Here is a 144,179-nt window from a genome sequence, read left to right as displayed (position 1 = left end):
CAACAGGAAGATGTAACTATTATAAATGTATATGCACCTAATTACAGGGCACCGGTCTATTTAAAAGATATGTTAAGGGACTTAAAGGGAGATTTAGATTCCAATACAATAGTACTGGGGGACTTCAATACTCCACTCTCAGAAATAGACAGATCATCCGGACAGAAGATCAACAAGGAAACAGCAGATTTAATTGACACTATTGCCCAAATGGATCTAACAGATATCTACAGAACTTTCAACCCTACATCTACAGACTTCACATTCTTCTCAGCAGCGCATGGAACCTTCTCTAGGATTGATCACATACTAGGCCATAAAGCAAGTCTCAGCAAATTTAAAAGAATTAGAATCATACCATGCAGCTTCTCAGACCACAGCGGGATGAAGCTGGAAATTAGCAACTCAGGAAACCCCAGAAAGTATGCAAACACATGGAGACTGAACAACATGCTCCTGAATGAACACTGGGTCATTCAAGAAATCAAAAGAGAAATCAAAAACTTTCTGGAAGTAAATGAAGACAACAACACAACATATCAAAACTTATGGGATACAGCAAAAGCAGTATTGAGAGGCAAATTTATAGCAATAGGTGCCTATATCAAGAAATTGGAAAGGTACCAAATAAATGAGCTTTCAGCGCACCTCAAGGACCTAGAAAAACTGCAGCAAACCAAACCCAAATCTAGTAGGAGAAGAGAAATAATTAAAACCAGAGAAGAAATTAACAGGATTGAATCCAAAAAAAACATTACAAAAAATCAGCCAAGCGAGGAGCTGGTTTTTTGAAAAAATAAACAAAATTGACACCCCATTGGCCCAACTAACTAAAAAAAGAAGAGAAAAGACCCAAATCAATAAAATCAGAGATGAAAAAGGAAACGTAACAACAGACACCACAGAAATAAAAAGAATCATCAGAAATTACTACAAGGACCTGTATGCCAGCAAACAGGAAAACCTATCAGAAATGGATAGATTCCTGGACACATGCAACCTACCTAAATTGAACCAGGAAGACATCGAAAACCTAAATAGACCCATAACTGAAACAGAAATTGAAACAGTAATAAAGGCCCTCCCAACAAAGAAAAGCCCAGGACCAGATGGATTCACTGCTGAATTCTACCAGACATTTAAAGAAGAACTAATCCCATTTCTTCTCAAACTATTCAGAACAATCGAAGAAGAGGGAATCCTCCCAAATTCTTTCTATGAAGCCAGCATCACCTTAATCCCTAAGCCAGAGAAAGATGCAGCACTGAAAGAAAATTACAGACCAATATCCCTGATGAACATAGATGCAAAAATCCTCAATAAAATTCTGGCCAATAGAATACAACAACACATCAGGAAAATCATCCACCCAGACCAAGTGGGATTCATCCCTGGTATGCAGGGATGGTTCAACATTCGCAAATCAATCAATGTGATTCACCACATTAACAGACTGCAGAAGAAAAACCATATGGTTATCTCAATTGATGCAGAGAAAGCATTTGATAAAATTCAACACCCTTTCATGATGAAAACTCTAAGCAAATTGGGTATAGAAGGAACATTCCTCAATATAATCAAAGCAATTTATAAAAAACCCACAGCCAGCATCCTATTGAATGGGGAAAAGTTGGAATCATTTCCACTGAAATCTGGCACCAGACAGGGATGCCCACTCTCACCACTGCTATTTAACCTAGTTCTGGAAGTTTTAGCCAGAGCCATCAGACAAGAAAAAGAAATCAAAGGAATACAAATCAAGAAGGAAGAAGTCAAACTATCCCTCTTTGCAGACGATATGATTCTGTACTTAGAGGATCCAAAGAACTCTACTAAGAGACTATTGGAACTCATAGAAGAGTTTGGCAAAGTGGCAGGATATAAAATCAATGCACAAAAATCAACAGCCTTTGTATACACAGACAATGCCATGGCTGAGAAAGAACTGCTAAGATCAATCCCATTCACAATAGCTACAAAAACAATCAAATACCTTGGAATAAACTTAACCAAGGACGTTAAAGATCTCTACGATGAAAATTACAAAACCTTAAAGAAAGAAATAGAAGAGGATACCAAGAAATGGAAAAATCTTCCATGCTCATGGATTGGAAGAATCAATATCATCAAAATGTCCATTCTCCCAAAAGCAATTTATAGATTCAATGCAATCCCAATCAAGATACCAAAGACATTCTTCGCAGATCTAGAAAAAATGATGCTGAAATTCATATGGAGGCACAAGAGACCTTGAATAGCTAAAGCAATCTTGTACAACAAAAACAAAGCCGGAGGCATCACAATACCAGACTTCAGGACATACTACAGGGCAGTTGTAATCAAAACTGCATGGTACTGGTACAGAAACAGATGGATAGACCAATGGAACAGAATTGAAACACCAGAAATCAATCCAAACATCTACAGCCAACTTATATTTGATCAAGGATCTAAAACTAATTCCTGGAGCAAGGACAGTCTATTCAATAAATGGTGCTGGGAAAACTGGATTTCCACGTGCAGAAGCATGAAGCAAGACCCCTACCTTACACCTTACACAAAAATCCACTCAACGTGGATTAAAGACCTAAATCTACGTCCTGACACCTTCAAGTTACTAGAGAACATTGGAGAAACCCTTCAAGATATTGGCACAGGCAAAGAATTTCTGGAAAAGACCCGGGAGGCACAGACAGTCAAAGCCAAAATCAACTATTGGGATTGCATCAAATTGAGAAGTTTCTGTACTGCAAAAGAAACAGTCAGGAGAGTGAAGAGACAACCAACAGAATGGGAAAAAATATTTGCAAACTATGCAACAGATAAAGGGTTAATAACCAGAATCTACAAAGAGATCAAGAAACTCCACAAAAACAAAACCAACAACCCACTTAAGAGATGGGCCAAGGACTTCAATAGACATTTTTCAAAAGAGGAAATCCAAATGGCCAACAGGCACATGAAAAAATGTTGAAGGTCACTAACAATCAGGGAAATGCAAATCAAAACCACAATGAGGTTTCACCTCACCCCGGTTAGAATGGCTCACATACAGAAATCTACCAACAACAGATGCTGGCGAGGATGTGGGGAAAAAGGGACACTAACCCACTGTTGGTGGGAATGCAAACTGGTCAAGCCACTATGGAAGTCAGTCTGGAGATTCCTCAGAAACCTGAAGATAACCCTACCGTTCGACCCAGCCATCCCACTCCTTGGAATTTACCCAAAGGAGTTTAAATTGATAAAGAAAAAAGCGGTCTGCAGTCTAATGTTTATTGCAGCACAATTCACAATAGCCAAGACCTGGAACCAACCTAAATGCCCATCAATGGTAGACTGGATAAAGAAATTATGGGATATGTATTCTTTAGAATACTATACCGCAGTAAGAAACAACGAAATCCAGTCATTTGCAACAAAATGGAGGAATCTGGAACACATCATGCTGAGTGAAGTAAGCCAGTCCCAAAGGGACAAATACCATATGTTCTCCCTGATCGGTGACAACTGACTGAACACCAAAAAGGAAACCTGTTGAAGTGAAATGGACACTATGGGAAATGGTGACTTGATCAGCATAGCCCTGACTGCTAATGGACAACTTAATATATTATCCCTCATAGTATTTTTTTTTTGTCTGTTCTACTTAATATGACTGGTTTAATTCTGTAATTATCACACAGTTATTCTTAAGTGTTGAAAATTAACTGAAATGTGATCCCTGTTAAACATAAAAGTGGGAATAAGAGAGGGAAGAGATGTATAATTTGGGGCATGCTCGGGCTGACTTGCCCCAATTGGTAGAGTTGGAAACATACCAGGGGATTCCAATTCAATCCCATCAAGGTGGCATGTGCCAATGCCATCTCACTATTCCAAGTGATCAATTTCAGTTCACAACTGATCATAATGAAAGGACTAAGAGTCAAAGGGAGCACATAAACAAGTCTAGTATCTGCTAACACTAACCAATAGAATAAATAAAGGGGAGAGTGATCCAACATGGGAAGTGAGATACTCAGCAGACTCATAGAATGGCGGATGTCCTAAATAGCACTCTGGCCTCAGAGTCAGCCCTAAAGGCACTCGGATCTGGCTGAAAAGCCCATGAGAGTATTTCAGGCATGGAAAGCCAAGGCACTCTGGCAAAAAGATCTCTGTGAGTGAGATCCCAGTGGAAAGAACAGGTGTTCAAAGAGGGAGGTGCCTTTCTCTGAAGGGAGGAGAGAACCTCCACTTTGACTATGACCTTGTCTAAACAAGATAAGAGTCGGAGAACTCAAGGGGCTTCCATAGCCTTGGAAACTCATGACTGGTGCATAGGGAGATTATTGATGCCATAAACAGGAGTGTCAATTTGTAAAGTCAACAACAGGAGTCACTGTGCACTTGCTCCTCATGTAGGATCTCTGTCCTTAATGTGCTGTACACTGAGGCTTAATGCTATAATGAGTACTCAAACAGTATATTTCACTTTGTATTTCTATGGGGGTGCAAACGATTGAAATCTTTACTTAATGTACACTAAACTGATCTTCTGTAAAAAAAAAAAAAAGAAATTATCAATTCCCAACTTGACTCTCACTGGGATTAAACATGACAATAGGTCTGATCTGATTTCATCATGATTTAAAAAAAAATCATCTATTATTTTTCACTTTATGTTTCTGTGTGGGAGCAAACTGTTGAAATCCTTACTTAAGGTATACTAAGCTGATCTTCTGTATATTAAGATAATCGAAAATGAATCTTGATGTGAATGGAAGGGGAGAGGGAGTGGGAAAGGGGAGGGTTGTGGGTGGGAGGGACGGTATGGGGGGGAAAGCCATTGTAACCCATGAGTCGTACTTTGGAAATTTATATTCATTAAATAAAAGATAAAAAAAAAGAAAGAAAATAGATCTTAGTAAAATATAATAGTGGGAATAATAAAGGGTAGAGAAGGAGGGGTGGGACTGTTGGTGGGAGGGTAGGCACAGTGGAAATAATTACTGTATTCCTAAAGCTATATTTATGAAAAGCATGAAGTTTTTTAACAACTACAAATGAAAGGTTTCTAAAGAAGAAATAACAAGAGTAAAAGAAAAATATTAAATAGCATTTATTATCTGTTCTTCCCAATGCTGACCCCTAGTCCCAAGCCCAGCTTCCACTTGGGAAGTGAAAGGTTCCTTTGCAACTTTTGTAACTACTCACTTTGCTCTTTGCAAAGGAGGTTACTGGCAAGATAACAGAAAGAAAAAATGAGAAAGTAGAAAATCTGCAGGTGTTGATTACAAGTAGAATAGAAATAAGTGGGTTACTTCTGATAGGAAAACAATTACCATTATACAACTAAACACCCTTGGGCCGGCGCAGTGGCTCACTAGGTTAATCCTCCACCTGCAGCGTCCGCATCCCATATGGGCGCTGGGTTCTAGTCCCGGTTGCTCCTCTTCCAGTCCAGCTCTCTGCTGTGGCCCGGGAGGGCAGTGGAGAATGGCCCAAGTGCTTACATCTGCATGGGAGACCAGGAAGAAGCACCTGGCTCCTGGCTTCAGATCAGCGTAGTTCCAGCCACAGCGGCCATTTGGGGGTGAACCAACAGAAGGCAGACCTTTCTCTCTGTCTCTCTCTCTCACTGTCTAACTCTATCTGTCAAAATAAATAAATAAATGAAAAAACTAAACACCCTTAAGTAGAAGATGTTTTGGCCACTCTCGCTGGCCATGATGGAAAAACCAGAACTAGATTTATCTCATTATAAACAACCAGAAAAGTTTACAAAATATATGAATTTTTTTATTTTCTCAAGAGGATGAAGGAAAATTTTTATTTCTTCATAGAATGTCAAATATCTTTAAATGTAAGCCTTAGGGCTTGTGTTATAGTTGGGCAGCCACCATTGGATATTCGGGTCCTAAAGTACAGTATATACCTGGTATCTTACAAAATGAATGCTTCATAGATATGCAAAGAGAGCATCTTTCCTCTGACAGAAGGAATATTGCAGAGCAAAGTACAAAGCATCCATTTTTAAGATAGTAACACAGAGTCAGAGGGATGTGATAAACACCACCCCAAGAATACTTGATGCATTGGCCAAACTAAGCATGCTAAAGAATGTTATAATCTACTAATAACCAGCTTCTATGAATATCCTAGTTCTTAAGATATTAAGATTCCAGAATGAAGAAGGAGATGAATAGTAAAAAAGTTGGGACTAGCTCAAGACCTTTGCCATATTCAACACATATCAGATCTACTGAAGGTCCTACTGCCACCATGGGCCAGATGACTAAGCATAAATAGGAAAAAGAGTGGCACTTGAAATTTGGAAAAGGTAACCATATTTCCTGGCAAGTACTGGAACTGGGAGGAAAAGGTTGAGTTCTTTTGAGAGGATGCCACAGAAGTAGTACTGAGATAAATGACTGTCAGAAGGAGAAATGCCATTGTAAGCAGGAGGGCTGGGCTGCACTAGGTATTGTATATGTAGTCAAAATACCAGAATCAGAGGTTGTGGAAGACAAGACTTGCAAAGAGTATTAATGTAGCAGAGAAGATTCACAGTGTAAAATTCATGAACCTGAGCCTTAGTGGCCTAATTCAAAGGTCACAACTTGAGAATATTTTATTTGGTCTGAACAATGTCTTATAGATCATGAAATTTTTCATAAAAATCTAGATTTCTTGCTTCTCAGAAAGGATCACAAAATCTTGTATCACAGAACAAAGGCACTTTTTTATATGCTAATGCACCCATGTAGCAGACATTCCTTTCCCTGCTTTTTCCTTGCAAGCAAACTCCATCTTTCCTTAAGGAAAGGAAGAATTCAGCTTCCAGCAAAATATCCACTTTTGAAAGCATCCTTTTGTCACCAAAAGGTGACAATAAGGTCAATGAAATATAAGGGGAAGACTGGAGATTATAGGAAGGCTTTATTTCTTTCTTTATAAAAGAGAGTGCATAGCCCCTTCTTCTGTATTAGAATAGAATGTGACAAATGGAGTTGAAGCATTCATCTTGTAAAATGAGTAAAAACAACTTATAGAATTTAGCCTGAGGCCCTGGAATTAGATTCAGAGAGATCAAAGTGAAGCAATTATGCCTTAGCTCTTTTTTTTAACTTTTATTTAGTAGATATAAATTTCCAAAGTACAACTTTTGAATTACAATGGATTTTCCCCCCCATAACTTCCCTACCACCCGCAACCCTCCCAACTCCTGCTCCCTCTCCCATTCCATTCACATCAAGATTCATTTTCAATTATCTTTATATACAGAAGATCAACAGATTTCAACAAACTGCACCCACACAGACACACAAAGTATAGAGTACTGTTTGAGTACTAGTTATGTCATTAATTCACATAGTAAAACACATTAAGGACAGAGATCCTACATGGGGAGTAGGTGCACAGTGACTCCCGGTGTTGATTTAACAATTAATACTCTTGTTTATGACGTCAGTAATCACCTGAGGCTCTTGTCATGAGCTGCCAAGGCTATGGAAGCCTCTTGAGTTCGCCAACTCTGATCTTATTTAGACAAAGCCATAGTCAAAGTGGAAGTTCTCTTCTCCCTTCAGAGAAAGGTACCTCCTTCTTTGTTGACCCATTCTTTCTACTGGGATCTCACTCGCAGAGATCTTTCATCTAGGTTTTTTTTTCTTTTTTTTTTTTTTTTTTTTTTGCCAGAGTGTCTTGACTTTCCATGCATAAAATACTCTCATGATACACAGCAGACTCATAGAATGACATATGCCTTAGCTCTTAAACCAAACCCTAATAAACAAGGACCCAGGACAGAGACAGACTAGGGGTGAGCTAGCAAATGTACCCTCTGCTAGCCTCAGTGCTATACTGTCACCACATGGAGATTATTCTTTTGATGTATTAAACATCCTGCCTTCTTTCTTGTATAGAATAGCAAAGTCGCTGGAGTAAAAAAGAGATTAACTCCTTCCTCACAGCTACCCTTAAGGAGTTCCAAATTCCTTTTCATCTGACATAGCTAAGTACTCAGATTTTTATTCAGACTCTATTCATTCTAATATGTTCACATGCTCATTATCCTATTGTTAGATAAAATTATATAAATATTGTGTTCAGTCCATCAGTAGAAACTGGATTCATCCACAAATTATTGAAATGTAAAATATTGGCATAAATAGAAATATCCTACTATCCCATGTAAAAGTGTGGAGTTAGGGTGGGTGATTGGTGCAACATTTAAGACATTGTTTGGGATGCCTGCAAACCATATCAAAAATCTTGGGTTTGAATCTTAGCTCCAATGACAATTCCAGCTTTTGGCTAATGCACACCATAGGAGGGAGCAAGTGACGGCTCAAGTAGCAGGGTCCCAGCCACCCACTTGGGAGACCAGAAATAAGTTCTAGACTCGGCCAGCACCGCGGCTCACTTGGCTAATCCTCCACCTAGTGGCGCCAGCACCCCGGGTTCTAGTCCCGGTTGGGGCGCCGGATTCTGTCCCGGTTGCTCCTCTTCCAGTCCAGCTCTCTGCTGTGGTCCAGGAAGGCAGTGGAGGATGGCACAGGTCCTTGGGCCCTGCACCCACATGGGAGACCAGGAGGAAGCACCTGGCTCCTGGCTTTGCATCACCACAGAGTGCCAGCCGTGGCGGCCATTTGAGGGGTGAACCAACGGAAAAGGAAGACCTCTCTCTCTCTCTCTCTCTCTCTCTCACTGTCTAACTCTGCCTGTCCAAAAAAAAAAAAAAAAAAAAAGAAGGTACCTCAAAGCTACCACAAGATACTTCCATTTATATTTCATTGTGAGGACTTGGTCTATGGCCACTGTGCTAGTTGGGTGTTGCTATAACAGAAAGTTTGAGGCTGGGTAATTATTTTTAAAAAACTGACACTTTATTTCTTAAAGTTCAAGATGACTCATGCTTTTATCAGGAACCCACTCTCACAACTAACACACTCCCCACAACATCTAACACATTCCCAAAATAATGGCATTAATCCATTCACAAGGCAGAGCCCTCATGACCAAATCATTTCTCAAAGGTCCTATTTGAGAGGGGCTTTTGACCTAGTACTTATGACATTGGTTAGGTTACAGACATCCCGCGTTAAACAGCCTAGTTTCCATATCCAACTCCAGCTTCTGATTCCAGCTTCCTACTAATGCAGAATTTTGGAGGCAGCAGTGATGTTTCAAGTAAATGACTTCTAGCCTACCACGTGGGAGACATGGATTTGCGTTTCTGGCTCCCAGCTTCAGACTCCTGGATTTTGGGGGCATTTGAAATGTGAACCACTGAATGGGAGATATCTTTCCCTCTGTCTAACTGTCTCTCTGTGTGTGTCTCTCAGATGAATGCAAAAAAAAAAAAAAAAAAAAAAAAAGAATGGTCCTACTTCTCAATACTGTTACATTGGAACTGCAAAATAATTTTCCAACATATGAATTTACAGGGACATATTCAAACCTAGTAGCCAAACCTGTTACATGGAGAGCTGATAAATAGTCATTAATTTATAGTCATGGAGACCAACTAAGTCAAAAACAAAGGAAGAGGGAAAACTGCTTGCTACAGAAATTTATAAAAAATGTTCTATTTAAATATTGTGTATCTACAAATACACAAACATACAAGGAACATTATCCTTTCCTTATCAAACTATTGGATCCTCAGAGGAAGACACATTTTATATAGGATTGTCTTTGAAGTTGTTAAGCTTAGTAAACGGGAGATCTTTCACTGGATATTTGTTTGGACTTCACAATATTGTATCATGCAGAATAATGTCTTCACCATAAACAAATATTAAATATTTGAGGACATAGATATATTTACCATGATGTATCAAAATATTATAATATTTACTAGAACTACACAAAAAATTTTAAATGCCTTTAAAGAAATTTTAGGGGACTGGCTGTGTGGCGTAGTAGGCTAGACCTCTGCCTGTGGTGCCAGTATCCCATATAGGTGCTGGTTTGTGTACCGGCTCGTCTTCTAATCAAGCTCTCTGCTATGGCTTGGGAGGGCAGTGGAAGATGGTCCAGGTGCTTGGGTCCCTGTGCCCACTTAGGGTTCCTGAGGAAGCTCCTCATTCATGGCTTCAGATCGGTCCAGCTCCAGCCATTGCAGCTATCTGAGGAGTGAATCAGCAGTTGAAATACTATCCTCTGTTTCTCTCTCTCTCTCTCTCTCTCTCTCTGTCTATAACTCTACCTCTCAAAAATAAATCAAATCTTAAAAAATTTAGATAAAAATTTTTAACCCAACTGATGTTCCCCTGAAAAATAATGAGTTAACCATCAACTTTTTTTTTTTTTGACAGGCAGAGTGGACAGTGAGAGAGAGAGACAGAGAGAAAGGTCTTCCTTTTGCCATTGGTTCACCCTCCAATGGCTGCCGCGGCCAGCACGCTGCGACCGGCGCACCACGCTGATCCGATGGTAGGAGCCAGGTACTTATCCTGGTCTCCCATGGGGTGCAGGGCCCAAGCACTTGGGCCATCCTCCACTGCTCTCCCTGGCCACAGCAGAGAGCTGGCCTGGAAGAGGGGCAACCAGGACAGAATCCAGCGCCCCGACTGGGACTAGAACCCGGTGTGCCGGCACCGCAAGCCGGAGGATTAGCCTAATGAGCCGCGGCGCCTGCTAATCATCAACTTTAACTTATCAAACTTATAGGAGAAAAGTATCTTGGTTGTCTTTAATCTGTTAATTTGTGTTTTTAAATTAGCCTACTACAAAAAAAAAAAAAGACCTAAATGAAAGATCTCTGCGAGTGAGATCCCAGTGGAGTGAATGGACGATCAAAGAAGGAGGTACCTTTCTCTGAAGGGAGGAGACAACTTCCACTTTGACCATGGCCTTGTCTAAATAAGATCGGAGGCGGCAAACTCAAAAGGCTTCCATAGTCTTGGCAACTCATGACAAGAGCCTAGGGTGATTACTGATACCATAAACAAGAGTGTCAATTTGTTAAGTCAACAACATGAGTCACTGTGCACTTACTCCTCATGTGGGATCTCTGTCCTTAATGTGTTGTTCAATGTGAATTAATGCTATAACTAGTACTCAAACAGTATTTTACACTTTATGTTCTGTGTGGGTGCAAACTGATGAAATCTTTACTAATATACACTAAATTGATCTTCTGTATATAAAGAGAATTGAAAATGAATCTTGATGTGAATGGAATGGGAGAGGGAGCTGGAGATGGGAGTGTTGCGAGTGGTAGGGAAGTTATGGGAGGGGGGAAAGCATTGTAATCCATAAACTGTACTTTAAAAATTTATATTTATTTAATAAAAGTTAAAAAAAGAAATTAGCCTACTAAATGTCACTTATAACTTGCATTATCCATCTTCTTTTCTAAGATTTTAAAAGATAAGATAAAACCATAGATTGATTTCTTACTTTTTTACTAACAATAATTATACATATTTTGGTTACAGTGTAACATTTGTATATATATATATATATATATATATTTACACGCACACAATGTGTACTATTCTATTAGGATAATAAACATTTCCTCTTCCTGACATTACATTTTGTTTGGAGGCTTGGAGCTCCTTTCTTCTATTTACTCATAAAATATATACTAGGTTGTTGTGAACTACAGCCACCCAGCTATGCTGTGTAACAAAGGGAATTTATTCCTTTGATCTAATTCTGATTTGGTACAAGTTGTCCAAACTCCCTGTATCCCCCTTTCTCTGCATCCTCACCAACATTTATTATGTTCTGGTTTTTTTTTTTTTTTTTTGCTAACAGCCATTCTGATGGGGGTAAAGTAATATATCCTTATGCTTTGATTTGCATTTCCCTGATGCCTAAGTGATGTTAAGCATTTTTTGACATATTTGTTGGCCATTTGTATTTCTTGAGAACTGTCTATTCAGGCCCTTTAAGCATTTCATAACTAGACTGGTTGTTTTACCATTCTTAGGTTTGAGTGCTTATATATTCGCACTATTAATCTTTGATCAGGTAGATAGTCAAATATGTTTTTTCTCATTCTGTCAGATATCTTCACTCTGTTGATTGTTCCTTTGCTGTGCAGAATCCTCCCACTTCACAAATTGATTTTGTTTTTACTAAAGATTATATGGGTGACTCTGTTAAAATTAGATATTACTCTCTTCATCAGACTAGGGTAGTCATGCCAGACAAAGAAATTATCTTCTCAAGAAATACAAGCACATATTAGATTAAGTTCATTTGGAAATACACAATAAACTTGTGAGGTATCTAAGAAGAGTTAATGAGCTGCTGTCCAACTAAACTCACAAGTTCAAGTATAGCCTCTAACGAGGCTGCCATACACTCAACTAAGACTCACAAGTTCCATTATTAAAAGTAATCAAGAAAGACCAGAAACAAGGGACCTTTAGTCTCTGTCTTACCTAGTCAATATGATGGACCAATGTCAAATGAATAAAGCAAGTGAAATTCATTGTGTAAAATCAGATATGGATAGATCTGGCATTTCTCATATGAATTAGTAAAATGATTATTAATTAATACTTTTTTGTCTTTAATTTACTGTCATTTCAAGAAAGTTGTTCAGGCCTATAACACTGTTATCTACATCTGTAAAACATTTTAATTTGGTTGTTAAGTTATTGTTTGACTTAAACTTGGTTAAAATATAATTGAACTAGTAATATTTTATAATGGAAGAGGAACTGTATAAGTAAATTTAACATATTGTACCCTAAAATAACTCCAAATAATAATTGCGATTATATGAAAACCAATTGACTAAAAAATAAGATAGTAGTTGAAAATTAGTGAAAGAATCAATATGTATTAGAATTTTACTTGAATAATTTTTTCTATTTTTATTCATTATCAGGAGCAAGTAATCTTTTCTGACAAGTCTCACAAGAAGTTATACACATAAGAAGTATGGAATCATTGGCACTCTGAGAAAAATGTGGAAAACATCATATAATTAGATCAGATATCTAGCTATAAATGTATATAGGATATAGTAGAGAAAAGTGTATAAGAACACACTTGTGGCCTGGGGTTGCCCATTTCCTCTTCCTCTAAAACCTGCATGACTGACTCCGATTCAAAGGATTTGTGTGTGTGTGTGTGTGTGTGCATTGCTTACCATGTCTTCTTCAAGGCGGGAGGAGAAATCCTCTCCAGATCTCCATTTGTGGTGAAAATATAAACTAGTACAACCATTATGAATAGCAGTATGAAGGTTCCACTAATGTTTACTAATGGAATTCTAGCATTTTATCTTGAAAACAAACCTCATTTGAATTTCAAAAATAATTAAATAATAATAAAAATATTTTCCTCTCCCCTCTATAGTTTCAGAAAACAAAATTTAGCTTTAGGAGGTAATATTGAACTTTAAATACTAACAAATTAATCTTATAAACCTGGACTTCAGAGATAATTGTCATGTCCGATGAAAGTAAACTCTGACATCACATAACATCTATAACTGGGATTTGTTGTCTTAAGAATTTGTTTTCTTGGCCAGTGCAGCGGCTCAATAGGCTAATCCTCCACCTAGCGGCGCCGGCACACCAGGTTCTAGTCCCAGTCGGGGAGCCAGATTCTGTCCCGGTTGCCCCTCTTCCAGGCCAGCTCTCTGCTGTGGCCAGGGAAGTGCAGTGGAGGATGGCTCAAGTCCTTGGGCCCTGCACCCCATGGGAGACCAGGATAAGTACCTGGCTCCTGCCATCGGATCAGCACGGTGCGCCGGCCGTGGCGGCCATTGGAGGGTGAACCAACGGCAAAAGGAAGACCTTTCTCTCTGTCTCTCTCTTTCTCACTATCCACTCTGCCTGTCAAAAAAAAAAAAAAGAGAGAGAGAGAGAATTTGTTTTCTTAGTTAATATTTACAGGAACTCTTTCCTGTTTGCTCAGGACCTTTGCAATTTTAGCACAGGAAGTGCCACATCTCAAGAAAATCCTCTGTCCTGTGTAAGCCCAGAGGGTTAGTCCACCTAACTGATGCATTGGTGTTCTGGATGATATCAGGCAATGTTGATTTCTTTGTCAAAAGAGGATGACTACCCCAGCTCTTCTCCTCCAAACAGGAGAATATTAAAACCCAAGACTGCACTATTCCTTTCTTTAACAAAAAGTTAAGGATCTGTGCCTCAATTAAATTAACAACACAACCATAAAAGGTAAAATTCCATGATAATTTTAATAAACCAACATAATCTGTGTCCAACAAAATAGGCATACATGTTTGTGTTTGTTAAGCACTCAGAACAAAAGCATTAAACAATCTCATCATATAATAAAATAGATTTGATTAATTTTAAAGTGTTAATTAGCATAATATTAGTATTCTATCGGAATTTAGAGGGATTTTTGGTAGAATGGGCCAATGAACTCAGCCCTATTTTAAAACTGCCCTGAATAAAATGAACTGGGCTGGGATTAGAGTCAATTATTTCACTACAAAATCATGTTTAGCTTAATATAAAAAGAGTTGAATAGATAAAACAAATATAGATATGTGTACACACATTCATAATTAAATGTGGGTCAGTAACTTCTGAAAGAGCTTCAAAAAGTTTGTTGAAAATGTGACTAAAAGATAGTGCAAATGAGGCCAGCGCCACGGCTCTCTTGGCTGATCCTCTGCCTGCGGCACAGCACCCCGGGTTCTAGTCCCCGTTGGGGCACCGGATTCTGTCCAAGTTGCTCCTCTTCCAGTCCAGCTCTCTGCTGTGACCTGAGAAGGCAGTGGAGGATGGCCCAAGTGCTTGGGCCCTGTACCCGCATGGGAGACCAGGAGAAGCACCTGGCTCCTGCCTTCAGATCAGCACGGTGCACCTGCTGTAGCGGCCATTGGGGGGTGAACCAACGGAAAAAGGAAGACCTTTCTCTCTGTCTCTCTCTTACTGTCAAACTCTGCCTGTCCAAAAAAAAAAGAAAAGAAAAGAAAAGAAAGAAAAGAAAGATAGTGCAAATGTCCAACGAACCTTTTCAAGCCCCTTCATTTAACCTAGCCTTGTCCCAAGAGGGGACCTAGAAAAAAAAGCACCTCAATAGTATTTACCACAACCAGTGTCTGATCTTGGTCACAGGAGCCAACAAGAAAGAGCATAAACTGGCCAGAGTTGAAACAATTTAATTTAAGCAAAAAAATAAATAAATAAATAACATACTATGGAATTATTACTCAAAATATAAAATATGTATAGATTCTACTAAAATATTAGTAATGGAATAAAATAAAGAGCTAGACAAAAAAAATGGGCATCAAGAAAAAAAATGCATCTTTGTGTGGTTTCTTGGAAATAAATTTATTTTAAAACTACATTTTAAACTAAAAGTTTTAAAACAATAACAATTAGAAAGTTCCAGAAATTTATTCATTAAGATGGAAAAAAGCACAGATGAAATTTTCCACAGAAGGGATAAAGACTAAAGGGGGAAAAATTCCTCAGCAAATCCTGAAGTTGCTTAGTACTTGGAGATGCCAGACTAATAACACTGAGCTCAGGGACAGGGCTTAAACAAGTACTTTGATTAAAAGTTAGTGTGTGAAACATTCATTTCCCCCATTGCATTCTTCACCTTGAATATAAAATCCTGGGAACCAAACTCCCATTCTTCAGAGGGAATCTTCTCAAGGGAAACTGAAATGTCCAAGGGCAAAGGTGATCTCTAAGACCATAGATTAACTCCTCAGAGATAGTCAAAAAATATTGCATCTATGAAACAAGAATTGGATGATACATCTCCCAGCTAAACAGAATTTCAGAAATGAAAAAGAAGAATTGAAAGATGCAGTTTATTAGGAAAATACTACTAGAGAAATCCCCAGAAATAGAAGACACTAATTATGAGATTGAGAAAGCCCAGTGAGTGTTCAATATATTGAATTAGATATTTGTAAGACCTAGAACATATTACTAGACATTCTGTAACATCAAAGAAGATAAAGATTATTGACTAAAGAATAAGAATGTCATGGGAGCTTTTATCAGTAGCCCTGGATCTTGCTAGGGAACAATAGATCATCACCTTCAAAAAGATACAGGAAAATGATTTTAAGAAATTAATTTTGTACTATGAAAAATCATGATGCAAATATTTATGGCATACAAATCATTTTTCCATGAGTAGTTTTGTGCATTTTTATCTTACACTCATAAGTTGTACCTTCAGTGGTTTACTAATTTTTTATTTTTTAAAAAAAGATTTATTTATTTATTTATTTATTTGATAGGCAGAATTACAGACAGAGAGAGAGAGACAGTGAGAATAACGTCTTCTATTTGCTGGTTCACTTCCCAAATGGCAGCAATAGCCAGAGTTGGGCCAATCCAAAGCCAGAATCCAGGAGCTTCTTCTGGGTCTCTCCCCCACAGATGCAGGAGCTCAACCACTTGGGCCACCTTTCCCAGGTCATAGCAGAGAGCTGTATTAGAAGAGGAGCAGTGGGGACAGAAATAGGAGCCTATATGGGATGCTGGTGCTGCAGGCAGAGGCTTAGCCTACTATGCCACATTTCCATCCCTGGCTTATTAATGTTTTTAATGATTGACATAAGAGATGTTTAACTGCTAGAGGAATAATTATGAGAGTGTAATAGTTATGTAACATCCAATTTCTTCTATCTACTAACAGAATCTTAGTTTGGCCTCAGTATACCAGCTAGAAGACCATAACCCCTGCCCACCCTTAAGAAGGGAGACTCAGTTGGGTGCAAGATAATTGAACAGTGAGAAGACATGCTGATTTTGAATGCAGGAAGACACCAGAATAACAGGGGAGGAACTACGTTTTCATGGGACAGTTGGAAAGAAGCTCTTAATGGACAGTCTAGAGAAAGATCAGAGACTACGTGGAGAAGCAAGAACTATTCAACCATACAGCAGCTAGCAGGAAACTTCCAGTGACTCCTGCAGCTGAGGGCTGGCGGTGATGCCATCTTCTTGGAGAGAGGTAAGAGGAAATTTCAGAAGTCTATTTCCACTGGTGATAGTGTCTACAGAAGAACCTCATGGTCCCCACTGAAGTTGAATCTGGCCTGAAATGTTGGATGGGGCCAGGTGCCACCTAGCCCTGTGAAGGGAGAGCACATTGCCTTCCTCTCCATGTCCAACCAAGGCTTCCAGCAAACAGCAGAGAGAAAGTACTATCTTAATAAGGCAAGGAGACTCTATTGTGACCCATGAAATACTGGTGGATTTTGATGGAAGGATAAATTCACAGTCCCCACTGACTTTGAGTCTGGCCTAGGGACTTGTCAGAAGGCAAGGTGTCCACTTAGGTCTGTGAAGCAAGGGCATTTGCTCTCCTCTCCTTACCTCACCAAAATGCCCAACTCACTTGCCAAGGCAGAGCACTTACCAATGTCTGTCAGGAAGGAATCTGGCTGCATAAACAGGGTGGTCCACTCCACAGAGAGATTCATATGGCATATTCCATACTATGACTGTGGAAGCTCTGCACCCTGCAGCTATGGAAATCCTGTGACTGTGTGATAGAGTGTATGGTTTGGCTGGGCCTTTGTGCAATTACTGGATCTGAGTACAGAGGCTCAGAGTTCCCTGAGTGCTAGCGAGGGTCATTGTGGTGGGCCCTGCCCTCATATGGAGGAGCACATAGATCCTTGGTGCTGTTAGTGCACCTGGGTGGGTGGGGAGAACAAGCACTGTGGGCTCACCCTGAGCAGTTTGTTCACCTTGGCAGAGAGGGATGGGGTCTGTGAACACACCAGCCAGGAAGATCACACCCTCCTCCTGCTGACAATACAGATCTGCCATTCCCAACCTTCGTGTCCCTCTGGACCCTTTCCTCACCCATAAGCACTGGTCTGAGCTCTCTGGTCCCACACAGCACAAAGCTTTGGATACCTGTTTAAGGAGAATGCATTCCACTAACCCATGGAGGCACATTTCAAAGAACAAAGTCCTCAGAGGAGAAAAACAACAAGTGTTTCCACAGATGCATAAAAAGAAATGCAGAAATACAGAAACATGAACAAGGAAGACAATATGACTTAGAAAAGGACCACAACACTTCAATATTAAAATGTGAAGATGAAGCAATTGATGAAATGCATGACAAAGAACTGAAAAGACTAATCATAAGATTACTCAAAAACTCAGAGAAGCAAATACATGAGTAGAGAAATCCATACATGACATAAATGAGAAATTATGCCAGGAGTTACAGATATTAAAAATTAAACTGAAATGTTAGAAAAGAAGAATTCCATGTACAAGAACTGCACATAGAAATCCTAAAATACATGATCAGAAAAGAGCTTCACCATGACCCATTGTAGTCAAACTTTCAAAAGTAAAGCATGAGGGAAAGATCATAAAATGTGCAAAATAGAAACACCAGATTATTTTAAAGGATTTCTGATTAGATTGACAGTTGATTTCTCATCAGAAACCCTACAGGCTAGCAGAGAATGAAGCTACATAGTCCAGATCCTAAAAGAAAAAACTAAATACCTTGAAATAAATTTAACCAAGAATATGAAAGACCTCTACAATGAAAATTGAAAAATATTAAGGAAAGAAATACAAGAAGATACAAAAAAATGGAAAAATTTTATATCCTATGGTCAAGGATATAAATAAGCATCTTTTGAAGGATAAAATACAATGGCCAACAAACACATGAAAAGATTATCAGGATCACTAGGCACCAGGAAAATGCAGTCAAAACCACAGTGAGCCAGCCCAAAGAGACAAATATCATAGGTAACAACTAACTGAGCACCTCAAAGGAAACCTGTTGAAGTGAAATGGACACTATGAGAAACAATGACTTGAGCAGCCCTTGTCCTGACTGTCAAAGAACAACTTATTACTTTTTTCCTTTTAGTATTTTTTTTGCTCTACTTAATGCCATTGGTTGAACTCTTTAATTAACACACAATTATTCTTAGGTGTTCAAATTTAACTTAAAAGTGATCCCTGTTAAATATGAGTGGGAATAAGAGAGGGAGGAGATGTACAGTTTGGAACATGCTCAATCGGACTTGCCCCAAATTATAGAGTTAGAAACGCGCCAGGGGATTTCAATTCAATCCCATCAAGGTGGCATGTACCTGCCAGGCTGCGGCTCAATAGGCTAATCCACCACCTGCAGCACCAGCACCCTGGGTTCTAGTCCCGGTCGGGGCGCTGGATTCTGTCCCGGTTGCTCCTCTTCCAGCCCCGCTCTCTGCTGTGGCCCAGGAAGGCAGTAGAGGATGGTCCAAGTGCTTGGGCCCTGCACCCACATGGGAGACCAAGAGAAACACATGGCTCATGACTATGGATCAGTGCAGTGCCCCGGCCACAGCAGCCATTGGGGGGTGAACCAATAGAAAAAGGAAGACCTTTATCTCTGTCTCTCTCTCTCTCTCTCCCTCTCTCTCTCACTGTCCACTCTGCTTGTCAAAATAAATAAATAAAGAGTGCTCGAAGGGGAGTGTGTGCCACACAGACAACAGCGAGGAGACTTGGGACGTCCAGGGCTCCGAGTCCACACATCGGCACTGGAAGGGGAGCGGACCTGCGTGGAGAGCATGGGAGCCCACAGTTCCGGACACCAGCGGCAGACTCAACACACCAGCGCTGGAACGCGAGGTGAGCCGAACCTCAATAGCCCGAGACACCGGCAGGCAAGCGGAGAGAGGAGACTAGAGGGAACGACCCCCGGGGGGCGGGGGGGACTTCACCAGGCTAACTGGAAGAGAGAGAGAGGAAAAAAAAAAAAGGTGACTGGTACGGACACGGGTTTCTCTCTCTCCGCTCACCTCTCAAGGGCGAGCAAGACAAAGAGCAGGCGCCATCTTGGACATACGTTATAAGCAGAGCGACCTCAGGTCTGCACCGGCCCTGAGCCTAGCAGAAAAACCTGACTCTGGGCGGGGCGAATTAACAGGAGATTAGGATCTAGTAAATTTGTGGTGCTACTGAACTGAGACTGTGAAAAAAGAGACGGTAGGGGAGAGAACTCACGGAATTCACGTGAGCACTCTCCAGAGACGCTACAATTCCGGAACTTTGCCAACCCAGTGGGAGACTGAAGGAGAATTTGAGCCCACTCTGAGGGCCAAACAGATTCCCTGTGTGGTCCTTGGGAAAGAGCTTCTGATCTCTGGCTCCTGTGGGTATATCATTTGCCTGCTAACTACCTCCAACTTCGTTCAGCTGTGCAGAATAACTTCCCTTTTGAATCAAAAAAAAAAAAAAAAAAGAAAGAGAGAGAGAGAGAGAGAGAGGTTTACCACGCCTAACCTGGGAGTGTCACCTTTGGCACACCAAACAGAGCTCTCAGGCCACACCCATCTCAAGCCCTAAGGCTCCATCAAAAACAGATAGTCCACTTAATCTAGAGTCATAGTATAACAAGAAAAAGCACCACAGTGAAGAAACCAAATATCTCCAATATGCCAAATAACAAACGCAAAAACCAAGGTAATAAAAACAAGGAAGTCACCATGAAGCCCTCAAATGAAAAAGAAACCCCAATTCAAGATTATGAGGATGATGACATAGAAGAAATGCAAGAAGCAGATCTCAAAAAATTGATAAGAACATTAAGAAGTTCTCAAAAACAAATTCTTGAACTACAGAAATCCTTAATGGACAAGATAGAAAATCTCTCTCGTGAAAATGAAATATTAAGGAGGAATCAAAATGAAACGAAACAACTAGTACAACAGGAAACTGGGATAGTGACTGAAGTGAAGAATTCAATAGATCAAATGAAAAACACAATAGAGAGCCTAACAAACAGAATGGGTGAAGCAGAAGAGAGAATATCGGACTTAGAAGACAGAGAACAGGAAAGGATACAGTCAGACCAAAGAAAAGAAGAGGAAATTAGGAATCTAAAACATATTGTCGGGAATCTACAGGATACTATTAAAAAACCCAACATTCGGGTTCTAGGAGTTCCTGAAGGCATGGAGAGGGAGAAAGGATTAGAAGGCCTTTTTAGTGAGATATTAGCAGAAAATTTCCCAGGTTTGGAGAAGGACAGAGAAATCCTAGTACAGGAAGCCCACAGAACCCCTAATAAACACGACCAAAAGAGATCCTCACCACGACACGTTGTAATTAAACTCTCCACAGTGAAACATAAAGAAAAGATCCTAAAATGTGCAAGAGAGAAACGTCAGATTACTCTCAGAGGATCTCCAATCAGACTCACAGCTGACTTCTCATCAGAAACTCTACAAGCTAGGAGGGAATGGCGAGATATAGCCCAGGTACTAAGAGAGAAAAACTGCCAGCCCAGAATATTATATCCTGCAAAGCTATCATTTGTGAATGAAGGTGAAATAAAGACTTTTCATAGCAAACAGAAATTGAAAGAATTTGTTGCCACTCGTCCAGCCCTGCAAAAGATGCTTAAAGATGTGTTACACACAGAAACACAGAAACACGGTCATCAATATGAAAGAAGGTAAAGGAAGGAAAGCTCACAGCAAAAGATCACAGGGAATTCAAAGCATATATTAGAACTTATCTTTGGCAAATGGCAGGGCAAAGTTACCACTTATCATTAGTCACATTGAACGTGAATGGCCTGAACTGTCCAGTTAAAAGACACCGATTGGCTGATTGGGTTAAGGAACAAAACCCATCTATTTGCTGCTTACAAGAAACACATCTTTCCAACAAAGATCCATACAGACTGAAAGTGAAAGGCTGGAAAAAGATATACCATGACAACAGAAATGAAAAAAGAGCGGGCGTAGCCATCTTAATTTCAGACAACATAAACTTTACCACAAAAACCGTTAAGAGAGACAAAGAGGGACACTACATAATGATTAAGGGATCAATTCAACAGGAAGATATAACAATTATCAATGTATATGCACCTAACTACAGGGCACCGGTTTATCTAAAAGATTTGTTAACGGACTTAAAGAGAGACTTAGACCCCAATACAATAGTACTGGGGGACTTCAATACTCCACTCTCAGAAATAGACAGATGAATAGGACAGAAGATCAACAAGGATACAGTAGATTTAAATGACACTATAGCCCAAATGGATCTAACAGATATATACAGAACTTTCAATCCTACAGCTAAAGATTTTACATTCTTCTCAGCAGTACATGGAGCCTTCTCTAGGATTGACCACATACTAGGCCATAAAGCAAGTCTCAGCAAATTCAAAAGAATTAGAATCATACCATGCAGCTTCTCAGACCATACAGGAATGAAGTTGGAAATTAGCAACTCAGGAATCCCTAGAGCATACGCAAACACATGGAGATTGAACAACATGCTCCTGAATGAACAATGGGTCATAGAAGAAATCAAAAGAGAAATCAAAAACTTTCTGGAAGTAAATGAGGATAACAGCACAACATACCAAAACTTATGGGACACAGCAAAAGCAGTGTTAAGAGGAAAGTTTATATCAATAGGTGCCTACATCAAGAAATTGGAAAGGCACCAAATAGATGAGCTTTCAATTCACCTCAAGGATCTAGAAAACCTACAGCAAACCAGACCCAAATCTAGTAGGAGAAGAGAAATAATTAAAATCAGAGAAGAAATTGACAGGATTGAATCAAGAAAAACATTACAAAAAATCAGCCAAGCGAGAAGCTGGTTTTTTGAAAAAATAAACAAAATTGACACCCCATTGGCCCAACTAACTAAAAAAAGAAGAGAAAAGACCCAAATCAATAAAATCAGAGATGAAAAAGGAAACGTAACAACAGACACCACAGAAATAAAAAGAATCATCAGAAATTACTACAAGGACTTGTATGCCAGCAAACAGGGAAACCTAACAGAAATGGATAGATTCCTGGACACATGCAACCTACCTAAATTGAACCAGGAAGACATCGAAAACCTAAACAGACCCATAACTGAGACAGAAATTGAAACAGTAATAAAGGCCCTCCCAACAAAGAAAAGCCCAGGACCAGATGGATTCACTGCTGAATTCTACCAGACGTTTAAAGAAGAACTAACTCCAATTCTTCTCAAACTCTTCAGAACAATCGAAGAAGAGGGAATCCTCCCAAATTCTTTCTATGAAGCCAGCATCACCTTAATTCCTAAGCCGGAAAAAGATGCAGCACTGAAAGAGAATTACAGACCAATATCCCTGATGAACATAGATGCAAAAATCCTCAATAAAATTCTCGCCAATAGAATGCAACAACACATCAGAAAGATCATCCACCCTGACCAAGTGGGATTTATCCCTGGTATGCAGGGATGGTTTAATGTGTGCAAGACAATCAATGTGATACACCACATTAACAGACTGCAGAAGAAAAACCATATGATTATCTCAATAGATGCCGAGAAAGCATTTGATAAAATACAACACCCGTTCATGATGAAAACTCTAAGCAAACTGGGTTTGGAAGGAACATTCCTCAATACAATCAAAGCAATCTATGAAAAACCCACAGCCAACATCCTCTTGAATGGGGAAAAGTTGGAAGCATTTCCACTGAGATCTGGGACCAGACAGGGATGTCCACTCTCACCACTGCTATTCAATATAGTTCTGGAGGTTCTAGCCAGAGATATTAGGCAAGAAAAAGAAATTAAAGGGATACAAATTGGGAAGGAAGAACTCAAACTATCCCTCTTTGCAGATGATATGATTCTTTATTTAGGGGACCCAAAGAACTCTACTAAGAGACTATTGGAACTCATAGAAGAGTTTGGCAAAGTAGCAGGGTATAAAATCAATGCACAAAAATCAACAGCCTTGTATACACAGACAATGCCATGGCTGAGGAAGAACTTCTAAGATCAATCCCATTCACAATAGCTACAAAAACAATCAAATACCTTGGAATAAACTTAACCAAGGACGTTAAAGATCTCTAGGATGAAAATTACAAAACCTTAAAGAAAGAAATAGAAGAGGATACCAAGAAATGGAAAAATCTTCCATGCTCATGGATTGGAAGAATCAATATCATCAAAATGTCCATTCTCCCAAAAGCAATTTATAAATTCAATGCAATACCAATCAAGATACCAAAGACATTCTTCTCAGATCTGGAAAAATTGGTGCTGAAATTTATATGGAGGCACAAGAGACCTCGAATAGCTAAAGCAATCTTGTACAACAAAAACAAAGCCGGAGGCATCACAATACCAGACTTCAGGACATACTACAGGGCAGTTGGAATCAAAACAGCATGGTACTGGTACAGAAACAGATGGATAGACCAATGGAACAGAATTGAAACACCAGAAATCAACCCAAACATCTACAGCCAACTTATATTTGATCAAGGATCTAAAACTAATTCCTGGAGCAAGGACAGTCTATTCAATAAATGGTGCTGGGAAAACTGGATTTCCACGTGCAGAAGCATGAAGCAAGACCCCTACCTTACACCTTACACAAAAATCCGCTCAAATGGATTAAAGACTTAAATCTACGACCTCACACCATCAAGTTACTAGAGAACATTGGAGAAACCCTTCAAGATATTGGCACAGGCAAAGAGTTTCTGGAAAAGACCCGCGAGGCACAGGCAGTCAAAGCCAAAATTAACATTTGGGATTGCATCAAATTGAGAAGTTTCTGTACTGCAAAAGAAACAGTCAGGAGAGTGAAGAGACAACCGACAGAATGGGAAAAAATATTTGCAAACTATGCAACAGATAAAGGGTTAATAACCAGAATCTACAAAGAGATCAAGAAACTCCACAAAAACAAAACCAACAACCCACTTAAGAGATGGGCCAAGGACCTCAATAGACATTTTTCAAAAGAGGAAATCCAAATGGCCAACAGGCACATGAAAAAATGTTCAAGGTCATTAGCAATCAGGGAAATGCAAATCAAAACCACAGTGAGGTTTCACCTCACCCCGGTTAGAATGGCTCACATTCAGAAATCTAGCAACAACAGATGCTGGCGAGGATGTGGGGAAAAAGGGACACTAACCCACTGTTGGTGGGAATGCAAACTGGTCAAGCCACTATGGAAGTCAGTCTGGAGATTCCTCAGAAACCTGAAGATAACCCTACCGTTCGACCCAGCCATCCCACTGCTTGGAATTTACCCAAAGGAATTTAAATTGGCAAACAAAAAAGCGGTCTGCAGTCTAATGTTTATTGCAGCTCAATTCACAATAGCTAAGACCTGGAACCGACCTAAATGCCCATCAACGGTAGACTGGATAAAGAAATTATGGGATATGTATTCTTTAGAATACTATACCGCAGTAAGAAACAACGAAATCCAGTCATTTGCAACAAAATGGAGGAATCTGGAACACATCATGCTGAGTGAAATAAGCCAGTCCCAAAGGGACAAATACCATATGTTCTCCCTGATCGGTGACAACTGACTGAACACCAAAAAGGAAACCTGTTGAAGTGAAATGGACACTATGGGAAATGGTGACTTGATCAGCATAGCCCTGACTGTTAATGAACAACTTAAAACATTATCCCTCTTAGTAGTTTTTTTGTCTGTTCTACTTAATATGACTGGTTTAATTCTGTAATTAATACACAGTTATTCTTAAGTGTTAAAAATTAACTGAAATGTGATCCCTGTTAAACATAAGAGTGGGAATAAGAGAGGGAAGAGATGTATAATTTGGGACATGCTCAAGCTGACTTGCCCCAAATGGTAGAGTTAAAAACATACCAGGGGATTCCAATTCAATCCCTTCAAGGTGGCATGTACCAATGCCATCTCACTATTCCAAGTGATCAATTTCAGTTCACAATTGATCATAATGAAAGGACTAAGAGTCAAAGGGAGCACATAAACAAGTCTAGTACCTGCTAACACTAACCAATAGAATAAATAAAGGGGAGAGTGATCCAACATGGGAAGTGAGATACTCAGCAGACTCATAGAATGGCGGATGTCCTAAATAGCACTCTGGCCTCAGAGTCAGCCCTAAAGGCACTCGGATCTGGCTGAAAAGCCCATGAGAGTATTTCAGGCATGGAAAGCCAAGACACTCTGGCAAAAAGATCTCTGTGAGCGAGATCCCAGTGGAAAGAACAGGTCTTCAAAGAGGGAGGTGCCTTTCTCTGAAGGGAGGAGAGAACCTCCACTTTGACTATGACCGTGTCTAAACAAGATAAGAGTCGGAGAACTCAAGGGGCTTCCATAGCCTTGGAAACTCATGACTGGTGCATAGGGAGATTACTGATGCCATAAACATGAGTGTCAATTGGTAAAGTCAACAACAGGAGTCACTGTGCGCTTACTCCTCATGTAGGATATCTGTCCTTAATGTGCTGTACACTGAGGCTTAATGCTATAGCGAGTACTCAAACAGTATATTTCACTTTGTGTTTCTATGGGGGTGCAAACGATTGAAATCTTTACTTAATGTACACTAAACTGATCTTCTGTAAAAAAAAAAAAAAAGAAATTATCAATTCCCAACTTGACTCTCACTGGGATTAAACATGACAATAGGTCTGATCTGATTTCATCATCATTTAAAAAAAAATCATCTATTATTTTTCACTTTATGTTTCTGTGTGGGAACAAACTGTTGAATCCTTACTTAAGGTATACTAAGCTGATCTTCTGTATATTAAGATAATCGAAGATGAATCTTGATGTGAATGGAAGGGGAGAGGGAGTGGGAAGGGGGAGGGTTGTGGGTGGGAGGGACGGTATTGGGGGGGAGCCATTGTAACCCATGAGTCATACTTTGGAAATTTATATTCATTAAATAAAAGATAAAAAAGAAAAGAAAAGAAAAAAAAAAGAACAGGTGTTCAAAGAAGGAGGTACCTTTCTCTGAAGGGAGGAGAGAACCTCCACTTTGACTATGACCTTGTCTAAACAAGATAAGAATCGGAGAACTCAGAGGGCTTCCATAGCCTTGGAAACTCATGACTGGAGCATAGGGAGACTACTGATGCCATAGACAGGAGTGTCAATTGTAAAGTCAACAACAGGAGTCACTGTGCACTTACTCCTCATGTAGGATCTCTGTCCTTAATGTGCTGTGCATTGAGATTTAATGCTATAACGAGTACTCAAACAATATATTTCACTTTGTGTTTCTACGGGGGTGCAAACTGTTGAAATCTTTACTTAATGTATACTAAACTGATCCTCTGTAAAAAAAAAAAAAAAAAAAAAAAGAAAGAAATTATCAACTCCCAACTTGACTCTCACTGGGATTAAACATGACAATAGGTCTGATCTGATTTCATCATCATTTAAAAAAAATCATCTATTATTTTTCACTTTATGTTTCTGTGTGAGAGCAAACTGTTGAAATCCTTACTTAATGTATACTAAGCTGATCTTCTGTATATTAAGATAATCGAAAATGAATCTTGATGTGAATGGAAGGGGAGAGGGAGTGGGAAAGGGGAGGATAGTGGGTGGGAGGGACGGTATGTGGGGGAAGCCATTGTAATCCATAAATCGTACTTTGGAAATTTATATTCATTAAATAAAAGTTAAAAAAATAAATAAATAAATAAATAAAAATATAAAGGTGGCATGTACCAATGCCATCTTACTAATCAAAGTGATCAGTTTCAGTTCATAATTGTTAAGTCAACAACAGGAGTCGCTGTGCACTTACTCCCCATGTAGGATCTCTGTCCTTAATGTGTTATACAATGTGAATTAATGCTATAACTAGTACTCAAACAGTATTTTACACTTTATGTTCTGTGTGGTACAAATTGTTGAAATCTTTACTTAATATATACTAAATTGATCTGCTGTATATAAATAGAATTGAAAATGAATCTTGATGTGAATGGAATGGGAAAGGGAGCGAGAGAGGGGAGGGTTGTAGGTGGGAGGGAAGTTATGGAAGGGAAAAAGCCATTGTAATCCAAAAGCTGTACTTTGGAAATTTATATTTATTAAACAAAAGTTAAAAAAAAAAGAGTCAATGAAAGAGCAGACTCTCCACTAAGCCACAGAAGTGCCCCACAAATGCCTAAAAAATAAACACAGAAACTCGAGTAACAACATTAAGGAAGATAAAACAACCCCCACAAAGGAACACAACAACATATCTATATTAGAATGTGAGGATAAATACAGATTTGTCTAGAAGACAAATCTTTGGAAATTTACAGTCAGACAAAAAAAAAAAAGAACAAGAAATTTGGAAAACTAAAAATAGTATTGGAGATTTATGGGATACTATCAAACAACCCAAAAACAGGTCATAGGAGTTTCTGAAAGCATGGAAACAGACAATGGACCAGAAGGCCTATTTAGTGAAATAATTACATAAAACTTCCCTAATTTGGAGAAAGGGACTTCTAAGTACAGGAAGAACAAACTACTAATAGACATGACCAAAAAAGATCTTCACCACAACACATTGTAGTCAAAATTCCTCAAAAAAACATAACAAAAAGGTTTTAAAAAGTCAATGAGATAAAAGCCAGATTACTTTCAGAGGATATATAATTAGACAACTCACAGCTGACTTTTCATCAAAAACTCTATAGGTTAGAAGAGAATGGAGAGATATAGTCCAAGTTTTAAGAGAAAAAAAGTGTCGACCCAGAATACTGTATCCTTCAGAGCTCTCATTTATGAGTGAATGTGAAATAAAGACCTTCCATAACAAACAGAAATGAAAGAATTTGTTATCACTCATCCGGCCTTACAAAAGATTCTTAATGATGTACTACCTACAGAAAAAAGAAACATAGTCATTACTATGAATGGATGTGAAGGCAGAAACTCTCCCAGTAAAAGTACAAAAGAAATCCAAAATAAACAATAAGAATATTTATGGGGAAATGTCAGGGCCACATAATTACTTGTCAATAGTCACCTTGAATGTACACGGCCTCAACTCTCCAGTTAAAAGACACAGACTGGCTGAATGGATTAAGAAAATAAGACCCATTTATTTTCTGCCTAAAAGAAACAAATCCCACCAACAAAAGTACCCAAAGACTGAAAGTGAAAGGATGGGAGGATACCTCATGCCAATGGAAACCAAAAAGAGAGCCAGTGTAGCTATCCTAGTATCAGACAAAACAGACTTTAACACAAAAACTGTTAAAAGAGATAAAGAAGAGCACTATGTGATGATAAGGGATCAATTCAACAGGAAGATGTGACTATAATAAACATATATGCACCCAATTACACTGTGCCTGGCTATTTAAAAGAAATATTAATGGATCTAAAGGGAGACATAAAGTAGTAATGAAGGAGCTCAACACTACACTTTCAGCAATGGACTGATCAAGCAGACAGAAAATCAACAAATACAGAGTTAATCAACACTACAGACCAAATGGACCTAATGGATATTTACTGAACTTTTCATACCACAGTTAGAGAATGCACATTCTTATCACGAGTGCATGGAACTTTCTCTAGGATAGACCACATGCTGGGCTATACAGAAAGTCTAAGCAAATTCAAAAAAATCAAAATCATGCCATGCATCTTCTTTAATCACAATGGAATGAAGCTGGAAATCAACAATGCAGGAATCTATATAATGTATGCAAACACGTGAAGAATGAACAACATGCTCGTGAATGAACAATGGGTCATAGAAGAAAACCAAAGAGAAGTTAAAAAAAAATTCTGAATGATGTGGTATTTTGAGATGTGATGATTTCGAACAGCCCTTGTCGTGACTGTTGAGGATCAGACTTTTTTTATTTTTCCATATTATATGCTCAAGTTTTTACTTAGTGTGGGGTTAATCTTACGAAGATAAAGTTAATTGAAAATAGATCTTTGTATAGGGAATAGGAGAGGGAAGAGGAAGAAGGGTGGGAGTGGGGGTGAAAGGAAGGGTAGGTGGAATAATTACTGTTTTAAAATTTGTATATATGAAATACATGAAGTTTAAATACCCTAAGAGGTTTTTAGGTAAAAAAAAAATAATTAATTAAATTTGAACAAAGTGTCTGGAACTTTACTGCTTTGGCTAGTCTGGCTCCTTATACTTTTATAGAAAGCCAAAAAAATGTATCTGGTATAAACATAGATACTTGAAAGTGGAGTACTTCCAGGAACTTATGCCAAAACATGTCACGGCTTAATGGAGGCAAACAAACTGAAAATCTGATGACCCTTAAAATAAGACTGGAAAGATGTCAACGTGCCATTGGAGATTCCAGTAGTCAGGAAATTGGTTGGAATCATGATGATCCATGTGTTGGCTTTGTGACTTTCAACAAAACTTAGGAGGAAGAAATAAACTCAGATCAGAACTTTAAAGTCCACAAACTATGACAAGCTTTTAAAAGGAATCTGTGCATGGGGTCTGCAATTGAAGTTGAGTGAATGACCCATTTTAAGTTTCCAAACTATAAGAGCAACCACTGTTTCCATACTTTCAGTCAAATTAGCAGTAAGAGATAACTGTGCAACTTCAGATTTAACAGTATTGAAGAGGGAAGGTGACTTGCTGGAAATGACACATTTGATGTGTGGCATCTCACTGGAGCCACTATTTCACATAAACAAGACTAGTGTCTGCTAATACTAACTGATACAATCAAAAAGGGAGAGAACGATCCAACATGGGAAGCGGGATACACAGCAGACTCACAGAATGGCAGATGTCCTAAATAGCACTCTGGCCTCAGAATCAGCCCTTAAGGCATTCAGATATGGCTAAAGAGCCTATGAGAGTATTTTAGGCATGGAAAGCCAAGACACTCTGGGGAAAAAAAAAAGAACACCTAAATTAAAGATCTCTGCAAGTGAGAGCCCAGTGGAAAGAATGGGGCCATCAAAGAAGGAGGTACCTTTCTCTGAAGGGAGGAGAGAACTTCTACTTTAACTATGACCCTGTCGGAATAAGATTTAAATTGGCGAATTCAAAAGGCTTCCATAGCCTTGGCAACTCATGACAAGAGCTTAGGGAGATTACTGACGCCATAAACAAGAGTGTCAATTTGTTAAGTCAACAACAGGAGTCACTGTGTACTTACTCCTCATGTGGGATCTGTCCTTAATGTGTTGTCCAATGTGAAGTAATGCTATAACTAGTACTGAAACAGTATTTTTACACTTTGTGTTTCTGTGTGGGTGCAAACTGATGAAATCTTTACTTAATATATACTAAATAGATCTTCTGCATACAAAGATAATTGAAAATGAATCTTGATGTGAGTGGAATGGGAGAGGGAGTGGGAGATGGGAGGGGTGTGAGTGGGAGGGAAGTTATGGGGGGAAACCATTATAATCCATAAACTGTACTTTGTAAATTTATATTTACTAAATAAAAGTTTAAAAAAAGAATTATGTATCTATAGGAAAGCCAGAGTAGTATCATCCTTTTTTCAATGTGTATATTGCCACTATAGCAGCTCAGAACCATGAGCTTGAAAAATGTCCCACCTCCTTGGCTTCTTTGTAACAGAGGGAAAACAAGCTATCACTAATGTTCAAGTTATGTCAAAGCGCTGTGAGGGAGGACTTCTGTTACTGGCTTTCTTCCTTCCATGATCTCCAGATCCTATTAACTCCTAATGACAAAGTCACTCAATTACAACATTCCTTCAGCTGGGCCCCACTGACCAATAGGATGTTACCTCCTAATTCTTGAAATATTTTGAGACAAAAAAAGTGAATGTTGCTCTTTGATTATTTTCAAGGGAAGAAAAACATCTACAAAAGAAGATACCTGTGTCAAGATTAAAGTTTGATTTTCCTTTTTTTCAAATAAATTCTGTAGGTAAGTCACAAAGTGAAATTTATGAGAATTCCTTACATACTTTATGAAGAATGTGAAACTTGAAGTGGGGGGTAGAATTTACATTAACTGTAAATGATATGAAGCAGAATAAACACCATGCACATGCACCAAGGGTGAGAAGAGAAAAGTGTCAGGGCTGCCATATAATGATGAACTGCTTGGCCTGAAGTTTCAGATGAAGGTAAAGAAATATATTTGGACAGAGCCTTCTGTGCAAAGCTGGGACATTTGGGCTCTGTACTGTAAGTAACAGAGGTTATTAGGAGACAATGGGTGAACACTCTTTCAGTAAAAGCCATATAGCACTGAACAAAATGAAATCATGGAGTCAGCTAGAGCTCAATGTAAATAGCAAAAGTTCGTCTAAGGAGAATGGAGTGAATAAGCAAAATGAAGTAAATAGGTGACTATCCTAATAAGCCCTTTTAGCACTGAGCAGCAGTCAGTGCTGACAGGAATAAAACAGGGTCAACTCTATTTGTTTGGAAAAACTCTTTCATCTGTTTTTCTACAAAATTAAGCCAACACCCATTTAGAAACTCAGTAGCATATGATGGATTATCCTCACCACTTAAAAACCTCTTAAATCTTGCCTTTTGCCCTTTTTATTACATGATAGTAAGCATTGTAATGCATCGGGGGCACCAAGAGTCACATTTATGACTCATCCACCTGGATTAAAATCTGTTCAAATGCATGGCTAAATATTTATGACTGTGTTGGATATGTCCAAAAAAACAAATACAGAGGCTCTCCTAGACTGAATAAGTAACTTTGAGTGTTTTGCATCAAGTTGTATGGCATGCTTTCTGTAAGCCTTAACAGAAATAGGACACAAATGGTTGTCTTTATTCAGTCTCATTTATGCCCATCAAATTCTGTTACCTTACTGTAACAATGTACTGGGATTTATCTGAATTTTAGACATGGGATCCTAAACTATAGTGTAATCTCAGATGACTTAGAGAACAACCATTGTATATACAACATTGTGGTCATTTCAGCCTTTAAATCATCAACTCTGGATTATAAATTTGATCTATCAATTCATGAAGCTTGGTCAATGAAATAGAACATCAGGCTTTGCTTTGAAAGGGGATTAGAGCAAAAATGGATGAAAATTAGAAGAACATTAAAAATACTGAAACAGAAAATATTACCAGTGCTCCTCTAAACAATAAGACTATACTAACATGAAGACAACAATAATGTAATTACCTTTTATCTCTCTTTCTTTTACCTCTCTCTTCCTTTGAACAGTACATCCCCTAAAATTTTGTTTTTCTAAAGGCAAAGATGATTTTTGGTAATACTTTTCAACCTCTGGGGAAAAACAAGAGTAAGTATCATTGAAAGATGGAAAATATCTTAGTTGTTCTGTTGGAACCCTATTTTTAGAAATATCATCAAGATCAATGTCCAAGGTTATACCCAAGAACAAAAATTTTAACTCTAACTCTAGCAGCTATGTTCCCATGGATATAGAAAAATCTTTCTGAAACCTAGGCACTTGAACATCCTGGTGTACGTTTGTTAAAAAAAAAAAAAAAAATGGAGGTGGGGGCAATGCTTCGGCTTTGACAGTAAAGCCATAGCTTAAGATTCCCAAATATTCCACTTCAGATCCAGCTCCCTACTAATGTGCCTGGGAAAGCAGCAGAGGATATCCAAAGTGTTTGGGCCTTTGAACCAACGCGGGAGATCTGGAAGAAGGTCATGGATTCTGGCTTCAAATAAACCCAGCTCTGGCTGACCAACCCACTCTGGCCGTTGCAGTCATTTGGGGAGTAGACCAGCAGGTGGAAGATTTCTCTCTTTCAGTCTCTCCCACTTTCTCTCTGTAACTCTGCCTTTCAAAAAATAAATCTTAAGAAAAAAAAGGTGAAAATTCTGAATCTCTTTTCCCTTCCTCAAAATACTAGAGTTCACATTTATTCACAGAAGATGCCTGAAACCACAGATAGAGCCAAACCCTATATGCAAGTCCTGTAATGCCAAGATAGTCAATGAAAACCAAGATGGCTACTGAGTGACCAATTGGTGGGTAGCATACATAGTGTGGAAATTCTGAACACAGAGATGATTGACATCCTAGGCAAGACACAACAGGACAGCAGATTTTTATTATGCTGTTAAGAATGCTGCACAATGTAAAACTTATGAACTGGCCGGCTCTGTGGCTCAATAGGCTAATCCTCCACCTGCAGCGCCGGCACACTGGGTTCTAGTCCCGGCCGGGGTGCTGGATTCTGTCCCGGTTGCCCCTCTTCTAGTCCAGCTCTCTGCTGTGGCCCAGGAAGGCAGTAGAGGATGGCCCAAGTGCAGTGGAGGATGGCCCATGTCCTTGGGCCCTGCACCCACATGGGAGACCAGGAGAGGCATCTGGCTCCTGGCTTCAGATCAGCGCGGTGTGCCGGCCGCAGCACGCTGGCCGTAGCGACCACTGGAGGGTGAACCAACGGTAAAGGAAGCCCTTTCTCCCTGTCTCTCTCTCTCATTGTCTACTCTGCCTGTCCAAAAAAAAAAAGTTATGAACTGTTTATTCTTGGGATTTTCCATTTAGTATTTATGGACCACAATTGATCATAGGTAACTAAAACTGAAACACAAAACTACAAATAATAACTGCAATACCTTCTTCTCTTCTTAGGAATGTTTAGGCATGAAGCAGAAAATGAACAGATATTTTCCTCTTAGTTTAAAGCTTTTTAAACTAACAATATTATCTCAATTATTGAACATTTTTTCATAGTGGGCTAGCATTTTGTACTAGGGTGGAAACAAAGATGATTGTCTGGTGAAAAACCCTAGGAGCTCTTGCCAGTTTGCTTGATATTATAGGTTGAATTATGCCCCCCAAACAGATGTATTGAAGTCTTAGTCACTAGAACCTGTGAATGTGATCACATTCAGAAATAGGATATTTGTATATGTAGTCAAGGTAAGGCAAGGTCATTGGAGTAGTTCCTAATATCTGGTACCCTTGATAAGAGAAAAATTCCAAGAAAGGAAGGAAGGAAGGAAGAGGCAGGAGAGAGAAGGAGAGTGAGAGAAATACCACATGAAGACAGACACACAAAAAGAGTATCATCCTACAACAGAGGCAGAAATTGAGTGATGCAGCTGTAAGCCAAAGAGTATCAAGGATGGCTGGTCACCACCAGAAGCTAGGAAGAAGCAAGTAAGTTTTCCACACAGAGTCTCACCTGGTGCATCAGCCCATGAACACCTTAATTTTGGACTTCTTACTACAAGAACTGTGAGAGAATAAAGCTTTAATGTTTTTAAACTTAGTTTGTGGTGCTTTGCTATAGAACCCTAGAAAACCAATCCAATAGGCAATGAGGTAATTGAGGTCAATGATTTCCCCTTTTCCAAGTTGAAAAGATTACACATGAATTTCATGGCATGAACACCCCATTTAAGTAGGTATACCACACTTGACATTTTTCCAACATGCCTTAAACAACCATTTGTCTCCTGCCTTACCAAGCTTCTCTTACTTTGCGTCTATTAAGAGTTAGAGCAATGGGAGGTGGTATTCCTCCACAATGACTAAGTTACATGAGACTAGTTGTGCCCTGGCCAAGCACAGAATGCTGAAGAAACTGGAAAAGTGTACAGATTCACAACCATCTCTCCATGAGTGCCAGCTTGTACCAAATGATAAAACTGGAACTTTTTTCAAGCCCTTTGCAGAAAATATGACATTAAATAAAATCAGATATTCTACTTCTATTTGCTATTCCACTTCCATATGCTATTACATAGTATATGGAAAATGTAGGCATACAGAATGAATATATTCTCTAGTAACAGTCCTTTGGCTTGAAATCTGTCTGCTCCAACTGCTAGCAATATGACCCTGGGCAATGTATAAGTGTGCAGTTTTTTGCCCTCAGTTCTCCTCATCTATAAAATGAAGATAATAAAAGGTAATAATTTCCCTCAGATATCCTTGGGAAGATTAAATTTTAAAAATCCATGTAAAATGGTGTACATACATAGAAAACAAGCATTAATTGCTCTGGTGGATATTTCTTTTACATATCCTAAGTATGATAATTTCATTTTCATACCTGATAATTCATTACCACCCTCCAAGAGTGCCAAGTTCCAGTATTCTTATGAGTATTATGCTGACAAATTTCAATGACTCATCATTTTCCCTTTCACAAAGTTGTGCTGCAGCTTCCCACTATTAGAGATAGCAAAAGTGTCTGTCTCAATTACTATTTTTTGCAAAATAATTACTTAAATTTTTATATTTAAAAATACAGCTGTTGGAAGGTCTCTGAGAGCTATCAAATGCATTTGAGTGAAGATCTCTGTGAGTGAGATCCCAGTGGAAAGAACAGGTCTTCAAAGAAGGAGGTGCCTTTCTCTGAAGGGAGGAGAGAACCTCCACTTTGACTATGACCTTGTCTAAACAAGATAAGAGTCGGAGAACTCAAGGGGCTTCCATAGCCTTGGAAACTCATGACTGGTGCATAGGGAGATTATTGATGCCATAAACAGGAGTGTCAATTTGTAAAGTCAACAACAGGAGTCACTGTGCACTTACTCCTCATGTAGGATCTCTGTCCTTAATGTGCTGTACACTGAGGCTTAATGCTATAACGAGTACTCAAACAGTATATTTCACTTTGTGTTTCTATGGGGGTGCAAACGATTGAAATCTTTACTTAATGTACACTAAACTGATCTTCTATAAAAAAAAAAAAAGGAAGAAATTATCAATTCCCAACTTGACTCTCACTGGGATTAAACATGACAATAGGTCTGATCTGATTTCATCATCATTTAAAAAAAAATCATCTATTATTTTTCACTTTATGTTTCTGTGTGGGAGCAAACTGTTGAAATCCTTACTTAAGGTATACTAAGCTGATCTTCTGTATATTAAGATAATCGAAAATGAATCTTGATGTGAATGGAAGGGGAGAGGGAGTGGGAAAGGGGAGGGTTGTGGGTGGGAGGGACGGTATTGGGGGGAAAGCCATTGTAACCCATGAGTCGTACTTTGGAAATTTATATTCATTAAATAAAAGATTTAAAAAATGCATTTGAGTGATTCCTGGGGCTTATCAGGTAAGTATGACTCCACCGGTCATTCATATGCTTTCTCACTCAACTGAAAACACTGAGCCATAACATCCCACGACAGTTTTAAATTCTATTTAGTTTTAGCCAGATGCATAATTTTCATTAACCAAAATTCTCATAAAAATGCCTATAAAGCAGCAAAAACTTATGTTTAAAAAGAAAATATTGTCACTTTTTCATAAATGTATCACCAACATTGAGTTATTTTCAGTGAAAAGGCCTGCACTTAAAAGTCTAAAATCTGGGGTCAGCATTGTGTAACTGGTTAAGTCGCCGCCTGCAATGCCAGCATCCCAAATTGGCACCTGTTCAAGTCCTGGCTGTTCCACTTCTGATTTAGCTTCCTACTAATGCATCTGGGAAAGCAGTGGAGAACGGCCCAAGTGCTCAGGACTCCTGGTTGAAGCTTGTGGTTCTTTGCTTCAATCTGGCTCAGCCCTGGCCATTACAACCTCCTGGGGAGTGAACCAGTGGATGGAAGATTTCTCTGTCACTCTTCCTCTCTCCTTCTCTCTCCTTCTCTTTCTGTAACTCTGACTTTCAAACAAATAAATACATCTTTTAAAAAATAATAATCTAAAATCTTTCTTCCTATCTCATTAATATATTCAATACAGGCACATGTACACATATGCACACACAAATATACACACTGTATAAAGGAGCTGAGATTTTTAAATACAAATGCAAGAATTCCAACATCATATTATGAAATAATTTAGGATATGCTTTTTAAAAAATCACAACATATAATTAAATTTCAGTTAAAATTTTAAACTAAGCATGACATAATATGATGCTATAAAATCCATTTCAACAAATATCTTTTTGCTATGTAATTTAAGAATTCAGCGGTGATCATTAGCAGAAAAATGTCAAAACTTATTCTTTTTTTTTTTTTTTTACAGGCAAAGTGGACAGTGAGAGAGAGAGACAGAGAGAAAGGTCTTCCTTTTGCCGTTGGTTCACCCTCCAATGGCCACCGCGGCCGGCACACTACGGCAGGTGTACTGCGCTGATCCAATGGCAGGAGCCAGGTACTTATCCTGGTCTCCCATGTGGGTGCAGGGCCCAAGGACTTGGGCCATCCTCCACTGCACTCCTGGGCCACAGCAGAGAGCTGGCCTGCAAGAGGGGCAACCGGGACAGAATCCGGAGCCTCGACTGGGACTAGAACCCGGTGTGCCGGCGCCGCAAGGCGGAGGATTAGCCTCGTGAGCTGCAGCACCGGCCCAAAACTTATTCTTTAATTTGTAAACTTGCATCACTCATTTAATAGTGAAAGAGAGTGTATGTTCCACCCAGTAACCCAAATTAACATACACAAGGTGGTGTTTCAAGAACTTCATGGAAAATGTGTCATGAAACACTACACATGGATTTCTACACTTGATCTTAGCCAAAAGGCCAAGAAGTGATATGAATTTCAAAATAGTTTGTACTAAAATAAACATCTTTTAATTCCATTTTTTTACAATTTTTGAAATATGTTCACACATAATTAATAGTAAATAACAGAAAGAGTCCAGAAGAACAGTACTTTACTTTCTTCAGGTGAAAAGATTTTCTTTTTTATTAACAATAATTCAACATGTTTATGAGCTACAATGTGATATTTCTATGAAAGTATGCAAGTACTGATGAAAAAAAGGTTGTTCAATATTTCCCCTTCACTGACATTACTTAATGGTTAAAGGCTTAGAGTTTTTTGCTGCTATTTGTTCACAAAATATATACTAAATTATTGTGAGCTATAATCTACCCATCCTGTGTAGCATTAGGAACTATTCCATCAATCTAACTCTGAGTTGGTACCCATTATCCAAACTCCCTCTATCATTGCATCCCTCCTCAACCTATGGTAATCACCATTATGAATTCATATTGAGTTTGAGGGTTATGCTTTTCTTTCATTTTGCTTTTATTTTGGCTCTCATATATGAGTGAAAAAATGCAGTAATTGTCTTTCCATGTCTGGCTTATTTCACTTAACATGATGTCCTCCAGTTTTATCCATTTTGTTGCAAATGACAGTATTTCATTTTTTTCATAGCTGAATATTTTTCTATGATATATATTTATAACACATTTTCTGTATCCATTCATCTGAGGAGAGACTCCTTGGTTGATTCCATGTACTTGGCTTTTGTGAACAGTGCTTCAGTAAATATGGTAGAGCAGTTATATCAATAACTTCATGTCCTTTCGATATACAATATGGTAGTTCTAACAATAATAATATGGCAGTTCTATCTTTACTTTTTGAAGAAATCTCTACACTGTTTCCCATAGTGGTTGTAGTGATTTACATTCCAACCAACAATTTATAAGAATTCCCCTTTTTTCATGTCCTAAACATTTGCTCATTTCTTCTTGGTTTCCATTTGCATGAAATATCTTTTGCCAACTCTTCACTTTCAGTCTGTATATCTTTACCAGTGAAGTGAGTTTCCTGTAGGCAGAACTCAGTTGGATCTTATTTCTATCTATCTGGCAAGCTTTACCTTTTGACTGGAGAATTTAATCCATTTATATTCAAGGTAAATCTTGATAAATAAAAACAAACTTCTGTCATTTTGTTGACTGCTTATTATTTTCTATACTCTTTGGTTTTTTTTCCTGCCTCATTTATTCTTTTTGTGTTTTGGTAAATTTTGTCTTGATAAGGTTGTATTCTTATCTCTTTATGACTTGTGTATGTTAGTGAATTTTCCAAGTCATGTATTTTTGTGAAATTCATATGATCCTTGCACTTCTGATTAAGACTATTTTCAGGATATTTTGTAGGGATGTTCTGGTGATGATTTCTCTTGGTTACTTTTTATCTGAGAAATATTTTGTTTCTCCTTCACTTCTTTTTTTTTTTAAAGATTTCTATTTATTTATTTGACAGGTAGAGTTACAGACAGTGAGAGAGAGAGAGAGAGACAGAGAGAAAGGTCTTCCTTCCGTTGGTTCACTCTCCAAATGGCCACAACGGCCAGAGCTGTGTGGTCCGAAGCTAAGAGCCAGGTGCTTCTTCCTGGTCTCCCTCGTGGGTGCAGGGGCCCAAGCACTTGGGCCATCCTCTACTGCTATTCCAGGCCATAGCAGAGAGCTGGACTGAAAGAGGAGCAACCAGGACTAGAACCGGTGCCCATATGGGATGCCAGTGCCACAGGTGGAGGATTAACCTAGTGCACCACAGCACCGACCTCTTTCCTTCACTTCTAAAGGAGAGCTTCCTGGATATAGTATTCTTGGTTGGAAGTTTTCTCTTTCAATATCTTGAATATATTATTCTATTCTGGCTTATAGACTTTCTGCTGAGAAGTCTCCTGTTAGTCAAGTGAGTTATATGAGCCTGTACATAACTTGATGTTTCCCTCTTACTGTCCTTAGAATTATCTCCTTTTTCTGATATTTTGACAATTTAACTACAATATTCTTTGAAAAAAGCCTTCTGTGATTAAGTCTGATTAGAGTACTTTGAGTTTCTTGTATCTGGATATCCATATCTTTCATGACTTGGAAAGTTTTCAAGTATTATTTCACTAAATAGATTCTCAATATCTTTTTCTTTCTCTTTCTGGTATCCCAATACTATAAATATATGTTCACTTAATGGTAACCCATATGTCTCATGGGCTTTCTTTATTCATTTTAATTCCTTTCTCTATTTTTCTCTGACCAGGTCATTTCCAATGTTTTGTCCTTAAGATCAGAAATTCTTTCCTCCAATTAGTCTACTATGTTGTTGAAGCACTCAGTTGTATTTTTTTATTGTATTTGTTGACAGAGCTCCAACTTTTTTAAAACTTGAATCCATCAAAACTTTATTTAAAATACAAATAACTCTATACAAAAAATAGAGTCCATAAACATGAGCCAGTTTACCTCCCTCAAAGGCACAGTAACGGCAGGTGAGTAACCCCTATCATTGTTCATACTGCCCACAGGTCTCCTAGCACCATGGACCCTCAGTGGCCATCCTGATGGGCTATGTATTTGGTTCTTAGAAGAACAACATTCTCTCAGTGACCATATTTCAATGCACTCTCGGATCTGCCCCTGGGCCCAAAGGTCAGAGGTCCTAGGGAAAAAATCTACAATCCTACCCCCTAACACCTCCTTCAAAACCAGCTCCTCCAAGCAGGTGCAGGTCATCACCATCAGAAGCTCCTATATCTTCCTCATTCCTTAGTGTTTTGAGGTGCATTTCAGGTACCCCTGCTTGAAAATTGCTAGCGTATACTGAACATTGTAGTGGTTCCAGTGGCATAGCTCAGAGAGGTCGTCCAAATGAGGCTGGATGCTCTTTTGAATGAGCTGCACATCAGGCAGCAGCATCCCAGCCCTGGATTTCAGCTTGTGCCCATGCAGCAAGAGCAGTCTCTGAGTACAGTGAAGTGGAACTGGTGGGATACTTTGGAGGAAGACACCAAGAACTGTAGCACTTTCTCAACATACAGCTTAGGAAGGGAAAGGCTGTTGACTTCAATTCATCCCAGGGCACTGACTCCAGAGCCAGAAGGCCATAAGGATGATGTGGATGATCTCCTGCTGTCACAGGGCCTGGATAACCCAGCACGGAGTGCTGCTGGTGTCCAGCTCAAAGGGGTCAAAGAGTATCTGTGAGTCCAAGGAGCAGATAAGGAACCTTTCTGTAGTGGCAACCACCTAGCAGTGTACAGTAGGAGAAAAGCAGAGTGCAGTCACCCTGATCTCAGGTCTGAAATGCCAATGATACAAGTACTGTTTCTTCATGCATGGCAGAAAAATTGCCACTCATCCTCCTCCCCAGATTCCTGATCAATTAGTGCCAGAGTGTCAAATTCTGTCATCTTTCTACAGTTTAAAAATTCTTTCATGCCATCCAGGGCAAGGTTGCTGGAAATCTCAATCTTCTTCCTGAGAATCTGCTCCCTGATGCACACAAACTAGGACATGCCTCCTGCAAGGATGCTCTGGCAGTCCACTGAGTAGCACCACATGGTGCAGGCTTTACTCTTGGCCAAGTCCTTGGCTGTGACCTTGTTCAGTTTCTTCCTTCCCATCTTGAGGTTGTGCCTGCCCTCAAAGGAGCCTGTCTGCATGGCATTCTCAGGGTCCCAGAAGGTGATCTATTCATGCAGCATAGCCACAGCCAGCCCTGCACCCTCACAGCTGAGATGAAAAGTATCAACAGTAGAGTCTCTAATGTTCATGATGATTCCAAAAAGACAGATAAAGAGTGTGGTGGAATGAGAAGGCCATGCCAAGATGGCCACTGGCAAGCAAGCGTCAGTTACTCAGGAATGGCTTCAGAACCCACCTGGCAAAGGAGCCTGCCTGGCAAGGGGCAGTGATTGGTTAGGGCATAAACCACCCCTTAACCATATTGGCTGCCTTGGCTATATAAGCTGCTGCACCAACTGAAATAAACGAGGCTGCGGGCTGCTCACCTCTGGCCTACTTTCACCGGACTCAAGGTGTCTATGTGGTGACTCTGTGCCCTAACTTCCATGTGACAGTATTGGAAGTAATTAAGTGCCTTTAAGGAAGTAATTAAGCTCTGTATACATATGAAAGAGTATACATCTAAAAATGATACACATATAAAAGAGGAGAAAACACCAAAATAATTACCTCTCTCACTTTTTCCACCCCACTACCCCACATGAGAAGACAACAAGAAAGTGGCAATCCAAAAGCCAGTACCTTCGCCAAAAACCAAACCCTGCTTTGGTTTATCTTGAACTTCCAGCCTTCAGTACCAAGAGAAAAGGACTTGTTTTGTTTGAGCCACCCAATCTAAGGCATTTTGTTATGGCAATTTGAGACTAAGATAATCAACTAATGTCTATGAGGGTACAAGCAGAGCTTCATCATATGAATGGTTTGAGAAAACAAAATCATCATCTTAAAAATACATGTGTCTGAGTCTCGAGCAATATTTTGATTTCTTTAATACATTTGAGTTAGCTTTAAGAATTACCACTGGGGCTGGCACTGTGTTAGCATAGTGGGCTAAGCCTCTACCTGCAGTACTGGCATCTCATATCGGTGCTAGTTTGTGTCCCAGCTGCTCCTCTTCTGACCCAGCTTTCTTCTATGGCCTGGGAAAGCAATGGAAAATGGCCCAAGTGCTTGGGTCCCTGAACTCACATGGAAGACTCTAGCTCTTGACTCCTGGCTTCTGGCTCCTGGCTCCTGGCTCTTGGCTTCAGATCAGCCCAGCTCTGGCCATTGTGGCCATTTGGGGAATGAACCATCAGATGGAAGACATTTCTCTCTGTCTCACCCTCTCTCTGTGTAGATAAATAAAATCTTCTGTGTAGATAAATAAAATAGATAAATAAAATCTTTGGGAGAAAAAAAAGGAACTACAACTTCCTTATCCATGGCATCAGATATTTTAACTCAGTAAGTTTAGGGCATGTGATTTTGTTTTGTTTTGATTTTTATGTTCCCAGTGATTCTGATCCTCGGAATGCTTAGAAATCACCACTCCAGAATATCCAGAAATAATAGGAGGGAATGAATAAAATCTCTCCATTCATATTTTCTTTGATTCCTCCCACATCTGCCTACCTCCCGCTGTCCATTTTCTTGCCAACAAAAGGAGTGTAAATTATCAGGCTATTTAATGGGGTTCGTGTGTGGCAATTTTCTGATGTATAACAAGAAACTTCTACACTCCAGACCAACAATGAGATGCATGCACAAGAACAGGACCTGAGGGAACCACTGCATCAATTCTATCTGCTCAGCAGCTCTGTAACAGATCTCTAGGGACTTGTATTAGCGATGTCCTTCTGAATTGGCCTATTTACTTCTTTTTTACCTTTGTATTTGAAAATGTAGTTTCTGTGAATCACTCAAATCTCTGAATATGCTTGTCTTTGTAAGAAAAGAGAGTGGAGAGGTCAAAACCCAGCCTTGAATGTTTGCCTTTGGAGCCTGGAATTTACAGTCAACAGTCTAATGAAGCTGCGGTGAAGTGGAAGCTGGTGCTTAGAGAGAGCAGGTTTGCAGCTTATGTCTCCTCAACACTTTCTAGCAGTGCTGGAGGACCCAGAGACTTGCCTACACCCTGAAACATGCCCTGAAGGGAAGACTTGAACCACATCCCAAGGGCAGGACCGTCTAATCTATCACAACAGGAATCCATCTTCACAAGGTGTGGGACGAAAGGAGTTGTACATCCTCTGAAAGCTAAAAGATTGCAGTATTGTATAATAAGTACCACAATTATAATTGAAGTTCCTAGAATTGAAATTTTGAGAGACCCTTATAAGAAACTTACTTGATCTATTTTCCTTCCAGGACTCACTTTGGAATGTACTTGTTAATAATAGTTGCCAGAACATGGTGTAACTAAATTTAAAACCTTTTTTTCTTTTCAGCACGAAGTCTTGCCAGAGTAATTTTGGCCATTTCCCTCTGTATAGACACATAATATACACGGAGTTCCCATGCTGCCCCAGTCATCTGTGAATCCAAGAATTTGCTGAAACTGAAAAAGTTTTGGGGCCTTGTCAGAAATGCATCCTTTACACCCCAAACTCAGAGAAAACAATCATTTCCTTCAACTTTTGCTTTCCTTTTCAATAGCCTTCCTTTCAATACAAGGTCACCCTTGTTCTGTTTCCCAGGATCCTAAATGTTGCCATCACATCAAGTTTTGTATAAATATTTAGAGGGGAAGTTAATGAAGGAATTACCAACTTTGGACTCAGGAGAACTGGGATCTAATCCAAGCTCTATTACTGACTACCTGTGTGACTTGGTAAAAGCTATGCACAACTTTCTTTTCTCAACCCATATACTATGTATACATAAAGAAGTACATTATTTATTAACATCTAAGGTGTCTAATTTCTCTAAAAGTCTCCGAGATCTGATTAGTCCTAATGTCAGAATGTCTAATTTCAAACCTCAGTTTTGCCACACTTATTGGCTCCCACAATTGGGAAAAGTTGCCTGATTTTTTTGAAAAAGTCTACCAATCTAAAACATGTTGATTATAATTGTAGCTCTGTCCCCATAAGGCTGTTGCAAAGTTTAAATGAGTTAATGCATATAACAAATCATGTGATGCAAATCATAAAAAGCCAATAAATACAAGATTGTGCTATCTTTACTGTAATTAGGAGATACCCACTTTGACTCCATTTGATAATCAATTGAGATAATGTATGTCAAAATTAAGGAATCATACAATTATTTATAAATTGGTGAATGGATTTAAAATAATGTAGTGGATGTATATAGTGGGACATGATTCAGTAATTAAAAGAGAGTACACAGAACACAGGGATCAATCCAATGACATATGGCTAAGTCAAAGAAGCCCTATGAAAAGAGTATACATGAAATGTCTTTCAAAAATGTAAATCTATAAAGAAAGCAGACTCCAGCCCAGGACTGGAAGTGTAAGCACAAATGGGATGCAGTCATGAGGGGACTTTGTAGGGTAGTGGAGACGTTCTTCAACCACATTGTGGAAATGATTGAACAACTCCAGAAACTAAAATCATTAAATTGCATGCTCACAATAGATCAATTTTAAGTTACATAAATTGTATGTACCTCAATAAAGATTAAAATAAATAGGTAAATAAGCAAAGTTATGGTGCTGTCATCATCTAATGTGTGATTTTGTAAACCCCATTTCTTTTTTAAATGATTTGAAATTGCTGAATTTTGTGGAGACAGTAAGAGTGCTTTGAAAATTATAAATTTTTACACAAGCTAATAATATCAATAGTAGTAATAGTAATAGTAATCATAGACACATTTCAAGACATTCTGTGATTGGTCCACCCACACCTATCCCACTTCACTGAGTATTCCCAGGTCAGGTCTAGTTTAGTGATCCCTGTCTGCAAAATGGGTATATTAATGTCTATCTCCCAAACTTGTTTAATGGTGATGATCAATATAATGTTTATAAAGCACATGGTACATGTTCAACATCATTTTCCCACTATGGAAAAAGTCTCTACCATTATTTCCCAAACATTTTAATATTCATTGTATACCAAATATATTCAGGAAGTTTAAGAGAAATGGAGTTTTGAGTAATTCTTCAGAAGACAAGAATGACCAATAGCAGGTGATTTTCCTTGACTTCAGCAAGAAATTGTACTATATGTAGTCATTACAACTTCTAAACTCAGGGCCTGAACAGGCAGGCCCACAGGAGCAGGCTCTTCATAATGCCAAAGTCCTTTTTTTTTTTTTTTTTTTTTTTTTTTTTGTACAAGATGAAAAGCTTCCAAGACCAAAAAAAGAAAAAAATAGGGTATCTTCCTCCTTCATGAAGATCAGTTAAAGAAGGCTACCTGGATTAAAGATAAAAGGGACATTTTCTTTTCTGTAAGTTGTGAACAGCCTTAGGTGAGTAACAAATTAAAGAGATTTAAGAGCAAGCAAGGTCTAAAAAGAAAATTCCTGAATATCTCACAGAAAAATAAATCTCTAGGAGATGGATAAAAAGAATATCCTAGGGATAAGCATGCTGATGTACAAATGCAGCTTTAGGGCAGCCCATAAGATTCACATAAATGCCAATCCCTAATGACCCAAAAAGTGTTATCTCTAGTTCCAGCTACTGACTAGCTATACTGGATAGCTTACAGCATCCCCAGGTTTAACATGTCCAAAACTTGACTCTAGTATTTCTTCTATCCAGTTGTCTATAGCAAAAATTATACTTAACCCTTTTCATGATTTCTCCTATCATTAGTTAAAGGTAGCTCTCCATCATTTCATGAATAAAAGAATGAACAAAATAGCTAAAGAATAATACTTAAGAGTAACTTTGAAAGAAAATGGTTCAAAAGTGTAATTGGAAAATCTTCATTCAATAAATAGTCATTGATATCCTATTATAGGGGCTGGCACTGTGGCATAGTAAGCTAAGCCTCATCTGCAGCCAGCATTTCACATGGGACCAGTTTGTGTTCCAGCTGCTCCTCTTCCAATCAAGCTCTCTGTTGATGGCCTGGGAAGGCAGTGGAAGATGGCCCAAGTGCTTGGGCCCCTGCACCCACATTGGGGACCTGGAAGGAGTTCCTGGCTCTTGGTTCTGGATCAGCCCATTATGACCACTTGGGAGTGAACCATCTGATGGAAGACCTCTCTCTCTGTCTCTCCCACTCTTCCTAACTCTGCCTCTCAAATAAAAAGAAATATTAAAAAAAAACTTTATTTTTTAAAAAGATAACCTATTATACACCAAGCACTCTGTTGAGCAGTAAAATGATGTACAGCATAGTAGACTTCAAATAGAAAGTAGACTTAACAAGTGATGACAAAAAAATCTAGTAATATACATATAGGGAAGGTTATGTAAAAATCTCAGTAGGCAAAGAAGCAGAAACAAATTCAATTGTGAAGGTTTCTGGATGTGTCAAATTCACCAAGCTACATTCCTCAAAATTCAACTAATGACTACTTTAGGTGTTTCACTGAAGGTGTTTTGTAGTGTGACTAAGGTCCATACTCAGATTCCTCATTTCATGCATATATGTGTGTATAATGTTTACATATTAGGTAAAAATGCAAAATGTTAAAAATTATTTAATCTATGTATGCTTATACTTTCCTGTATTATTTGAAATATTCTTAAACAAACAGACCAAAAAAAAACTTTAAAAAATGATGGCAATGGGGCCAGTTCTGTGGCATAATGAGTAAAGCTGCCACCTGCAACACTGGCACCCAATACAGGGACCAGTTCAAGTCCCAGCTGCTGTACTTCCAATCCAGCTCCCTGCTAATGCCCCTGAGAAAGCAGCAGCAGAGGGCCCCTCCACTCATGTGGGAGAGCTGGAGGAATTTCCTTGTTCCCAGCTTCAACCCAGCCCAGCTCCACCCATTGTAGCCATTTGGGGAGTGGACCACAGATGGAAGCACAATCTCTGTGTGTGTGTGTGTGTCCCTATCTCTCTCTCTCTCGCTCTTGCTCTCTCTCTCCAGAACTCTGCCTTTCAAATAAATAAATCTTTAAAAAAAAGTGATGGTTAACAGGTTTGTTAAGGCTGGGAGTAATCAGAAAAGAGAAACCTCCAGGATGAGGGCCCAGAAAAAGGAGGTGATAGAGGAACACCATGTGCTTCCTTGCCTTCCTGTGGAGACAAGGAAAGCTACCACAATCTATAAGAACAGAAGATTCTGGTGAGTTTTGGCTTGGGATCATGACAAATATACTTGAAACTCTACAATTCTATGTGCTAAAGGAGAGAGGATTACTAATCCAAATGTCCTTAAACACCAAATCTGGTGCTTAAGATTCCTTCCTTATTCAAATATCACAGAACAGGCGTCTGAATATTTCTCTTCTATCACCTTGCATTATTTAAATTTACCTTTTTAAATGAAATTTAGTTTGAGTTACAATATGATACATGGCTTTAGAATCATTTTGTCAACCCACTAGTTGGTCATTGCTCTCAATATTTTTTTATTTAATAATCATTCTTCTCACTGATTTGTGGTGTCTTCCTATCACATTAAGTTTATGTATATTCAAGACTCCCATTTGTGCTAATTTGTCTATCCCTTTTAAAACTATTTATGGTAGTATTCCTACTTAAAAATTGTTTTAGTACCAGTATTGTGGCATAGTGGGTAAAGCTGCCTTCTGCAATGCTGGCAATCCCATATGTGCATGGTTTGTGTCTTAGCTGCTCCACTTCCAGTCCAGCTCCCTGCTAACAGCATGGGAAAACACCAGAAGTTGGTCCAAGTGCTTGGGCCTCTTCCACCCAAGTAGGAAATCTGGAAGAAGCTTCTGATTCCTGGCTTCAGCCTGGCCCAGTACTGGCTGTTGCGGCCATCTGGGGAGTAAACCAGCAGATCTAAGAGCTCTTTATCTATCAGTCTCTCTCTTTCTCCCTGTAACTCTTTCAAACAAATAAATAGATAAATAAGTCTATTTCACCTAAGACAATTGTCCTCCAATTATTCTCTCTTTCAAACTTTTATTTATATTTCTAAGAAGTTTAAAATTTCTGATACACATCACAATTGTTTGTCAAATTCTCCCAATTAAAAAAAAAGTGAGTACTCCAGTCATCTTATCCAAGTATATAAATATATGTTCATTTACGCAAATTTACTGTTTATTCATTAATGGCAGTGACTGTGTCTGCACAACTTTTTGTATTAGAGGACTTAATTATTATAAATAGCAATACCTAAAGGCCACTAAAAGAAACATCAGGAAAGGCTAGTTAGACATAATGGCATAAGAGACAGAAATACCAGTGAAGGTATATTCTAAAGGCCAATCACAGAGCAAGTTGAAGGAAGACTCATGATCAACAATGTCAAAACTGATCAAAGGGGTGAGAACTGAAGAACAGCTTCTGGATTCAGTAATTACAAAGCCACTGATGATTTTTCCAAAGGAAATTTTTGTAGCATAACAAAGTCAGAAGGTATATTTAGTTCACTGAGGAATGAATGGAGTTGAGGCAAAAGAAATATTGAGTGTCTATTATTTTTCTTTCCATGCTATGAAATGCTAATGGTAAAAAGAACTAAAGATAATATAGATGAGAAAGAGAGATACAAAGAAAAGTAAAAAAGAGAGAAGCACAAGAAATATTTAGAGAATACCACTATTCATTCAGCCTGAAAACAGCCAGAAACCAGAAGCAACAATGTTGCAATTCATCTAAGTAATGAATTTATGTCTTAGGGGAAAGAAAAGGATCATAATAACGGCTAACACAAGCCAGTTACTATGTGCTTGCCACCGTGCCAAGTCCTTTAGAGCATTGTCCTATGTGAGAATCCCTCATACCAGCCTTATAAGTATGTTAGCAGCCTCATTCTACAGGAGTGGGGATGGAGATGAATGTAAAATCTGAGGCTAGCCCACAGTTATTCTTCTATTTATTCCAGTTATTCTTCCAGGAGCTGGAATCTGAACCCTGAAGTTTGACTATAGAATTAGAATGCTTGTCAACTGACCTCTGTCAGAAAGGAAGGTGAAAGGAGAAGGCACCTGCTATAACATGGAGTGAATTATCTCCCAAATCACCAAAAACCTCCTACAAACGTCTAACAAGGACTGCCAGCTTTGACCAGGACTCGGGAGCAGCAGATACAGATGAGTTTTGCATAGCAAGGATGCCCAGCACAGAATAGCCTGTGCATGAGTGTGTGAGTCACTTTCACAGATAACCACCTTCCTCTCATACCAGTTTCAAAACTCAGTGTGCACACTGAATTTCTGCTGTGTGCCCATGCACCTTCACAGTTTCTACTTTTAAGTTATTTTTTTTGATAATACAGTAAAAGAGCAATATAATTGTTTAGAATACACTGTCCTAGCATGTGGCTTCTGGTCTGTCCATCTGGAAAGAATCAAGCTGGTGAGTTCCCAGATGCACGCCTGTAACACCTTACACACAGAGAAGCAGGCCCCTACAAACAGTGTACACTTCCTTCCAAATCACGCTTAGCCACAATCCTCCATAAAGGCTTATTCAGCTCCTTAAAATTTCAGTGTTGAAGAATGTTTTTTTCTGAATATGCATCAACTATTTCAATTCATCAGTGAATAAGCTGCTTCTCATGATTACTTCTGATGAAAAAGTGTTCTGATTACAAGTGACTATCAATACTATTACAGCTTGAGATTTTGTCCCACCTCATGGGAATAAATATTAAAATGTGCCGTCATGCAGAGGGAGCCAGTTTGTGGCTGGAGAATGGAGCTTTTTATTAGTGCAAGACCAACTTGCCAACTGCTTCCTGCACAATTTGGATTCAAATGACATATTCTATCAATCAAGGTAATCACTCGGATTCATTATTTTGTTTCCTGTATCCTGAGGTTGGTGAACACAGTTGGCCATTAGAGCCAAATAAATATTTTAAACAGAATATTACTTCATTGAAAAGCATTTCTGTTGTCAACTGAATAATTTGTTCACAATATTTTGGTACTCCCAGGCCCATCCCTATAGAGCCCTGATCTGGAATCCCTCCAAAAAAAAATCCCTCCAAAAAGAAACCTACTTTTTATTCAGTTGATATTGGGCTCAAGTACATGACTTGTTTTAGTCATGTGGGTAGAAGTAAGTTATCCTACAATTAGAAGAAGCTTTAAGAGACATTGTGATATTTTACCATTACTCTCCCTTCTACAATGAGAATGGCCTGGCTTTATCAGCCAGGGTCCCAGAATGAACATGTGGAATGAAGCTTGCAGCAAGATGAAAACTTTTGCTGATATTTGGATGTTATGCTTCATTAACATAGCATAACTTACTGATAGATGACAAATGGAGAAACCTTCCTGTAGACATATCTTATTCTCCCTCTGGCCTTTGTCACATCAAAAATACTCTATTTGAATCCCAGTCTTTGAAATCAATAGTAACATGAAATAAGAACTAGGTCACAGAGTTGGTGGGATTATTTGGTAGGATAACATGCAGAGCACCCAGATGGTCTGAGCTCAGTAAATGTGAACTCCCTCCCACAATTCCATCTTTTACCATTTTATTCCCACTTCCACAGTGGAGGTAGGAAAATACAGACAATGTCAACCAGGATCTTGAATTTTCTCTCAGCTGGTATAATGAACAAGTCCTGTATAGTCAATGCCTCACAAAGGATGCAGTCTAGCTTCTTAAAAGAAAATACAGTATCTGTGTGCTTGCTTCCTTATATGCTAACTGAAGTTCCAACATCCAAGCAGAAAACTAAATGTGATTAGAATGTGTCTTGGGAATGGAAGCAATTCATTGTTTATTATTTTTCCCACCACCACCACTTCTACCCACCACTCCTCATAGAAACACACTACCACTTCTAGTTGTGATTCCAGGATCCAAAGGCCAAACTAGATTGCCTTCCTTTGTGCTCCCATAGCATCCCGTACTTCCCTCTTCTCCCAACTACTACTCTGGGTCGGATTTACTACTTTGTGAGTAAAATTGTCTTTCTAGTGGACTCGGGGGTCTTGGAGATAAGAAATTCTATCTTCTTTATTGTATTCCTAGAAGCTGGAACATGTCTATTAACGTTTTTTGAAATAATTAATTTGATAAGCTAATTCTTTCACAATGACTCTTTAGTATCTACTAAAAAAAATGTGATTGATTTGTTATGCCAGATGCCCAGGATTCCACTCATCCATGCAGTCTTTTAACTGACAATGGATTCTCCATTATGAAATGGGGATGTAATTTATATATACCTACAATACTCATACAGTGCACTGGAAATTTAAATGGGTACTCTATAAATTTAATTAGCAATTCTTGATTAAGCAGGTGTTGACTTTTATTTAAATGGACGTAATATATCCCAGAAGTTAATTAACAGAATGTGAATAATCGTGAATCCCAAGTAAAAAGGAAATCTGCCAATAGGGATATTCTGAGGTATGTACAGGACAAGACTAATATATGTGCAGTTCAGGACTAACACATGTTTCCATAGTTGATTTCATTACAATAACTAAAGAATGAGTGACCTAATCAACGCCATCTCACTAGTCCAAGTGATCAATTTCAGTTCACAGTTGATCACACTGATAGGTCTAAGAGTCAAAGGGATCACACAAACAAGACTAGTGTCTGCTAATACTAACTGATAGATCCTCAGGTAGGATCTCTGTCCTTAATGTGTTGTCCAATGTGAATTAATGCTATAACTAGTACTCAAACAGTATTTTACACTTTATGTTCTGTGTTTGTGCAAACTGTTGAAGTCTTTCCTTAATATATACTAAATCAATCTTCTGTATATAAAGAGAATTGAAAATGAATCTTGATGTGAATGGAATGGGAGAGGGAGCTGGAAATGGGAGGGTTGCGGGTGGGAGGGAAGTTATGGGGAGGAAAAAGCCATTATAATCCATAAACTGTACTTTGGAAATTTATATTTACTAAATAAAAGTTTAAAAAAAAATTCAAATTTCCTTAATTATTTGGAAGGACTCCAAAGTTTCCAGAATAGGACCTCATATCCAGTGATACTGCTGAGTTATCTATAAAACCTCAGTCCCATGAGAATCTTCCTAAAAATGAGGAATAGTTCTTATCTTGCTTATTCTTATAAAACATTTTTCCCAGAAAATAAATCCCAAGATTGACCATCTTTCCTTGGTAAAGAAACTATATTCTTCCAGCCTCTCCTCCCATTAGGTTTTAGTCTACTTAACCCTATTCACAGTACAATGCATTAACAAAAGCAAATCACAATTCAGGCCTACAGATTACCGACCTTTCTCTTGGTCAGTGAAACTCCTCTCAGGCCCATCTTGCATCCCTGCCCAGTCTTGAGAAGGACTCTAGAGAGCAAGCACAGACTTGCTTTTTGGTTTGAAGAAGGATTTCATTTATTTAGAATTGCCAAGCTGCAAAAAGAAAATAAGTAAATAAATAAATAGTGTCTTCTCTAGGCAGGCATTTGGCATAGTGGTTAAGTCACAGCTTCGTACTCTCACATCCCATAGCATGTGCCTGGTTTGAGTCCCAGCTACTCTGCTTGAGATCTAGCTCCCTGATAATTTGCACCCTAGGAGGCAGTAGTGACTGTTGAAGACTTGGATTCCTGCCACCCATAAGGGAGACTCAGATTGAGTCACAGGCTCCTGGCTTCTGCCTGGCACAGTCCTAGCCCTGGCTGTTGCAGCAACTTGGGGTCTCTCCCTCCACTTCAAACACAAATGAAAATAAATTTTACAAAAATGTTAATGCCTTTTCCATTCAGCCATAAGGCTACTACACTCAGGAAAGCAAGCGCAAGACAAGTGTTTGTGGTTGCTGCATCTGTTTCCTGCACTGGTGCCCAATGATTGCATTGAGCCGTCTACAGATCACTTTGTCTACGGAAGATTGTCCGGTTCCTTTTAGTGTTCGCCATCTGCCAGGGTTCTAGTTCAGATAACGTGCCCCCACTGTCTCTCCTCCCCACCGCCCTACACACACACACACACACACACACACACACACACACGGAAGCGCGCATGCGCACTTGCACACACACAAGTACTGTCAAGCAATCTCTGTAGAGACTCAAGCTTTCAGAGTTGCCGAAGTCACTAAGGAAGCTTGACGGGATTCTGGAAAGTTCCACCGAGGGTAACTTCTCCCACCATACAACAGAACGGAAAATTCCTGGAACTCTAGGAAGGGCCCCAAATTCTCTGCCAGCCTGCCAGATAATGTCAGCCCCTCAGGGAGAGGTCCCACCAGAAAAAGGGCGGCCGCCTTGGAGGGTGTCTCAGCTCCAACAGCCCCAGCCCCAGCCCACCTCCTTTCTTCAGCTCTCTTCACATCTCTGCCCCTCCTTCCACTCTGACCACAATTTCCTCCTCTCTCTCTTTGCCCCCTTCTTCTCAGGCGTCTTTTTGAGGCATCCCGTTGATGCTGACTGCCCTCTTGCCTGTGAGGAACACTGTCACCCCCGTTTGCTTAGACAGGCCGCCTGGTTCTTGTCCTCCCCTTTCTCAATTCAGGCCCGCCACAGAACAAGCTGGTAGGATCTGCGTCTTGTTGCTGTAGTCGGCCCCTTCTCCCTCTGGGCCAGCGAGGGGCACAGGAGGTGGGACCCTTGCCCATACCTCCAACCCCTTCAGTCAAGTTGTTAGCGCGGACAGCGATGCCCTCTAGTGTTTGCAAGCGGGAGCCCTGGGGGCGCCATCGCCTCCAGGATTTCTCTTTTACAGCCTGAGCCAGCCCCAGATCACCTCAGAGCTTTGGCCCGCCGTTCTCCACCGCCGCTGCCTGCATTGCACCCGCCTCACCTGTTCGTCCCACCCACCCCCTGTCCTCTCAGTGCCGCCCTGGGTGACTCCACTGCGCGACTGCTTGAGTAGACTGCCCCCTGCTCCTGCTCCTCCTCCGTTTCCCCGCTCTCGCTTTCGCCTCCTCTTCCAGTCCCGGCTCCCAGACCCGCGAAGCGCAGCGCCTGCAGCCCGCACGCCGCGCTCACCGGCCCCGTCTCGCCTCAGCCCACAGGGCACTGGCGCGTCAAGGGCACTGGAGGGGCAGCGCCCCGGGGCTCAGTGTACCCCCAAAGCCGGGTGTTGCGAGAAGCGGGGCTCTGTGAAAGCCCGGTAGGAAAAGCAGCGGGTTCCAAGTGAGACTTGTGAGCCAGCGGGACGCGCCAGTTCGCCCCGTGCCACGCGGCGGCACGCACCGTGCACAAGGTGAGGGGCGTATACTCTGCGGGGGCTTCCGTCTCACCCCACCCAGGACTGGGGCCACGTATCTAGCTGGGGGACTTTTACCTCCTGTGAGGCTCGAAGGGGCGGGAGTCCGGGCGTGGGGCGTGGAGCATGCGGAGGGAGACTCGGGGGCCGCCTGAGCCCCGTGCTTGACCTCTGGGCTTAGTAGAGAATGAACGCATTTCCCCTTTGAACAGTCTCCCAAATGTGTGGACCTGAGTAGGGATCTCCTATATAACTGGTTTAAGAATTGGATTCTGCATCCCTGCCAAAGGATTCGAGCCGGCATACAGGTTAAATGAATCCGAGAGGGAGGTTAAGGCGAAGAAGTCGTGAGTAGAAAGAGATAGGGTGCCCCGGGACCGCATAAGGATGAGGTGCTTTCAAAGCCTGCGCTGATTGAAAACCGTTTGATTAGGAAAGACTGCGCGATTGCTCCAGCCTCTGAAAATAATAATGTGCTCAGCACTGAGAAGCAAAATACCCAAGTGAGGAGGTGATGGGCTGACTGGTTTCTTCAATCACAAAAAATAAGGCTTGGAAGTGCCAGTTAAGACGGCAACTTTGGTCTTAAGCTATTTCCACTCAACACTGTAAAGTAAGACCTTGGTCCCCTACATAGTGAAAATGAAAGGGAGTTCTATCACAGGCTCGTTTGTGGTTTTGCGTTGTTAGGATATAGATATTGGGCATGTTTTTGCCCATGTCCAGTTTTGGAAAGCGCCTTGTATTCAACTGGACCCTGCTTGTCCTTGAGTTAGAAGGATGAGCAGGTGTCAGAATCCCAGACTGCTTCTTCCTAACCTTCCTTATTGTCCTCCCCTGCTTCCTGCACCAAATCTCTCAAGGAGGGAGGAGGGAATAATGGTCAAAGGCAGGGGGAAGGGAGAGGCAGGGGTTGGTTCACAAGCAACTCGGCTTGTTTTGCCATTCTTCCTATGTCTTCCCCCAAAATGCCAAGCAGCATATGCTCCTGGTCTGACCTTGATATGGCTTGTGAATATATATTTGCCATAATTACACATCCAGACATAATGTGCATAATCTTAAGCATCAAGGAAGCTCTTGTGAGTCAGGAGCTTCCTTGACTTTACCCTGTGCATGAGAAAGGAAGTAGGCACCTAGATCTGGCTCCCTGTGCAGCTTCTTTCATAGGAGTATATTTAAAATATCTTTGAAATACAAAGAAGAGATTATGAGCCAGCTCTTTCTTCTCTTGCTGATGCACTTGTTTTCTCACTGAATTATAAAATGACCTTGTCTTCAACAAATAAATGAGTTGAGATGTTTGAGGCCCCCTTAGCAAATACACAAAAATAGTTCCTGCCTTTTTACTTCCTTCAGAACTTTAGCCTGCAACCCACAGAGCTGTGATGACCTCCTAAATTGGACTCTGCTCAATTTTTGTGTTATTTTTTAAAGTATACAGCCTGCTTCTAAAATTTCACAGCACCTCACAACTAACCTTTCCACTGCATAGAGGTGGGAGAAGTACTTCTGCCACTATTTCATCACTGACAAAGCTATAAAGAAAAACTAATTCAAATCCAGATTTATGATTTATCAGTGTTGAAAGAATTTACGTATTATGTCATAATCACCTGAAATAGGCTCTAGAAGCCCCAAGAGCTGCTACAGATCTCTATAGAAATTGAGACTTAAAATGACAGAGCTGAGAATGAGCTTTAAAATCATAATCACCACTTTGGTTCTCAGGGACATGCATGTTTCAATACTACTTATGTTGGTAGTTGTTCCTTTCATAAAGATTTCCAGGGATGCCCAGACTATTTTTATAATAAAAATATTCAACAATGTAGATCCATCAGTTGACAAATTTAAAACTCCACAAGAATCAACATAACAAACACAGTTAACTCAAGATTTCATTCTTTCTCTTTGCTGCTGAAGGTCACTTTCCTTGGGGCACATTCCCAGATCAAGTACTACTGGATATCCTCCTGCACATGCCAGTTCTTTGGGCAACTGCTGAGATGTGAGCCATAGCCTCTCTTGAAACTCAGCCTGATGCCCCCGTTGTTAGCCTTTCTGATTGGTGTCTATTCTATTTGCTCTCTGTTTCTTCTTGTGGATGCCTTGTCATCAGTAATCATGTAAATAAATTGCCATTCTTTTGAGGAAAATAAGCAAGTCAGGAAGTCTCAGAGATGGTATCTAAGAAGACACAAAATTCAAGACATATATATATATATAGTTCACATGACACTATCATCATTCTTGTTTTCTGCTGTTTGATGGGAATACTGTTGGAAAAGGAAGTAAGATACTTCAATATTACTAGCATCATCTTGTCCCCACCTGGCTAAAGCACTCAACATACTAACCCAATGCACCTCCATCACCACCAAGATACTAAAGCTTCAAATGGCAAATAGATCCCTTTGGGTCATTTTCTCATTACTCAAACATCCAGTTTCCTATATCTCACCTTTACACACAAGTCATTTCTTTTTCATGTTTCTATGACCCTCTTCGGAATTTTAGCTCTATAGTTTAAAAGTTAAAGATCTAACTCTAATATATTAATATGAAGAGGTCTTCTCTCTATTTCTTCAGGCTTACTTACATGAAAAAATAAGTTTTGGACTGCTCAAAACTTGAATTTCAACCAAAGAATGTATCACTCATTCCATATGTTATCAAGGCCATCTCAGGGTAGAGACAAATCTACCATCTCATGCTTTTTGCTCCTTTCTTCTCCACTTAGCACATTTTTATGCATGTGAAAATATATGAACATTAAATAAACACTAAAGATGAGTATACTATATGAGTAAGGAGGAGACACATGACTGAAAAGAGAAGAAATCTCTTAGTTTTGGAATAGAGCAGTGTCTCTTGGAGTGGTTGACTTCTCATTTTCTCATCCCTCAGCAATTTCTAGAACCAATATTGTGGCCACAGATACTTGATGGCCCAGTCAAATTACCAAAGTTTATTTTCTTGAGAATTAAGGCCTTTCATTAATATCTTATCTACTTTTATAATGGGGTAATCATTCCCACATTTTGTGGATTAAGAAACTGAGAACCAAAATTTATGGAGATCTTTTGGCATATTTTTGGATCATAGAAAATTGCTTAAATCCTTGAGAATTCTATTGCTAATCCAGTTTGATTCTAATTTTATTTTTCCTTTTTAGTTCTCTTGCTTTGTCTCACCCACCATGGATTACCAGGTTCACTATAGTCATTGTCCTAACAGATTTCAGTGTTTTTATGTCTTAGTTATATTGCCCTAAAACACATCACATGAAAATTATACATAGCTGGTAAAACATTTGTAATAGGGTTGTTGTTAGAGTCCTCCCATGCTGCGCAGTTCTCAACATATACAGTTATGAGATTAGGGAGACAAAATCCTTTATATGAAACTGTAGAGCCCAATCGTTCTACATCTGGATCATTTTAAACCAGAAGTTGTAAGAAGAATGAGCATCTTGAGATTCTCATTATCAGTACAGACCAGATGGAAAGTCTTTATGAATTCTGGCATGAGGAAAAAAGCATTTTCATAGCAAAAAAAAAAAAGATAATATTTTATGAAACAGCAACCAGCAACAGTGGCTTGCAGTTCAAAAACTCTCTTTTTTATGACCCCATCTACCTAAAGGACTCAAATGAAATAAAACAGAACCCATGAACATGTCTTTCCTTGGATGCAATAAATATTGATCCATTTATCAAATAATGAGCCTTTAGTGACATTTCCAAAAGATTTAGGAAGGATCCAACTTAAACATTAACAATGAACTTTGTTGGGATAGGTGGCCCAAGAAAGTAAAATTTTTGTCAAGATTTGCATTTTTGTGACTTGAAGATAAGCCAAAGTGTCTTTTTGGAGTGAACGCCACCAAACATGTAGTGATATTGAGAAGCAATACCTCCAAAAAGGTGGCTGCAGCTGTAGTATCCTAATTATGTTCACAGTTACAAGTTCATTCACCTGCAGTGGTGGCAAAAGGGGAAAGGAAGAAGAAATTAAAATATAGTGAGTATCTGATACATTTCAGAAACTGGTAAGAGCTGTACTTTTTTTTTATTTAATGCTCACAAAAGAACTGCAAAGTATTATCAGTCTCACTATTCATTTTAAAACTGCATTATTCAACTACTTGGGTTGCTATCCTTTTCAGGCGAGTACAAGAAATTCAGAGTGAGTGAAGTTAACATACACAAGGAACTAGCTAGAGAGAAGGTTTGAAAAATAGGCTGATCAGAAAAGGTTCCTATAAATTTGAACTTTATCTTGCAGGACTGAGGTAATAATTGTAGAATTGTAAGGCATTTATCAAGAACAATATACATTCATAAAGGTGTAAAAATGTAAATTTTAAGCTCATAGACATTTCCCAATGTGAATATAACCCCATGTAACTCACCACCACCACAATAAGAAATGGAACATCACCACCATACAAGTTTCTTTCCTGTTCCCATCAAATCATTACTCAGTCTCCACCCTAAATCTACCTACTACCTACCTTCTAACACCATAGATTATATTACATATATATGTAAATCACACAGAGTGATCTCTTCTGTTATATTCGGGGGATTCATTCATGTGAGGCTACATCAGAGGCTTGTTTACTTTCATTGTTTTATAGCATTATGTTGAATGAATATGCCACAATTTAATTATGCATTCTAACATTGATAAATATTTTGGTTATTTCCAGGTTTTTGCTATAGTAAATAATGCTTCATTATAGCACTTTAAGCTGTTCACCGAGAACAGTATTTTTATGTGACAGCTCACTCTAGCTGCAATATGGAGCTGAGGAGAATGAATTTAGTTCAGACAGTTGCCACAACAAGAGCCTAAACCAAGAAGGCATGTGGAGAGAGGAAATCAGAAACCATATGAATTCAGACTATAGGAGAAGAATGAAATGATGACATGTAGAAATCACATGGATACGAGGAGCAAAAAGAAAGTATGGAATGCAGAACAATTCCCAGTTTTCTAAATTTGGTGGATAATGTTTCTTTTCACCAAAACTAAGAACATGGGAAAGTGAATGAGACCCTGTTTATTGCATCTGAGAAAGGTTAAAAGAATTCCCTGGGGCCGGCGCCGTGGTGCAGTAGGTTATCTTCCACCTCTGGTGCCGGCATCCCATGTGGGTGCCAGTTCTGGTCCTGGCTGCTACACTTCCAATCCAGCTCTCTGCTGTGGCCTGGGAAAGCAGTAGAAGATGCCCAAGTCCTTGGGCCCCTGCACCCACGTGGGAGACCTGGAGAAGCTCCTGGCTCCTCGCTTTAGATGGGCGCAGCTCCGGCTGTTGCAGCCATTTGGGGGAGTGAACCAACGGAAGGAGTACCTTTCTCTCTGTCTTTCCCTGTCACTCTCTGTAACTCTACTTCTCAAATAAATAAATAAATAAAAATAATTCCCTAAGGTGATTCCAAACTTGTGCTTCTGCTACAAAGCACTGTATTTTTTTCTTCTCTTCCATCCAAACCCCTTCCTCCTGCCATAGCCCAAATGGTAACAGGTAGTTTCCTAAAAAGGAACATGAATTCCATATTCCTGAACTGTTGACCTATAAATCATTCACTTTTCCCTTCAATTTTATTTTCTTCCAAGTGCACAATTACAACAAAGAAGGAGATTAATCAACTAAAAGTTTGTTTTACATTCTAGACTGTAAGAGTTCAATCTAATGAATGGGGATGGGGGAAATAATAAAATGTCAAGGGGCTAGTCATGATCTGGATAGTTCAGGAGGAGAGACCTGGTTAACAAAATGTGCAGAGAGCAGATTCTAACATTTCATAGAAGAATTTTCAAAATCTAATTGAAAATACAATTAGACTTCCCTGTAGTATGTTCTCTGCATCATTGGGAAGTGATGAGGCAATGATTTGAGGGGCATGTGACAGCCTGGGTTCACTAAGAAGCAGTTTCTTAGTTGAACTTCAGACTGCAAGATGTTTGTTAGAAAATATCCTTGGAAAGCACTGGAGAGGGAAGGAAGGAAGCAGGATTAGGCACCGGGAGGAGTTGGACTTCGAATGGGCCCAATAACAATATCAATCGACCTCAGCGGGTATGGGTGTTCTGCACTAAAATAATCCCTCAGAGTTGTCCCAAACGGGGCCAACATGGTTAAACTTTCCAACCATCTCCTTCAGTGATAATTGGCTGTGATATGCCCAGGAAGGGCATGTTCTTGGATGAGGCAACTCTGCACAGCTGAGGACATTGCTTAAAGTGCTATGAACCAAAGGCTGTTCTGACAATGATCCCAGCAGCTGGAACTGTAAGATTTTTCTTGGAGGATAGATATGGGCATTGTATCTCTGTGTCCATTTCAGATTATCTTTTAATCTAGACTTTAACCATAGAGGACTAAGCTAGATAACTTCCCAGGGTCCATCCAGCTCTGAGATCTGCATTGATTTATTTCATTATATTCAAATTTGAAGCCACCAAAGAATTTACAAATTATACTAAATAATATTGTTCTTTCCTCTTAAATCTCTCATATCACCATTTCAATAAGTAAATATATCACTTGAACCATCCACATGGATGGGAGGCAGGAATTGCTACAAATTTACTTCTTGATGAAAAACATTTCTTAATAATGTAGAAAGTGTGTATTGCCAACTTTCTTCAGTAGGAACTTTATACCACACAAAGGGTGTGTGTGTGTGTGTGTGTGTGTGTGTGTGTGTTCTGTTGATACCTGTATTTAATACTTGAAATATTCATAGACTTTACTGTCACTGCTCTTTCATGTTAAACCTGCATAGCAATTGCTAGGTAACAGAAGAACTGCTTATGAAAACCTCCTCTTACTCTTTCTGCCTAGTCACCTCAATAACATGGTGTGCTGCCAAGGGATTTTATGTTACACACTTTTGAAAAGGGGCTGACACCTGTCGGTTTGAAGAACCTCCTAACATTCTCTGCTAGGAAAACTCTTATCTCACTTCAGACAGAGCAGTCTCTGAGCTCATGATTCATCTGTCTTTGTCTTCAGTGCTGGGACTGCTGCTCCCAGCTTTCCCACAGCCACACTCAGTGAATTCCTATCAAGAACCACTCCGCAAAGCTTCTGTAGCCTAGGAAGGGCAGGATTCCCCTGTTTTCTGCATTCATTCCAACTCCAATCCTGGATGCAATTTGCTTCCTGCTTCCCCATGGCCTCCTTTCAGAAATAGTTTTAGTGTCTGCAAAAGCATAATTATAAAACTAACATGAGCTTTTTTAAAATGTCATTAACTATTTGTCCTCCATTGTATTAACTTTCTCTAATATTTTTATCCAAATTCTCCAGTTTGCTCTCTTGGTTGTAATTTTATTTCCCCCTTCAATTAGTCATAACATGAACCAAAATAAGTTCTGTGCATCTCAGCTGACCCATATCTAAAATGAGAATAACAAGCCTTGCCTTATAGACCTATTGGGAGAAGTTGACAGGGTAGCATTGCATAGGCTGTGAAGAAATGGTAGTTATTATTAAAATTGTAATCTTCATTATTTAGGAAAGTAGTCCTGGCCTAAATTTATGTGAAAAGTGTGGTGCTGGCCTTGTGGAAAATAAGTAAAGTTCAACCAGCTGAGTTCCACTACCATGATCTGCTGACAAGAATTCATCTTCTCTTAATTTCTGCACTCTACCCCCAGCCAAGTGTTATCTCAAGCTGCAGATGATGCCCTTGACTGCTACTTTCTCCAGTAACTGAATTCCCTAACTCTGGGTCCACTGACAAATCCTTCTTTTGTGCGTGCAGAAGAGATCGCTTTTAATATGTGATGCTGGTGTTCCATTTATAGTTGCTGTATATCCAGTCACGTGATTTCTGCATGCTATATAGATGTCTCTTAAACATTGGTGTACTGAAGAATCACCTAGAAAACATGTTAAACTTAAGATTCCTAATTAGGAGAGTGGGTGAGGCCAAGAATTCGCATTCCTAGCAAAATCCCAGGGGATGCTGATGTTGCTGGTCTGCAAATCACATTTTGATCATCATGGATCAGCATGGGGTACAGAACTGAATGTGTTCATTACAGCTAAAGAAACATAAAAATATATAACAGAACTTACCCTCAAAGAACTTGCTCTGATTATAGATATGTAATATGTAAGTATGTAATATGTAAGGAAGACAACATATTATTATCATGTGTTAAATGTTTTGTTTATAGCCCTGGCTATATATTTGTAACCTAAACAAGAAAACATGTTTCTGTCACACTACAAGTATTTTTATCCCTGGAGTTGTCTTTATGGGAAAATCAAAATTTCTTATAAAATGAGTAAGAACATCACATCCATGGGTCAATGATCATCTCAAAAGTTATGAAAGTTAATAAAATTCAGTATATTCATAATTTTTCATTACATGTATCATTTCAGAAGGGTGTCATTGTGAAAAAATGTTCTTTAATAACTGATGGTTGCATATGATTTCTACACATTAGTTAGATTAAAATATGTGGTATTTGTAGCATATGTTTTGCCTGCTTAATATCAATTTGAATATGAATCTAAGGATGAGGAGGCTTGGAACAGAGACAGGATCAGAGGGCTTGGGTTAGTGCTCCATCCTCCCAACTGAGTGAGCTGCATGGTCTGTCATCATTACAATGGAAACATCATACCTACTCAGCCTCCCTTAGTCTCCTTTTAAAGAAGTTTCCACAGGCCGGCGCCGCAGCTCACTAGGCTAATCCTCTGCCTGTGGCACCGGCACCTGGGTTCTAGTCCCGGTCGGGGTGCCGGGTTCTGTCCCGGTTGCTCCTCTTCCAGTCCAGCTCTCTGCTGTGGCCTGGGAAGGCAGTGGAGGATGGCCCAAGTGCTTGGACCCTGCACCTGCATGGGAGAGCATGCCGGCAATGGTGGCCATTTGGGGGGTGAACCAACAGAAAAAGGAAGACCTTTCTCTCTGTCTCTCTCTCTCCCACTGTCTAACTCTGCCTGTCAAAAAAAAAAAAAAAAAAAAAGAAGAAGAAGAAGAAGAAGTTTTGTGCTGTTGGAATTTATTATCCCCTGTGTAAAGTCCAGCTGTATCTGTGTTTAAGTCCTAGAGGCAACTGAGCACAAGATTGAGCCCAAACTAAATTCCAGTGAGCCAGACTCATATATTAGCTCTGCAACTTGCTAAATGTTTACTTTTGGGAAAATAATTTCACCTCTTTAACTCTCAATTTCCTTACTTGTTAGATGAGCTGGCATAATAGTACTCTCTCATAGGGCTGTTATGATGAATAAATATGCATAGTGGTTATCAGTTACTAAATATTAAATTACTCCAAAAAGTAACGTAAGACAGCATATTTTCATTTGCTTACAGTTTGTATGAGCCTGGAATCTGGCCATAATTTAGCTGGGTCCTCTGGATAAGGATCTTACAGGCCACAGTAACAGTGTCAACGAGGACCACAAACATTTCAAGGCCCACCTGGGGCAGGATAAGCTTCTAAGCTCACTCATGTGGCTGTTGGCCAGATTCAGGTCAGCCTGGCTGGCTGGCTGGCTGTTAGCTGGAGACACTGGTTCTCTGCCATCTGCAGTTCTTTCCACAGCTGCATATGATACTACTTTCTGGCCTCAGATGTGATAGTTTTTCCTAAAGGGAGGGTTGAGAAATGAGGGATTCCAAAATGAAAACCACAGTCTTTTTATAACCTACTGTCAGAAATCTCATCCAATTAACTTTGCTTTACTGAACTAATTACATACAAGTCACTAGTTTCTGCCCACACTAAAGGGGTAGAGATTACACAAGGACATGAATACTAGGAAGACCCAGATCATTGAGGGCCATCATAGGAGTTTCTTGTGACAACATGAAAGTATGTGAATGACTGTTTGATAAGGACTTGGTTCACTATCAACTAATGGTCTTAACTCATGGTAATGTTCTTGGACTGAAGTTAGATGATCTGTGTAAAAATAGTTTCAAATATAAAGTATGATGCAAAAATCAAGATTCCATTAGTTTTATTAATGTTGAGCATCTAATACCATATTATAGATATTGATATAACAATAGTAAACAAAAAATTAAGAAATATGAATTTTTTTAAAAAAAAAACAGCAGTTTATTAGGAACGCCTCCTTTTCTCACCTGTACTATTAACAGGTTACTGGGGATCAGTATTTCAGATTAAAGTAAACCACATAAAAGAGCAAAGGACACACACTATAGGTTAGAATATTCTGACGTACTTTTTTAAAAAAAAGAAATATGAATTCTGTGGATTAATCTGTGTATGACTTTGGAAAAACCATTTGTTTCCTGCCTTAGTTCTCAAAAATATGTTACATATTTATTGTGGAAAATTTGGAAATTTACAAAAGTATGATGAATTCACAACAGAATATTATTTAGCTATTAAAAAAGAATTAAATCCTGTCATTTGAAACAAATGGGTAGAACTGGAGGACATCATATTGAGTGAAATAAGTCAGAAACAGAAAGACGTGTTCTCTCTTATATGTGAGAGCTGAAAAAAAATAAAATAAAATAAAAACAAACCAAAAAGAACCTCAATCTGTTGATTACTAGAGGTAGGCAGGAATGGAAGGTACAGAGGCCACTGAATTTTAAAAATAAGGAGAATCTGAGTGTGCTTCATAAAGTGTAACAGATACTAATATGAGATGTTAATGAAGGAAATGGGGTGTATAGGAACTCTGTTTTACTACGTCACCAAAAAAAATTTGTTTTGTTTATTTAAAACTATTCTAAAATAAAATGCTTTAAATATTTTTAAATGGAATTAAAATTACTCATATTGCCACCACCCTTATATAGTCACTATTGATAATTTGGCATATTTCTACCCCAGTGCTATTCCTATATACAGGTAGAAAACTTGTTTCTTTTTCAATAAAATCTGGAGCATGCCATAGATTTTTCTTATATCAGACTTTATCCAATTAACATTATATTTTTAACACTTTCACATATAATTAAATATTCTGTATTCTTTGAAAACATCAGTGTATAATATTCTGATTTATGTATATACTCCAACTTACTTAATCAAAGATTACTATTGGACTTTTAGGATGTCACTAGTATTTTAATACTGTAAAATTATAACAAGAAAATAAATTTTACATACATCTTTGTTCTTCACTATTCTATTATTTTATTAAAAGTTCTGGAGTCCTTGAAGTTCAAGAAATCTTTGAAGTTGCTAGGGGAAAATAAGACTTGATAATTATAGAAACTTATATATACACCAAAGCCTTCTCTTCTCTCTTCTCTATCACGTCCTCCCATTTCCCATGAGCAAAATTTTATAGGCTTTTAGGACTGGAAATTGCCAAAATAACAATCTAATTGGGATTGCCATCTGTCAGTTTTTGCCTGCCCAGTTTCCATCCCTTTCTCTGGTAACACCGCCCTGATTTTCCATGAGGAACCACATGTCTTAATTCTCAGCCCATATGTTTCAGATCAAACTGCACCTTTGGATCCTAGAGTTACTTGCCCTAATGGCCAATAAAAATACCTGTTCTCTTTACCACTGTGATTGGTTCAAGGATGGCCCGTGATCCAGGACAGACCAATCAGAATCAATGCGACTCAGTTCAAGTCTACAGGTGCCATCATCTATACCGGCTTTGGAGATCAGAGTTTGTACATGAATAGCTAGAAATGCTGGAACTCCCAGAAGGAGGAGCCTGCTGAGGATAAGACCTGGCATAGAGAAAAGAAGAGCCAAGAGATGGAGAAAGATTCTGGATCACGTTGTTTTGCGTTTGTGGTTTTACCTAAGCCTGATCTTCCCAGGACATTGGAGTTGTTTGATCCAGTTTGAAAGGATTTCTGTCATCTTTCTTTGAAAGGGTCTTCACTAATCCAGAAATCCAATACCCTCAATTAATAAAGATGAATTGTGATTAAGACAATCTAAACATATACAATATAAATATATACTTTTTATATAATGAATTGTGGTTCAGATTCTAGAGAGGAATCCTACCTAGTTCCATCATTCACAGGGTAATTGAGGGAAAGTAGTTACATAACCTTTCCCTCCCTACTTATAAAATGAAAATAATACTAATAGCTAGAGATTTTTTAAGAGTTAAATGAGTCAATATGTGAAAAGTGCTTAAAAGAGTGCCTGCCACTTCTTAATTGCCATCTATTCATACCTCTCTGCTGCTAGTTGTTATTTTGAAGGTAGAAAATGAAAAACAGAAAGATAAGTGACCTATTTCACTCATGCCTATATTAGCAAAGCCGAACTTCAAATTTAGGTTTCCTTTCTTCTCTTCTCTGTGTTTATTTCAAGAGTTAAGCATATCATTATCCTTACAACAGAAAGGTAAGCAATGAGTTTTCCCAAAATAAGTTGCCCACTTATTTGAATGTTTCTGTCAAAAGTGTTTGAAGTCAGTCTGGAGCCCACAAAATATATATATGTTACTAGCAATGACCAGATTCTACTATTAGGACTGTAGGTTACTACAACTTCTGACTGAAAATAATTATTTTATTTTAATAACTTAAATTTATTTTTCATTATTTCATTTTAATGAGAATTAAAATATGTGTTATAATAATTAACTGAAAAATATACTTGGAACCTTTCATAGTGTTTTATCTTTTGAATAAAATCTACCTTCCTACTTAACCAATTGCTCTTTGCAGAATGCTCAAATCATTAGGCACATGGTTAGTAGATTCATATTACCCACCCAGTGATGAGTGAATGTGTTCGTTGGAGGAGGCAGCTGGTTTCTCCCAAATGTAAATCATGTTTCATCATGTCTGGCTCAGAGAGAACACGGCATATGGCAAATGAATACACAGCTGCCTGGTGAATTTTTTTATCGAGAATTAGTCTAATTCCTAAATGCACAGTGAATAAAACATTTTCAGAATAAGAATATTATGTTAAAATTCATAATCATTGTTAAATATTAAGAGTCAATTCATGCCCTTGAATTATAACAAATCCTACTGTCCTGCTTGAAGAGAGTTACCTGGTATTTAATGTCATACTCTTCAAGTCCAGGCTGCTTTATAACTTCTTTTTTCTTTTTTCTTTTTTCTTTCTTTTTTTTTTTTTTTTTTTTTGGACAGGCAGAGTGGATAGTGAGAGAGACAGAGAGAAAGGTCTTCCTTTGCCATTGGGTCACCCTCCAATGGCCGCCGTGGCCGGCGTGCTGCGGCTGGCACACCGCGCTGATCCGATGGCAGGAGCCAGGTACTTCTCCTGGTCGCCCATGGGGTGCAGGGCCCAAGCACTTGGGCCATCCTCCACTGCACTCCCGGGCCACAGCAGAGAACTGGCCTGGAAGAGGGGCAACCGGGACAGAATCCGGCGCCCCGACCGGGACTAGAACCCGGTGTGCCGGCACCGCAAGGCGGAGGATTAGCCTAGTGAGCCACGGCGCCGGCCTATAACTTCTATTATTAAAGAATATTTTCAAATAACCACATGGCCTGTTACTTAAATGCAAACTATTATTTTATTGAGAATTTTTCTATAGAGAGAATGCGTGGAAAAATCAGAGTGATGTGGGACCGTGCATGGGTTATGGGTGAGAAACTGGGCTTGGAATCATCAGGTCAGAGTTCAAACACAGCCACTTCTAAGCTGAAAGGCAGTCAGCAAAGTGATTAACTGCTCTGTTCTTAGTTTTCTCAACTGCAAAGTGATAATCATAACAATGTAATATGATAATACAAACCTCATAGGGATGGTAAGAATCAAAATGAGAAAATGTATGTGATGCTCTTGGAATAGTACTTTCTACATCACTCAAAATGATGAGAGCTGCTTTATTATTGGCTTTACATTTTGACAAATTAGCTTTGGAGCCATGGGCGGATTATCAAATCTTTCAGTATTGTCATTTTTTAAATGAGTAGATTGTACTGGACTCAGAATAACTGACTTTTAGGCTTAAAATGCTATGAAAAATGCCCCTTAGAGTTGGGATAACCTAAAATCTATTGAAAGGTCAAACTGGGGAGAATTTTTCATCCTATTTTTCCACACTGAAATTGAACTAGTTTGTCACAACAGTTAGGTCAATTATGTTGCTGCTTGAGACACCCACATCCCGTATTGGAGTTCCTAGTCTGAGTCTTGGCTGCTCTCCTTTTGAACAGCTTCCTGATAAAGTGTACCCAGAGAGGCAGCAGATGATGACTCAAGTGCCTGGGACCTTGCCGCTTATATGGGGACCTGGATGGTGTTGCTGGGTCTTCCTGGCTTCTGGTTTCAGCCTGGACCAGCCCTGCCTCTTGAGGATATTTGTGGAGTGACTTAGCAGATGGAAGATACCTCTCTTGCCAACTTGCTCACTCCTCCTCTCGGTCTCTCTCAAATAAAATGGAAATAATTTATTTTAAGAAATAAATTCAGCTTCATCTATTCTCTAAGGTTAATCATTTCCACAGGTAATACAGCACAGTCCATATATTCATGGCTTTTCATCCATCCAGTGCTCAAATTTTTCATCACTCATTTGGGAAAGACAATGCAATGGTTCATTGTAGAGCCTTCCTTACCATGACAATTTTAATAGTGATTGACATTCTCTCAAATTCCACAGTGAGTCCTTGTAATAAGAAAAGGACTCATGATGTTTCTAACACAGACAAAATTAATCAATTCTAGAATTACTTTGACTAATAAGGCTCTCTGCTAAAAATTAATTCCTTCCTAATTATTTCAGTATGCTACATTATCTGGTTATCTCCACAGATCAAACCAACCTGAAATTCTCCTTATCAGCACTTAACTATGTGCTTTACCAACAGTCTTTGAAGTATTTGTTTTTCCTTTTATGACAGGTTTTAAAGTTTTATCCTGGACTCTGAGTATGAAATTAATAGCAATGAATTCAAGTTAGACTTCTGAAAGCCTCTACATATCATCATTAAATCTAAATTAATAAGTATTTTTCTTTAAAAGATGCAGCTTTCCATTTCCTGTGTGAATCTTTAGCTGAACTGACTTAAGAACTACACAAGAATTACCATTAGGGAAAAAGACAGGATGGCGGAACATTGGTTGTTCAGCAGATGTGAAATTTTAAGTAGGTAAGACTCCTCTTGGAACATGTTTGTATTTTTACTGATATTTATACTAATTTTTTTATGTTAACGGTGAATTTATTGGAGATTCTTTTTTTGATGTTGAGGAATTTCACCTCTCTTACTACTTTTTTTTTCATTTTTTTAACTTTTATTTAATGAATATAAATTTCCAAGTACAGCTTATGGATTACAATGGCCTTCCCCCCCATAACATCCCTCCCACACGCAACCCTCCCCTTTCCCACTCCCTCTCCCCTTACATTCACATCAAGATTCATTTTCAATTCTCTTTATATACAGAAGATCAGTTTAGCATGCATTAAGTAAAGATTTCAACAATTTGCTCCCACACAGAAACATAAAGTGAAAAATAGCATTTGAGTACTAGTTATAGCATTAAATCTCAATGTACAGCACACTAAGGACAGAGATCCTACATGAGGAATAAGTGCACAGTGACTCCTGTTGTTGACTTTACCAATTGACACTCTTGTTTATGGCATCAGTAATCACCCTAGGCTCTTGTCATGAGCTGCCAAGGCTATGGAAGCCCCCTGAGTTCACTGACTCTGGTCAAAGTGGAAGTTCTCTCCTCCCTTCAGAGAAAGGTACCTCCTTCTTTGATGACCCGTTCTTTCCACTGGGATCTCACTCGCAGAGATCTTTCATTTAGGTTTTTTTTTTTTCCCCAGAGTGTCTTGGCTTTCCATGCCTGAAATACTCTCATGGGCTTTTCAGCCAGATCCGCATGCCTTAAGGGCTGATTCTGAGGCCCTAGTGCTGTTTAGGACATCTGCCATTCTGTGGGTCTGCTGTGTATCTCACTTCCCATGTTGGATCGTTCTCTCCCTTTTTGATTCTATCAGCTAGTATTTGCAGACACTATTCTTGTTTATGTGATCCCTTTGGTTCTTAGTCCTATGATTATGATCAATTGTGAACAGAAATTGATCACTGGGACTAGTGAGATGGCATTGGTACATGCCACCTTGATGGGATTGAATTCGAATCCCCTGGTATGTTTCTAACTCTACCGTTTGAGGTAAGTCAGCTTGAGCATGTCCCGAATTGCACATCTCTTCCCTCTCTTATTCCCACTCTTATATTTAACAGCGATCACTTTTCAGTTAAGTTTCAGCACTTAAGAAGAATTGTGTATTGATTACAGTATTCAACCAAAAGTATTAAGTAGAACAAACAAAAAAAATACTAAGAGGGATAACATATTAAGTTGCTCATCAACAGTCAGGGTGAGGGCTGATCAAGTCACCATTTCTCATAGTGTTCATTTCACTTTAACAGGTTTCCTTTTTGATGCTCAGTTAGTTGTCACCTATCAAGGAGAACAAGTGGTATTTGTCCCTTTGGGATTGGCTTATTTCACTCAGCATAATGTTTTCCAAATTCCTAACAGGGATCACTTTTCAGTTAAAATTTAAACCCCTAAGAATAATTGTGTGTTAATTACAGAGTTCAACCAATGGTACTAGAACAAAAAAAAAAATACTAAAATGGATAAAGTATTACATTGTACATCAACCGTCAGGACAAGAGCTAATCAAGTCACTGTTTCTCATAGTGTCCATTTCACTTCAACAGGTTTCCCCTTTGGTGCTCAGTTAGTTGTCGCTGATCAGGGAGAACATATGATATTTGTACCTTTGGGACTGGCTTAATTCACTAATTTTTGAATGACATATTGATGAAGGATATATTCAGAATTCAGTTCACTGAAGAAAAAAAAAACAATGGATATGTCTATTTAAATACACCTTAAGAAATTGAAAACAAGCAATGGAGTCAGACACTTCAGCTCAATTAAAACTTGTAAGACATAAGAATATCCTCCACTTAATACACTAAAATGGAATAAATCTTTGAAAACATGTTTTATTCCTAACTCTCCTAATATAACTCTTTGAAAGCAGAGGTTCTGCATGGTTAGTTTGCACAGTGACTCCTGTTGTTAATTTAACAGTTAACACTCTTAGGTATGACAGCAGTTATCACTCAAGGCCCTTGACATGAGCTGCCTAGATAGACAATGGAATCTTTTTGAATCCTCAAACTCTGTAACTATTTAGACAGGGCCATAAACAAAGTGGAAGTTCTGTCCTCCCTTCAGAGAAAAGTATGTCCTTCTTTGATGACCACTTCTTTCCACTGGGGTCTCATCCATAGAGGTCCTTCATGTACAATATTTTTTGCCACTATGTCTTGGCTTTCCATGCCTGAAATGCTCTCATGGGCTTTTCAGCCAGACAAGAATTCCTTAAGGGCTGATTGAGGTCAGAGTGCTATTTAAAGCAATTGTCATTCTATGAGTCTGCTGTATGAACTGTTTCCCATGCTGGAGCATTTGCTCCTTTTTAATTCTATCTATTGTAATTACCAAACACTTAATCCTATTTCCAGCACCAGCCCAGGAGGAAATTTTGCTCAAGTAGAGCTGATGTTGCAGGACTTTTCAAAAACAATGAGCAATCAACATTTTTCAAGGCTAATTATTTCCTGCCTTCTGAGGTAACTACTTGAGCAATATCTTTCAGAAAATCTTAATCTAAGAGTTTTTAATCTTTCAAAAAGGCAATTAAAGAAAATCTTTTTCTCTTAATAGATATGTAGAATAACCTCTATTTATTTGATAAGATATTTGGAAGTTTCTTATGATCATAGATGCTGGTCAATAATATCTGTGCTTTTGTGAAACACTATTGAAACCAAAGCCCAGAAATTGGGATGAGCTTTCTCTTACATAGTCATTTTCCTCCCTAACCTTAACTTTTAATAAACTCTCCTTGGATATCTGTACTCCCCCCAACCCTTGCAATATCAGTTATTTGGTCTATCTCCTGAGTCAACTTATCTAAATGTTTTAGTAGTTTCCACTTGCTTTACAATTTCTTACAAAATAAAATATTTTCTCAGTGAGAGCAATGGAAAGATTTATATGCTTTTCCATGGTAAAATTCCAAAGATATGTTATTATGTGGGGGAAGATGATGTAGTGTAGTGAAGACTATACATAGTAGTATTTTATCTGCATAGACTTGCATGGGAAGGAGCTGGCATGTGGTATAGTGGATTAAGCCTCCACCTGCAATGCTGGCATCCCATGTGGGTGCTACTTCAACCAGCTGCTCCACTTTCGATCCATCTCCCTGCTAATGCACCTGGGAAAGCAGTGGAAGATGATCCAAGTGCTCGAGCCCATACATCCACACAAGATACTCAAAAGACACTCTGGGCTTCTGGCCTCAGCCTGGCCCAGCCCTGGCTGTTACTGCTTTTGGCGAATGAACCAGTGGATGGAAGATATATCTATCTATCTATCTATCTATCTATCTATCTCTTTCTCCATCTCTATCTCTGTCTCACCTCCTCTCTCTCTAATTCTACCTTTCAAATAAAGTAGACAATTAATTAATTAATTAAATGTTTTGAGGGACAGCACTGTGGCATAGTAGGTTAAGCCTCCACCTCTGGTGCTGGTTTGAGTCTTGGCTGCTCCCTTTCCTATCTAGCTCTCTGACAATGGCCTGGGAAAAGCAGCAGAGGATGGGTTCCTGTACCAACTTGGGAGGCCCAGAAGAAGCTCCTGGCTCCTGAATTCAGATCTGCCCAGCTTCAGTAGTTGTGGCCATTTGGGGAGTGAATCAATAGATGGAAGATTTCTCTTTCAGTCTCTCCCTCTCTGTGTCAGTAACTCTGCCTCTCAAATAAATAAATAAATCTTTTTTGAAAATCACTCTTTAAAAAATCACAAAAAAGAGAAATGCATGGGGAAAGGTTGGCATAGCACTCAGTGGTTAGCATTGGCAAACCATGGAGGAGTAAGAAATCTGTTACTGTTTATTATAGATAATTCCATGGTAGCAGATTTTTTTTTTTTACATCTTGACTGCATTCACAGGTTGTTTAATTTTAACATTTGTTTTTAATTAGGAAGGGGGCATGGAATACATCCTTGCCCAATAAAGGCATTTTTCGTTCATAAGCCCATGCAGCTCAACTTAAATGCGAGCTCCTGACAATGACCTTGGCCATTCTATCAGAAGCCCCTGTCTTCCTGCAGTCTATCCCCACCCCACCCCCTCTTTTCCTCATGACACTTGCTACCGTCCAACATTAACTGTGTAATTGCTTATTGGGCCCTCTCCCAGCTACAGTGCAGGCTTGGAGATGGCAGGAGTTTCATGACTTTATGCAGTGCTGGTTCCCTAATGTCTAAAAGAGAAAGTAACATAGTATAGATGGTCAATTAATATTTGAATGAATGAAACAGATACCCTTGTACTATCATTCTCAGTTACATTTCTCCAGTAGTGCAGAGGACTACTGCAGTCCATTCAAGTTTTACAACCATTTCTAAAGTACCACTGTCTTCTTTGTTAGAGAAACTGTTTTCAGAAGCCTCAGAGAAAAGGATCCTGGCAGCCAGAGTCTAAAAATGACATATCCACTACCAAGAGGTTGACTTGACTCCCAAACTGTGTATGTCAGTGTACTAATCAGGGTTCTCTGGGGAAAAATACCCAACTAGTGAGTGTGCATGGAAGAGATGAGACAGAGAGTCTCTGTCACAATGGATTGGCTAACACAATTGTGGAATATGGCAAACCCAGATTCTGCAGGGTTGGCCAGCAGATGGGAGACCTGGGGAGGAGATTACCTTGCAGCTTGAATCTTCAGGGCAGTCTGGAGGCTGAATTCCCTCTTCCTTGAGGGACCTCAGTCTTTTATCTTAAAGCTTTAAGACTTAAAGTTCTAAAGCGATTGGATGAATGAAGTCCGCCAATTATGGAGCGCAATCTGCTTTACTCAGAATCTACTGGCTTAAATGCTATGTCATCTAAAAATAAAAAATACTCCCATTACAACCTTGAAGCCAGTATTTAACCAAATATCTGGAGAACTATGTCCTAGCCAAACTGACACTGAAAATTAACCCTCACAGGCAGAATGACAGAGCCTTGGCTCGTGAAGGTAGAACAAAGAAAACATGCAATAAGATACAGAAAGAAGAGACAGTTAATGTAGCTCCTAACAAATTTTGGACCTCTTGTTACACTCTTTCATACAAAGATGAAAAGAGATCAGAAGATGGAGCCAGACTCAGCAGGAGCCCTTGCTCTGCAGTGCCACCTCAACCAGGAGAACATATAAAACTATTGGCCAAGGTAGGTGGCCCTGATGCTCAGCTTTGTCTGCATTTACACTCTTCCTTAATGCCACTACACTCTGGAGCACCAGCAAGTAAGGCAACCACTTCTACTCCATCTGTGGATAATTAAATCAAAACTCAAACTCATTAAAAAAAAAAAAAACTTAAATGACCAGATTCCATTTTTTACCACTGTGTGGTATTCCATGGAGTACATATCCCATAATTTCTTTATCCAATCTTCTGTTGATTGGCATTTAGGTTGATCCCATGTCTTAGCTATTTTGAATTGAGCTGCAATAAACATTGAGGTGCAGACAGCTCTTTTATTTGCCAATTTAATTTCCCTTGGGTAAATTCTGAGGAGTGGGATGGCTGGGTTGTATGGTAAGGCTATATTCTGATTTCTGAGGTATCTCCAAACTGTCTTCCATAGTGGCTTTACCAGTTTGCATTCCCACCAACAGTGGGTTAGTGTCCCTTTTTCCCTACATCTTTGCCAGCACCGGTTGTTTGTTGATTTCTGTATGTGAGCCATTCTAACCAGGGTGAGGTGAAACCTCATTTGGTTTTGATTTCCTTTCCCTAATGGCTAGTGATCCTGAACATTTTTTCATGTACCTGTTGGCCATTTGGATTTCCTCTTTTGAATTATGTCTATTTAGGTCCTTCCCATCTCTTAACTGTGTTGTTTGTTTTGTTGTGGTAGAGTTTCTTCATCTCTTTGTAAATTCTGGTTATTAATCTTTTATCAGCTGCATAATTTGCAAATATTTTTTCCCATTCTGTAGGTTGCCTCTTCACTTTCCTGACTGTTTCTTTTGCAGTACAGAAACCTCAATTTGGTGTAATCCCAGTTGTTAATTTTGGCTTTGGCTGCCCGTGCCTCTGGGGTCTTTTCCAAGAAATCTTTGCCTGTGCCAACATCTGGCAGGGTTTCTCCAATGTTCTCTAATAATTTGATGGTGTCAGGTCATAGATTTAGATCTTTAATCCATGTTGATTGGATTTTAGTGTAAGGTGTAAGGTAGGAGTCTAGTTTTATATTTCTGCACACAAGATACAGTTTTTCTAGTACCATCTGTTGAGCAGAGTATCCTTGCTCCAGGGATTAATTTTAGCTCCTTTAACAAAGATAAGTAGGTTGTAGATGTGTATATTGATTTCTGGAGTTTCTATTCTGTTCCATTGACCTACAAGTATATTCTTCTGCCAGTACCAGGCTGTTTTGATTATAACTGCCCTCTATTATGTCTTAAATTCTAATATTGTGATGTTTCTGGCTTTGTTTTTGTTGTATGATTGATTTACCTATTTGGGGTCTCTTGTGTTTCCATATAATTTTAGGATTATAGTTTCTAGACTTGTGAAGAATGTCATTGGTATTTTGACTGGGATCACAATGAATCTGTAAATTGCTTTTGGTAGTATGGACATTTTGATGATGTAGATTCTTCTAATCTATGAACATGGAAGATTTTTCCATTTTTTAATGTCTTCTTCTATTTCTTTCTTTAGTGTTTTCTAATTTTCATCATAGAAATCTTTGACATCAGTTAAATTTATTCCAAGGTAAAGAGAGTCTTAATGAAAGAAAGGCCAAGCTAAGTGTCAGACAACCTGAACTCTGGTAGATTTTAAAACCTCTTCCAGTAATTTGGAGCAAATCATTGAACTCTAAGCCTCAGTTTCCCTATCCTCCTGCAGCCCTGTCATTTCATGAGATTTCTATTTCCAAGACTCTACCAGCCATAGAGACCTCAGACCCCTCTCTTAGTGCCTAATGTGTTTTAGGGCCTTATGTGCCTTCAAATATCCACTACTGCTCTTGTTGGTTTTAGTTTTACCACTTGAAGAACAGAAAATTCCTATTAAAAAGCATTTATTTTCCCCATAATGGTGACTCAGAATATAGGTTCTGGATTGCTTTGTATATACATTGTTTGTTTATATAAATAGAAAAAAATAGTGTGCCAATGATAAAAATGAGGCTAGGAACTAAATACCACTATCTTAAATATTCTGGTTTCAAATCAACTTCCAATATTTAGGGATTTGGTTTTTCTTTTGTATTATTCTGTCTGCTCAACTGATTCAGAAAATCTCTAGTTGCTATGGAATTCTAATGAGTTTCTTTCATCTGTTTTAAAATCATCTTTTCATGCCTTTACACTTAAAAGTCATACCTAATTATAATGCTAAAATTAAATAAAGTGAATATTTTTTCTAAGTGTATTATTTTTACCAGACTTTAACCCTTTCCCATTCTTTCATGTTCCATCTTAATGAGACTAAAGTGTAAACTAAAATTACATGTGAGTTTAATTTGTCCAAGTTGGGGTAAATTTTTATTACTCCTTCCTGACCATCTGGTTATTCTAATTATTTTTCTCTTCCTTATCCCTGAATTTAATGATTCACTTCTATGTCCTTCTTTTGCCAAGTGTGTCACTGCAGTATTGTTAGCCCAAGGTGTCTCCATGGCTATTAAGAAGCTCTGACTCTGAATGAAGACACAGAAGCAGTGTGCTGAGCAGGAGCGGGTGGATGAGATCATGTCTCTCAGCAGCACCTATAATCTTTATTTTTCTCTTCGATTTTGTAATGCACACTTGCACATGCAAATATATGCATGGTTGTGTGCATCTTTATGTGAGAAAGGAATGTCAAGTGAAGATCAGAGTGATTCTACATTTTTTTAACCCAGTCTAAATTCAGCTGCTTTGTAGACTTTCATCTGCATAACCCTTTTTAATCCAAGACCTCCAGTTACTCCAGATTCCCTTAACATTTGGTTGATTACACACCACTGCTGCACCTAACAAAGTCACAGGCTCACATCCACAGCAGCAAAGACAAGTACAGGCATCCAAGGCAGGGATTTGGGGCAGGCCTTTGTACAAACAGTTAAGCCCCAAGTTAAGCATCCCCCATCAAAGGACCTGAGCTTGATTCCCAACTCTGGATACTGATTCCAACTTCTTGCTAAGGACTCTGGGAGACAACATTTAGTTTGTTCTCTGCTACCCACATGGAAGATCAGATTGTATTCCTTGTTCCCTGCTCCTGTCTTTTACCTGGCCTAGTCCCTGCTATTGCAGGTATTTGGGGACAGGAGTCTCTCTCTTTCTCTCTCTATCTCTCTCTCTATCTTTCCCCCCACCAACTCCCTTCTGCCATCTTAATTAAATAAATTTAAATGAAGTGGAATATTTCAATTTTTTAATGCATGGGGGGCCAACATTCTGATGCGACAGGTCAAACCATTGCCTGTGATGCCCACTGGCATCCCTACAACCCAGCTGCTCTGTTTCCCATCCAGCTTCCTGCTAATGCACTAAGGAAAGCAATAGAAGATGGCCCATGTGCTTGGGCCCCTACATTCATGTAGGAGACCCAGATGGAGTTTCAGGCCCCTGGACTTCAGCATGAAGCCATTGCAGCCATTTAGGGAATAAACCGGCAGATGGAAGATCTGCCCCCATATTGTCCACCTCCCGTGCTGTAAATCTACCTTTCCAATAAATAAATAAATCTTCTTTAAAAATTTATGAACTTGTGACACAATATTGGGCTCCAGGCATACCTGCTCATAACTGGCATTGAGGAAAATAGTCAAAAGAAAAGGGACATTAAGTGGGTAAGATTTTTGTTTGCACATTAAGGACCATTCTTTGGTCAGGAACTGTTTATAAAATGTGCTAGTGTGATCTCTCAGCCCCAGGGCACATAAAGAAGAAAACAAAAAACCATTTGCCTGAAGTTGTTTGAGTCAGAAATTCAGAAATTGAATACAAATGATTTTCACTCTATGAAAGGGGAGTCATTGATATAAAGAGATTAACATAATCACTCATCCTGTAAATACTTTCCAAGCACCTATTATATGCCAAACACTCTGTTAGGCACTGGACACATAATGAACAGATTCTTTTCAAAGGCTTTGTAACCTTAGGAATAAAAACAAAAACAGAGAAGCAGTAATTACAATTCAGGACATAATTCTAGAGAATCCTGGAAGAGAAGCTTGTCCTGAGTGCTATGGAAGAGAGGAGTGGTGACTTCTCTGGGACAATGGCAGGTTAGGGAAGGTTTCCTGGTTATAATCACCCCTCCAGTTCTAAAAGCTAAATTGTCAGGGCAGGCATTTGGCACCAAGATTAAGACCCATATCCCATATCTGAGTGTCTTTGTTCAGGCCCTGGTTCTAGAGTGGATTTAAGTCATCAGCATTTTATAGAGGTTTCCCAGGTAGTTCTAATGTGAAGCCAGTGCTAAGGAAAACTTCCATAATAGACCTCATGAGTAATCCCAACCTTACCTTCCCAGTCAATATATCAAGACACAGCCAGGGGTGTGTTTCTCTCAGAAGTTAAGATGTAGCTTGGGATACCTGCTTCCCATTTTGCAGTGCCTGGTTCAAGTCCTGAACTTGAACTTGAGCTCTATTACCAATCCAACTTCCTGTTAATGCATACCCTGGGAGGCAGCAGGTGTTGCCTCAAATACTTTAGTTCTATAACCTAAATGAGAGACCCAGATTGGATCCTGGTCTCCTGGCTTCAGCCTGACCCAGCCATGATTGCTATGGGCATTTGGAGAGTGAATCAGCAAATGGAAGACCTCTTTCTCTATATCTCTCTATCTATCTCTATCTCTGTCTCTCTATCCCTATCTCTGCTCTGCCTTTCAAGTGAAGTGAAAATAAATGAATAGCAATTAAATGAATGATCTTCTAAAAACTAAAACAAAAAGAAGACCCAAGTCATTTCACCCAGTAGTGCTGAACACAAACAGAAACACACAAACATACACACCAGATTTGCTATAAGTAGCTAAAGGAATGATAATAAATAAGTGGTTTTTTCAATATACAGTTAATGCTACCTTATAGTCTTTCTCAGAGGTGATAAAAAATGAAAGGATAGAGTGGTTTTCCAATTTTTCAAACCCTGAAAAAAATTTAATAAAGGAAATATCTTGGCCAAGTGGAACTTTGAAAGAAAATGATAATACCAAAAAGAGAGAAGAAGAACAGTTAAAAACATAAGTGAAGTAACTGAGTCTGGGGGTAGGGGTATGATATAGAACAGGCAGAGTGAGAAATTAAATAAATAATTGTTACTTTAAGAAAAGTTCATCTTGCTTATTGAGAAATTTACATGTAGAGTAACTCTATCCAGTTATTAGCATCATCAAATAACTGAGGTCTTGTAGTATGGAAAAAAAGTATGAGTCTAAGCTAAAATAGATATTATTTCTGTCTCTTTTTTAACATTAGACTAATTCATGTTAATCACCCAAAAGAGATGTCTAAACAGCACAATGACACAGTCTTTTTAGCATTGAACATCCTTCTGAGCTGCAGCTACTTTACAAAATCATGCTTAAATAATGTAAAACACGAAGCAGCACAGAACAATATGCATTTTTAATTAGTGAAGTGACTGATATCAACTGTGTGCTTTTTAATTACTTTTTAATTTTTTAACAAACACATAAAATCATATATTCATGATATATGATGTTTCAATATATGCATGCATTCCAGTTGGCATTAATATATCTATCCAAGTACTTAACATTTCTTTATAGTGAAAATGCTCAAATTCCTATCTTATAGTTTCGGGGTTTTTTTAATAAATAGGCAGTATATTAACATTGTAGTCACCCTACTATGTAATAGAATCCCGAACTTCTTACTCTTATCCAACTATAACTTAATAACTTAATTTTTTTCTCATTGCTCCTTCTCCTCTAACCTCCCCAGCCTCTGATAACTACTATTATACTTTGAAATTCTATGAGATCACCTTTTTTTTACTCTATATATGAGTGAGATCATGTGATAACTTGTCTTTCTGTGCTTGTCTTATTTCACTTAACACAACGACCTCCAGTTCTATCCATTTTGTTGTGAATGACAAAACTTCATCCTTTTTGTGGCTGAGTATTGTGTGTATGTACCATATTTTCTTTACCCATTCATCTGTGGATGGACTCTTTATTTCTATTTCTTGCTGTTGTGAACAGTGATACAATAAACAACGGAGTACATACATCTTTTCAGTAAACTGAAATCATGTCCCTTGGAAATATACCCCACAGTGGAATTACCAGGTCATATGGTAGTTCTATTTTGTGTTTTTGGGAGTAACCATTCATACTGTTTTCCATAATGTCTGTAATAATTTACATCTCCACTAATAGTATTAGCTCTGGAATCTTGGGAAATTGTAGGAAGTTTTTTTGAGATTTCTCACAGCAGGTTTTCTTGTCACAAATTCTCCTCTTACAATATGAGATTGAATCTATTCCTACTGAAGGGCAGGGTTCATTTTCCCTATCTCTTAAATCTAGAGGGGGCCTATGGCTACATTGGACTTCACACTACATGACTTTTGACACTCATTCATGAGAAGTCAATCAGCCCTTTTTGGTCCACATGTAACGGTCCCATTTGTATCCCAGTCTCCACCATGAGGAAGCAGAGAGACCTGAGGTGTGCATTCTGGCCAAAAACTCCAGTTGAGATCCCAGCTAACCATCAACATTCACCTCCAGAATAAACCTTTACGCAGTTGTAGCTCCCAGCCATCCAGACATTCCCAGCCTTCAAGTCTTCCTGATGAAACACTAATCATCATGGAACAAAACCCAAATATATTGACTGTGTGATTTCTCAACTCCTGACCCATAGAATAGAAGTATAAATGGATTCTTCATTTATGCCTTATAGTTGGTGTTTTTTCTTGTAGCAATAGCTTGAAACAGCAAGCTACATAACATTTCTAAAGTTTAGTTCCATCACCTTCCTTGTATACTGTGTTGAAAATCAGAAACAATATGCGTAATCTACCTGGCACAAAGTAATGTTTAGTAAATGATATTGATTAGTGAAGAGGGTTGTCATTCATTCTGATTAACTGTTGTCTCTTTGAGACCTATACTCTGCTATGCCTCTATATTTTCCCTTCATGTTTCTGGAGGCATAAGTATGGTACCAAAAAGTCTCTATGATGGATAATCTTTCAAAACATAAGGACCTTTGGTTTGAAGTGGTACCAATCATTTTCCCAATAGCTCAATTATACAAAATACTATTTTTTAGTTTCATAGTCTTCAAATAAATTTTCAAAGATTTTATTACCAATAATTGTACATATTGGTGGGCTAAAGTGTGACATTTCAAGACACTTATACAATGTATACTGATAAAATAAGGGCAATCTAAGGAATTAGGAAGTGTAACCGTTCTTGCCCTAAAAAACCAGAACAATATCCCCCAAATGTTAATATCTGAGTGTTTTATAAAATATTAGGAAAATGAGTAATGAGCCTGTCTTTTTTTTTTTTTTTTGGATAAAACTAGTGTGTATAAAGGAGATGCGTAGAAAAGTTGCATGTGTTTTTACATACTTGCACCCGTGCTGTACTCATCACTGTGGGTGGCTCTCCTCTATTACCTTTCATTAGCAATGCAAAGCAGAGTGAGACCAGTCAACAACTTTAGAGCTTTCTGCATCCAAAACCTAATATAAACATGCTCAGAAATAAAGATCCAGAATAAATGAGTAATTCCATGTGTCCAAAACAAACAAGTAAATAATAAAATAAGGATAATCAACCCTTTTCCTTCTCTGGCAATCCTTTATGATTGGAGGCAATGAACTTCTAAGCAATTTAATAAGCACTTATTAAGCAATGTGCTATGTATAACAACCCAAAAGATAGAAGCTGTGCTATATATATTTATTAATAATCTAGTTAAGAAAGCAAAATCATCAAAATAGACTTAACGGGGTTTCTAATATATATCCATTTATTTTATACTCAGAGAAACAGATCTGGAAAAGTTAGTCCAGTGTCTCAGGACTGTACCTTATTAGCAGCAGAGCCAAGATTGGAACTCATGACTCCTTTCTTCCAATCGTGCTTTCATTCATTTCTTCAAGAAAGATTTGTTGAGTACCTGCTTATGTTCCAGGCATTGGATATTCAAAGATGAATATGAAACACTTGCTGAAGGAGCTCACCATGTGATGGGAAGTTCAGTGACAGAAGCAGATAAAGAGATCTAGAGAAATGCTGCAGCATTGTAAGATTGTGTAGGAGCAGAGAAGAAAGCTGAAACCCTCCTTTGTTAGGGAAAGATTCAAGAAAGAGGTGACAGGTTAAGTTTGGATGCTGAGATGGAGTTTGCCAGGCAGAGAAAGGACTTTCCATGTAAGAGTAGCCAACATATATGAATTCTTAGAGATATTGAATATACATTTTCATTATACCAATGTTTCAAAATCATCTCTATGGACGTATTCTCAAAAGATCAAGACGGGGCCTGTGCTGTGGCACAGTGGGTTAACACACTGGCCTGAGTGCTGGCATCCCATATGGGCACCGGGTCAAGACCCGGCTGCTCCACTTCCAATCCAACCCTCTGCTATGGCCTGGGATAGCAGTAGAAGATGGCCCAAGTATTTGAGCCCCTGCACCCACATGGGAGACCCAGAAGAAGCTCCTGGCTCCTGGCTTTGGATCGGCGCAGCTCTGGTCATTGTGGCCAATTGGGGAGTAAACCATCAAATGAAGGACCTCTCTCTCTCTCTCTCTCTCTCTTCCTCCCTCTGCTCTCTTTGTGTAACTCTGACTTGCAAATAAATGAATCTTAAAAAAAATCCTGTCCCTGATTGGTAACAACTAACCGAGCACCAAAAAGGAAACCTGTTGAAGTGAAATGGACACTATGAGAAACAGTGACTTGATCAGCCCTTGTCCTGATTGTTGATGTACAACTTAATACTTTATCCCTTTTAGTATTTTTTTGTTCTACTTAATACTATTGGTTGAACTTTTTAACTAACACACAATTATTCTTAGGTGTTTTAATTTAACTGAAAAGTGATCTCTTTTAAATATAAGAGTGGGAATAAGAGAGGGAGGAGATGTACAATTTGGGACACGTTCAAGCTGACTTGCCCCAAATGGTAGAGTTAGAAATGTGCCAGGGGATTCGAATTCAATCCCATCAAGGTGGCATGTACCAATGCCATCTCACTAGTCCAAGTGATCAATTTCAGTTCACAATTGATCACACTGATAGGTCTAAGAGTCAAAGGGATGACATAAACAAGACTAGTGTCTGCTAATACTAACTGATACAATCAAAAAGGGAGAGAACAATCCAACATGGGAAGTGAGATACACAGCAGACTCACAGAATGGCAGATGTCCTAAACAGCACTCTGGCCTCAGAATCAGGCCTTAAGGCATTCGGATATGGCTGAAGAGCCCATGAGAGTATTTTAGGCATGAAAAGCCAAGACACTCTGGCAAAAAAAAAAAAAAAAAAAAAAAAAAACACAACACCTAAATGAAAGATCTCTGTGAGTGAGATCCCAGTAGAAAGAACAGGCCATCAAAGAAGGAGGTACCTTTCTCTGAAGGGAGGAGAGAACTTCCACTTTGACTACGATCTTGTCTAAATAAAATCAAAGTCGGCAAACTCAAAAGGTTTCCATAACCTTGGCAGCTCATGACAAGAGCCTGGGGAGATTACTGACACCATAAACAAGAGTGTCAATTTAAGTCAACAACAGGAGTCACTGTGCACTTACTCCTCATGTAAGGATCTCTGTCCTTAATGTGTTGTTCAATGTGAATTAATGCTATAACTAGTACTCAAACAGTATTTTACACTTTATGTTCTGTGTGGGTGCAAATTGTTGAAATCTTTACTTAATATATACTAACTTGATATTCTGTATATAAAGATAATTGAAAAAGAATTTTGATGTGAATCAAATTGGAGAGGGAGTTGGGAGAGTTGCGGGTGGGAAGGAAGTTATGAGGGGGAAAAAGCCATTGTAATCCATAAGCTGTACTTTGGAAATTTATATTTGCTAAATAAAAGTTAAAAAAAAATCCTTTCTAAAAAAAAAAGATCGGCTGGCGCCACAGCTCACTGGGCTAATCCTCCGCCTTGCGGCGCCAGCACACCAGGTTCTAGTCCCGGTCAGGGCGCCAGATTCTGTCCCGGTTGCTCCTCTTCCAGGCCAACTCTCTGCTGAGGCCAGGGAGTGCAGTGTAGCCATCGGATCAGCGTGGTGCTCCGGCCGCAGTGCGCCGGCCGCGGCGGCCATTGGAGGGTGAACCAACGGCAAAGGAACACCTTTCTCTCTGTCTCTCACTGTCCACTCTGCCTGTCAAAAAAAAAAAAAAAAAAAAGATCAAGAGAAATTTTATCTTTTAAAGGGTTAATATTTTATGCAAATGTATTAAACAAACATAATGCTTCATAACCAAAGACAATAACATATACATATTTTCTAGAAAAATAGAGATTCTGAACTGCAGAGGACCTCAAAGACCATTCATCTCAACCCCTTGTATCCATGTTTCATGACTGAGGAGTGATAGAGTATAATGAGAAGGAAGACTGTGAAATCAGCTAGAGAAAGAGCAATTAAAGGTTAAAATCAGGTTATTATTCCCTTTGATGCCCTTCCCCCTTGGCACATCACAAAATATAAAAGCAAAAGGAAGAGAAAAAAAATAGCAAATGGGAAGACTACACTCTCTAGCCAGCCTATCACAATTATAATATGGTATTTGGAAGAAGAAAAGACCTTTCAAAAGGGCACCATTATTAGTGCCACCAAGAAGGAATTGTAAAGTTGCAGTTTAAATTATTGGTTTTGTGCCAGTTTCTTTTTTAGATAAATATCAATTCTTACTGTGAGTTATTGCACTTAATTTAGTTAGGAATGCATTTTTTAAATGGCTCGCTGAAAGGTGTGATTCAATGGCAAGAAAGTATTATCAAGTAGTGTGATGATCCATAAATAGCTGTTATTATTTAACACTCGTTAAACACCCACAGCGAGCTAAACATCATACTAAACTTTGGAAAGATGTGGTTCTTATTCTGACAAGGAAAGATTAAATACTCACAGGAGAGGAAAGCTTAAGTGTGCTTAGGATCAGGGAAATTTACTCTTCTATTCCAACCTTTTCTTGCTTCACTTGTCAAATTAACATAATTCAAGATATATTACAAGATATTAGACTAGTGCTAATAATAGTTGTCCCTTACTTGTGTTCAGTGTTTTACACTTGACAAAGGGTTTTACATACCTCTCTCATTAGATAACTTGACATGTGCTCTTTGGAAGATGCGAGCATAACAGAAAATAGTTTCATTAAGAGGTGAGTATTCTGGCCTGTTACACTTTGGTGGAGGGAAGGGCTTTCTGGATGGGCTAATGCCCATAATTATGCAGAAAATATTGTCCCTCCCACATCTGTCTTTCAGCCACCAGTTTCTCTCCCTGGAGCAGTCATTGTAAATAATTCCTCTCATATGTTATTCTAGAGATATTAAATAAGTATATATAATACTACATGTGGTATCATGGTATATGCATTATTCTGTCCTCCATCGTGTTTCTCTTATATTTCAGAGGTTAATTTGTGCTGTATTAATATTCTTTTGATTTTTTATTTATTTATTTTCATTTTTTAAAGATTTATTTATTTATTTAAAGTCAGAGTTACACAGAGAGAGGAGAGGCAGAGAGAGAGAGAGAGAGGTTTTCCATCTGATGGTTCACTCCCCAATTGGCCGCAAAGGCCGGAGCTGCGCCCATCCAAAGCCAGGAGCCAGGAGCTTCTTCCAGGTCTCCCACATGGGAGCAGAGACCCAAGGACTTGGGCCATCTTCTGCTTTTCCAGGCCATAGCAGAGAGCTGGATCAGAAGTGGAGCAGCCAGGTCTCAAACCAGTGCCCATTTGGGATGCCAGCGCTTCAGGCCAGGGTGTTAACCCGCTTTGCCACCACACAGGCCTCTTATTTTCATTTTATTTTAAAGACAGAGGAACAGATAGATCATCTACTGATTTACTCCCCAAACGCCAGCAACAACCAAGGCTGTGTCAGGAAAAAGCTAGAAGCCCAGAACTCAATCTGGATCTCTCTAACCTGATGCCTTCAAGGATGCACATTAGCAGGTAGCTAGAATTGGGTATAGAACCTGGACTAAAACCCAGGCACTCCATTATGGGATGCAGATATCCCAAATGTCATTTTTAATCACAGTGCCAAACACTCGACCACATGTTATTATTCAACTAGTCTTCTGTTTATTTATAAAGGACATTTGGATACTCTGTAGGGAAGCCTGTTTCTCTAAACTTCAACCATAAACAATAATTCAATAAATATCCTTGTAGAAATGTCCCTGCAAGTACATATATATATATATGTGTGTGTGTGTGTGTAAGATAATTTCCTACAAATGGAATTAGTAGACCTAAGTGTATGTGATTTAATAATCTGTTTGTTATGGTCAAGTTCCCTCCAAAGAATATATATTGATTAGGCCGGCACAGTGGCTCACTAAGCTAATCCTCCACCTGTGGCGCCGGCACTCTGGGTTCTAGTCCAGGTCGGGGCGCCGAATTCTGTCCCGGCTGCTCCTCTTCCAGTCCAGTTCTCTGCTGTGGCCCGGGAGTGCAGTGGAGGAAGGCCCAAGTGCTTGGGCCCTGCACCCGCATGGGAGACCAGGAGAAGCGCCTGGCTCCTGTCATCGGATCAGCGCGGTGCGCCGGCCGCAGCAGCACGCTTGCCGTGGCGGCCATTAGAGGGTGAACCAATGGTAAAGGAAGACCTTTCTCTCTGTCTCTCTCTCTCACTGTCCACTCTGCCTGTCAAAAAAAAAAAAAAAAAAAACACGAATATATTTGATTGAAATTCCCAAAAGGATTGTAAGAGTGCCTGTTTCCCTACATTGTCACCAACACAATGTGTTTTCAAAATTTGGTATCTTTGATAATCTGATAAGTAAAACACAGGATCTTGTGGTAGTTCCATTTGCATTCTTTCTAGTTATAAGATTGCTTTAGCATTTATTTATAGGTTCTTTAAAAGACTAGTGTTTGCTTTTCTACAAATTCTGTTTATCAGTTTTTCTTATGGGGTGGTGGTTTTTTTCCTGATTGATTTTTGGGAGTATTTTAATATGAATGAAATTAGATCTTATACACAATCTGAATTGCAAATATGTTTTCTATCCTGACATCTGTCTTTTGACCTTGTTAGTGGTGTTTTTAACCTTACAGAAATATCTAGCTTTAATAAATTAGTGTACCAATCAATCTTTTGTTTGTGAAGTCTAGAATTTATTTCATATTTATAAGGGTCTTTATTAATATGAGGTTAATTTTAAAGGATCTTCCTAGTTTTTATCTACTACTATGACTTTTTATGTAAACTATTAATCTCTTGTATTTATTTTCGTGTGAAGTATAGATATCGCTTTTTTCCATTGATGATTACCAATGATTCTCAAACTATATTCATGAATATTTCAATTTTCCTTCATAAATCTGAAGTGCCATACCCTACATTACTGTATAGGACTACTGCTTTCCTAAAGCCATCATTATGCAGTTGAGAGAGGTAAAAATTGCCCTTAGTTGCTTTATCGGAGTGTATACTTGATATAATCTGCTCGGTCCAAGTAGATGTGTGTGGCAAGGAGCAGAGAAAAGATATTATGCAAGAAGAATGCCTCACTGGACATAAAAAAGCAAATAAGAACAGGGAAATGTTAAGATAAAAATAGTTGGCCGGCACTGCGGCTCACTAGGCTAATCCTCCACCTGCGGTGCCAGCACCCCGGGTTCTAGTCCAGGTTGGGGCGCCAGATTCTGTCCCAGTTGCTCCTCTTCCAGTCCAGCTCTCTGCTGTGGCCCAGGAGTGCAGTGGAGGATGGCCCAAGTGCTTGGGCCCTGTGCCTGCATGGGAGACCAGGAGGAAGCACCTGGCTCCTGGCTTTGGATCAGCACGGGGCGCTGGCCTCAGCGCCCCGGCCATAGCGGCCATTTGGGGGTGAACCAACGGAAGGAAGACCTTTCTCTCTCTCTGTCTGTCTCTCTCTCTCTCTCTCTCTCTCTCACTGTCTAACTCTGCCTGTCAAAAAAAAAAAAAGATAAAAATAGTTAAGAGGAAAAAGTAGGGAAGAATCCAAAACACTTTAATGATGTGAAAGGAGAAGGGAAGACACAGATCCCAATTGCCCTCATGGTATTTTGCAAACCCCATCACATGACCTCCAGGATTTTTCTCATCTGGCCTCTACCTACATCTATAGCCCCATGTAGATTTCTCACTATGTACTTGTCTTTAGGCTTCATTGTGGACAATATTTCCCAGATTTACTTTGCTGACCTGCCTGAGACCAAGTCAAATACTCCTCTATATTCTCTTCAGCATGCTGTACAATGGTCTAATAGTGCCGTCTCTTAATGCTTTCACTTCTGTTATGAACATTTTCCTTCTCTTCCAGCTTCTCTATATCTTGCTCCTGATAACTAAATTTCTTTCTGGGTACTCTCTCTTCTCTTACACTGAGTTCAGGTGATTTTGGTTATGTTGACTTGATTTCAGTACAGAGGTCCCACACATGACCTAGAGAAACTCAACGTAGCACAAGTCATTCTCCAAGCCCTAGTGACTGGTTCAGGCATGAGAGTGTGCCCAGTGAGATCTAATGAGACACAGTGAAACTTGGGCTGGTGAGCCTGAACAAAGATTCATACAGAATCATCTTACAACAGGAACCTGCAGAATGGACCAAAAATGAAGACCTGGAACCAAGAGAAGGATGGAGAGAAAATCACCTGAAGCTTAGATCAAATGAGAAAACAATCTTGTCCCTTGATTATCTAATTATGTAAGCTAATAATTCCCTGTCTTTCTTCAAGTCATTTTACATTGAATTTTCTATCACTACCAGCTACAACTTCTTAACAATTCTGAAAACTTAAGCTTCTTAAAATCAGAAACTGTCTTAATGCCACTGTATTCCCAAGATCTGTGTCTGGAACACAACAATGTTTAATAAATATATGAAGGGTGAAAAAAGGAAAGTAGTCTGACAAAGTTCTTTTAAATCTTAAAGTACCACATGTATAGGTAGCCTATTTGCAAGGGATCACTGAGCTAACTGATGGCAGCATCTGTATTCAAAGCCAGGAAACCCTGAGTCAAAAACCTTAGCTTTCTTACTATAAGAGGGCAATGACAATGTCCACTTTGAGATTAGACATAAAAATGATGATGGTGATAACTACACATATCAACTACTCATTCCCTTTTACAACTAATTATTTCATCATTTTTCTCCTGAAGGTTCATTTTTCTTCAAAATGCTATGGATTATAAAAAACAGATAAAAGTTTCCAAACTCTAAAAGGAAGATATTATGGGTATGAGTGATAGCTCTGATTTCTGCAAATAAACTGTGATTTTTATTCAACTTCCAATTGTCTCCGCTACTGAAGGAATGAGAAGTAGTGGATAATCAAGTCACTGAGATGTGTTTGGGGACCTTGTTCTGTGATAGATCCAGCAGTAAAATTTTCTTCCTAATTGCATTTTTCCTACAAAATGGGTTTAGATTGTCTAAGCATATGTTGCCTGGGTGAGAAAGAACATAATAATTGTGCTGCACAGTAACAGAAACCATTTTAAATTATTCTTAAATTTTGCTTTATGTAATCCAGAGAATATAATGAGCTAATGTCAACAGAGTATAAGAAAAATTTTTGTTCTATTGCATTATTGGGATTTTTAACATAGTATTGTAATTTTTATTTTTGCAGTTATTAAAAGCTGTATCTGCTTTAGTTAATGAAAATTTCCCTAACTGTAAAATATTACTTCTATCTTAAAAACAGCACAAATGATGTCCGAATCATTATTCATTCTATTCAGAAGTTAATGCTGTATAGATTCTGTTAGTGAAGTATATTAAAGATTAGTTCTTTATAATAGTTGTACTTCACATTTGGCCTGTAATATAGAAGTACTCTAGCAAGTTTGTATATTTTCTTGCTGTTCAGTAGGAAGATTTGCTTGCCTAGGAGGGAAAATTGGCTTCTATTCTATTTTCCACTTTCTCACCTTGAATCCTTGGCTTTAAACCCATAATAGCCTCTGTGCTCCTCTCCTGAAGGAGGATGACCTATGAAGACACTTTCAAAATAGTATAGACAAGAAATAATAAGCCAGATCCAGGTAGTGTATGTATGTGCATGCACACACATCTTTGCAAAAAGCTCAATAAATCCAAACAGCTCATATGTATTCTCTGTCTAGAGTGATCTCTCTTTAGCTCTTCTTGCCCCAGTCCTCCCATCCTTCAAGTTGCCATGCTTCCTTCTCCATCAAGCCCTTTTTGTGCCCACAGCTGAAGATAATTTCTCTACTTTGGACCTTCATATTTTGATCTTTTTATGTATATATATTTTTTGAGAGTCAAGCTTACAAAAAAGTAGTAGATACAATACAAATAATATTTTTCCTAAACCACTTGATAGTAAGTTGCTATCCTAATGCCTCATTATCCCTGAATACTTTAATGGGTATTTCTTACCAAAAAAAGAGACATTTTCTACAGAACCAAAGTATAGCCACCAAAATCAGAAAATTAATATTGATATGTCAATTTCCTCTGTGCCTCAATCCAGTAATGTCATTTCTAGCAAAAAGATCCTGTTTAGTATCATATGCTGCATTTAGTTACCATGTCTCATTAGTCTCATTTCATCTGAGCTGGTAACTCAGTTTTTTATGACCTTGAAACTTAGGAAAATTCCAAGGGGGTAGAAAATCCATTAATTTAGGTTTTTCTACTGTTTTCTCATGACTAGCTCTAGGTTATGCATCTTTAGTAGAAGTATCACAGAAGTAAGGCCATGTCTCTATTAAATGTTGCATGATTGCAATTTGTTCTGTCATTGACTATGTTCACTGTAGTCATGTAAGATGATTTCTATCAGTCTTCTCAACTCTGAAGTTACTCTTTTCTTTTCCCTATGTAATTAACATTTTATAGAGACATACTTTAAATTTTTAATTCATTAATTTATTTTTATTAGTATGAATCACCATTTCTTGATGAATTGTAATTCATTACAATTATTACTTAGTTTTGAAGTTCAAATTGATAGCATTTGGCCAATGAGAGTCCTTTCAAAGTGGCTCTTGTGTTCTTTAATACATCCTCATATTTTTTGAACATTTCCTTACTTTGTGATACAAAATGTCCTAAGTTCAATTATGCATTCATTGCCTAAAAACTGAAATCATCCATTTCTACAAGAACTTCTGACTCCCCTAAGAGTGGGATTTAGAAACCAAGAACTGAGTCAAAGTTCTTCTTACATTTGGGTGTCACCACTCCCAAGACCATTCAGTGCTTTGGAATGTTGAAAATACATTTATTTGCACATTAAAATAAATCCACACACATTTAAATCTTTAGTTATTAAGATATCTATCCACACATTCTGAAGACTATGAGTTCGCACTTAAATCTTCCAACCACTCAGAGTTTATCCCAGCTTTCTCTTTCTGTATTTGCAGTTCCTTTTTCCAACATTGAGAAACCTGGCTAGCATTAACCTTAGCATATAGCTGCTTAAACATTTATCTTATATATAACTAGATTCTCAACTTTGAAACTTCTACCCACACACACACACATAGACATCCTCCTCATTCCACTCAGGACACAACCACACAGGGATGACCTCTGTATCCTGTTGAGTTTCTGAACTCCATGCCAAGTCAGTCTGTCCTCACCCTCACAATGTTTAACCTCACAGAGCTGCTCATTCTCTGAAAAACACATAACTACCCACATGTGGATATTCTCTTCATCCTGCTTGGGCCATCCTATAGGTGTATCCTCCTCACTCCTCCAGGCTGCCCCAAACATGGACATCCTCTGTGACTACAAACAATAAAATTTCTACCTTGAACAAAAAGATAATCATAGAATTTTTGGTCTAAGGACATTCTAATACTTTATCAGTATACTTGAAATATAGCAAAGAAGAGGGATTCCTTCTTTTCTATCCATCAGAGCAGTCATCAATATAGTCTTGTCTAAAAGAGAAAATGTGTCTTTTTTTCATCATTAAATATCACACACACTCTCTCATCCACATTCTTTTCCCATGAGGGTTTCCTTCACTCACTGATTCCTCTGTAGAACAAAAGTTGACAAAAAGGTGACTTAAATTATTAATTTTTTATGGAAAACACTGCCCATCACATTCTATCACTGGAAGGATTCTTCTGATGTAACAAGAATCATGGCAGTAATAAAGGAATGATAAGAAAGATATTATAGAATATAGGAAAAAGATGAGAAAATAAGAAATAAAAAAGTGGTAACAAGGAAGATATCAAGGAAGGAGATGGAGAAAGAAAATCTGGAAGAAAAAAGGCAGAAGAGAGGAACAAATGGGAGAAATGTGAAAAGGGAATGGCATCCAAATGATTACACTTGGCCCCCAAATTCCATAGAAGAGGACTCCAACTCTATCATCAATTCTAAAACATTACATTGCCAAAATGGAAAAATCTACCCAAAAATCACTAACACATGTAAGCAAATAATGGAGAAGCTATTAGCTTATATACTTCCTTTCAATATACAACTGGATGAAGTTGACATCCAGAAGCTTGGGACAATTTCTGGATTTTGTCTACATACTTGCTTACTGGCATCTTCAAATAATTGTCATTTTGAGATTCACTAACAAACTGAACAAGAATCAACATCTCAAAATGGTAAAAGGGTTTTTGGCTGGTCAAAACTTTAATGAGGTCCGGTGCCGCAGCTCAATAGGCTAATCCTCCACCTAGCGGCGCCGGCACACCGGGTTCTAGTCCTGGTCGGGGTGCTGGATTCTGTTCCAGTTACCCCTCTTCCAAGCCAGCTCTCTGCTGTGGCCTGGGAGTGCAATAAGGGATGGCCCAAGTGCTTGTGCCCTGCACCAGCATGGGAGACCAGGAGGAAGCACCTGGCTCCTGGCTTTGGATCAGCGTGGTGCGCCAGCCGCGGCGCACCAGCCGCAGCGGCCATTGGAGGGTGAAGCAACGGCAAAGGAAGACCTTTCTCTCTGTCTCTCTCTCTCTCTCACTGTCCACTCTGCCTGTCAAAAAAAAAAAAAATCACCATGGAGCAGTAGGTTAAACTGTCCCTTGTAAGGCTGGCATCCCATATCTTATTTGAAGCCCAGATCCTCTGCTTCTGATCCAGATTCCTATAATGTTCCTAGGAAAGCAGTTAATGGTGATCCAATTGTTGGGACCCCTGCCACCCAACTAGGAGACCATTATGGAGCTCCTGGCTTCTGGCTTCAGCCTGGCAACTATATGAATTCCAAGCTATCTGAGGACAACAGAGCAGAAATATGGAAAGAATTTCGGTCTCTGATGACCTCATGAAACCACTGAGTCACCAATCTGACCAAAGCTAGCTCTACTTCTGACAGTCTGTTGTGAGAGATAATAAACATTACTATATAATTCTTCATTGAACTAAGCTATTGTACCTGTAATCAGAAGCATCCTAATTGATATCCAAGCTCCTATGTTAACCCAAACATCAATGTCAACCTTGCAGTGCTGGGGAAAGTGCCGGTATAGGTTACATTAAAGAGTTACAAGGCTGTCTGAGCTTCCCTGAAGAAAGAAATCTGAAAATAACTGCAAACATCAGAGATTTCCTTTGCAGATTCCTTCTGTTCAGACAACTTTAAACCTTAAACATGGCCTCATAATCATTTCTTTTCCAGCATAGAGAAATTGATAATGCCAGCTTTGCAAAGGTAGCTGCATTGATTTGAAGACAAAAGAAATGACGGCACATAAATTCAACCCAAAAGTCTTGGAAAAATCTTGATGTTCTTTGATAACAACCTATCTTTGAGTCTATCTTTAGCATCAGCTGTCATTAAAATAAAAATCAACCAAGTATCCAAGATAACGTTCATGTTGCTTTTTTTCAAAGCTTAATTTGGGAAAAATTAAAAATTACTTTTGGGATTTCATACCACAATTAAAATTTATTTCAACTATTTCTTGAAAATCACCACCAAACTTACATGATTTTTTTTCATGAATGAAATACTCTGTGGTCAAAATCAATAAACAGCTTAGTAAAATAAATCTTATGCAGATTTATTGTACATAAGTTTTGTGTACTTTTCTGGGGAGAAGAATTGTATTTTAATGTGATTCATAAAGGAGTTCATGACTCAGAAAAGTGAAAATTTTTCCTGGAGACTGAATAATAACTACAGATGGTCAAAGAAATTACCATGATAAAGGAAAGGAGACAGATGGAATAAAATAAGCTGTATTATCTAAGTTTTGCTATGGTTGAGAGGACAGATCATGTAACTCCCTTCCTCAATATAGCAAGGTGGTTGCATATGTATTTGAGTGTGTTACAGTATGGTTGGAAAACACAACAAACATAAAAAAGTCACTGGAGACTTTAAGATATTTAGTGACAATATATTGCTGTGTATGTATAATTATGTGCATACTTATGTCAGCATCCTGTCAAGAAACTTAAGGCACAATCCAAAAGGGAAATTAAAGAAATATCAATGAAAGGACTGTTTGCAAAAGAGTGGACAAGGAGTTAAGATGCTCACATCCCACATCACAGTACTGAGTTTGACTCTTGACTCCTGGTTCTTGACTTCACCCTCCTTCAATCACACATTTAGAGAGACAATAGCGATGGCTCAAATTGTTGGGTTTCTGCCACCCACGTGGAAGACTTGGATTGCATTCCCAGCTCCTAACTCTGTCCCCAGACCATTCCCAACCACTATAGGCATTTGAGGATTGAACCTCTCCCTCTACCTCTTCCCTCCCATCTCACTATCCATCTCAAATTTAAAAAAAAAAAAAAAATTCTTTAAAAGACTGGCAGGATTAAGGGAAGCTCCCAGGAGGCAAAGGAGCATAGGATTGAAAACAATAGGAACCACAAAACTCATCATACTCAAAGAGGCAAGAGGAAGGAGTTTTCTCAAAAGGCAGCCTAGTGAGAGTCAAAGCCCTAAAACAAAGGTATCTGACAGAAGCTATAATTGTAGGCAGAGGGATGCAGAAACTACCTTCCTGCATGCAGATCAACAAGAAAGAAGCCTGGGGAATATTGAGATAAAAGTCCCAATCTCACTTTATTGATCTCCTGCTAGAATCACTCATTGAAAAAATCTGAAGGAAGGAGAGCTAGATCATCCTGTCTGAAAAGAAAAGTCCTTGTGAACTGGAATAGGGTCAGGAGTGGAAAGGACTCAATCATGCAAACACACACCACCAGATGCATACACTGTTCAAATCACAGCCCCAGAGGGACTCTCATTAAGAACTGGTGAGATAGCCGGCGCCACGGCTCACTAGGCTAATCCTCCACCTTGCGGCGCCGGCACACCAGGTTCTAGTCCAGGTCGGGGCGCCGGATTCTGTCCCGGTTGCCCCTCTTCCAGGCCAGCTCTCTGCTGTGGCCAGGGAGTGCAGTGGAGGATGGCCCAAGTGCTTGGGCCCTGCACCCCATGGGAGACCAGGATAAGTACCTGGCTCCTGCCATCGGCAGCGCAGTGTGCCGGCCATGGTGGCCATTGGAGGGTGAACCAACGGCAAAGGAAGACCTTTCTCTCTCTCTCTCTCTCACTGTCCACTCTGCCTGTCAAAAAAAAAAAAAAAAAAAAAAAAAAAAAAAAAAACACAACTGGTGAGATTTGATTCCACAGAAGCTCTAGTACACATGTTTGGCAAAGATGTATGCTTCAGAATTCTTTCCAATTTGTTAATTCTAGTGTTTAATCATCAAACTTCATTTGGACAACTTGATGAATATAAACAAGTATAAATTTTATAATCACTAACTTCCAACAGTACAATCAATCCTCAAGAAACAATATTGCTCTAGTTTCATGCTTTGGTAGTACTTAATACTTTAATGTTTCTATAAACTTGTGACAATTGCTTGATTCCATCTCCAGACTAACCTAATTCATGTTAGATTCACATTTCTTTTTTGAGTTTTTATGAATATAAATTTTGTCTGGGAGTGCTTGTGGGTGTGTTTAATCTACCAAACTGACTGGTTGGGAGTCCATTGTGTAGGCAATCTGAAATGTCACCAGCAACCCAACATGCTGATGTCTTTTTCTGGAAAAGAATGTATAGGTGGTATGGTACAGTGGAGAAGTTCTGGACCTTTGGTTCAGAGACACTGATGATGATCTGTCTTTTCATTAGTATGCTGCAGGATTTGGGCAAGTATCTTCACCCCACCAGCTGCTCCTCTGTGGAATAATGGGTTAAATAAACAGAGTTTGTCATGAAGCTAGCTTTAGAATTCTGCAGCCCCCTTGCATGTGCCTGATAATCACGCCTCACAGGTATCATCCTTTTTGCTACTTGCTAGCTGCTCTGGTTTGAAAAAGGCTTTTTTTGAAATTGTGTAGACAATGCTAAATACTTTTTTTCATTTTATTTGGAAAATGAGAGGGGGAGAGAAAGAAAGAGAGATATATCTTCATCTGCTGATGCTAAATGTCCACAATGATTAGGGCTAAATTAGATTTTAGATAAAGAAACCAACAAATAACACTACAATTCATTGAAGCTTCAGTATTGTTTTGTGATTGTAACAATTATAGCTTCACATGAATGCCAGCATTTCCCTGAATTGCATAAATTATGCTTACCATTTCTCAGGTAAATATTTGAATGCCTAAGTAATGTCTTCATAAAACTCCAAGAAACGAAGATGTATATATGTCCTGGAATAGATCTACACTTTGTAATCTAGCTCCACAGTAGAAACTCCATTTAAGGTTTTCTTCAATGTCTTGGAATAGAAGATAGAACAATTCAGCCATTACCATATTTGCATGCAATATACTATATTGGGTATATTACATACATAACAATTCTCACAACTGTCCTTTGATATTATCTCCAATTTACTCATCTCAGAGAAGTCATCTATCTTAACCAAAGACAATAACTATAAGGAAATGAGCCAGAATTTGAACCTAAGACTCTAAAATTAATGCTTCCATCCTTATTACCCAAGAAAGTACAGCAACTCTGGCCAAACATCCACTACATCTCAAGTGCTTCATTGGTTTTTCATATAAAATGAAAATTTTCACTCAACTTTGATCCCTCATATGAATGACATCTCTGCACCTTGAATCCCTTTACAATACCTCTAATAATATCTACCACTCCCTGAGGAATGAGGGCCCTCCAGTGGGCTTGGCCTAGCCTCAAATGTCCATGTTTCTTCAGCTGTGTAATGAAGGCAAGTGCTCTATCCATGTGGTTGGTCTTCAGGTATCAAAAGCTATTTATCTTGTTTCCCTGCTTAATTATATAAACCATATTTTCCTATAAAAATCTACCTTCTCTTCCCTTCTACCACAATTACCCAGTTGTCCAAGTAACCTAATCCCCACTTTGTCTCTAAAGAGCATCCACATGCTAAATATTCTTTAGACAACTTTATACCTTTCCTGATGATCGCTGAGAAATGAATAAAATAGGAGGCATAACCCTACACACTCTCCTGTCTCAGACTGAGTCTCTAAGAACTAAATTCTGAGATGGAAAATTGTGTGCAAAAGTTGGTTATAGGGTGTTCTCAGGAGATACATCTGAAAATAAATCAGAAAAGAAGGACTGGGCAGGAGAGAAGACCAAGGAATGGATCAGCCCTGAAGAAGGGTCTGGGGGGAACACCGCATGATGCACTGCAGCCGCTCGGTATGGAAGGCCTAACTTGAATGTTCAATTTAATTATCTGTTTCCCTTCTAGACAAAACATTTCTAAGCTTCTGAAAACTGGTCTGGAATCTGTGCAGAATTTAAAAGATCCTGAGCGCCCTCTCCAGGGGAATTAAATGGAACGAAGAAGGATTATAAAATAGGAAAGTTCTAAAAATAATAAGATGTGACTGAACACTTTGAATGAAAGCCAGTCAAATCTATGAGGAATATAGCATCCTACTGATTCATTATCAGACTACATTAATTTAATTTAATTATAGTTCACTTGATGAGCAATTTTCACATCCCAAGCCATTCAGTGTCTAGTCTGTGTTGTTTCGTTAGAAAAAGGAAAGACAGAGGGAAGGGCAAGACAGCGAGAGAGAGAGAGAGAGAGAGAGAGAGAGAGAGATCCTAAATTCATACAAAGGATGAGTTCAGTTACTGTTGACAGAATGAATTGCAAATTCAGGAATATCTTTAACATGTAAAGTAAATTGTGTAACTTTATTTTCAGTTTTGATTATCTTAAATTGTTGGTAGGAATGTCCTTCTCTTTTATCTTTCTGAACTTGAGTCATTTACTATTTGTAACACAGAGAATCATTTTTCAGATGGAACAACATGTGACTCTTCATTGCTTCCACTGAATTTAGGAAAACCCAGAGAGAAAGTTCTTCACTAAGAAATAATTAATTTCTACAAAGTGCAGATTTAACAGCTGCTAAGTTAGGAACTCACAGATCAGTATTGCCAGATTCTTCTGGTCTAAATTTAAAGACGGGTGGGTGTTTGGCACAGAAGCCAGACTTGGGAATCTGTAGCCCATTTTGGAGTGTCCAACTCCACTTCTGATTTCAGCTTCCTGCTCATGTTCACCCTGGGAGGCAGTAGGTGATGGTTCAACTATTTTTGTCCCTGTCACCCATGGGAGAAACCTGGATTGCATTTCTGGCTCCTGAATTCTGTCTGGCCCAGCCCCCGGTGATGCAGGCATGTGGAGAGTAAACCAGTGGATGGGAAGTTTCTGTTTCTCTCTCTCTCTCTCTCTCTCTCTCCCCCGTTGTGTGTGTGTGTGTGTGTGTGTGTCTTCCATCCAAATAAGTAAAATTTTTTTAACATTTAAAGACATTCTTTCAAAAAATATACTCAACTTGTAGGATAAAGAATTTTTGATGAAAGATGTTGAAAAAAATGAAAAACTCTTTATTAAAAGTAATGATAGGGGGCAGGCATTTGACTCAATGTTTGTATCCCTTATCAGAGAGCTTGAGTTCAAGTGCCAGCTCTGCTTCAAATTTCAACTTCCTACTAATGAAAATAGGCGGCAATTGATGACTCAAAGACTTGGGCCTCTGCCACCCACATGGGATACCCAGATTGAGTTAAAGACTCCTGACTTCAGTCCAGCCAGCTCTGATTATTGTGAGCATTTGGAGAGTAACCAGAAAATGAATATTCTCTCTCTCTCTCTCTCTCTCTCTCTCTCTCTGCCTTTCCAATAAAATGAATATATTTTTAAAGATGTATTTATTTGTTTGAAAGTCAGTGTTACTGAGAGGAGACACAGAGAGAGAGAGAAAATCTTCCACCCACTGGTTTACTCCCTAGATGGCTGCAACAGCCAGGAGCCAAGAACTCCATCCAGGTATCACATGGGGGTGGCAGGGGCCCAAGGATGTGGGCCATATTCCTCTGCTTTTCCCAAGGAGCAGTCAGTACATGAACAGGCACCTATATGGGATGATTGCATTGCAGGTAGCAGCTTTACCCACCACACCACAATGCGTGCCCCAATATCCCCTTTTAAGATTTATTTATTTACTTTGAAAATCAAAGTTACAGAGAGAGAGGGAGAGATCTTCCATCCACTGGTTCAATCCCCAGATGGCCACAGCTAGAGCTGAGCCAAGATGGTGCCAGGAGCCAGGAGCTTCATCCAGGCCTCCCACAGGGGTGGCAGGAACCCAAGGACTTGAGCCATCTTCCACTTCTTATCCCAGGCCATTAACAGGGAGCTGGATCAGAACTGGAGCACTGGGACATGAACTGCCATGCATCCTGGTGGCAGCTTTACCTACTGCACCATGAAGCCAGCCCCAGCCCCAGCCCCAGCCCCAGCCCCAGCCCCAGTATTTTTTAAATAAATTAAAAGAATGACTTAGATTCATCAATGATGTTGTCTATGCTGAAAATAATTACTTCTGTCCTTATAGCAAATTGCATAGCAAATATAAGGATACTTCAAACAAATCCTGGAAAGATAGAATGAAAAGATAAGGTTATTTTGGTACAAAATTTTTGAAATTCATGCAGATGAGGGGTCTTCAAGCTCATAGAAAATGTGTATTACGAAAATAATTAGGGCCTGCATTTGAAGTAGAGGGATAAACTGCCTCCTGCAGTGCTGGCATCCCAAAAGGGCACTGGCTCAAGTCCTGGCTGCTCCACTTCCAATCCAGCACCCTACTAATGTGGCTGGAAAAGCGGCAAAGATGGCCCAAGTACTTGGTCCCTGCCCCTACCTGGGAGACCTGGAAGAAGCTCCTGGTTCCTGGCTTCAGTCTGCCCAGCACTGGCCATTGAAGCTATTTGAGGGGTGAACCAGTGGGTGAAAAATATTTCTCTCTCTCTCTCTCTCTCTCTTTCTTCCTTCCTCTCTGTAACTGTGCCCTTCAAATAAATTTATTTAATTTAGTTTAAAAAAGAGTTATCCCCTGGCGCCGCGGCTCACTAGGCTAATCCTCGGCCTTGCGGCGCCGGCACACCAGGTTCTAGTCCCAGTCGGGGCACCGGATTCTGTCCCGGTTGCCCCTCTTCCAGGCCAGCTCTCTGCTGTGGCCAGGGAGTGCAGTGGAGGATGGCCCAAGTCCTTGGGTCCTGCACCCCATGGGAGACCAGGAAAAGCACCTGGCTCCTGCCATCGGATCAGAGCGGTGCGCTGGCTGCAGCGCACCAGCCGCGGCAGCCATTGGCGGGTGAACCAACGGCAAAAGGAAGACCTTTCTCTCTGTCTCTGTCTCTCTCTGTCCACTCTGCCTGTCAAAAAAAAAAAAAAAAAGTTATCCACTAGTTTCCATTTTTGTTCCAAAAAAACTTTTCATTCCATTTGCTGTGAATTTTTTAAAGATTTATTTATTTATTTATTTGAGAGGCAGCGTTACAGAGAAACAGAGGGAGAGACAGATATTTTCCATACGCTGGTTCACTCCCCAAATGGCCACAATTACCAGAGCTGGGCTGATCCGAAGCCTGGAGTCAGGAGCTTCTCTTGGGTCTCCCACGTTGGTGCAGGGGCCTAAGCACTTGGGCCATTCTCCACTGCTTTCCCAGGCCGTCAGCTGGATTGGAAGTGGAGCAGTGGGGACTCAAACAGGCACCCATTTGGGATGCTGGCACCACAGGCAGAGGTTTAGCCTACTAAGCCACAATGCCAGTCCCCTCCTGTGAAGTTTTGTAAATATTCTCTTATAACAAATAATGCTATTAGATAAAACTGATCTTTAAATCAATAAATACTCTAAAGATTTTTGAGTGCTTTTACATAGAAAATGCGTTCATGTACTGAAAACATTTCCTACATTTTGTATTATCTTAGAATTTACACAAAGTATACTTTTAAGTCTGTCTCCAAAGAACCCACATGTAATATTTCATCTTAAACTATGCTGTGAATATAATATTAGCTTGTAGAAAAAAAATTTTAATTTGTTTTGTTTATACCATATTCCAACAACTGGAACAGTAATTGGCACAAAGTAGATGTTTAATAATTATGTGTTGAAATAATAAATTAGAGCAAGGTTAATGAAAACTATATGACAGCTGTTAAAAGAAAAGTAGTCCTGGCTACTCAATGAAAATATTTAATTCTAGCAGGTATTTAAAGCAAAGGAGTTCAGTCCAGATTTGAGTATACAGTAAAACGCTCTGTTGATATCTGTTCAAATCCTATTCACAATCTTCAGTTCTTATGTAAGTGTTCTGAAATCTTTGAGAATAGCATACAGGCATAAGCACAGAACCACAACAGCTTTCTGTCAGTAGAGTGATTAGATGGCCTGGTGGTGAAGTTTCTTTGCCATGAATTATTAATGCTGGGAAATCACCAAAATTCTTACTAATTCAGCTGTAATACTGTGTTACTTAAACAAGAGATTAAATTGGTCCTGGAAAACCCAGGAGACAAGAGAATTTGGCAGGGATCAGTACCCATGGATTCAATGATCTTCCCATAAAGACCCTAAATACTATATCAGCATTATTATTATTATCTGATATACTTTATAGTTTACAAATTTATATACATATAGTTTTTAAATGTATATGTTCTGTAATATATGTTATCATACATATTATCTGATTTAATACTAACAACAATCTTGTGAATCAGGTAATAGTTTTGGACTATATTGGATTTTAGGAATACTAAACATAATTTTTAAAAATATGATCAATTGAAAATAATAACAGATAACACAAACCATAGCATTTATAACCAACATTTGAATAGCACTTATTATGCGCCAAGTACTATTTGTGTGCTTTTACATCTGTTAATTCATTTTCTCTTCACAACAATCACAAGCTTTCATATAGAGATCACGACACATGCTTTATTAATTTGGTGGGCAAATCCATTTACACCTGATGCAAAAATGGCACTTTTTTCCTATCTCTACTGAATCCCCTGATAATCAGAGAGTACCTACCTTGACTTTCCAACCAAGCGTCATGCTGTAAATGTGGCACGTAAAGAATCGAGGCAGAAGGTGATGGCTCAAGTACTTGGGTCCCTGCCACCACTTGGTAGACTAGGATGGAGTTCCTGGCATGGCTTTGGCTGTGGTGAATATTTGAGAAATGAACCAATAGATGGAAGATACCTCCCTGAATCCCTCTCTCTCTCTCTCTCAAATAAAATAAAAACAAATAAATAAATTTTACATAATCAGTATATAAATTCAAAAAAGTCAAAAATATTATCTTGAATTAAAACTAACATTTTAATGTATTTATTTTTCTTTATTTGAAAGACAGAAAGAGAAAGAGACAAGTAAAGTCAGACACACATAGAAGTATCTTTCATCCACAAGTTCACTCCCCAAATGCTACAATGAACAGAGCCAGGGCAAACCAAAGCTAGAAGCTAGGAATTCAATCCAGCTCTCTTATGTAGGTGGAAATTACCCAAAAGTACTTTTGCCATCATCTGCTGGCTCCCAGGATACACATTAGCAAAAACCTGGAATTGGAAGTTTGAGCCAAGACTCAAACCCAGGCACTCCAATATATGATACAGTTGTCCCAAGCAGCATTTTAACTGCTACCTGCAGTTTAACACCTGCCTCATTGGAAAAATTATCTAAATATGGATATACATATACATTTAGAGTAATTTGACCAGTCTTTCCCATTAAATTCAGACTTACATCAACCTATATTCACAGTTATTTGAGGAGGTACTATACAAAAATTTTCCAAACCATATTTTTTAACACAGTTCCAATTGTAACACACATCAGTTAAACTCACATTCTATTTCTTGTGAAATAATCACAAAACCAAATCTAGATGCAAGGTCAGGGAGAAAGGTAGAAATCAGTATTCAAATTGTTGTAAAATCATCCAATGTGATCTACTTCCTAGTGATATTTAGACCTTAATTGCTGTACCCTTCACTTTAATAGATTTCTTTTTTTTTTTTTTTTTGGCTTATGCCTCACTTCCCTAATAGATTATGTGACTGGGCATATATATTTAGTTTCAAAAAGCTGCATCTTCAGACTTAAGAAACAAAAGTAGTCGTGGTTTTAGAATACATGTATGTAAAATATAATATTGTTTTCCAGAGCAGGAGGTCATATATTCTATTCTCACTAGGATGTTTTTCACAAAATAGATAAATGAATTTGAATTGATCAATCCGCATTCTGTCAATCAACCTGCCTTAAACCATAGCACAGCCATCTGGGCTTCTGGGTCCACAGCAGCACTCTCTGGCCTACACAAGGAGTGCCGCATGACTTGCATTTCAGTGCTGTACCTTAACTAATGGCAAGAGTGAATCACAAACAAGAAAAACCAGGGATGCTAACTTTAAGAACTTAATTACAATGACTTATCAGATAGTATATCCCTTACAAGTATAACAAATAAGCTCAGAAATGTCAGTGTTAACACAGCAGTTTATTTGTTGTTCAAATAACGATCCAGCTAGGGAATTCCTGAGGTGGCTTTTCTCCACATTTGAGGCCCAGGCTCCTCTATCTTGTGGTTCCACCATTCCAGACCTAATAGGCTTTTGCATTCAGCCAGTGGAAGAAGATAGTATGGAGAAACATCCCTGCTTCGTAATGACTACAGCCTACAAGGAACACACATCAGTTAGGCTCACATTCTGTTTCTTGTGAAATAATCACAAAACCAAATCTAGATGCAAGGTCAGGTAGAAAGGTAGAAATTAGTGTTCAACCTAGACTACAGAATGAGGAGCACAAATTTTGCTATACAGCTAACCATCACAAGACAGACATCGTCAAACAAGAATTTGTCAATTCCTATTTTGTGCTGGATACTCTACTAATAATAAAAGACAGTATATGCCAAGTAATGAAAAAGACTAAAATGTATTCACTTAGTCATTCAACTAATGCATATTGAACATCTACTGTCTGTTGCTTGATGAGCTGTGAACTAAGGAAACAAAGATGGTGATGTCAATCCACTGTAGGAGACAAGCCTGAGCATTGCCAGGTTACCTCAACGCAGATCGAGTACATTTTTAGGGTTCCAATGCAAAAGCACGAAAAACCAAAGAAAGAAAAAGGAACAAGAAGCAATATGATCCTTGATGGGTCCTTTAGATGCATGAAAATATTCATCAAAATACAAGTTAGAACTTTGTGAGATGTCCTTACAGTTATTTAGCACTTTCAATTACAAAATGAATATCAAAATATATTTTTAAAGATTTATGTATTGATTGATTGATTTGAAAAGCATCAGAGAAGGGAAGATACACAGGGGAGCGAGAGAGAGAGAGAGAGAGAGAAAATCTTCGATTTGCTGGTTCACTTTCCAAATGGCCACAATGGCAAGGACAGAGATAGGCCAATATCAGGAGCCAGGGACTCCATCTATCTCCAATTCACGTGGGTGACAGGAGCCCAAGCTGTGCCTCTCAGGCACATTAACAGCAAGCTGGATCTAAGTGGAGCATTCAGAACTCACACTGGCACACTAATATAGGAGGCAAGTGTCATAAGCTGCCTGCCCCTTAACCTGTTGCACCAAAACACTGGCCCCTCAAAATATTTTTATAGTGCTTGATACTTTTAAAGTCTCAAATTGACCCTGGATAATTAAACAAAAAACTATAAGAAATGCCCAAAAAGACCTCACAAATGAAACGAGATTTGGGTGCCTTGGAAAAAACAGTAGGATTCAAATGAACAGAAAAAATGAGGGAAGATATTCCAGATCAAAGGAAACTGAATAGTGTCAGAGTACTTTTATTTTTTTCTTTTTTTTAACATTTATTTAATGAATATAAATTTCCAAAGTACAGCTTATGGATTACAATGGCTCCCCCACCCCATAACGTCCCTCCCACCCACAACCCTCCCCTTTCCCACTCCCTCTCCCCTTCCATTCACATCAAGATTCATTTTTGTTTCTCTTTATATACAGAAGATCAGTTTAGCATACATTAAGTAAAGATTTCAACAGTTTGCTCCCACACAGAAACATAAAGTGGAAAATACTGTTTGAGTACTTTTAAAAATTATGGGGCCGGCGCCGCGGCTCACTAGGCTAATCCTCCGCCTTGCGACGCCAGCACACGGGGTTCTAGTCCCAGTCGGGGCGCCAGATTCTGTATTAGTCCTGAACTGCACATATATTAGTCCTGTCCTGTACATACCTCAGAATATCCCTACTGGCAGATTATCTTTTTACTTGGGATTCATGATTATCCTCATTCTGTTAATTAACTTCTGGGATATATTACGTCCATTTAAATAAAAGTCAGGGCCGGCGCCGCGGCTCACTAGGCTAATACTCTGCCTTTCGGCGCCGGCACACTGGGTTCTAGTCCCAGTCGGGGCGCTGGATTCTGTCCCAGTTGCCCCTCTTCCAGGCCAGCTCTCTGCTGTGGCCCGGGAGTGCAGTGGAAAATGGCCCAAATGCTTGGGCCCTGCGCCCCATGGGAGACCAGGATAAGTACCTGGTTCCTGCCATTGGATCAGTGTGGTGCGCCAGCCACAGCGCGCCAGCTGCGGCGGCCATTGGAGGGTGAACCAATGGCAAAGGAAGACCTTTCTCTCTGTCTCTCTCTCTCACTGTCCACTCTGCCTGTCAAAAAAATAAAAAATAAATAAAATAAAAATAAAAATTATGGAAACATGCTATGCATGGATTTCAAAAATCAATTTATCTTTTAATTGCATTTTGCATGAACTTTTGTAAGTATCCTTGTACTAATCAGTAGAAAGACAACATACAGACTTCCATCATGGTTAGAAATTGTCAGTTCACGTGGAGTCAGAGATCCACTCAGCATAGCTTCACTCAGGTTATGATTTCTCTTCTCCAGGAGAGAAAGTAGGTCAGCTTTCTCTGTTGAACTGAGAGCACCTCAACAGCAAGGACCACAGTCGTCATTTAATCGTGGCCATCATTCAGCTACAATGGTAAACCTCTTACCTAACTCACGCTAACGTGCTTCTTACAGCTATCACAAATTAAACTTAATGAAATCTTTCCTTTTCTTTACATTTCTCTTTCTAGCATCCCTTCTTACTTTGTGTGGTACCCATGAGCTATTTTTCTACACACAATACTCACCTCAGAAAACTGCCACTGTTTATTCTATATGTCCTAAACATCTTAAGAATTGGTACAATGGCATTTGTCACATTTTGTAGAATGAATTAGATAATGTTTATTATTTCCAATATCTAGTGAGCAGGTATTTACTATTTATGCTGTTTTGGAATGTTGATTCAATCTATATGACAGTACTCAAGACTTCTGCTGCCATGTGAAGTACAGTGATTTTTGTTATTTAGTTCCAGGGAAATGAAAAGTCAACTTTTCAGATCTCAATGAAAGATAGTCACCATGGATTGATCACTGATCAGTTATAACTCTTTTGCTGACTCAAGATGCCACTCTTGAATGCTCAGCCCAGAACCCATGAGTTGGAATTCATATGAGATGAAACTATTTACTTTTCCAATAATATTTGAAGTACTTCAGTTTCAGCAGTTTAAGAAAAAAATATAATCCTATAATATTTACAGAGAGCAGTAGTATCTTTTCAAATTCTGAGTAGTGCTACTAATCCCTAAAGACTTTTTCAATTCTTTGCTAAAAAATAGTGAAATCTAATTAAATATATCCTAGATGGATCTGTAGCTGATAATAGTTTAGCAACTAAGGAGATTCACTAGGGGTAAGAAAAAATATAACAAAGTCCCACTGTCCCCCTTAATAACCATAAAAATGACAGAAGGAAAAGAAATGTGGAAGAGAAGGAAGGACACTGACAATGTAAATATTGTAAACTTAGAATCAGCAATATAACTATGCCTATACAAAGGGAAGTGCAAAGCACATTTCCTTTTTGAGTAAAGAAACAAATACAAAGTAAATAAACAAAAAAGAAAAGAAAAAGAAATACCTATAATGCATGCTCCCTAGCCCTTTCCCACACTCATGGCGAACATCAATCATCATTTTAAAGTAATTGTCATGATGAGATGATATGCAACATTAGAAAGTGCGATACAACAGCTAGCACAGCTGCTGATACATGAAATGAAGTTTGGTTGCCATTTCCAGCTTTGTCTCTGTTGGTGAACTCTTCCTTATTTTTTACTGTATATAAAAACTAGGATTCTCCATGACACACATGAGTTGTAATATGTGCCACAAGTTAGCAGTAAAACAGATGAGCTTATTTCATCCAACCTCCCCATAATAACAAAGGAATAAGAAAACTTATTTGTATAACATTCCATAATGTATAAAGAGCTTTGTCTGCACTGTCCAGTAGAATTTTAAGCAGTTATAGAAATATATCTGTTCTATCCACTATGATAGCCACTAACAACACATGCCTATTGAACATTTGCCAAGAGGCACTAAGGAAGGACATTTTATCTAGTGGCTAAGAAGCCAATTAACACACCCACACCCTATATAAGAGTACTTAAGTTCATGCCCTGACTCTGCTCTCAATTCCAGCCTCCTGATAGTGTCCACTATGGGAGGCAGGAGATTATGGATTGTGGGGAGCAACCCGGACTGGACTGAGTTACTGGAATTAAGACTTATTCTATGCATCTGCTCTCCCACAATATGGCGCTGGGAGAGGAGAAAACAGCTTCTACGCAGCTGCCTCTTGCCAACTTGAGTGATGACCTCCAGGAGCTGATCCTGCTCCTGATTGGAGGAGAGCAGCGTACTCGGCGTGTGGGCAGCAGAGTTGGGATTGGCGGAAGAGGACTATAAAGGAGGAGAGAGACAACATGCACCAGGAACATCTAAGGGGAACATCTATCTGAAGGAACACCTGTGCAGCCCCCGAGAGAGCCGGCCGGCGGTGTGCCGCTCCCCCGCGGAAGTGGGGAAAGTGGCCAGGGGGAACCGCCCTTCCACGGAGGTGGAAGGGATGGTAGCCAACCCAGGAAGAACCAGCAGCAAACCCGGGGAGGGCCGAGCAGATAAAAGAACAGCGCAGGGTCCTGTGTCGTTCCTCCACGAAGAGGGGGAGCGACATAATGGTGCCGTGACTCGGATAGGAAACCTAGGCAGGGTTTAGTGTCATTCCTCCACGAAGAGGGGGAGCGACAATGGATCAAGTCATAGGGTCTTTGATACACATCAAGTGGGAAATCTGGATTGAGTTCTGGGCCCTTGGCTTACTCCTGACCCAGCCCCAGCCATTACAAGCATTTGGGAAATAATCCAGTAGATGACAGCATTCTCTCTGTGCTGTTTATAAAACTTGTAGAAATGGTTGTTGTAAGAGTAGCTCAGGAATAAATATCTGGAATTGGAAGATTCCACTGACTTTATAATGCAAAATTAAATAAGCATGGGAAAATAATGGACAATATTTGAAAATAATAGACAATATTATCTCAACAGTGACTTTTAACCAATTCCTTTCTTTTTTTATTTTTTTGACAGGCAGAGTTAGACAGTGAGAGAGAGAGAGAGTTATAGACAGTGAGAGACAGAGAGAAAGGTCTTCCTTCCGTTGGTTCACTCCCCTAATGGTCGTCACAGCCAGTGCTGCGTGGTAATCTGACGCCAGGAGCTGGGTGCTTCCTCCCGGTCTTCCATGAAGGTGCAGGGACCCAAGTACTTGGGCCATCCTCCACTGCCCTCCCGGGCCACAGCAGAAAGCTGGACTGGAAGAGGAGCAACCGGGACTAGAACCCAGGGTGCCGGCACCGCAGGCGGAGGATTAGCCAAGTGAGCCACGGCACCAGCCTAACCAATTCCTTTCTAACATATTAATCATACCTTTAAGAAAGATATAAACCAGGGGAACAAATCATCATAACACTAACTCTAACCAAGACATAGGACATTAGACATGAAAGATGCTCGTAAATAATGAAGCTCTAATTTTATAAATGGATAAACCAAGGTATAGTGTCTTTTTCAGTGCCACACAGCCAACTATCAGTAGATCTGAGATGCATTTGAATTTTTTTTTAAGATTTATTTATTTATTTGGAAGTAAGAGTTACACAGAAAGAGAGACAAACACACACACACACCCTGAGAGAGAGAGAGAGAGAGAGAGATCCTTCATCTGCTGGCTCACTCCCCAGATGGCCACAATGAAGCCAGGAATCAGGAGTTTCCTCCAGACCTCCCTTGTGGGTGCAGGGGCCCAAGCACTTGGACCATCTTCTGCTGCTTTCCCAGGCACATTGGCAGGGAGCTGGATCAGAAGTGGAGCAGCCAGGACTGGTAAATCAGTGCCTATATGGGATGCCGGCATTACAGGCAGCAGCTTTACCCACTACGCCACAGTGCTGGTCCCCTGGAGGCCTCTGTTCTTGACCCCTCCAATTCTGTACAACACCCTGTCCCTGGTTCCTCAAAATGCATTAGGTTGAGCGAGTAGCACCAAAAAAGATATACACAAACCTCTCCCTTGTAGGACATGCCCGTAAAGGCAATTGGAACAGGACCAAGTGGTTTAAGATAGCAGTGCTTCCCAGGTGGGAGCCCAGTAGGAAATCAGTCCAGGCAGCTTAAATGCTTATTCCCTTGGATCTGCCAAAAAAGCACACACAAAAGATTTAAAGGAAAAATGTGTGCACTGCACAGAAAGGAACCCAGATCTCGTCTGAGGAACTCTGTATTTCAGCAGTGTCATTAAGCTGGGTCAAAGAGTCATTTCATATTTTTTTGAAATATTCTAATACAACCTAAAGCACCGGCTAGCTTAAATGACAGGCACTTCATAAATTTCATTTTTATTGTTCTCAGTTGAAAAGTAAATAACACTCCTACAGGTGTCCTTCATATTAAAAGGCATTATTTGCCCAAAAAATGGACTCCATTGACTAAAACCTTACCTATATTTCACAAGACAGATAATTTTCCTCATCACCTTTCAAAGGATATTGCCAGTCGATACAGGACAAAGGAAAACAGTCTGATAAAAGAGGTGGTACAATAGGAGCTAACTGAAAGAGATTCTACTTGCCAAAACTGGGACATTTTAGCCATAAAATAATGTTATTGGATTATTGCCCAAAGAACTAAACAAACATCTGTGAGTTCATACTGAGATAAGAAAACATAAACTGGCATCAAAAATACTTTTATTAAAATAATTTCCCTAAAACTAGATGCTACAGCCCCTTAGGAACTGAAACATGCATATGTGCATAGTAAATGCCATCACAAATAAATGAATGAGTAAATAAAGTCGGTACAATTAATATAAAACTATACCAAAATTAAAAGTATATATCTAAAAACTAATGTAAATATACACAAATGCATGCTCTACTTAGAGTATGGCAGAGATTTATAGCTAATGAATTGCCAAATCCAAGGAAGACAATTAAAGAATCCTTGTGAGCATTAAATTAGTTCAACAGTCAGGAATAGAATAGTGACAGCAGGCCATAGAATGGTAACAAAAGCAATACTGCTTTTCCCTGAACAAAATGTCATTTGTATAGTAGTCTGAGAAGGAGAATATGTTCTGAACCCAGAAAAAATTGAGGCAGGTAAATCCAAACTAACAAGCTGACTAGATTTCACAGAAACACATGCGTGTGCTGGCTATCCAAATAAATGTTTAATAGTAGAAAATACTCTGATTAGAAATATAAGTTTTAGGAAAACTCTTCAAATTTGAAAACTTTCTCTAAATTCTTTGTATAAGTCATCTAAGATATTATAATAATAAGTAACTTTTATAATAATAAGTAAAAATAAAATTTATAATAAGTAACTTTTAAGATCTCAAAAATGATAACACATTTTGCCAGTAAATTGCATCCCCTTGCTGAAACTGGCCTTCTAAATCCCTCCCTCTGCCACTCAGGCCCTCCTCTGCTTATAACTTTGAGGGGTTCGGTCCCTAGCCTATTCCTCTCAATCCTTCCCACCTACAACATCTAGCTTCCTCAAAGAAATCTCAACCACGTTCTTCGTCTGACACCTTCTTTTGTATTTGTCTTCTTTTTCCGTCATTTTTTTTTAGAGGCAGAAAGACAGAAAATCTCATCCACTGGTTGTCTCCTTAAATGACTGCCTGCAATGGACAGTACTGGATTTGTCTTATAAGCAATAATCCCTTCAAAATGACTTTATGAATGAATAAAACTGATTTACCGGTTAAGGAAGCATATATCTGCCTTCTACATAAGCATGAAATAAATGAGGAAAACTACTTCTATAACTTGCCTTTTTTCTTCTCATCTTTCCTTGGAACATAAATTTTATTTCCAAAAAACAATTTCTAGGAAAGTTTATGATACATGTGGTCTGAGGTTTAGTCAAAATAGTTCATAAATTCAAGGTCACAAGCCCACTACTAGTGTTTATTAAGAAATTATGTTAAGTGAGCTGACAAATATATAATATTTTGGTCAAAGTATATTAGCTTTACATTTTGTTTTCTCATTTTGATAGCTGAAAAGTAAGTTTAAAAGGGATGGACTAGGGGCTGGTGCTGTGACATAGCTGGTAAAGCCACTGCCTGCAGGGCTGGCATCTCATGTTGGCGCCAGTTCAAATCCGGCTGCTCCACTTCTGACCTAACTCTCTGCTATGGCCTGGGAAAGCAATAGAAGGTGGCCCAAATCCTTAGACCCCTGCACCCACGTAGGAGACCTGGAAGAAGCTCCTGGCTCCTGACTTTGGATCAGCGCAGCTTCAGCCATTGGAGCCATCTGGGGAGTGAGCCAGCAGATAGAAGACCTCTCTGTCTCTGTCTCTCTCTCTCTCTCTCTCTCTGTCTCTCTCTCTGCCTCTGCCTCTGCTTCTCTGTAACTCTGCCTTTCAAATAAGTAAATAAATCTTTAAAAAAAAAAAAGGATGGATTAAACATTCAAAGATGGAAACACAAGTAAATAGTCCTTAGTTCAATATGCAGATAACAAATCAATTGGTAAATCAACACATGAACATTTTCAGCAAACAATAGATTGAACAAATGTTTGTTGGTTATCTCTTAGAAGCCAGGAAATGTGTAAACACTTTGCCAAATGCTGCTTTGTTTAGTTTTCTCTGTGAACATGTAAGGTAGATTTAATTATCCCCATTCTCAAATTGTAAAACCAGGTTTCTAAAAATTAAGTAATTTTCTCAAGTAGTGTTGATATATGACTTAAGTAGGGGCCAGCGCTGTGGTGCAGCAGATTAAAGCCCTGGCCTGAAGCGCTGCCATCCCAAATGGGCGCTGGTTTGAGACCTGGCTGCTCCACTTCTGATCCAGCTCTCTGCTATGGCCTGGGAAAGCAGTAGAAGATGGCCCAAGTACTTGGGCCCCTGCATCCACGTGGGAGACTCAGAGGAAGCTCCTGGCTCCTGGCTTCAGATCAGCTCAGCTCCAGCCATTGTGACCATCTGGGGAGTGAACCAGTGGATGGAAGACCTCTCTCTGTCTACCTCTCTCTGTAAATCTGTCTTTTTAAAGAGAGAGAGAGAGAGAGAGAATAAAAGATATATTACTTAGGTAAATATTATTAGTTCCTAAATATCAGTGACTTGAAACAACAAAATGTTATTTCTCAATCATATCGCCATCACATGCAAGTCAATAGTGGGGGTGGCAGAAAGTGGTCTGCTACAACTTGTCAGGCATCCAGGATACATACATCTCACTGCTATGCCCTCTTCAGAGTCTTCAGAGACCTTTCCATCTAACTGTTGGATGGAGATTAAGAGCAAGGACAGCACATTAGAGATGTTTGTGGTTAAAGTCTGAAAGTGGCACACACCATTTCCGCTCAGATTTCATTCCCCAAGAAAAGGACCACAAAAGGGACAGCCTAGCAAGAAAAATGCTTTAAGATAATAACCATTATATTCAATCTCTCCCACACCATAAAAAGAAAGAAAAAGGACTATGACTTGATCCCCTACCCTGCAATGAAGACTGAATTTGCTGGCTTCCCACCTCTGACTGGCAGTATTTAGGCAGCACCTCTCTTCCCTCCCTGGAGCAATATCAGAGGAAGACCACCATAACAAGATTTAAAGATCCAAATGTTCATAATGCAATAGTAACAATAATAAAAAGTTACTCACACAGGACAGGCATTGTGGTGCAGAAGGTTAATCACCACTTAAGACATGCGTCTCCTGTATCAGAGTGCCTTGTTTTGAGTCACAGCTGCTTCCAATCTAGCCTTCTGCTTATGCTCCTGGGAGGAGGCAGATATTGGTCCAAGAACTTGTGCTCCTGACACCTACATGGGAGAGCCAGACGGAGTTCCTGGCTCTTCCTGGCTCAAGACTTCAGCCTGGCCTATCAGGGGCCTTTGGGGAGTGAAACAGAAGATGGAAAATATCTCCTCTCTCTCTCTCTGTCTCTCCCCCTGCCCAACCTTGTCTCCTTCTCTCCTTCTATGTCACTATATCTCAGGAAGGAAGGCAGGCAGGCAGGCAGGCAGGGAGGGAAAAGGGCATGCTAGGAGGCCACAGGTGATAACTCAAGTACTTGAGTTCCTGCCACCCAGATGGGAGCCTAGATTCAGTTCTAGGCTCCTGGTTTCAGTCTGCCACACCATTAGCTGTTGTGTGCATTTTAGGAGTAAACAAGAAGATGGAAGATGGGAGATATCTCCTTCCCCCGACACACACCAGCTCATAAATGAAAATAAATATTTTTGGAATAATGCAGGGAGAATCAAGACAATCATTGGTAAAGGAAAACTAAAAGAATTTGTCAGGAGATCTTCTCTAAAAGAATAACTTTAAAAAAAGTTCCATGATCAAAAATTAAATTATAAAAGGAGGACTCTTGGAACATCAAAAAAATATAAAAGAATAACAGAAAGGCAAAAATATGTGTAAGGGGAATACAATTTAATTTTCCTCTTTTTTTCTAAAGTATGCTTGATTGTTGAAGCAAAATTGTAAAACAATCTGATGTGGTTCTCAATGGATATAGAAAATATACTTAAAACAATTTTATTATAATTAGGAGAGGGTAAAATGATGTAAACAGAAGTAAGGTTTCTACACTTAAGCTGGAAAATGGCAGTACCCTAAGTTATGTGTGTGTAATGTAATATCTACAGCAACCATCAAAAAAGTGCTATAGAGAAATAAGCTCAAAACCACTAATGATAAATTAAAATGAATTCCAGGAAAATATCCAAATAACTCACAGGAGGACAGAAAAATAAATCCAAAACACAAAGAGAGAAAAAAATGAAAAACAAAAAATAAAAAAACAGAATTAAGAACTAGCACATCAATAATTATATTACATTTTAAAGGTCTAAATGTACGAATAAAAATACATTGGCATAGTGGGTACAGAAACATGAGCCAACTTTATGCTATCTACAAGAAACTCCAAACATGCCTATACAGGTAGGTTGAAAGTAACAGAGTAGGAAAAAAAGTACCATGAGCATATTAATCGAAGTTGCCAGGAGTGTCTATAGGAATATCAGATAAAGTCTACTTCAGAGCAAAGAAAATGACCAAGAGCAGAGAGTGACATTACATTATGATGAAAAGGTCAATCTACCAAGAAGACAGCAGTCCTAAATATGCATAAACAGAAGAGCAGCTGCAAAACACGTAGAGCAAAATACAATAGAATTGCCAGCGTTGCAGTTCACTAGGCTAATCCTCCGCCTGCGGCGCCGGTACTCCAGGTTCTAGTCCCAGTTGGGGCACCCGTTCTGTCCCACTCCTCTTCCAGTCCAGCTCTCTGCTGTGGCCCGGGAGTGCAGTGGAGGATGGCCCAAGTCCTTGGGCCCTGCACCCGCATGGGAGACCAGGAGGAAGTACCTGGCTCCTGGCTTCAGATCTTCGCAGTGCGCCTGCCGTAATGGCCATTTAGGGGGTGAACCAACAGAAGGAAGGCCTCTCTCTCTCTCTGTCTGTCTCTCTCTCTCTGTCTGTCTAACTCTGCCTGTCAAAAAAATACAATGGAATTGAAAAGGGAAACAGACAAGTCCACCACCAGACATCAATAACTCTCTCAACTGGGATCAAATCTATCTTCCACTTCTCATCCGGGTTACTGCTACAGCCCTAAGGGGAACATTTGATGACCCAAGAACTTGGGTCCCTCTTACCCATGGAAGACCCAGATGAAATCCCTGGCTCCTGGTTTCGGGCTGGTTCAGCCCTGATGTTTACAGGCATTTGTGAAACAAACCAACAGATATCATCTCTGTCTCTGTCTCTGTCTCTGTCTCGCTCTCTCTCTCTCTCTCTTTCTCTCTCTCTCCCCACCCCTCCCTCCACCATGCTCTTTCACTCTCTGCCTTTCAAATAAATAAACTTTAAAAGAAAGCAAGAATACAGAGATTATCATCCTCGATAAAAAGGCAAGCTCCAACTTGGGGCTGTATATTTAAAAATCCACTTAATATAAACACATAGGTTAAAAGTAAAAGGGTAGACAAACGATATGCTACAGGGTCCAGCGCTATGGCATAGTGGGTAAAGCCACCACCTATAGTGCCAGCATCCTATATGGCCTCCAGTTCAAGTGCAGGCTGCTAAACTTCCAATCCACCTCTCTGCTATAGCCTGGGAAAGCCATGGAAGGTGGCCTAAGTCCTTGGGCCCCTGCACCCGCATGGGAGACCTGGAGGAGGCTCCTGGCTTCAGATCATCCCAGCTCTGGCCATTGCAGCCAACTGAGTGAACTGGTGGAGAAGATCTCTGTTTCTCTCTCTCTGCCTCTGCCTCTGCCTCTGCCTCTGCCTCTATAATTCTGCCTTTCAAATACACAAATAAATCTTTTAAAAAAAGATATGCTTTGTAAACAGTCGAAATAAAGTTGGGATCCTTACATTAATATCATACAAACTGAACATCAGAACACAGAATATTATCAGGAATAAATGGAGATATTACATAGTAAGAGTCAGTCCATCAAGAAGACACAGCAAAACACAAGATTCAAAACTTGACAGAACATGGGTGGGTGTTAGGTGCAGTGGTTAAGACACCTCTTGGGATGCCCACATCCCACATTGGGTATTTGGGTTCAAGTTCCAGCAAGTTGCAGCTCCACTTCCAAATTTTCCTCCCTGCTAATGCAGATTCTAGCAGGCAGCCAAGTGATGGCTCAAGTAGTTGAGTCCCTGCCACCAACATGCAAGATCCACAATAAGTTCCTGGCTCCTGGTTTCAGTATGACCCATATCCAGCTGTTGTATACATTTGAAAAATTAAACTGTAGATGGAATGCACCACTTGATCTCAAGACCAGAAAAGCTACAATAAGAAAGATAGTGTTACACTATCTAAAAGTAGATACATGAACCAAGACTGACACATAAAAAAGTCAACTGAATTTTTAAAGAGGCCCCCAAAATATCTCAATGGGGAAAGTCTTATCAACAAAAGGTGCTGAAATAACTACATATCCACATGGATGAGTAGAATATGGGTGAGTGGGGGGAATAAACCTCAATATCTATTCACACCAAATGCAAAAACTTATTCAAAATGGATCCAGCTTTGTGACCCTGAGTGTAGAAACTCTTTAGGACACAGGAAGCTCTCATCACAAAGTCAATAACTTCAATCTCATCAAAAAATCTGCTTATCAAAAGATACTACTTTAAAAATACAAAGACAAACCATACAGTGGAAGAAAATGTTTTCAAAACATCATTCTGACAAAACATTTGTGTCTAGAGTATATAAATGTCTCTCAAAACTCTACATACTCTGTTTTTGCTTGAAGTTTTACATTGGCAGTGTTTTCTCAGTATTATGAATGTAATGACCTTATAATAACCACAGGCTACATCTCATTTTCAATTTAAATGAAGAAAAAAAGAATAAGGAACTCCACAGACTGGTTTCTCCTCTACTTCTTCCTGAACCTCCTACTGAAGAACAAAGTGAGAAACATAGTATCCACCTTCCTTCCCCCTGAACTGGCAAAGAAAAGCCTAGAAGCTGAAGAAATAAATTAAACAGAGAATAAAAGTAGTGATATTAGGACAAAGCACCACTCTTGAATTAACAAAAAAAGAAATAAAGAAATTGGTACATATTAAAGATTTTTTAATGCCTTGAAGTACTTAGGGCAAAATGAGACAACCAAAGAAGAGATGAAAAAATAGTTATGGTACATAATTTATAGTTATTGAAAACAAATAGCATTGATAAAGTCATGAAATTAAAAGTGAGGGAAATAAGCCATTTATATCAGTGTCCAAAAGCAGCCATTCTCCAAGAGGGAAGGTAGGTGTTGACCTTTCCTACAGACAGGAGAGCCTTGAGAATTGAATTCACAAGTGCTTAGCCTAGAGTGTGAAATACAGTATTATAGTTAACACATGAGATAGAATCATAGGATAAATTGTTATTCACATTTGAGAGTATTTTTAAACATTTTCAAATAAAATAAATGTGTATTTTAATGAAATATTATAAGATGATCACCCTTGCAAACCCCTACCTAGGTCAAGAAGTAGAACTTAGGTTCAGGTGTTCAGGCAGTTGTTAAGATATAGCTTGTGTTACCCACATCCCATATGCAAGGATATGGGTTGAGGACTGGCTCCACTTCTGATTCAAGCTTTCTGCTAATGTGCATCATGGGAGGTAGCAGTTGATGAATCAAGTATTTGAGTCCCTGTCACCCACACTGGAGACTAAGATCGAGTTCCAGGCTCCTGGCTGTCGCTCCCCGTTTTCGTGGAGGAGCAACACAGGACCCTGCGCTGTTCTTTTGTCTGCTCGGCCCTCCCCGGGTTTGCTGCTGGTTCTTCCCGGGTTGGCTACTATCCCTTCCACCTCCGTGGAAGGGCAGTTCCCCCTGGCCACATTCCCCACTTCCGCAGGGGAGCGGCACACCGCCGGCCGGCTTTCTTGGGGGCTGCACAGGTGTTCCTTCAGCTAGATGTTCCCCTTAGATGTTCCTGGTGCATGCCGTCTCTCTCCTCCCTTATAGTCCTCTTCTGCCAATCCCAACTCGGCTGCCCACACGCCGAGTACGCTGCTCTCCTCCAATCAGGAGTAGGTCCTACAGTTTATTGGTTGAACTGGAGGCAGCTGCGTAGAAGCTGTTTTCTCCTCTCCCAGCGCCATATTGTGGGAGAGCAGATGCACAGAATAAGTCTTAATTCCAGTAACTCAGTCTAGTCCGGATTGCTCCCCACACCTGGCTTCAGCCTGACCCAACTCTGGCTTTGGAGGGCATTTGGGGAGTGAATCAACAAATGGAAGACCTTTCTCTCTCTCTCTCTCTCTCTCTCTCTCTCTCTCCTTCCTTCCTTCCTTCCTTCCTTCCTTCCTTCCTCTCCTCTCTCCCTTTCAAATAAAATGAAAATACATAAGCATGTTTTCAAAAAAGAAAGTGAGTGGAAGGAAGAAAAGGACTTCTCTCATAGTGTGCATAGCATGGTGTGTGCCAGGGGCCATCATTTTGGCATAGCAGTAAAGCCACCACCTGCAATGAGGGCATCCCAAATGGGTGCCTATTTGTGTTCCAGCTGCTACACTTCCAATCCAACCCCCTGATAACAGCCTGGGAAAACCAGCAGAAGGTGGTCCAAGTGTCTGGACCCTGCCACCCAGGTGGGAGACCCAAAAAAATTTCCTGGCTCCTGTTGCAACCAACTGAGGAATGAACCAGAAGATCTCTCTGTGTGTGTCTCTCACTCTATGTATAACTCTTTCAAAATAAATAAATAAATCTTTGAGGAACAAATGCAGGTCAAAGTCTACTTTAACATCTCTTCTCTTCAACCTCATCTCCCTGGTATTCCAACCTTCAGTGGGGTGATATGAATCAGAAGCTCTGAAGTATTCTTGCAAATGGGGAGGAGTATGCTCTGATCAGTTTGATTCTGATTCCCTTTATTTGTAATTTTAATGAAAAAAATGTAAACAAGGTTTTTAACAGTAAGCGTATTTTCCATGTGACAATTAAAGCAAAAACTGAAAGTTACAAATCCCCAAGAAATTTATATATCAGCAACTTATAGGATATATTCATTTTTTAGCTATGATTAGTGCAGTTAATTTTCCATTCTGGTAGACTAATAAAGTCTGGTGTGTTTTTACTATAGTTTGTATTGATTCTGTAGAATGTATTTTAAGTGTTATTATGGTCCCTTTCTCTACAGTACGTGAAAAGCTGAAGAGACTTACAGGGTATTTCCAGGTGTTATTTAATCAGCACTATTCTAATTAGAAAGCATATAATTTACTAAGGAGTTACAGTAGTTATAAAACCATGCATTGGGGCTGGCATTGTAGTGTAGTGAATAAAGCTGCCACCTGCAGTTCCAGCATGCCATATAGCTGCAGGTTTGTGTCCTGGCTGCTCTACTTCCAATCCAGCTCCTTGTTAATGTGCCTGGGAAAGCAGTGAAAGATGGTCCAAGTGCTTGGGTCCCTGCTCCCACATGGGAGACCTGGAAAAAGCTCTCGGTTCCTGGCTACAGTTGGGCCCAGCTCTAGCCATTGCAGCCAATAGGGGAGTGAACCAGCAGATGGAACAGAAATCTGTCTCTGTCTCTCCATCTCCCTCTTGAACTCTGCCTTTGAAATAAATAAATAAATCTTTTTAAAAAAGTATTATTTTCTTAAGAAGGTAAAAGGAACCTAAGAAAATTGATATTGAATTATTTCCTGAATGTGAATGTTTTCTTTGATCACCTTGCCGCCTTCAGCATGATCTCCTAAATTGTTTAAGTAACACTACTTAGCTGGTGCCCCCCAGATCCCACTGACTGACTCCCATCCTGCCTCCTACATTACTGGTTTCTTTCTTTCTCTTTCACATTTCACTGACTCCAGAAACTCTCTGTCCTAACAGAAAGGCTTTAGTGTGGGAGAAAAAAACATTGTCAACTGCTTAGTTAAAAGGGCCATCTTGGGGCAGGTATTTAGCCTAGTGCTTAAGATGCCCACGTTCAATATCAAAGTACCAGTTCAACACCTGGTTTCAAAGCCCAACAACAGCTTCCTGTGATTGTAGATCCTGGTGACAGCAGTGATGCTGGAAACCACTATATCAGCCTTTCATTTCCATCACCTCACCAAATTACTCTTTTTCAATGTCACTAAAGTCATTGTATGCCCCAACCCAACCGGTCAACTCCTCATCACTCTTGGTTTGTTGGCAGTATTCACACAGTGGATCATTCTTGCTTGACACATTTTCTTCACATTGCCTTGAATTAAAATTGTGTCTTATCATTTTCCTCCACTTCAGAAGCCTCCCCTCTCCATCTGCTTTGCTGCTCTTCCCTTATCTCCCTGGCCCTTCAATGGTGAAAAGCTCCAGGACTTAGTTCTGAGACTTGTTCAGTCACTTCCCAAATTAGGGTTTCCTGGGTATAATTTCACCCAGCCATTCAAAAGAATATGGTGCATGTGCTGTTATGGACCAAACTTTAAGATATATTGCTAATTTGAAAAAATGAAAGATAGTAAGCTGGATATCTGCAGGAATTTGTAACGACTGACAACATAGGCATATAAAATGCAACTCCTATTCTGACATGATTGGGCTCATAATAAACCAGGATAAAGGGATCAGTTTAAGTTCACAATTGATTATAAACATAGGATTAAGTGTCAAAGGGATCACATAAATAAGACCAAGTGTCTGCTAATAATAATTGATATAATTAAAAAGGAGAGAATGATCCAACATGGGAAGCAGGACACACAGCAGACTCATAGAATGACAAATGCCCTAAACAGCACTCTGGCCTCAGAATCAACCCTTAAAGCATTCAGATCCAGCTGAAAAGCCCATGAGAGCATTTTAGGCATGGAAAGCCAAGACACTGTGGCAAACTATAATCTACAGGAAAGATCTCAGTGAGTGAGATACTGGTAGAAAAAAGGGGCCGTCAAAGAAGGAGGTATCTTTCTCTGAAGGGAGGAGAGAACTTCCACTTTGGTTATAGCCTTGTTTAAATAATGTCGAAGTTTGTGAACTCAAGAGGCTTCCATAGCCTTGGCAGCTCGTGACAAGAGCCTCGGGTGATTACTGACTCCATAAACAAGAGTGTCAATTGTTAAATCAACAACAGGAGTCACTGTGCACTTGCTCCACATGTAGGACCTCTGTCCTTCTGTATATAAAGATAATTAAAAATAAAAATTAATGAAGAATGTGATGAGAGAGGGAGTAGGAGGTGGGATGGTTTGGGGGTGGGAGGGCAGGTATGGGAGAAGAATAGCTATAATCCAAAAGTTGTAATTATGAAATTTATATTTATTAAATAAAATCTTTCTATAAAAAAGAAAATGTGATAAAATAAATTAAAAAATAAAATAAAATAAACCAGGAAGTCACATTAAAGAGTTGAGAATGTATCCCCCTATAATCTTTTCTCTGGTTTCACCAGAAGTTGTTAAAAAAGGAAAATTAGATCTACATCCCACCCATCAGAAACAATATCTGCTAACAGGGATGAAAAATAAATAGCTATAAAGATAAGAATAAAATGGTATCACCAGGGAAATAAAAATTAAGAGTTACAGGAGCTCAAATAAATAAAACAGCTTTTAAAGGTTTTAAAAACTGAATTACTTTAGAATTTTTTTACTGCATGCTATCAAAATAAATACATCTCCTTATTATTCCTACTATAAATTGAAATTTCTTTTTTTCACATATTTTATTCAGATAATAGTCTCAACCATATGGTCCAAGACCACTCAAATAATAAATCAAATATGTTAAAGATTGCTCTTTAAATATTACAGCCAGTGATGCCACGCTTGCCTATGATCTCTCGGATATAAAATCACATCCACACCTCAGTGGCCACCAAACCATTCAGCACAGCTTCCTTAGCTGTAAGCTGTTCAAAACTACCAGTCAGAGCAGAGTTAACTATATTTTTCAGGCTTTGAATAGCTGTAGGGAACTCAGCAGTGGCTGGAGGAGCCAGCTCAACCATGTTGTACTGACAAAATGTGGCCAACCAAGGCTTCGAGTAAGTCACAGCAGCATTCACCAGTGCCAAGGCCTTCCCCACTAGGTTCAGGACAAATTGGGCCAGGGTATAAGCTGCAAAGTCCCTATAAATTGAAATTTCTAGTTACCTACCTGTCCCTTATCCATGCAACTTTCTATGCTCTCTTATAATTGGAATGGGAGGGAAAAAAAAGCCTTTTTACTGAAAACTACCCTACCCAGTAAATTTCAAGAATTCAAAAAAATATATAATCAAGGAGCAAAACATACACAAAAATACATTTCAATTTATTAGAGAAAGAGATCAAAAATAGAAGAAATAAACACTCAAGAACTGGAAGAAGTATATAGAAGTTGACCCAGGCAGCTATTAGATGGCCCAATGGAGTCTGAATCCAGGACTGTCTGATTTGATTCCAAAGCCCATCTTCTTTCAATTTTATAGTCTGTCCCAAATATATATTCAAGTTTAAACTGTCTATAGGAGGGAGAGATACTAGAGGATGCAGCAGATGTTTAATGCAGCACTAAAGCCACTACTTGGGATGCCCACATCCCATATTGGAGTGCCTGAGTTTAAGTCCTGGCACCATTTTCCAATCCAAGTTCCTGCTACTGCACACCCTGTGAGGCAGCAGGTGAAGGGTCAAGTGCCTGGGTCCCTGATACCCAGACTGAGTTCCTGGCTCCTGGCTTTGCCCTGGCCCAGTCATGGTTGTTACAGGCATCTGGGTTGTGAACCAGTAGATGGTAGAATATATATATATATATATATATGTAAAATAGTGTGTATATATATATATATATATACCATCCAAGTACATAAATAATAAGGATGGCTTATTTTTTTAAAAGATACCAGTGGAAAGAAAATGTTTAATCTACAAGAGAAGTGCAAAAGAGGGGCTTGTGGGCATAGCAACCCTCATGGAAGAACCAGAAAAAAAAAAAAAGAGAGACACCCAAAAGCAAATATACACACAGAAATACTAAAAGCATAATGAAATAGGTAGGCAGAAAGTGTATCATTTAATTGTATACAAATACAGACTACCTTAAAAATAATTGTCGCATTTGATATTTAGTTAAATCATTGTTTTCCTTTTATTTTCCATATTTAAAGAAAAAATGATGCCCTTCCTCACATCCTCTTAATTATGCTCTATGGGCAGGAAAATTAACTCCAGGTTTAGATCTGACCCACAGGCTACAGAGTTTTATTCCCACCCTCCAGATTTTAGGCCCCAGGCCACCCAAAGACTCCATTCACATTCACTCCCTGTGTCATGCATACCTCACCTGCTCCTGCCCCAACCTTTGCTAAACTAAAATCATTGTGTCTGTTAATACTGATGAAAATCAATTTATTTCCTTTCTTAAAACTACTGAAACACTAATTTTTTAGGTCTTCCAGAATCAAATGAGGCTTAATTAACCTTCTTTCTACCAGTTGCTATCAGCTGTGGATAGTCCTTTTGGATTTTGATTGCTTTAAAATTGTTGGCAAATATACATTTATATTTGACTTTATCTTTCTTTAAAATGTCACTGATTTAGGAATGATATGGTGGTTAAGATTCTGCTTGGGGGCTGGTGCCATGACTCAACAGGCTAATCCTCCACCTGCGGCGCCGGAACACCAGGTTCTTGTCCCGGTCGGGGCGCCGGATTCTGTCCCGGTTGCCCCTCTTCCAGGCCAGCTCTCTGCTATGGCCCGGGAGTGCAGTGGAGGATGGCCCAAGTGCTTGGGCCCTGCACCCCATGGGAGACCAGGAGGAAGCACCTGGCTCCTGGCTTCGGATCCACGCAGCGTGCCGTTTGCAGCAGCCATTGGAGGGTGAACCAACAGAAAAGGAAGACCTTTCTCTCTGTCTCTCTCACTCTCGCTCTCGCTGTCCACTCTGCCTGTCAAAAAAAAAAAAAAAAAAATTCTGCTTGGGATACCTGCATTCCATATCAGATTGCCTGGTTTTGAGTATCAGCCCTGTTTCTGATTCCAGCTTCCTATGAATGTGCACCCTAAGAGGCAGCAGGTGATGGCTTAAGTATTTGGGTCCCTGACACCCACATGAGAGACCCAGACTGAGTTCTTGGCTACTGCTTTCAGCTTGGACCAGTTCAGCATGGCCCAACCCCAGCTGTTATAGAAATTTGGAGACTGAATCAGCAGTTGGTCTCTCTCTTTTTCTCTCTCTCCTTGAAATACATTTTTTTAAAAATCAACTCAACATTTTCTTAGGATGTCACTATCTCAATGAATGATCCAATCAATCATAGCTCTGATTTCAAGCAGTGAGGCATGAAAGCCACATGGATGGATGAATGGATGCATAGATGAAAGCACAGATATAATACAAATGTTAACCCAAATTAAACCTATTTTTAGTGTAGAGACCTTTGAGCGTGGTAACAATGCTATTTAAAAGTTTATTTATTGTATTACTCTACAATTTACCACAAACATCAGAGTAATGCTGTATACATTTTTCTCCAGAGAAATGCATAGTGGGATAGGTAAAATGCCAGAAATAATTAAACAAAATTTTACAATTTTGACAATTGTGACACTAGTACATATTTGGAGGTGAATATTTGCTGTGAAAATTTAAAATCTCGTTTGAATTCAGCTGATTATAAACAGCATAATTTTTCTTCAGTGTAAAGGTCCCAGAATTCTTAAAGTATTATATAATGGGAATATATGTCTTTGAATGCTGAAAAGACTTTTTTCTATATTTATCAATCTGTACACACTTATGTGTGCACCTGAATAATTACAAATAAGAAACTAATTTAGATTGGCAAGATAGACTTAAAAATTGGTAATGTAGTCCTCAGAAAAAGTTTGGGAACTTACCTCAACAAAGTGTTTTTTGAGAAATGATGTAAGCATTAACTCAAATTGCAGAGGAGAAAAATGAAATTATATTTAAAATGTGTAAATAATTTTTGAACACTAAGATATCATGCTTCCCAGGAGGAAGTAGCCTTTTCATTCACTAACCAGTGCACAATATTTTCCAGGATCCTCCATTCAGCAGAAATGCCGTGGCCATTCCCTTTATCCACAGGAACTGAAACACAAGAGACTACATAGCTGAAGAAATTGTAGTTTACTTACAGGTGAGAAACATTCAAGGCTACCTGGTTTCCAATTGAAGGAAAATAAGCAACAGCTTTTCCACAGGGTAGACTGGAACAAGAGCAACATGAACATCACGAACTGTACTACAGAAGCCAGCATGGCGGTGAGACCCAAGACTGTCACTGAGAAGATGCTCATTTGCGTGACTCTGGTGATTATCACCACCCTGACCATGTTGCTGAACTCAGCCGTAATCGTGGCCATTTGTACCACCAAGAAGCTACACCAACCTGCAAACTACCTGATCTGTTCTCTGGCCGTGACGGACCTCCTGGTGGCAGTGCTTGTCATGCCCCTGAGCATCATGTACATTGTCATGGAGAGCTGGAAGCTTGGGTACTTCATCTGTGAGGTGTGGCTGAGTGTTGACATGACCTGCTGCACCTGCTCCATCCTGCATCTCTGTGTGATTGCCCTGGACAGGTACTGGGCCATCACCAATGCTATTGAATATGCCAGGAAGAGGACGGCCAAGAGGGCTGGACTGATGATCCTCACCGTCTGGACCATCTCTGTCTTCATCTCCATGCCCCCTCTGTTCTGGAGAAGCCACCGCCAGCTCAGCCCACCTCCCAGTCAGTGCACCATCCAGCACGACCATGTCATCTACACCATCTACTCCACATTCGGGGCATTTTATATCCCTTTGACTTTGATACTGATTCTCTATTACCGGATTTACCATGCAGCCAAGAGCCTTTACCAGAAAAGGGGATCAAGCCGTCACTTGAGCAACAGAAGCACAGACAGTCAAAATTCCTTTGCGAGTTGTAAGCTTACACAGACTTTCTGTGTGTCTGACTTCTCCACCTCAGACCCTACCACAGAGTTTGAAAAGATCCACAGCTCCATCAGGATCCCTCCCTTCGACAACGATCTCGACCACCCAGGAGAACGCCAGCAGATCTCTAGCACCAGAGAGCGCAAGGCAGCACGCATCCTGGGGCTGATTTTAGGTGCATTCATTTTGTCCTGGCTGCCCTTTTTCATCAAAGAGTTGATTGTAGGTCTGAGCATCTATACCGTTTCCTCGGAAGTGGCGGATTTTTTGACATGGCTTGGCTATGTTAATTCTCTGATCAACCCTCTGCTCTATACGAGTTTTAATGACGACTTTAAGCTGGCTTTTAAAAAGCTCATTAGGTGCCGAGAGCATACTTAGATTCTAAAAAGCCAAAAGCATGACTTTGGCCAGATCCTCATGAATGGACAGGGGTGAGGGGTGCAACTTATTAATTCTTGAACTTACTTGGTTCGGGAGGATTTGTAAGTATGTGTGGTCTTTTTTTTTATTTGTTTGTTTTGTTCTGTTTTGTCTGAGGCTTGTTATTTGCTGTGCTGTTTTCTACCTCTGGTCTTATTTGTGGCACATAATATAAAATAAACATTATTGTACAAAAACAGAAATTTCTTAGAAGTAATAATAAGATGAAATAGTATGTTTTTTAGCCATTTCAATTAACCCTGCAATTAAAGAATGCCCAAGAAATCCTTAATTGCAGAATTTCTTGACTTATTTATCAAATATCTGATAACTTGCCCATGTGTGGCATTAACACTGAGGTTATAGCTCTAAATGCACACACATTCCAGTGGAGGTTGCATGACTACATAAAGAATAAAAGGAAGGGATATCATGTCATCTACCACTTGCAGACCTGAGCTAAAGCTACTTACTGTAGCACTATGTCTACAAAGCCTACTCCTTTCAGGAAAAAATAGTATTTCTGGCATGTTCTTTTTAGTTCTTGATTAAATAAACATCTTCATTATCTAAAAAAGAACTTGCAGTGAATGCACTGGCAATTTCCTACATCTTTTATTATGAATGTGAAGCATAACCAATTGAGAAATTACCTAAATCTGTTTTGATCAGTGTGTTGCTATATTACCTGACAGACACATTGGGCCAGCTCACATTCTAAAAAATATTCCATCTAAGCTTCGTTATATACTCTCTCACTAGCAGGATTTTGGTGAGAGTACATATCAACTTTCGGGAACTTTTTTAAGAAGTGTAACACGATACAGTGATCAAACGAGGGACTACATTATCTGAATAACTGTTGGAGAATCTGGGAAGGAATAAAAAGCTGAAAATCTATGCTTACAGCAAAGATCACCCATCAGGAAATGAGTATGAGACTGTGTCTCCTGGAATTCCTGTGGCTTCTGTGCCAGGCTGCACCCTGGCCCAGAAAGCTGCAGGTGGGACCTGATGCTACACAATGTAGCCTGGCTCAGCCTCACATGATGGAGAAAGACACCTCTGGTAGTGTGGGAGAATGCACCACTATGAGCAAGAATGATAAGACTGAAAGCTTATAAATTCCTATATGACTCTCCTCATCCTCGATCTTTGTCTCTCAGCTACATCCTCTCCCCTTCTCTTCACTTTTCTGTGTTCACTGAGAAGGTATCAGTTGGCCTCCTCTCTATCCCCATGTTTTTACCCCTTCAAGATGTATCCCCTCCCAACTTTTTGGTAATCTGTTCTTTTTCTCCTCTCTCTCTCTTTTTCTTTATTCAAGCTACCCCTTTTCCTCCTCACTATTATTTTAAAAAGAAAGAAAGATTTATGTATTTGAAAGAGCTACAGAGAGAGGGGAAGAGGTAGATCTTCCAAGTCTCCCACATGGGTGGCAGGAGCCCAAGCCCCTGTCCTCTCGGCCTCTATCAGGCCATTAGCAGGGAGCTGGACTGGAAATGGAGAAGCAGGGCCATGAAACAGCACCCATATGTGATGCTGGCATCGCAGACTGCAGCTTTAGCTACTACACCAAAATGCCACCCCCTATTCTTCTTTAATCTACCTATTAATTTATCCAAGTCTTTTGTACACTAAAATCAACATTCTCTAGTCCTACTTCCCTATCAAGCTCCTGTTTCAGTGCTCCCTGAAACTCTCACCTGAGTTTCTCCAATCATTAATCTGCTCATTCTGTCTTCTTACCTTCTACTGATTATTCTATCCTTTGCCATTATAGTATGGCCTCCCAGTTCTCCCCAAACTGGCCTCCCAAAGATGATTGACAACTTTTCAATAGGAAAATCCAGTGACCTTCCTCTGTTCTTATCTACCTCTCTTTCTCTTATCAGTTAAAGCAGCTAACTCTCCTTTTCTTGTTTATGCCCATGCCTCCAGGATATTTCACTCTCCTACTGCTCTGGACCCCTTATTTCCTCATTCATTATCTTCTCATTCTCCATCCTCAGCAATCACCTCCTATATTTCCATAAACCATCCCAACTATTATTCCATCAATAAATTCTATGCCTATGTCTCTTAAATTTGTGGCTTTAGTTATCATTACCCTTTTTCAGGCTCCAGACCCAAATATTATGTATGGTGACCACTTCCCTATGAACATTCCACTGGTCCCTCAAAAACCCTTCCAAAGTCAACTCATGATTATTTTCTCACCCTCAAACCTTCTCTTACCTTCACCTTCAAAGTCTCAGATCTCAGAACTGACATGCCTTTAATCATTCATACTAGGTTTGATTGTTTCAGTTTGTCATAGGTCTCCCACATTCAGATAGTCTTAATGTCTTGTCCATTTACCTCTACAGAAACATTAGTAAATACTACCTTCTTCTTCTATTATTTGGTCTTCTCACCTGGACCAAATCCCCTTAGTTAATCCACTTAATTCTGGAATCCTGCACCTGCAATTCTGCCCCTACATCTAACTAGAGAGACCTTTCTACAATGGGTCAAGTACCATTAGCAACACCTGGGAACCTGATCAAACTGCAAGCCATGGGCCCCACCCAAGACCTGCTGCATCATAAGTTCTAAGAGTAGAGGCCATCAATCTGTGATGCATGCTACAGTTTGAGTCACTACCTTAGAGTGTACCCTTGATTTTTAATTGTATTCCCACCCCTCTTTCCCCATTAGTAGAAAATTATGATTCCTCAGTGTAGCATTCAAGATTCCGTCACTGTGTAGCTTCAAACTGACTTTCCAGAGTTATGTTGCATGACTTCTTCTCGATCACATCACAGTGCAGTAAGGTCTGAATATTACCTGTGCTTCTAAGCCTCCTAATGTTTGTACCCACGCCTTCAGAAACGTGAGGCCCACGGCTTCCCATCTTCTTTCCACCAATTCTTCACCATGTCTCTTCTGTGAAGTCCTCCCGAGATCCTGCTTCCCTATGGACGCCCTCTCTCCCTACCACATGCTCCCAGAGAACCTGCCTTGCATATTTACTATTATGTGCCTCCTATTGTCTAGGGCCTTTGTGTATTTGTGCTATCTTCTCCAGTAGATTGGGGGCTCCTTGAGGGCAGGGACAGCATCTCTCTCATCCCTGCATCTTAGGGCTGCTACAGTGTTTTACACACAGTAGGCACTCAATAAACGTTAGTGTGAATGAAAGTAAATCCCTGGGAGAGAAAATGTGAATATTCCATCTTCTCTCTGTGAGAAAACCCATGGTGAAACATCAACCTCATTTTTCCACCAAACGTTAACCTTGCCATTACAGATTTGTTCCAAATAAAAATGTCAGGAAAAAGTTCTTCATGGGGGAAAAAATGCCACATTGAATAGAAGTAAACATCCTTTATTTGTTAGGATTTCAGCCAACCTGCCCTCAAAAAAGAGAAACACACAACTCCCCCCCCCCCAAAAAAAAGTAGCTTTTTTTATAAAAAGATCTCCCTCTCTCTCTCCTCAACCTCCTTCAAGAGGTGGGAGAGCATCCCAGAATGACTAGGGGCCTCTGCTCCACAGTTACATAGAGACTCAGATCCCTTCTATCTTGGCTCTGCCTTCCCCTCTGGAGGTTCAAAGCTGAGTCACCATCACTTTGAAGCTCTTGTCCATGTGAAGGAAGAGAAAGGAAAGAGAGAAAAAATTTCCTTTTCAGAATGTATGTAGAAATCGTATACATCACACCTGCTTACTTTACCTTAGTGAGCAAGGAGGGAAGTCTCTAGATGGGCAGTCATGTGCCTCACTAAAGATGCTGGATGATGGGTCAGCATTATGATTTGGAGGGTTAAGTCACAACTTGTGACACTGGCATTCCATATCAGAGCACCAATACAGGTCCTGCCTGCTTCACTTCTGATCCAGCTCCCTACTAATGCATCTGGGAAAGCAATGAGTGACAGTACAAGTACTTGAGCCCCTGTCATCCACATGGGAGACCCAGATGGAGTTCCAGGCTCCTGGTTTTGGCTGGTTGCAGCCGTCTGGAGAGTGAACAATCAGATGGATGAGCTCTCTCCCCCTCCCTTTGTCACACTGCCTTTCAAATAAATGAATCTTTTTTAAACTGTGGTATCTGACCTAATAATAAAAAGAAGGTGAGAACGGATACAAGGGAACAATGATCCATCTGCTATAAAAGGGTATTGGTTTTGGTATGAGTAGCTTAAATATTACTGAGCAAATCACATGTCTGCCCAATTAATAGTGAGCCATGTACAAGGATGTTAACATTTAAATTATAGGTGATTCAACTAAGATTATGAATACACTAATAATATCTAATATTCATCTTGACTATAATGTCTAGAAAGTATATGAACAATTCATGTTACTTTCATTGTCCTCCATATATCATAATTGAAAATTCCTGGTAATTTTTTTTTTTAACAGGCAGAGTGGACAGTGAGAGAGAGAGACAGAGAGAAAGGTCTTCCTTTGCCATTGGTTCACCCTCCAATGGCCGCCGCGGCCGGCGCGCTGCGGCCGGCGCACCGCGCTGATCCGATGGCAGGAGCCAGGAGCCAGGTGCTTTTCCTGGTCTCCCATGGGGTGCAGGGCCCAAGCACCTGGGCCATCCTCCACTGCACTCCCTGGCCACAGCAGAGAGCTGGCCTGGAAGAGGGGCAACCAGGACAGAATCCGGTGCCCCGACCGGGACTAGAACCCGGTGTGCCGGCGCCGCTAGGTGGAGGATTAGCCTAGTGAGCCGCAGCGCCGGCAAATTCCTGGTAATTTTAAGAGCTTTACAATTTTAAGAGTATAAGAAATAAAAGCAAAAGGAAGATGCATAAAGAATATTCACTTGCTCATTTTTACTACCTCATTTTCAATTTACTAGACAAGTCCTAATTAAATGTATTTCTGCTACTTCTGCCATTAGCAAAGAAATTGCATATATTTCTAACATAAGACGAACCTTTTGAAAAATATTGTTTTATTTGTTCATTTAACTAACAGTGCCAGCAACTATTGACCACTATTCCCCCTTGAAATTAAAACTTGAGAGGATAGAAAACACCTTATAATATTTGTATAGTCAGTTTTTCTAGTGAAATCATTAGCATGCTAAAAACATTTCATTTGCCTCCATTAGAAATTAGAACTTCTTAGTGTGTATACTTGGTGAAAGAATTCTTAGACATAAGTCACTCCATGGTATACCTGGTAGATCCTTTCATTATACATGGTAGCCATGAGAACCACTATCTACCATGGACAACCATATGGGCCTCCTGTACGCATGGAGTTTGTAAACTCTGATAATGATATATGAGGTGAATTTTCAAACAATATCCAGCAACTGTGCTACATACAAGGCATTTCAAGCCTGGCCATCACATTGGTATTAGGCTACTAATGCAGGGTTGCTTTGCTTGATTTGCTTCTAAGATCCCTCACACAACAACATATAACTCCATTATACACCGCATTTGCCAAAGAAGTGTGAAAATCAAGAGTTTGTGAAAAGAAACATGACTATAATAAAAAATCAAGTAAATGTAATTTTTTAATAAAAAGTGCTGATAAAATGACAATTATTGCATAGAAGAGTGGAAATCTATCTTGTTTCACTTTCAAGGGCTATCACATGCAATATGTGAAAAGCACTGTGCATAAATTATTTTTTATTTTTATTTTTTTAACTTTTATTTAATGAATATAAATTTCCAAAGTACAGCTTATGGATTACAATGGCTTCCCCCCCATAATGTCCCTCCCACCCACAACCCTCCCCTTTCCCACTCCCTCTCCCCTTCCATTCACATCAAGATTCATTTTCGATTCTCTTTATATACAGAAGATCAGTTTAGCATACATTAAGTAAAGATTTCAATAGTTTGCTCCCACATAGAAACACAAAGTGAAAAATACTGCTTGAGTACTAGTTATAGCATTAAATCTCAATGTACAGCACACTAAGGACAAAGATCCTACATGAGGAGTAAGTGCACAGTGACTCCTGTTGTTGACTTAACAAATTGACACTCTTGTTTATGGCATAAATTATTGACTATAATTAGCAGGAAAATTTATCAAAGAGATGAAAAAATATCTGAGCATAACTCAACAGGTTTTTGTTTTGTTTTGTTTTGCTTTCATTTGAGATGCAGAGAGAATCTGAGATGCAGATATGCAAAAGGGCTTCCATCCACTGGCTCACTCCCCAGATACCTACACTGGCTGAGGCTGGAACACAATCCAGGTCTCTCATGTGAGTGGCAGGAACTCAATTACTAGAACCATCACCACTGCCTCCCAGGGTCTGCATTAGCAAAAACCTGGAGTCAGGAGTAGAGAATCAAATCTAGATACTCCAGTGTGCAATGTGGGCATTTTAGCTGATGTCTTATCTGCTAACCCAAAGGGCAATTCTTTTTTTAAAATTTTTTATTTAGTAAATATAAATTTTCAAAGTACAGTTAATGGATTACAATGGCTTCCCCCACCCCATAATTTCCCTCCCACTCACACCCCTCCCATCTCCCGCTCCCTCTCCCATTCCATTCACATCAAGATTCATTTTCAATTATCTTTATATACAGAAGATCAATGCAGTATATATTAAGAAAAGATTTCATCAGTTTGAACCCACACAGAAACACAAAGTGTAAAATACTGTTTCAGTACTAGTTATAGCATTACTTAACATTGGACAACACACTAAGGACACATCCCACATGAGAAGTAAGTACACAGTGACTCCTGTTGTTGACTTAACAATTTGACACTCTCGTTTATGGCGTCAGTAATCTCCCTAGGCTCTAGTCATGAGTTGCAAAGGGCAATTCTTAACTCTAGTTTTAAGGGGGTTTGGGAATGTATGTGGGCATTTCCATTATCTCCACAGAAAATACTAATGATATCTTGAGGTACGATTCGTCAGGTTAAATCCTGAAAAAGACAAGCCAATTCCACTCAATAAAGAATTAGCCACTGAAAATATCAACATCATCACCTAGTGGGAAACAAAAGAATAACAGCATCAACATAGAATGCTCAGAAGCCAAATGTCAGTTCAGGAGTTGGTGAGATGGTATTTAAAGATTTAAAGGCTAAGCATAGTGGACATGTTAGTTATGAAGTTTTATAGCAAGTCATGCGGGTTTTTAAAAGTTCAAAGACAGTTTGAATTTGCCCAATATCAAAGTCAGGGTCAGACCAGCAAATACAGATATCACATCAGTTAAAGAGTTTCCCATGACACTAGCAGAGATAATTAGTAAAAGGTGCCCAATAAAATGTCTATCATCAAGGAGTAGTAGTGTATGCATATTAATGTTTTTGAAGACTGACTCATATCCTTACATGATGAAAAAGCTTCCAAAATGCTAAGTGTATTCTCACTTTAGTCCTTTTAAGATGGAATTTAAAGGGAATTATAGGCAAGATTTAAGACCTGAACTAAACTAGTTTGTAAAATTGAGAGCTTTTGTTAAATTGGAAAGGAAACAAGAATGTTACCTACTCCACATGTTGTCAAGTAACGATGTTGTGAAGTGGAATTTCAAGCACCATCTATCGGAGGAAGAGACATTTCAAAAGGTAGGAAGGAAGACTCTGGATGTTCTTGAGACCATTTAATGATAATTAAAGGCAACCTCCTCTCTCCCCAAAAAACACACCTGGAGAATACACAAGCAACTTTCAGTTTTACCAAAAAAATGTTTTGAATGACTTCTGTCACACCTGATGGAAATCACTCTGAAAGGAGTGCTTCAGTGATCTATTGGCTTTCTGGATGCACCTGGCACAGAACCATGCCTGATACATTCCCCTGATACAACTTCCATGCTTGTTGAATTTAATTGAAATGGACACATTGATAATGAACTTCAAGAAATTTACAAGCAGAACTACGTAATGGGTAAGGAGGGTGACTTCTCATGTAAAAATGGAGTTGTCAGGTATTTAAAAATCTTTGAAGGAAAGGGCAGGTCATTAGAACAATGATAATGATACAAAGAAACAGCAATGGGAGGAATTAGAAGATAATATCAGCAGAATTTTAGGTAATCAAATAGTGACCAAGCATGTGCAGTAACTTTTTAAATACATTATGAAAATTTTTCATTGAAAAAGAAAGGCAATATAACAGCAACGATTTGAAGAAAGAACTAATACAGCAGAGGTGGTGCAGCAGTTAAGACATCATTTGAGATGTCCACATCACGAATAGAGTGTCTGGATTGTGGATCCTACTAATGCACATCTTGGGAATAGGAAGGAAGAGTGAAGGGCAGGAGCTAAGTGGGGAGATGAAAGTACTAACAGGCTTTTGTAAAGGGTTTATGAACTAGGTTTCACCAGCCCCACTTGCACCCTCTCTGTGTTTTTCAAGGGCTGTGTGGAGCAAAGGCATGACCTTAACAACCTCCATGGCTTGTGTTTGGTTGCAGCAGTTAGTTAAGATACCATTTGGGGTGCTTGCATCCAACAGTGGGGTGCCTGGGTTCAAATATCTGTTCCACTTTGTTTCTATCTTCCTGTTAATACAGATCTTAAGTGACAGCAGGTGATAACAGAAGTAGTTGAGCCCCCACCACCTGTGTGGGGGACCCATCTTTAGTTCCTGGTTTCTAGCTTTGATGTGGACCAGCCCTGGATGTTGCAGGCATTTGGGGGAAAGAACCAGACAATGAGAGATTCTCTCTTTCTCTCTCTCTCTCTCTCTCTCTCTCTCTCTCAAATAAATAAATGAATAAATTTTAAGTCTTTTTAAAAATTACCACTATGTACACACCCAGGCTTAGCTCAATTACAGCCATCCTAGTAGTAGCATCACTTCCCTTAACTTATAAAGCTATTATAGGGGCCGGCGCTGTGGCTCAGCGGGTTAACGCCCTGGTCTGAAGCGCCAGCAACTCATATGGGCACCAGTTCGTGACCCGGCTGCTCCACTTCCTATCCAGCTCTCGGCTTTGGCCTGGGAAAGCAGTAGAAGATGGCTCAAGTCCTTGGACCCCTGCACCCGGAAGCAGCTCCTGGCTCCTGGCTTCGGATCCACGCAACTCTGGCCATTGTGGTCAGTTGGGGAGTGGGCCAGCGGGTGGAAGACCTTTCTCTCTCTCTCTCTCTCTCTCTCTCTCTCTCTCTTTCTCTCTTTCTCTGTGTGTGTGTGTGTGTGTGTGTGTAACTCTGACTTTCAACTAAATAAATAAATCTTTAAAAAAAAAAGCTATTATAGGTCTGAACATACTCTGGCAAATAAAATAGACATATGACTAAAACCTATCAAGGGGGTGAAATGTAGTCTATAGCATTAGTCAGGGTTTTATAAAGAGCCAGACTCGGTAAATCCATGAAAGAGGACTTATTAGAGAAACTAGTAGCCAAGAAGTGCCACACAGGTCATCTGCAAGCTGGAGACCCTGATATGCCAGTAGTACGATTCAGTCAAAGCCCAAAGATCTCAGAACCAGGGATGCCAAGGGTATTACTCTCGGCTGGAGGCCAGAAGCCTGAGTACCATCAAGAGGGCCACTGGCGTATGTTCTGGAGGCCCAAGGCTAGCAAGCAGAGAGTTCTGATGTCCAGGGCAGGGATCAAGTAAGTCAAACAAGTCCCAGTTCTGAGTCAGTGACATCTTCACTTTTGTTTTCATTTCTTCCAGAATCCCAGCCCATTTATGGTGCTACCTACACTGAGTCTGGGTCATCTCGCCTAGTCTGCTCAGAATCACACGCTTAACTAATTTGAAAACACTCTCCAGACACACCCAAAGTAATGCTTTTCCAGGTGTTCTAGGTATTCTTTAATCTAGCCAAGTTCACGTCTAAAATTAACCATCATATTTACTAAGTAATAATTTGAAGATAAAGTTCGTTCAAGCTATAAACATTCATTAATATCTAGTGTCAACACACTGTATTATGAATAATACAAAGCACTATCCCTTAAGGAAAATACGGTCTGGTGGAAAAGAAAGCCAAGTAAGCAAGAGTGTGGTACATTTCATGGCGGAGATATGTACAGTGTGCTATATACAGCACAGAAGAAGAAATAAGCTGTTTTACGGGGGCTGGGGAGAGGAGCCTAAAATAATCACATTTTGAACCAGAACATGATGTAAGAATTCACTGGCTGACAATGTATTCAGATAAACAGCATGAACAAAGCATAGATTTGCAGACAAAATTAGTGTTTGGGAAATGAGAAGTGGCCTGCAGTGGCCACAATATAGAGTAGGAAGGAGGACAACAGAAAAGGCTGGCTGGGTAGGCATGCCCAAGAAGGGTCTTGCCAAAGGGGCTGGATCTTATCCTGCAGGCAGTGGGAAATCATCAAAGATTTTTAACTGAATGAGAACATAATCAAACCTGAAGCTTTAAGAATATCCTTAAATAAATCCAAAAAATGGAAGAGTGAACATCAGATAGATGAATGTGGAAAAAGGTCAAAGGGGCCAACATAATATAGTAGGTTAAGCTACCACCTGATCCAGTATCTTAGTGCCTGTTCAAGTCCCACCTCCTCCAATTCCAATCTAGCTTACAGCCAATGAGCCTGGGAAAGCAGTGGAAGATGGCTCAAGTGGAAGGTGGGCCTCTGCCACTCATGTGGGATACCCGGATGCAGTTCCAACCTCCAGTCCTCAGCCTGGCCTAGCTCCCTAGCTATTGTGGCCATCTGGGGAATGAACTAACAGAAGGAAGATCTCTCTCTCTCTCTCCCTCCCATACCCCTTCCTCTCTCTCTCCCCCCTTCAAATAATAAAAATAAATATTTAAAGAGAAAAAGCCAGAGAGAAATGGGAGGAGGGATGGATCTACACCAAAGAAGTAAAAGAAAATGAGGGGAGAGGAAAGAAAAGGTAGGGAGATAACAGAAAAATTTCCGACATAAAGTCAAAAGTCAGACAATTCAGTGGATTTCACTAGAATTTGACCTTTTTAAATTGGAAGAACAAAGTTTCCACCTGCATAAGAGACCACGTAGTAATTTCACAGTCTAAGGGTATCATAGAATAGTGCAAGGCACCCTTATGCTAAATAGACAAATCCTTTTCTCACTTGAGCAAGTGTCTCTCTTTGCTTAATCACAGTCAACAGCGCGGAAGAATCTCTTCTAGGAAATAACAATATCAGAGGTGTTAATTACACAGCTCATTTGTCCCGCTGTTAACTCTACTCTTTCATTCAGTCCTTCTAATCACATTGGTTACTTAACAACTTAGTTATGCAAACAACTCCCACTCCAGCAGACAGTCCCGCATGGATCACACAACAAACATTTATGGAATACCTACTATGCGCCAGTGATTACACTAGGTTCCAAATACCCAGCGGGAAACTAGACATACAGATTCCTTCCAGACTGAGATTTCAGTCTGATGAAAGAGGGATGGTTTAAGTAGCATTTTTAATGCAGTGTGTTAAAGTGCAGCCAATGGCATTATTAGTCACACTACTGATTTTATAGGTCTAGAGTAAGATCTGAGATTGTGCATTCCTAACAAATTCCTAGGTGATACTGATGCTTCCCCTCAATTATGCTGAAATTCACTATTCTAAAATTAATTTGTACCCATAGGTTCCCATCTTCTCAGCTAATCCTTTTGTGTCCTAATAAAAGCCTTAAATATTCTCTTCAGGCAAGACTAAAGACTTTAAGCTGAACTAGGAGAGTTTAATTGGCCAGGGTTCAGAGATCATGGACTTTGTCTTTTTAAAGGAAATTAACAGGACAGAAGAAAAAGAAAGAAAATGGAAGAAGGAAGTCACTCCTGTTTACTGAGTTACCCTCTTTCACATCTGATTGCTTTGGACATTGCAAATACAGAGGCCCAGCAGGAGATACAACAGCAAGACACAGAAATGCAAAACAAGCAATAAATGTGAAATTAATGCATTAATTAATTTATTCAAAATTACTAAATTTATTGAAATTATAAATTTATTAAATTATCTATTTATTAAGATTAATAAACTTATTGTTTTATTAATAAATGTGGGATTAACACATAATGCCCTCTCTCAATGGAATGCTCTTTACTTTGTGTTTAACATCTTATAGAATCTAGAATGTGTGCTTAAATTCTAAGGTCTACAGGTTTCTTCAAAAAATTTATGGGAAAAAAGACAAAATTAAAAGATAAGTTTATTCTGGTGCAACAAGTTTTTGAGATCCATGGGTAATTTTTTCATGGTATGTGTGCTTTGTGTACTTTTTGAGGAACCCTATACCATTGACAGAAGATATTTAAATGTGAAGCTCAGTTAGCATCAGAAAAACAGCTCGTGGCTTCCACAGCTCCCCCAGACCATATTCTGTAAGCTTTACAGCTCACTGGCCTCCATGAAGCTGTAACTCCAAGTTATGTGTGTTCTGATAAAAGCCTCAGTAGTGGTGACCCCAAGTGAGGAGGCACACCATACCTCCTCTTGTGGAGGACAAGCCCCACACTAACAAGAAAAGCTGGGAATCATAATTTTGCATTCCTTGGTTTTTGTATATTGGTAACCAAAAAGTATCACACAGAATATTTCTAAAGATTAACCCTTAACACGGTGACATTCTTTGGCCCTTCCCTACACTTCCTCTTGGTTACATTGAGCCTGGCACGGTCCCCAATTAAGGAGCCAGACAAGAGAAATTCATCTTCTGTGCTCTGTACTCCCTTGATTACCATCAGACACTAGGGCTCTCCTGTTCCTCCCAACTGCTCACCAACTCTCCCTATGGCACCCTCCCTGGACCAACACCCTGTGCTTAGAAAGCAGATTCTTTCTCCGTTCTGGAAACAACCCCTCAACAGCTTAGAGAATTCCTTCCTGTCATCATTTCATGTGGCTCCAAGGACGCTTCTAAAATGGAACCCCACTCCCAGAAGGGAGTGGACAGTGGCCAAGACCTTGCCAAAGTACTTTTGTGGGATTATATGTGGCAGCCAGAAATTATAACAGTAGAACTCAGAACTGCCATGTCCTTATTTTCTGCAATTTGAAGGAACCCAAGTTAATGATACCAACAAAAAGACAGAGTTAATAGTTGGAGACAGGGAGAAGGCCATAAGCATTTTTGCAATGGATAATTAGAAAACCTAACTCATTCTGCCTCTAAAATCATAAGATTCTTGAACATATATTTGTGAATAAGGATAGTTCATTAAGTTACCACTCTCGAGCATTATATTTGGAATTCAATTGACACTTATTCTGGTAGATTGAAAATAATACTGAATGTGGAATAAAAAAAATCTGCACTTAAAGTTCCATTCCATGGAATAGGCAATTAGCAAAGCAGTTAAGACATCACTTGCCATGCATATCCCATATTGGAGTGCTTGATTTGAGTGCAGTATCTGTTCTAACCCACCTTTCTGCAATGGAAACTCTAGCATGCAGCAGGTAATGGCTTAAATAATTGGGCCCCTACCACCCTCATAGGAGACCTGGATTGAATTTCCTGGCTTCTGGTTTTGGTATGATCCAGCCCTAGCTGTTGTGGCCATTTAGAGAGTAAACCACTGGTTGGAAGATATATTTCTTTGTCTCTCTGCCTTTCAAATAAAATGAAAATAAATACATAAAAGTGTTTAAAAATCAGGGTAGAACTATTTACTGACCAGATGTTGTGAAAGTTAAATGACACAATACTCAAAAAGTTCATTTGGTCAACTACAAAGCCAGCAGAGACAGACAGAAACAGAAGAACAGAGTTTGGAGGGGATGGAAAGTGAAATCATAAAATCTCTATAAAAGTTCATAAGATATTGAAGTAATATTCAAAGGGTCCTAATCTGATAAATAACGCCAAGAAATTGGACATTCAATGTCCAGGTCTTCCGTGGCACTTTTAATTCGATCTCTGGGTCCCTCTAGTATTTCCATATAGTTTGTATTTAATCATCCTATTTGTAGTGGTGTTCCCAGAAGAATAAATCGTTGATGTAGAAGATAGCAGAGTAGCAAAGCCAAGCAATCAGCACTGAGTCTCTGGGAAGACTTCAGTCCTGGTCTCTGCAGCAGCAGTGATCGCTGAGCAAAGGGTGCCTAGGGTCAGAGGTCAAGATGCTGAATATGAAAATCTAGCAGCAGCTCCCACCAGGACTTATCCCAGAAAATTGCTGACCACCTGGGCCTGGAACTAGGCAGGGTGGTTGGAAAGAAATTCAGCAACCTGGGATCTGGTGGAAATCGACAAACGTGTATGTGGAGAGATGTCTACATTGTGCAGAGTGGTTGCGTTGAAATCAATGACAATCTAATGAAGCTTCCGATCATGATCGATGCCTGCAAGATTGCTTCAGCCAGCCCAGTGACTGCAGTCATCCCTGCTTCCCCTTATGCTCAGCAGGATAAGAAAGATAAAAGCCAGGCTCCAATCTCAGCCAAGCTTGTTGGAAACATGCTATCTGTGGCAGGCGCTGATCTCATCATCACCATAGACCACATGTTGCTCATATTTTTTGATATCCCAGTGGATAATTTGTACACCAAAGCAGCTGTCCTGAAGTGGATCAGCCAGAACATGTCAGAGTGGAGGAACCACACTATTGTCTTGCCTGACGCTGGCAGAGATAAGAGAGTGACCTGCATCGCATACCCCTTGAATGTGGACTTTGCCTTGATTCACAGACAGCAAAAGGCCCATGAAGTGGACTGCCTGGAGCTAGTGGGAGGTGTGAAGGATCCGGTGGCCATCCTTGCAGGTGACATGGCTGACACTTGTGGCACAATCTGCCATGCACTTGACAAACTTCTCAGCTGGAGCCACCAGAGTTTATGCTATCTTAACTCAGGGAACCTTTTCTGGCACAGCCATTTCTCACATAAATAACACATGCTTTGAAGCGGTAGTAGTAACCAATACCATCCCTCAAGAGGACAAGATGAATCATTGCTCCAAAACACAATGATTGACATCTCCACAATCCTTGCAGAAGCCATCAGGAGAACTCACAATGCGGAATCTGTTTCCTATTCATTCAGCCATGTCCTTTTATAAAAGTGTAACTTCTCAGGCTTTTTCAAAATAAAATTAACCCCACCCCTTGTCTTGCCCTTGATATCTGAAGACACCTTCAGCTGAAGACCCAGCTTGATCCAGTGTAGTTTTCTACATCCCATATTAGGTATATTACAGCTTATCCTAATGGGGAAAGGTAGCTTGAGATGACCTGCTGGGATTTCCCAGCTGTCTTGTCTCATTTTGGCTCCCCTGATGAATTTGCTGTGAGCTTTGCAGCTTTAAGTACAGCACAGCTGCTGCAAGATTTCAGACTCTTGAGGGTGTTATGCAGGGATGCTTGGATGTGATGGTGGTTGCTCAGACTACTTTGCATGTGAATGTTCAGGCTTTCTTTATGTCCAGAACAACTAGCAACAAAGCCTCCCACTGTGTGACAAGCTCTTCAAGATCTGTGCTAAATTATGAGTCCTGGGTAACATCAAACCTAGTCCAGCAGCCTATAAGGAAGAAGTGGGCAGTTCAGCTCCAGCAGTTGTTAGGTGGGATCCTTCTCAGGAGGAAGAAGCCTGATCCATCGTCATCTTGCTTGACTATGGAGCTTCAATTCTCCTTCGTATCTATTCCTTTTGGTTTTGGCTTTACCTTCAGCCATCTTCTCCTTTCTCCTAGCCAAATACACTCCTGGGCTCAAGTGACCATTTCCCTGTGCCTTCCTTAAAGAAAACTTGCTTCTTGCTTGTAACTGCTAACTTTCACATTAGATGATTTGCCATAGCTTAATCTTCCTTAGCCTATTACCACTGCGGTCATAGGTTTTTAGGTGCCTTAGGATTAGTATTTAATTTTCATCTTCCTTCCTTGGATCGTTTGGCATCTCAAATGACATGAGATATCCGTTAAAAATATGGATGTGATTATTCTCTTTTAGATGGGTTTAATAAAGTGTCAGTATGTGTGTGAAAAAATAATTATTGTTCTATCATAACCAGAAAAAATGATGGTGAGCATTTTTTCAGTTTCCCACATTGGAGAGATGATGAAACAGAGGCACCAAAAGACTGCATATGCATTTTTCAAAATTCAGACATTGTGCTGTTTGTTTTTAAATTTAACATATTTTTCCTAATAGTATCAAAATGCAACAATTACCATTTAGATATAAGATCTACTCTTACTTAAAATATGTAATTAAGGTAGTCTATACTAATTTAGATACAGAATTATCATTCAGTAGTGTAAACATGATGCTTTAAACATCTCTACATCATAGAATTATTTCAGTGTAGATGCTTTGTCTAAAATTGTCCTACAGTTAAAACAAGTGTTTTTGTCCTAGCAGAACCTGTACTTCTGACAATTCTTTGATGCCCTCTACTGGCCATCATGTTGTCATGCATGTACAATATGAATTCTTTCTGCCTGTACTTCAAATCTACTTCATAATATGCCTGAAC

At 39.4% G+C, this 144,179-nt stretch overlaps 1 protein-coding gene and 4 pseudogenes across 1 annotated transcript; 2 read left to right on the top strand and 3 right to left on the bottom strand.

Moving 5' to 3' along the window:
• Positions 1-37,995: 37,995 nt before the first annotated feature.
• On the bottom strand, positions 37,996-38,164 carry LOC138849898 (U2 spliceosomal RNA; annotated as a pseudogene).
• A 2,674-nt stretch (positions 38,165-40,838) lies between these two features.
• Positions 40,839-41,931, bottom strand: LOC138849865 (periodic tryptophan protein 2 homolog pseudogene; annotated as a pseudogene).
• A 12,701-nt stretch (positions 41,932-54,632) lies between these two features.
• Positions 54,633-127,983, top strand: HTR1E (5-hydroxytryptamine receptor 1E). The gene is made up of 2 exons (XM_070074641.2): positions 54,633-54,893; positions 126,467-127,983. The coding sequence occupies exon 2, from the start codon at positions 126,652-126,654 to the stop codon at positions 127,747-127,749; it is 1,098 nt and encodes a 365-aa protein (XP_069930742.2). The 5' UTR covers positions 54,633-54,893; positions 126,467-126,651; the 3' UTR covers positions 127,750-127,983.
• LOC149126562 (ATP synthase F(0) complex subunit g, mitochondrial pseudogene) lies at positions 123,244-125,946 on the bottom strand (annotated as a pseudogene).
• A 9,130-nt stretch (positions 127,984-137,113) lies between the features above and the next one.
• On the top strand, positions 137,114-142,847 carry LOC100346461 (ribose-phosphate pyrophosphokinase 1 pseudogene; annotated as a pseudogene).
• Positions 142,848-144,179: the final 1,332 nt, after the last annotated feature.

The sequence above is a fragment of the Oryctolagus cuniculus genome, chromosome 5, assembly GCF_051225735.1.
Source record: "Oryctolagus cuniculus isolate XC-2025 breed Fujian yellow rabbit chromosome 5, ASM5122573v1, whole genome shotgun sequence".
In the NCBI taxonomy this organism is placed as follows: Eukaryota; Metazoa; Chordata; class Mammalia; order Lagomorpha; family Leporidae; genus Oryctolagus; species Oryctolagus cuniculus.
Note: the sequence above shows the minus strand (reverse complement) of the source record. Positions and strands in the feature narration are given on the sequence as shown.

What these genes read in the sequence shown, in the direction of transcription:
- HTR1E (XM_070074641.2), top strand. Translation starts at nt 126,652, where the DNA reads ATGAACATCACGAACTGTACTACAGAAGCCAGCATGGCGGTGAGACCC.